At 35.7% G+C, this 124,571-nt stretch overlaps 6 protein-coding genes across 7 annotated transcripts; 2 read left to right on the top strand and 4 right to left on the bottom strand.

The window, feature by feature from the left end:
* Positions 1-4,594: 4,594 nt before the first annotated feature.
* LOC113516443 (F-box/LRR-repeat protein 2) lies at positions 4,595-31,776 on the bottom strand. The gene is made up of 14 exons (XM_052901151.1): positions 31,590-31,776; positions 28,121-28,234; positions 27,442-27,525; positions 26,477-26,584; positions 25,220-25,317; positions 24,525-24,591; positions 22,010-22,112; positions 20,879-20,964; positions 19,474-19,656; positions 18,333-18,434; positions 16,494-16,581; positions 15,274-15,398; positions 14,566-14,685; positions 4,595-14,279 (listed from the first exon to the last, which is right to left on the bottom strand). The coding sequence occupies exons 1-13, from the start codon at positions 31,617-31,619 to the stop codon at positions 14,578-14,580; spliced, it is 1,296 nt and encodes a 431-aa protein (XP_052757111.1). The 5' UTR covers positions 31,620-31,776; the 3' UTR covers positions 4,595-14,279; positions 14,566-14,577.
* A 2,585-nt stretch (positions 31,777-34,361) lies between these two features.
* Positions 34,362-47,155, bottom strand: LOC128202092 (uncharacterized). Its single transcript, XM_052901122.1, has 9 exons — positions 47,029-47,155; positions 46,143-46,238; positions 45,215-45,352; positions 41,226-41,373; positions 40,990-41,045; positions 40,321-40,426; positions 39,376-39,587; positions 36,502-36,652; positions 34,362-35,182 (listed from the first exon to the last, which is right to left on the bottom strand). Exons 1-9 carry the CDS (start codon positions 47,127-47,129, stop codon positions 34,934-34,936), a joined length of 1,257 nt encoding a protein of 418 aa, XP_052757082.1. The 5' UTR covers positions 47,130-47,155; the 3' UTR covers positions 34,362-34,933.
* A 7,328-nt stretch (positions 47,156-54,483) lies between these two features.
* LOC128202093 (aldo-keto reductase AKR2E4-like) lies at positions 54,484-73,333 on the top strand. Of its 2 annotated transcripts, none has more exons than XM_052901136.1 (7): positions 54,484-54,644; positions 66,854-66,946; positions 67,610-67,792; positions 68,679-68,795; positions 69,400-69,567; positions 70,919-71,119; positions 73,051-73,333. In XM_052901136.1, exons 1-7 carry the CDS (start codon positions 54,594-54,596, stop codon positions 73,273-73,275), a joined length of 1,038 nt encoding a protein of 345 aa, XP_052757096.1. In that variant the 5' UTR covers positions 54,484-54,593; the 3' UTR covers positions 73,276-73,333. The 2 variants fall into 2 exon arrangements, with proteins under 2 accessions (XP_052757096.1, XP_052757097.1); XM_052901137.1 differs by lacking the exon at positions 54,484-54,644 and adding an exon at positions 65,789-65,936.
* A 2,424-nt stretch (positions 73,334-75,757) lies between these two features.
* On the bottom strand, positions 75,758-83,212 carry LOC113513986 (LYR motif-containing protein 4B). The gene is made up of 3 exons (XM_026897970.3): positions 83,040-83,212; positions 80,527-80,647; positions 75,758-79,198 (listed from the first exon to the last, which is right to left on the bottom strand). Exons 1-3 carry the CDS (start codon positions 83,126-83,128, stop codon positions 79,142-79,144), a joined length of 267 nt encoding a protein of 88 aa, XP_026753771.2. The 5' UTR covers positions 83,129-83,212; the 3' UTR covers positions 75,758-79,141.
* Positions 83,213-83,775: 563 nt separating this feature from the next.
* Positions 83,776-100,709, top strand: LOC113520130 (uncharacterized). The gene is made up of 9 exons (XM_052901135.1): positions 83,776-83,932; positions 87,965-88,070; positions 88,513-88,688; positions 88,864-89,721; positions 91,732-91,915; positions 92,283-92,431; positions 93,211-93,406; positions 93,857-93,881; positions 99,226-100,709. The coding sequence occupies exons 2-9, from the start codon at positions 87,973-87,975 to the stop codon at positions 99,295-99,297; spliced, it is 1,758 nt and encodes a 585-aa protein (XP_052757095.1). The 5' UTR covers positions 83,776-83,932; positions 87,965-87,972; the 3' UTR covers positions 99,298-100,709.
* Positions 100,710-112,964: 12,255 nt separating this feature from the next.
* LOC113513641 (fibrohexamerin-like) lies at positions 112,965-119,011 on the bottom strand. Its single transcript, XM_052901133.1, has 5 exons — positions 118,860-119,011; positions 117,718-117,940; positions 114,924-115,060; positions 114,431-114,541; positions 112,965-113,139 (listed from the first exon to the last, which is right to left on the bottom strand). The coding sequence occupies exons 1-5, from the start codon at positions 118,906-118,908 to the stop codon at positions 113,003-113,005; spliced, it is 657 nt and encodes a 218-aa protein (XP_052757093.1). The 5' UTR covers positions 118,909-119,011; the 3' UTR covers positions 112,965-113,002.
* Between the last annotated feature and the right edge of the window lie 5,560 nt (positions 119,012-124,571).

Genomic DNA, 124,571 nt, shown 5'->3' with positions numbered 1-124,571 from the left:
CTATGATGAGTTTACCTAATAACACATCATTCAGTGAGAGTCAAATTCATGCAGAATTAACACAAAAAATAAAAGACCTTACAAGTGAATTAGAGATCGCTCACCAAGAAATAGAAAATTTAAATACTGAAAATTTTAAATTAAAATCAGACCTCGACAAAAGCTGCAAATTAGTAGAATCTTTAAAGAAAGTGCATTTATCTCCGGCAACTCCTTTATCAGGACGAAAGAAAAGAAATCCTATTAAAAACAAACCGGCCACTCTAGCAAAGTCATTATTATTAAGTAGTTCTACTTTAGATCAAAGTCCACAATCTAAGAATTTAAATAAAGATCAACAGATGTTTATACCTGACCATCCAGAACAAGCTATTGAAGACAAAATGAATTCACAACTAACATTAATAAATGTAGAAAAAGAAGAAAAACCAAATGACAGCCAGAAATACAGAATTGAAGCGAAAGAACATAATTTGAAAAGGAAAATTATTGTTATAGCAGATGATCAAGGAAGGAATGTACAGAAACATCTTCAAAAATTAGTCGGAAAGGAGTATATTGTTAGTTGTTTCTGGAAACCCGAGCTAAACTACAAGAGGTTCTCTTGTCGGAAAAAAAGTCTATTGGCGAGTTGAATAAAAATGATTTTGTGATAGTACTTGGTGGAACTAATGACAGAAATCCCTACGAGTTTCAAATGTATATAAATAAGTGGATTGAATCTATATCTAATACTAACATTTTGATTTCCGAAATACCATATAATTATTATTTAAACGAAAGAAAAATAAATTACGAGCTAAAGTTTATATGTACTAAATATGACAACACTACTTTTGTTGATATGCACTATCATTATGAAAGACCTAGACGCAGTTCTTTTGCACTACACCTATGTCAATTAATGCTCAGAGAAGTCTTACGCATAGACCATAAAATAAAATATTCCAAATATAGAAATCAAGTATTGAATTCAAAAATAATTTCCTCAAATTTATTAGAAAAAGGTACCCAAACTGACGAAATTATAGAAATACAAAACGCACAAACTACGCTTTTTCGTGAACTATAAAACTAAAGCCCCTGACAAAATTAGTAATTTCACATTATTACATCAAAATATAGCGGGCGTTTTAAATAAATCGGAACTATTAGAAATAGCCTTGACGGACTTAACAAAAAATGAAAGGTTGGATGTTGATGTAGTGTGTCTTAGTGAAACATTTATTAGAAAGGGCACTGAAAATTTATTAAAGATCCCCAACTATAAATTAGCGTCTTCGTTTTCTCGAGATACCAAACGAGGAGGTAGCTGTATTTTGATAAAAAAAGGACTAGAATTTAAACAAATTTCTGCTTTAGGACAATTATCACAAAAATTTCTATTTGAGTGTTCCGGGATTGATATCATATCCTGTAATATAATTGTCATTTGTATTTATAGAATACCAGGAAGGGATACGTCAATATTTATGAATAGATTAGAAGAATTATTAGATTTAGTAACAAAAAAATATAAAAATAGAAAAATTATTCTTTGTGGGGACTGGAACATTGACACCTTAAAAAAAATAAAACATCTAACGAATTAATAAGTGTACTAAAAAGTTATAATTTTGAAATACATATAAAATATCCAACAAGACAACAATCCTGTATTGACCAAATCGCAAGCAATATAAAAAATGTGAATGCTAAGCTTTACTACTTAGGGTTATCTGATCACGAAACTGCACAAACTATCACACTAAAAATAAATAAAAGAAAAAGTAGCACGTCCTGGACAGAATATCGTAGGGATTATAGTAAACTGAATATTAATAAATTTTGTGAAAGCATGAGGCAATTGAGCTTCAGTGAATTGTACGAGCAAGTTACTGTGAATAAAGCATTCGATGCATTTCATAATCTGCTATTGTTATTTTATAATTTGTGCTTTCCGATAATTAAAATTAAATTAAAATCTAATAATCAGAAATCTATATGGTTATCTAAAGGAATAAAAAAGAGTTGTCTCAAAAAGAGAATATACTATTTAAAATTTAAACATGCTAATCACAATAAAAAAAGTAAATGCGAAAATTTATAAGACCTATAGTAAAATTTTACAAAAATGTATTAATACTTCACAACAAATACAATGCAACAAATATATAGAAAAAAGCAAAAATAAAGGAAAAGCTATATGGAAATTAATTAATAATAACATTAATAATGAAGCTGAAAATAGACAAATTGATATGATTAAAATAGATAATATAATACATAATGATCCAAATATAATATGCAATCTATTCAATGATTATTTCGTAAATTCAATAAATAAAAAATCGACATTAAAATCTAATTATACCCATAATATCAGTATGAATGATAATGCCAAAACAATATTTTTGACACCTAGTAGCGATATAGAAGTTATGGATATTATAAAGACATTAAAAAATACAAACTCAGTAGGTTATGATTCAATTAGCACAAAAATTTTAAAAACATGCTCTATTCACTTGTGTAAACCATTATCCTACATTATTAATATGTCGTTTGAACAAGGCTGTTTTCCAGATAGTCTAAAAATGTCTATAATAAAGCCATTACATAAAAAAGAGGATGTAAGTGATATGAGTAATTATAGGCCTATTGCACTTATCCCAGTAATTTCTAAAATATTTGAGAGAGCTATGTTAAAAAGGCTCAATGACTTTATGACTAAAAATAATATCTTAAAACAAGAACAATATGGATTTAGGAAAAATAGCTCAACATCTTTGGCTTGTTTCGATTTAATAAAATCTGTAACGGAGGGATTGAATAATAGGGAGCACGTAGCTGCAATATTTTTGGATATGACTAAAGCTTTTGACTGTTTAGATCATAATATAGCATTAAACAAATTATATAAATACGGAATAAGAGGAAATGCACATAGTTGGCTAAAAAGCTATTTACAAGATCGCAAACAATGTACCGAGACGTTTAAAATTATTAATGGCTATAAAAAAATCTATAGATCTATCCCAAAATTAAATAAAGTAGGAATTCCTCAAGGAAGCATTCTTGGACCATATATTTTTTTGACTTATATAAATGATTTGCCTAATATAATCACACATAAATGTATACTATATGCTGACGATACAACTATATTAATAAAATGTAAAAATAAAGATGACTTAGAAACACAAATTAATGACACATTACAAAATGTTATAAAATGGTTAACAGAAAATAATTTAAAAGTTAATTTAAATAAAACTAAAATATTACATTTTGGCACACATCATTCAAAATCTGTAAAAATAAATATAAATTACCAAAATCAATCAGTGGAATTAGTGGATAGTACCAGATTCTTAGGCATAATTATAGATAGAAATTGTAACTGGAAGGCCCATATAGAGGCCTTGTGTAACAATCTCCATAGATTCGTGCATGCGATACGAAAATTAAGATTGTCAGTATCAGAACAGGCTGCACTGAGTGCTTATCATGGATACGTATCCTCCATACTTTCATATGGATTACTAATATGGGGAAACTCTGCAGAAATTTCCAGAGCATTTGTTGTGCAAAAGAGGTGTGTTAAAGCTATATGTGGTGCAAAAATTAGAGAAAGTTGTCGCCCTCTTTTTAAGAAATTAAATATTCTTCCACTGCCATGTATGTACATTAGAGATTTGTGTATATTTGTAAGGGAACATGCTGGCTTTTTTAAAAGAATATCGGACTCGAGAACACGTACAACTAGACCAAACGACAAATTATATGTACCAAAGTGCAGGTTAGATTTACATAAAAGAAACGCATACTGTATGGCTATTAAAGTTTACAACCATCTACCAAATAACATTAGAGAAGTAACAGCTCATACAGTGTTTAAACGTAAACTTAAAAATTGGCTGTTATGTAACGGGTTTTATACCATTAATGAATATTTCGCTAAAAAAACAAATGCACTTCACAACCTACACTAGAGATACAGTTGTTAAAATATTTTATTAATTTGGACAACTATTGTATAGGCTTTTATTTTTTCTGTTTACTGTAATAAATAATAATAATTTATTGTATGACTAAGGAAAGGAAATATAATGTAGAATATATATATAAATTTATTATATTGTTAAAAATTTGCACGCCGACATAGAGGCAGAATGTACACGGGAAATATAAACCTCTATCATCTAAAATTACCTGCATTCTAGCAAAATAAATTCATTTCATTTCATTTCATTTCATGGCTGGAAGAGGATGCATGAATTTGTTGCACCGACAGGAGGAAACTCTTAAATGGAAAGAGAGAGTCTGTGGTGAATGCATACGTCCAGCAGTGGGCAGATGACGGCTGGTATCAGCCGTTACACATAAACATAAGCCTTCCCCATAAAGGAGGTATTGCCAGTAATAGCCACGCTGGGCAAACGCAGTAAGTCTTTTATCGTTGTTTTCAAAGAGACGTTGCTGCCCATCCCTCGCCCTCCTTAGCCACCTCTTACGCCACCTACAGGAAAGGGATGGCTTATTCTATGCCGGGACCACACGGCGCGATATGGTGATGATGATGATGATGATGATTAAATAAAACATTATAAAAAACAGTTGTACATTTTTAATAATTCATTTTAATAAAAGCTTATACATAATGTTTCTTATTATATTATTTACCTTACCTTCAGATGTAGATGCGAAAATACATATGTACGAGTTTCACTCTATGTTTACATATAGTAAATATATAATGTACTGAACCCGTCTTCGTCGTCGTCTTCATATTTGCAAAACTCCTTTTATTACCTACTTAAACAGGCTGATGTCGTTTGAAGGGAGCGTTCTACCGTCGAAACTTAACTTTTTCATTAAAAGAAATATGGATTGAAGAATTACAAACAATTTTGAGTCTTCCATACTGACAATTTGACAGGTTGTGTCAGTATGGGAGGCTAAAATGATTTGGTCCTCCACCGACCTATATCTTAGGTGACAAGTACATTTTACTTTGCATATATATATATATATATATATATATATATATATATATATATATATATATATATATATATATATATATATATATATATATATATATATATATATATATATATAAAACACGATTGCCTTCTAAGAATTTATTTAAAATTATAGCCAATGTAATTTGGGAGGACGTAAAGATTCTAACGATATGCATACATACATCCAAATCTGTTCAGGCGTTTAGAAGTTATGGCGAGTTAAACATACTCAAATATTACAACCTATTTTTTGGGCAGACATATAAATGTAGTTTCATTGATAGAACAGTCCCTTATAACAATACTGTTTTCAATTATCACCCTGTATATAATACAGTATGTTAACGTTACCCATTCCTTACAATTTGTGTTAATATTCATTAACATTTAACGGACGCACCCTGTAAATTTACGTTTTTTCACTGCATACCTTCCATTGAATATTTTACAATATATAACACGCTTAGAAAATACTAAACGCTTCAATATATACTATTATGAAATATTATTGATTTAATAAAGCTTGATTGTGGTTACAGCGCTTTAAGTACATACATTCATGTTTATTTAATTTCCCTTAAAAATTCCCTGAAACTAAAACAGAGCAGATTCGACCCGTACGTTAAGTGTTAATATTATCTCAGAAAACAATTCATAGAAAAATATTTGTAATAAAAAAAAAAATTCGAAAAAAGAAAACTTGTTTTTATTTGTAATAAAAAAAAAGTAATTTTCAAAAAAAGAACACTATATTTGTACCAACAGCACTACATAATATTAGGGTATGTATACACCTTGTACTGTGTAGTGCTGTTGATACAAGACACAGCTTTTTTTTTCGATATTCTTTTTAGTTTATGGTAATACAGTGAACGCTCTATATAAACAACTGATTTGAACCAATTTCAATAAAAAAAAAAAAAGTTTCTTATTGGGAAAATTTGTTTATAGGGGAAAAAGGAGTATAAAAATACTTACCGTCTGAAAAAATATTTTTACTTATTTCTTTTACTAACTACATTGAGTAGAAGAAATAAAATATAAAGAATGTTGCTTATATAGAGCGTTCACTGTATTACCATAAACTAAAAAGAATATCGAAAAAAAAAAGCTGTGTCTTGTATCAAGAGCACTACACAGTACAATGTGTGTACAAACTTAATATTATGTAGTGCTGTTGGTACAAATACGGTGTTCTTTTTTTGAAAATTTGATTTTTTTATGCTTGTGTCTGTAGGCGACGGTTACCACTTTCCATCAGGTGGGTCGTCAGCTTATTTGCCATTCTAAGTTGTATAAAAAAAAAAAGATTTTACTATTAGAAAAAAAAAAATTAATGACTTTATTAATGAATACTAACACTAGTTTTAAGGAATGGGTTACTTTAATTATTATAATGAATATTAGATACATATATACAGATAAACAGTCAAACAGATTAGGGGCAAGATTCGAATCTTCTTTGGAATCCTTTACATTAACCTCAATGTTTGAAGTCGAAATAGTAAGCACCCTTCGAAGAGTGTTTTACCAACGAAAGTGATCATTTTACCCAAAGGTCAAAATAAGCAAATATTTAAAGCGTTTGCTATGTGGTCCCGGCATAGAATGGACCACCCCTTCCTTTCCCGTGCGTGTCGTAAGAGGCGACTAAGGAATCTTAATGTTCAGGTGATAGGCAGCAGTGCCCCTTTTAAAATATCACCAAAACCTAACTACGCCTTACTTGCCAATCTGCCTCCCAAGCGTGGCAACTACTATCAACCCCCCCCCATTAGTAGAGGCCTATGTTGAGCCAACAGAGGTCACCATAAGTAGACGCCTATGTTCAACAGAGGTCATTTAACGACTGACACGGTTAAACCATTCCACACTGACAGATAAACGCGACATGTTAGTGCAAGGGGCTCGAAATTATATTTCAAACCAAAAAAAATTTTTGAAAGAATATACAGTTTTGATGGTAGAACAATGCCTTCAAAGGATGCTTACGACTTTGACATTCTTCTGTATATTTTACTCATCATTTCCACTAAAATATACATAAAATAATTTTGTTTACTAGAAGGATTGTCACTAACGAAGATTAGCCGGTCAACTTCCATGTGATCCCTGCGAATCAACGTGGTTGTCACGAAGGGTCAACTGACCTGCCTGCTCTCACCTGTCATCCCTTACTGGTGTCCTGCCAGCGTATACCGATAGAGCATGCTACCATTTAATTTTCATCCATAAAACCAACTATATTTTCGATATGTATTTTGGTGAAAGTTACTTGTGACTTCTGAATCCACATATATGTTTAAAACTTGATAAGGTCATCTTATCTATAAAAATCCATTTTTTGATACTGAAGTCTTGTTTTTTGATTCTAAATTATCGACTTGAGATAAAATAACAATACTAAAATATCAAAATAAGTTAGTAGGTTTTAGTTTTTTATTAATAAAAAGGTTAAGGGTTCAACCCTTGATCTTGTAATAACAAAACTGCCAATAAAGTATACATAAAATATATTTTACTTTAAAAACAAAATTTCGTTAAGTAACATTTTGGTCAAATTCTTTATTTCAAAATATATAAAGTATGATTCACACTAGACGCGACGCACGACGCGGTCTCGTCATGCGGTCAGTGTGAATTTGTCTTATAGTTTTGTAACTATAGTAACTTAGTCAGATTCGAACCGCGCCCCTTCTTAAAGCCTCGAGAACCGTTAACCCTTACAAATAGATGCACTCTATAAAAAAGTTACATAAATCACATTGAACGACCAATCAGAACGTTGGATACATATATACATAAATATATATAACTCCACTTGAGAGAAGACAGAGACGGTAAGTGGTGGGGAGGGGGAGAGGGCGGGAGAGGGAGGAGTTAGAAGAGATGGAATTGTACATATGAATCAATGTTTAATTTCCAATAAAATTGATTGAAGTTTTTTAGTTATATAAAAACTAATTTGTTTTACTAAAATTGTAAAAAAAAAAAATAACTTGATATTTTTACAGTGTTAATAACAAACAATAGCACTTTGCACGCCAATATTACTAATTCACATTGACAAAAGTTTAACTCATTCCGAGCGATACTCAACTTGCCATGGCGATTCAGTGTATGTGGCATGTTCGCAGAGAACAGGGTTCATGATTTATTTGCTATTTTAACTCACATGCCTGACTGTAGTTGCCAATACACCTGCCAAGCGTGGCAAATACTGGTAAAACCCCCCAAGAGGGAGGTTTATGTTCATCAGTGGACGGTTAAAGGCTGAATGATGATGATGATGAAATTATTATTATAGTGAATGTAAACTATGGATTACATTATTACATCTCCATATTTACAAGTAATAGAATTTCATCGTGCCTCCGATCAAACTGTTTATAATTACTCCTCTCCATCCAAAGGTTGCCTGGAAGAGATCGCTCTTAGCGATAAGGTCGCCCATTGTTTTCTCATTGTGATCATTTCTTGTAATTGTTTGTATCTATAATAAGTTTACTATTGTAATCTTCTGGAGGGAACAATAAAGAGTATCTATCTATCTATGTACCTGAAATAGATTTATTTATTATTTATTAAAATAAATATATAACAGGATAGTGGAGTTTTAATGAATAAACAAATAAAGTGTATGTTCTGATCGGTCTTTACATAACAGTCTTATTTTAAACTAAGAATACATAGTTAGTTCTTATTATGTATTAACAGTTTAGTGTCGTGTCACATTTGAAAAAAAAAAAGTTACAAAAAATAACCCGCCTCCATGGGTCCATGGTAACAGTCAGACGCAAGAATCGTACCTGCGATCCCTGTGGGAAGCTACCGAGCGGTTAGCTTATAGCTAATTGCTACACTATATATATATATATATATATATATATATATATATATATATAGATATATATATATATATATATATATGATAGTGTAATACGTCCCTTAGTAAAATAATAGATGCAACAAGACACTAACCTTGATATATTATTGTTACAAAGTAAATTTGCTTTACCTATTCCGGTGAAACAATTGTAAATGTTTCGATATGCCGAGTTTGTAACTTCCACAATTGTAATTGTGGTCACCATGTGTCCAAACAGAATGTTACATATGTCTTTCTTTAATAAAAACAAAAAAAAATGTTACAAAATTTATTATTTAAAGCTGTAAAACCCATTTTATGGGTAACTCATTTGCATATCGTGCTGTACAGCTGTGGAATAAACTTCCCGTGAATATTCAGAATAGCTCGTCTAGCAGTTCCTTCAAAAAAAGATTAAAATCATTTTATCTTTCCAATTTAATTTAAATATAAAAATGATTAGAGGACTGTCATCATTGTGTTCTCTTGTATCTGATATTTATATGTTGTATTTAACGTGTGTATGTATGTATGTATATGTATGTGTACGAGGTTTGTCCGGAAAGTACGTATAAAAGTTTTTTAAAAATTTTATTTTACAATTATTCAGGTAAATCAATTTTATCCCCTTCAAAGTACTCCCCCTGTGACATAATGCACTTGTGCCAACGCCGTTTCCACTGTGAGAAGGCTCCTTGAAAGTCCTCTGGTTGTAGGTTTCTCAGCTGCCCCGTCGTAGCTTTTTTTATCTCATTTATGTCCCCCAAATGCCGCCCCCGAAGTACCAATTTGGTTTTTGGGAACAAGAAGAAGTCACACGGGGCCAAATCCGGCGAATAGGGGGGGGTGTTCGGTCACCGTAATGGAATTTTTACTCAAAAACTCACGGACAACAAGAGAGGTGTGGGCAGGGGCATTGTCGTGGTGAAGAATCCAACGCCCCTCTCGCGCCAATTCTGGACGAACTCGTGCCACACGAGCTTTGAGGCGTCTGAGCACATCGACGTAGAATTTTCCATCAACTGTCTGGCCTGGAGGGACGAATTCTTGATGGACAATCCCCCGAACATCGAAAAAAACAATCAACATTGTCTTGACATTTGAGCGGGATTTTCTTGATTTTTTGTTCGTGGTTCCCCGGATGTCTTATCGAATTAGATCGGCAAAAATTTCACGGCCATTCTTGCCGAGTTTCGAGAGAAACTTGATTACGACGCGCTGCTCTTCAACGGAAGCGGGCTCCATGCCGACGGGGTTTCGTTAAGAGGTAACTTCACAGATGGCGTGACAAGCCAGTTCGCACCGCACGGCGGTCAGACCAGAACTGAAGCATTGTTAGGGACATAAGGAAGGGGTCCTGCGCTTACCTGGCCTCCCCACTCCTCTTTCTCGCATTCCAGAACACTTTTATACGAACTTTCCGGACAGACCTCGTATGTGTATATGTATATATATGTGTATGTGTATGTATGTATATATGTGAATGCATGTGTGTATATATATAATTATTTATAATTTATCTAAATATTTATTTAAATTTCTGTCTTGCACTACTACTGCCCACTCACTACTTCCTATGCCACTGCGTTAGGTTGACTGGAAGAAATCTCTTTTAGAGATAAGTTCGCCTTTGCTAACATTGTTATTAACTTATTGTTGTTACTGTATGTTTTTGTGCAATAAAGAATATATATATATATATATATATATTTAATTGTAAAAATAATAAATCCGGTTATTTACTTTACAAAAACACACGTAATCCAGTCTGGTTACTATTTTTACAATTAAAGAAGATTGTAACGTAAACAGAGAATAGACGACTTCATATAAGTCATGGATACCGATAATATGGATACCGTTCCGGTATCTATATATTGGGTTTCTCTGCACATTGATGGCGGAAAAAGGTCATCAGCCGTCACGATATCGCCCATATCGGTCGGATATCTATTTTCGAATATGTTAAAAGTCTGTTATCCAATATAATTTTTTGTATAACAGACTTTTAATATATACGTTATTGAACCAGTACATAGATATTGTAGCTGAAATATATAGATATTGCTATATATTGCCCACCCATATTTTATAGGTTCTTCCAATACAAATATTTGAGAATGTAACCCAGTCTTGTCGGTATTATCCCAGGAACACTATATGTAATCAATGACAAATCCAAACGTCCAATTGCTTGATCGACGTTTGATTTGTAGTATTTATTTATTAACTCTTTATTGCACCATAAACAAAAATATACAATGACAAGTGAATAATTCAAATGAAATACAGTAACATAAATACAGATTGAAATATACACATAAAGGTACAAAAGGCAGTCTTATCGCTAGGGCAATCTCTTACAGACAACCTTTGGTTAAAGAGCAGATAGAAGTGGGCAGGTGGCGCGAGAGGGGATTAATATATTTTTACGTACATAAAATATACTATAACTATATATGTACCACTGCTGGACATCAGTGGCCTGTCTTGCGGCCGGGTCGATTACTCCATAGTTTACGTTATCATTTAGTTTTATTGATAAAGACATATAAAAGAAATCTTCACTCTTTCAAGTTCGAATATCTTTTGGTTCTCGCGGCCATGAAACTATCAACAGAAAGGCATATGTAACCCTGGAAAATTATATAGATAGAGTGTCTCCATACAAATGATACGAGAAAAATTGATCAACTTTTTCATACAATTTTGCGTGATAAATAGTTACCGAGTGATTCCTTTATAACTTCTATATTTATTTTGTCTTATAATTCCTGCATCTTTTTTATGTAACAACTCAATTTATTTATTAAATAATTAAATATAGACACGTCAAGGTACATTGTGTGCGTAAGTATATAGAACACTGATACAACAAACGAGTCAGATAATTTGACAATTAGCTGACAAACAGTTGAGCCGTTTTTGAGGGTCGACGCTCTACCTATATAATCTAAGGTTGGAACCTAATACTTCTAGAATATTCTAGAAAAAAATACACATCACACCACAAACACGTTTAGCGATATATTTATACGTGTTTCCGTATAAATATTTATTTTAATTTGATATGTTCCACCGTTTTATTTTAACTGAAATATGAATCGGCATAGCGACGCCACGTCCTATTTTTCGGACGCAATTTATTGTAAGTTTGTTAACTTACAATAACTAAATGTAACTTACAATTGTAAACAGGAATCGAACCAGCGATCCTGTAATCTATTATAATTATTATCATTACAATCGCCTCAGTTACGATGGCGGTTCTATTATTACAATTATACAAAATTAAAAAATCACTTTCGTAGAAAAAAAACTTCACCAATTTTTCTAATGACTATGTTCTTTTTTTATTTATTTATTTAACCGCACAGACGTGCTCTCGTACGTCTATAAGACCTAATCGTCTTTCCGTCCATATTAAGAGTACAAATTCGGCATAGCGAATAAGTCACTGTACATACACACTGTATTTTGTAAACGCTATGACCTTTCATAAATTTTTCATGTGAATGTAAGAAATTACAAATTTAAATTACACATTTCAGGCACAAAATTGTCCAGATAAAAATACAAAAAAAAAAGTTATTTTTTCAAATTAAAAAAGGAAACATTCTATTAGACGCCAATTGGCGTTTAATTGTAATTTAGAATCAACATGTTTTTCACACTTGAAATGATTTTGCGAATGACAGATACTGTGATTTGATGGGAAATAAAAAAAAAGGTTAACGCTTCACACACACCGCGTGTACGTACAGTAATAAGGCATTTGTTAAAATAAATTACTTAACACGATTAGATTGATACAAGCGTTCAATGTATTAAATTTATTACGACTCTAAAAAATAAATAAAAAAAAAAAACTTTAAATTTCATTATAGTTTCCAATAATTTTTAATTAAAAATTGAATAAAATAAAAATTTCAAAATTACGATTTTCCCAGTTTCCAATTAATTTCGTAACACGATTCCGCTTTCGCGACTATGTATAGTTACGAAGGTGGAATATTTCTTTGGTACACTATAATATATCGAACCTCTTTCCATTTAAGAGTTTCCTCCTATCGGTGCAACAAATTCATGCATCCTCTTCCAGCCAGCTCTATCCCACAGGCCATATCTTTGACCTCCCTATACGACATTACACCTAGTGTTTCCTTTATCTGTCCCATGTAGTTATCCCTTCAGTCCTCTCCTTCCTCTTTTGCCCTCTATGTTTCCTTCTACTGTGCTCTTAAAAAATTCTCATGTTGTATAATACAGAAAACTTAGGCTATTAAAAAAAAAAATAAAAAAAAATTAAACTTGACTGAAAAATCAAGCTCTAATTAAATTAAATATGAAACGAGAAGACATTCCAATATGAAACTGTTATGTACAAACTATTTAATATTTATTGTCCAATAAATAAACGACTTACACGTAATATATTTTTATGTATTTAATACATATTCACAGCAGTTTTTAAACCTATTTTTAGCTATTGAAGTTTGCTTTTTCTTTTTAGCGCCAAATTTTAAATTTGGAAAACATGACAATTGTAAAAATAGGTTTGTTTTTAATATATACATAAGAGGCTCGCTTCTATCAATCTAACCGTTGTCAATATCATTTAATATTATTATCTATTTGTTAATAAGGCTGGTATCTACATGCGTACAACTAAGTCGCGTGTCGCTTTCGAAAATTCGTTATCTTCCCCCCTTGCCCCTCCCAACCAGAAATAATTATATGAATACGTTGTTGAAATAACAAAACAGTATTTTTATCAGTTGTCCAGTACCCAAGCTTTGCTCAGTTCGAAACTAGATGGCGTTGTGCGCTATGAATTATGTTAAGTGGTATTTAATATTATAAATGTAGTGTGGTGACGAAGTAGGAACATGATATGTCACTATTCCTTTTCGTCACCGGAATATCATTAGGTGAATAAGTGAACAAAACATAGTTTAGTACACCCATGATATGGAAAATTCTAAATAACATACTATACCAAAGCGCGTGGCCAGTAATGGTAGGATATATAATGAAAAAATCCTCCTTTAATGGAGACAGAATAATATCCAGCAGTACAGAATAAAATCCAGCAGTACGGGATAATATCCAGCAGTACACAATAAAATCCAGCAGTACGGAATAAAATCCAGCAGTACGGAATATATATTCAGCTTCTTACAGTGATATCTCTGTAAGATTTTAGTTGACTGACTTACAAACATTATTAAATTCTACAGAACAGGCTATTTGAGGCGTACTGAGGCCACCATTGTCAATTATGGCCACAAACCGAGGCCATAGTAAATGCAATATTTCTGGTTGGGTGTCCGATGACCGGAGTTTCTCATCCCGCGATGAGGATAGGACGAAAAGCAGTTGGCTGCTTACGATATTTCAATCTGAAAATAGAAATAATATATTTAAATAAATAAATATCCGCCGTGTGGTCCCGGCATAGAATGGGCTATCGTTTCCTTTCCCGTGGGTGTGTTTTTTTTATAGGTGATAATGAAATGGTAACCCCGCCCGCGCTCTCGGTATACACCGGCAGGGCACCAGTGAAAGATGATAGGTGAGAATGAAGCAGGTCAGTTACAAGGTCAGTTTACAAAATGTCATTAAAATCGGTTGAGCGATATCTCGGATTATGTATTATAATGTATAACAGAACGTTGTTAGACATACCTCCGCCCCCCCTCATATGATATTGCAGCAGCGACAGTAGCGGGGCCGCGCGCCGCCGCCACCTGTAGGGGGCGTCACCGGCGCGAAGTACGCGTGCACCTTGATGTTTGGTAAGTGGTTCTGGAAGGGACACAATATATTATTGGCAGACGTAAGTTATGCTTCGTAAACTAAGAAATCGGTCATGTGCGAATTGAACTCACAAGTCGAGGGCTTATAACAGGAAGAGGGGGTGAGAGGAGATAGAGAGCAAGAGAGAGGAAGAGCAAGAGATAAAGAGAAGAGAGAGGATATAGAGACGGAGAGGGAGAGAGGAGATAGAGAAAGAGAGGGAGAGGAGATAGAAAGAGAGGGAGAGGAGATAGCAAGAGAGGGAGAGGAGATAGAAAGAGAGGGAGATGAGATAGAAAGAGAGGGAGAGGAGATAGAAAGAGAGGGAGAGGAGATAGAAAGAGAGGGAGAGAGGAGATAGAGAGAGAGGGAGAGAGGAGATAGAGAGCAAGAGAGAGGAAGACCAAGAGAAAGAGGAGAGGAATACCGAGAGAGGAAAACCAAGAGAAAGATAGGGAGCAAGAGGTAAGAGGGGAGAGAGAGGATAGAAAGAGAGAGAAAGCGAGGAGAAAGAGAGCGTAGAGAAAGATATAGGGGAGAGAGAGACCAAAAGTTTAATATTCCAAGCGTTGTTTACTTAGGCATTACAGCACTCACCCTGAGTTTCCTGATGGCGTTCCTGGTGACCAGCTGGCAGTCGTACAGCTCTATCAGTTGAAGATTATTGCAGGAAGTCAGGTGCTCCAGCGCTCCGTCCGTCACCAGCGGACAGTTATCCAGTCCTGAACGAGGGACGTTATTTGTAAGATTATCAGTTTTTGCTCCTTTGAGGGCAAAACAATAATAATAAACTGAGAATGTGAATGTGAAAAAGACTCTATTTTCCGCGCTTAGCCTCTCATTTGGGCGGTTGTGCGTATGAGTCGTGGCTAGTGCAGCCAGCCCAGCTCCGTCCAGAAGCGCAGAAGCTTCCTGGGTTCTTCACAGGCCTCACGGAGCGACCTCACCGTGCCGAGGATTTCTAAACATTGATGGGCCACAGCCTCACATTCCAGGATTACGTGAGCAGCCTTAATTAAACTGAGTTGTGACCGTTTTGTCTTGTTATGGCACAAGCATGAAAGGAAAAACATATGTTACTTCCTTTATGTACTTTTATTATCTTTATAATGGCTTAATCAATTACTATGAAATGAACATAAGCCTCCCCCTTTGGGGGGTTTTGCCAGTAGTAGCGACGCTTGGCAGGCGGATTGGCAACCGCAGTTAGGCTTTAGAGATGTTTTAAGAGGGACACTGCTGTCCATCCCTTGCCCTCCCTTAGTCGCCTCTTACGACACCCACGGGAAAGGAAGGAGTGGTCTATTCCATGCCGGGACCACTGCAATGAAATAAGGTATACACATACTATATGGGGCGGAGAAGGATATTAAAAACTAAACCATGGAACCAATTTTGATAAAATTTCTATGGCACCAATCTGTAAGTATATCCTTTAAGTTAAAAAAAAAAAAACAAGTATTTTCCAAATCGGTTTATAACTAACGGAGTTATTAGGTAGGTAACAAACATAAAAAAAATACAGCCAAATTTAGACCTCTTTTTTTTAAATTGATTGAAAAAAAAAAAATAAAAAAAAAAGATACTTTAATAGTACATTACTGCAGTGGCCAGCAATTGAGGCATTGATGGACGAACATGCAAAGTTGTAAGAGGCGACTAAAGGAGAGCGAAGTTGCTGCTCAACGTCCCTCTTAAAACATCTCCAAAGCCAAACTGCGGTTGCCAATCCGGCTGCCAAGCGTGGCAACTACTGGCAAACCCCACTTACAGAGGAGTCTATGTGTAGCAGTGGACAGTTCAAAAGTCAAACCGACCTAGTACAGTGAGATGCTCAGCAGCGCACGGTGACATGGACAGCTGCCGGATGCCGTAGTCCGTTATCAGCTCGCAGTGGGACAGCGTCTGGGGGAGGACACGATACACTTTATGATATTTCGAATGGCGAAAAAAAGGCCCACAAAGTTTTCCCAAGAGACTACAGCATGGGGTTCTTCAAAAGGGAGGTAAAGAGGTTTCTTCAGGGTCGGCAACGCGCGCGTAATACCTCTGGTATTGCAGGCGTTCATAGGCTACGGTAACCGCTTACCATCAGGTGGGCCGCATGCTTGTTTGCAGCCTCAGTGGTATAAAAAAATGAAAAACAAGTGGTAATCGTCTTAGAAAGTTGTTAACCTCAGAATCCACCAGCCAGATGTCTGCATGTTACATCGCCGTACCCAGTAATCTTAGGGGGGAGAGTTTACCATTTAAACAGACATCTCTGGCAATCCAATGTGGAAATGCTGCATACCATATATGTGTAAGTATATTTGTTATTTATATATATTTATTCGTTTATATATGTAATTTTAGTATGTATGTATATCAATAATTACTAGTACCGCATTCGAGTATTCTGACACTTGCCTACGGTTGACTGGTAGAGAATGCTTCTAGCATTAAGTCCGCCATGTACACATATTTGTACTAATGAATAAATAAATACCCGATCCAAAGGTCCCTATAAGGACCTTTGGATCGGGTATGGAACGTGAGAATGGTTTTGATTGAATGTTAGTTTAAAATTATATTATTTTTAAATTTATTTTAATTTTTTTTTATACAACTTAGAATGGCAAACAAGCTGACGGCCCACCTGATGGAAAGTGGTAACCGTCGCCTATACACATGAGCAGTACCATGGACATAACAGAGTATACTGTTTCGCCCATGATACCTCCCATGCGTTGCCATTCCTGAGGACTCAGGTGTTATTCCTCTGTACCCTGTAAACTCACGCCATATCCCACCCTTCAAACCGAAACACAGCCATGCAAACACAACTGCTTCACGGTAGAAACACGAATGGGACAGAGGTGGCCAAGCAAACGACTTTTGTACAAATTAAGATTTTTAGATTATTTATTGTGTTATTATAATTTTTTGTGTATAGTTTTATGTGTTTAAATAAATACACGTAATGTTAACAGAGATTTAAAAGAGTAACTGTTGAGTTTCTCGCGGGCTCTTCACAACAGATAACGACCTTCCGAACGCTGCAGTAGATTAAAAAATTACGGTTTAAAAGTGCTTGTTAATCCAATAGTAATTATAGCGCGTTTCCCCTATAAATCCCATCGTGATTAATTTATTCTTAAATTCGTCACAATGGGCCGATTGACCCTCACTTGCTTAATCCTCACCTGTCACCCCTCGCTGGTGCCCCGCCAGTGTATACCGATAGCGCAGGCGGGGTTACATAATATGGGACAGCAGTATCCGAGAACATGACTGAGTCTCCCTCTCAATGAATAGATTTAAATATTACGTAACGTAATGTAATTTGGGAGAAGTGGGGAGGAAGTTGGGGGTTTTGGAAAACGTTATGACGCGTTAGAGGAGGGGGAGGGGGATTCGGGAATAAAAAAATTTTTTTATTCAAATAAAAAACTAGAGGACTAAAATCTCCCAAGTTTGCAACCCTTTTTGTGTATGCCTAAGTGTCATGTAACGTTTAAAAATGGGGGGTGGGGAGACAGTTACATAAGGAGGGAGGGGGGGGTTAAAAATCGCCAATAATTGCTTTACGTTACTTGGAACGTCCCCAATATGCCGAATGTATAGTCGATTGACGATTACCCATTCACATCTCAAAGTACAGTATATTCCCTCACCAATTTCTCTAGCCTGGGGCAGCCCATCGCGAGGTGCACCAGGGTAGCGTCCGTGATCAGCACGCACTCCTCCAGGTCCATACGCTCCAGCAGGCGGCAGCTCTGCACAATTCATTCATATGAATTTTACTAAAACAAGATATATATGTTACATATACTTTTTGCCATGTGGTCCCGGCATAGAACGGGTCATCTCTTCCTTCACCGTATGTATCATAAAAGACGACTAAGGGAACTTAACGATCGAGCGATGGGATGCAGCATCCCTTTTAAAACATCACCAAAGCTTGATGACTGCTGTTACCAACCTGTCCGCCAAGCGTGGCTACTACAAAAACCCCCTTATGGGGGCCTATGTATACAATTAACTGGTAACAAATCACAATGGGGAAAAACTAAATCTTTCCTCTTTATAATGTTAGTGTAGATACCATTATGTCATCTAATCTTATTGAAGCTGCTGTCTTTCTTTGTGGAGCAAAAAACTGCTTATTGCAAAGCAAAATCTGTATGTGAACATGCAAAATTTACAATGTAGGTACATCTACGAAATATTTCATAGTTTATTGGTGCGTTCACAATTGAATTCATTTGTTTGAGAAGTGTTTCTTTTTCAGACAACTCAGAATGGCAAACAAGCTGACGGTCCACCTGATGGAAAGTGGTAACCATCGCCTATAGACGTGAACAGTACCGTGGACATAACAGAGTATACTGTTTCACCCATGATACCCCCCATGCGTTGCCATTCCTGAGGACTCAGGTGTTATTCCTCTGTACCTTGTAAATTCACGCCATATCCCACCCTTCAAACAGAAACACAGCCATGCAAACACAACTGTTTCACGGTGGAAACACGAATGGAACAGAGGTGGCCAAGCAAACGACTTTTGTGCAAAGTCTCCCTCTGGTAGTGTTCTTGTTCATGCTCAAATTATAATAGGTGAGACCAGATCATTTCACTCTTGGTGAGCGTCAGACGTGAGTTCGAGGGTCACTAGGGCGGGGCAGTGGCATCATACGGTATGCTGGACCTGCATACCTACTGGATGGTCATCTAACCCTGGCGAGTGTCATGCACCAGCTCCCGTAACCAGGCCGCGTTTCAACTGCACCTGGTGGATGAAAATAAGTAACTCACCCTGGCGAGCGCCTGGAAGCCAGCGTCGGTGAGGTGGCTGCACAGCGCCAGCTCGAGGGTGACCAGGTCGGGGCAGTGCGCCGCCAGCGCCGCCAGCGCTGCGTCCGTAAGGCGGCCGCAGCCCGACACGCACAGCCGCCTCATGCTGCCGCCCAGCTTGCAGATCGACTCGTCCGTCAGGCTCTGTAGGTAGACGACAGCTTAAAATGAGGAGGGGGCTGAGGGATTGTTAGTGATCAGGACTAGTGGCCCCGTTGCCAGCAATTTAACCCCTAAGGTAGATTTCCTTGCAGTTCCTCTTGGGAACCAAGTTGATTAATTCTTTATGAATTTCGTCACGATGTGGCAACTGGCCTGCTTTCATTCTCACCTATTATCCCTGACTGGTGCCCCGCCGGTGTATACAGCGCAGGCAGGGTTACCATTACATTATCTTATAAAAAAAAAACCGACTAACAGCCCCACTGCTATCAGCTGTCAACTGTCCACTGCCGAACATAGCCTCCCCCATAAGGTTTTTTTTTAATTTTTTTTTTATACAACTTAGAATGGCAAACAAGTTGACAGTCCACCTGATGGAAAGTGGTCGCTTATAGACATGAGCGGTACCGTGGACATAACAGAGTATACTGTTTCGCCCATGAAACCCCCTACGCGTTGCCATTCCTGAGGATTCCTGAGGTGTTATTCCTCTGTACTCTGTAAATTCACGCCAAATTCAAAGTAAATTTTGGCAATAGGGGTCACGCTTGGAAGGCACGGTTAGAATTTGGAGATGTTTTAAGGGAGATGCTGCTGCCTGCCTGCTGTCCGGTCAAGGGATGGCCTTGACCTCTTTAGTCACCTCTAATGATACTCATGGGAAAGGAAACGTGTAATTTAAGGAGTGATTTTCTGAAAACAATCAGGATTTTAGGTGATTTAATCCTTGGAGTCAGCTATTATTTACAGCTTCTAAGCTTCCGAGATGTGATGTGAAAAGGACTCTATTTTCCGCGTTTAGCCTCTCATTTGGACCGTTGTGCGTATGAGTCGTGGCTAGTGCAGCCAGCCCAGCTCCGTCCAGAAGCGCAAAAGCTTCCTGGGTTCTTCACAGTCCTTACGGAGCGACCTCACCGTGCCGAGGATTTCTAAACGTCGATGGGCCACAGCCTCACATTGAGCAGCCGTTTCTTCGGCGTCGAAACAGCCTCGACATAGAGGGCTGTCTGTGGCTCTTATTGTGTATAAATGTTTGTTTAATGGACAGTGGCCCGTTATTGTCCCTATCATTATTTTGAGGTTTTTTTCTATCTAGACGTAATAAACGTTTTGATAGTCGTTGATTTTCTTTCCAGTGTTTAAATTACAAGTAATTCTTTGACACACTGTCCAACCCTGTGCTGTTCTTAGATAAATCACTTACATCACAGCCCTGCACGTTGAGCACCTCAAGGTCCGGACAGTACGTAGCTAGGCACGATACGGCTTTGTCATTTACATTCTTGCAACCTGCAATATAAATAAATCCATATAAATGACATTTATTTCAAAATTTATATGTCCATGTTAAATTATAAAAAAAAAATACCAGAGGAACACTTTACAAAAATCGTTTGCATGCCCACAGAGGGGCAATTTGATAGTTTAAGGGGGGGGGGGGGGGGGAGAGGGGGCAATTAAAAATGAACTCGAATCGATTTTAATCCTCTTGCTCCATGCCATTAAAATGCAATGCTACGAGTAGATATCGATGCCAAATTTAACAAATAAAAAAAATTGCTGTAAATATTTATTAGGTACAATTTCGTTTGACGTTACCAAAATATCAACTGGGCGATTAGAGTCGTCAAGTAAACTTTGTCGGGAAAAATTATGTATGGGGGCATAAAAATTTTAGAACTGTTCATGTGGGGCATGGCACAAAAAAGTTTGGGAATACTGCTCTAGAGTCTAGAGTCAGCAGGAAATATAATGGTCTAGAGTCTAGGCCGTTATATTCCCTTAGTCGCCTCTTACGGCACCCACGGGAAAGAGGTTTTTTTTTAATGGAATGGTAACCCCGCCTGCGCTATCGGTTTACGCTGGCGGGTTACCAGTGAAGGGTGACAAGTGAGGATGAAGGCAGGTCAGTTGAATTGAACCAATTGAAAAAAGAAACTACTATGGTTTCCAGGGGGAACCGCGTGGAGGTCGACCTGATAGGGTGTATTTTAATAGATAAAAATGTCATGGTAACCCCGCGTGCGTTATTGGTATACACTGGCGGGAGACCAGTGAAAGATGATAGGGAAGGTAAAAGGCAAGTCAGCCTATCATGACGAATTCAACGATAAATTAGTCACGACGGTTTCCAGGGAGAAGCACGTGGAGGTCGACCTGATAGGGTATATTGCTAGCAATGGGGCTGTCAAACTCCATTGCTAACAATCCCTTTCCCCCCAATGGTGTATTGCCAGCAATAGGTCTGTTAAATCCTCATCGCGAACAATCCCTTGCCCTTCGAAAAGGAAGGGATGGCCCATTATAGGCAGGGGCCAGGCGCCACTAGACATACCTCTACAGATGAAGCTCTTCAGTTTGGGACAGCCCCTGGCCAGCGCTTCCACGCCGTTCTCCGTTATCGACTGACACCACGACACGTTTACATGCGTCAGCAACTGTTGACAAATGTTCAAATATCACTCTTATGTATATAGTAATATGTAACGGCCAGGGAATGTTAAATTTGCACGCCGTGGTTCGGCGGATGGTGAGCAGTGAGAGATCGTGGGAAGCGATGCTCGCCTTCTGCGATGCCGTCATGTCGCAGAAGGAGGCGGCGGAAAGGGAGCGGGAGAGTGCCCCTCTCGCATTATCAATCCGCCGCAGACGAGTCAGACGCAGAAGGGGCGTGCTCAGTTCCGCCTCTCCTCCTTCCCCACTGGGGCCGGGGTGATATCTGTGGGAAGGTATTGTCCCAATGGTTCTGGGGGATGTGCTAATATACCGGAGCATCCCCCGAGTGGTAGGGTGAGCACGCCAGCCACCCTATCTTGAGAGAAGACCTACTCTTACCATCAGGGGGCGGGTCGCTGCCGTCGGAGATGTGGTGAGTGCGAAAGCGAACCCATGTCTCCGACATATGGCACCTCGAGGGTATATCGTCTGGTTTTTGGTGGGTACACCCCCACCTTATTCTGTGGGGGGATTCTCACAGTACCCATTCACCTCCCACAAGGTGTATAGGTCTGCATAAAGCATTTTCCAGACGTTAAAAAAAAAGGGAATGTTAAATTTGTCAGAGCACACGTATTCACTCCCCTGACATAAAACCAAGTTGGATATTTCTATGTACCCTCAAGAACGTAGAATAGAATAGAAAATGTATAAAATTTGAAGATGTCCTGAAAGAATTTCCACTGGTGTTTAGTTTATTGTCAGGGTTCATGTCTGAATTCATTGTTTCAGTTTTTGCCAACCTGTCCCTTACAGGGTGTATACGAGGTTTGTCCGGAAAGTACGTATAAAAGTTTTTTAAAAATTTTATTTTACAATTATTCAGGTAAATCAATTTTATCCCCTTCAAAGTACTCCCCCTGTGACATAATGCACTTGTGCCAACGCCGTTTCCACTGTGAGAAGGCTCCTTGAAAGTCCTCTGGTTGTAGGTTTCTCAGCTGCCCCGTCGTAGCTTTTTTTATCTCATTTATGTCCCCCAAATGCCGCCCCCGAAGTACCAATTTGGTTTTTGGGAACAAGAAGAAGTCACACGGGGCCAAATCCGGCGAATAGGGGGGGTGTTCGGTCACCGTAATGGAATTTTTACTCAAAAACTCACGGACAACAAGAGAGGTGTGGGCAGGGGCATTGTCGTGGTGAAGAATCCAACGCCCCTCTCGCGCCAATTCTGGACGAACTCGTGCCACACGAGCTTTGAGGCGTCTGAGCACATCGACGTAGAATTTTCCATCAACTGTCTGGCCTGGAGGGACGAATTCTTGATGGACAATCCCCCGAACATCGAAAAAAACAATCAACATTGTCTTGACATTTGAGCGGGATTTTCTTGATTTTTTTGTTCGTGGTTCCCCGGATGTCTTATCGAATTAGATCGGCAAAAATTTCACGGCCATTCTTGCCGAGTTTCGAGAGAAACTTGATTACGACGCGCTGCTCTTCAACGGAAGCAGGCTCCATGCCGACGGGGTTTCGTTAAGAGGTAACTTCACAGATGGCGTGACAAGCCAGTTCGCACCGCACGGCGGTCAGACCAGAACTGAAGCATTGTTAGGGACATAAGGAAGGGGTCCTGCGCTTACCTGGCCTCCCCACTCCTCTTTCTCGCATTCCAGAACACTTTTATACGAACTTTCCGGACAGACCTCGTATATATATATATATATATATATATATATATATATATATATATATATATATATATATATATATATATATATATATATATATATAATTTACCAGAGGGAGACTTTGTACAAAAGTCGATTGCATGGGTACCTCTGTCACATTCGCGTTTCAACCGTGAAGCAGTTGTGTTTGCATGGCTGTGTTTAGGTTTGAAGGGTGGGATATGGCGTGAATTTACTGGGTACAGAGGAATAACATCTGAGTCCTCAGGAATGGCAGTGCATGGGGGGTATCATGGGCGAAACAGTATACTCTGTTATGTCCACGGTACTGCTCATGTCTATAGGCGACGGTTGCCACTTTCCATCAGGTGGGCCGTCAGCTTGTTTGCTATTCTAAGTTGTATGAAAAATAAAATATTATACATACATATATATTATTATTATCAACATAAGAAATAAGAAAGAAATAATTTAATCAAAAGAAGCATGCGGCCCACACAGTAGCGCACAAAACAAGAACAAAAGAAATCAAAAACAAAACAAACAAAAGAAAATAATAATTATATACAAATAGATAGCAATTAAATTATAATGTACGCGTGCGCGCGCGTGTGTCGCAATGTTCTGTGATGTAGGTCCGTGCTCAGCATATTGCTGCAGCGCTTGAAGCGCTACAGCGCTGTTTTTCAGCAAGAACCATAAAAGAATTATTTTTAAACTCACCGGACAGCCGTCTGAGAGAGCCTTTAATGATATATCCGTTATACTTGGACACGAGTCTAGATTTATTCTGGAAATACAAAAAAAAAAAAATTAATATAATAACTCATACACGACTAGTCTCACATGTTTAATTGTACCTCGAGCAGTTATTTTTACTACCTTTTGCGAAGAGAAAAATAAACCATTCATTCATTCATACATTCAAATGCAAAAGTTTGTAACAGTGGACAGATGTTTGTTATTCTATCACGCAAAAACTACTTTGCATAATGGTGGAAATTTCCATCATATAACATTGTATGCCAAAAAATTATATAAAAGAACAAGTTCACTTCAAGTTGATCGTGTCTGGATACCTTTTAATGTTCATTGCCCAAAAAAAAAACATAGCTGTCAAATTTATTTTTTTAATCATTTTTCCTTTAATTTTGTACATGAATTATATCACCTTGATTTATTTCACCAATAAACAGAATCATGCAAAGAAGGGTTAATTTTTGTATATTCAGGGTACAGAGGAATAACACCCGAGTCCTCAGGAATACCAACGCATGGGGGGTATCATGGGCGAAACAGTATACTCTGTTATGTCCATGGTACTGATCATGTCTATAGGCGACGGTTACAACTTTCCATCAGGTGGGCCGTCAGCTTGTTTGCCATTTTAAGTTGCATAAAAACTAAAATATAAATACCTTTGTAGTTTGTTGCATCTCCTTCCCAGAGCTTGGCAGGTCTGGTCGGTGATCTTCTTGCATTTATTCAAATTCAAATCTTCTATGTTTGGACACGACTGCAAGAAGATAACAGAAGTAACTATTTATTTACTCTTTAATTAACATGCAAGTTATTAATATTTATTGATGAATGTGGAGGAAGCGAAAGAGGTTTGTTTGAATCGTAGCATTTGGCGTTCCATTGTTTCTGCCTACCGTAATGGGAGACAGGCGTGACAGATATGTATGTATGTATGTATGTTATTAATAAAAAAAATATATTGCGTGTCTATTCTTTTTTATTAACAAACTGAAAAAAAAAAACATAACATCTATTGTTTATGCTTATAGCCGCGTGGTCCCAGCATAGAATAGGCCACCCCTCGTGGGTGTCGTAAGAGGCGATTAAGAGAGCTTAACAGTCTAGGGATGGGCAGCAGCGTTCCTCTTAAAACATTTCCAAAGCCTAACTGCGGCAACCTGCCTGCCAAGCGTGGCGACTATTGGCGGGCCTATGTCCAGCAGTGGACAGTTAACGGCTGATATAGCATGTTTATTTTAAACCGACTTTAAAAAAGGAAGACATTTCTCAAATTGGTTGTATATTTTCGTCTGTTACCTCAGTCCTCCATCATTCATAAATCCCTCTGATAGAGGGAGACTTTGTATAGTCGTTTGCTTGGGTACCTCTGTCCCATTCGTGTCTCTACCGTGAAGCAGTTGTGTTTGCATGGCTGTGTTTCGGTTTGAAGGGTGGGATACGGCGTGAAATTACAGGGTACAGAGGAATAACACCTGAGTCCTCAGGAATGGCAACGCATGGGGGGTATCATGGGCGAAACAGTATACTCTGTTATGTCTTGTCTAGTATCGTTAGTAATGCGGCATACCAGTCCCATTGCTAGCAAAATACCCCATGAGGTCGATCTCCACGTGGTTCCCCCTGGAAACCATCGTGCTGAATTCCAGGTGTATTCATCATGATTAGTTAACTGACCTGACATCATCACCTCCTATTTCATCCTCACCTATCATCCCTCACTGGTGCCCCGCCAGCGTATACCGTTAGCGCAGGCGGGGTTACCATGCCATTATCATCTTTAAAAAAAAACCTCCGCCTGCGCTATCAGTATACGCTGGCGGGGCATGCGTCAAGTTTGTAGGCGACGTTTGCCACTTTCCATAAGGCGAGCCGTCAGCCTGTCGTTCTAAATTACATAAAAATTTAATCTTCACCTGTGCTAGTGTCTTCATGGAGCCATCCCCTATACTCTCGCAGCCACGCAGCGAGAGCTGCCTCAGGAAGCCGCCGCATCGATGCGATATGTTCTCTATAACTGGCCCCTAAAATAAATAAAAAAAAAAAGATATTAAACTACAATTATCATATTCTAATATTTATTCTGTTAATGAATAAAGTTAAAAAACTAAAATCTGAATACTTAATTACTTATTTCGACTTCCAAGAATCATTATAAATTTACATCAATCAATTATTACAAATTACATACATACACTCCACAGCTGATGTGGGAACAGGCTGGTCGAAGAACCGACAACCGATGGAGAAAGATTCTTGAGTGGTGACCCCGTACAGGCAAACGTAGTGTAGGACGACCTCCCACCTACTACATGGAGTGGCGACCTCAAATGCATTGCAGGGAGTCAGCGGATGCAGGAGGTTCAGGACTGTTCCTTATGGCAGTCCATGGGGGGAGCCAACGTTCGGTAGTGGACAGAAAATGGCGGACATGTTGACGATGACATACCTACATAGGTATCCATTGCTATGTGGTCTCGGCATAGAAATGGCCACCCGTTAATTTCTCATGGGTGTCGTAATAGGCGACTAAGAGCGGCATCTCTTTTAAAATACCAGCAAAGCCTAACTGCGGTTGCCAACACGCCTGCCAAACGTGGCAACTACTGGCAAAAGGCCTAGAGGCCTACGTTCAGCAGTGAAGAGGTAACAGCTGATATGATGACTGCTGATAGGTGATGATGATTCATGTAACATATAAGTGAATAAATACAACGAGTAACAATTTAGTAATATACAGGGTGTGAGTCCCTCACACCCTGTATAAGCTTGGCAAAAACTGGAACAGTGAATTACATAAATATTATAGTGTATTATTAATAGTATTTAGTGTATACCATACATACATATAAAAGAATATTCTAGAAAGCTGTCCACTTACCTCGACGTCTGTCTGGAACTCGAACAAGTCTATCCTTTGCCAGTTGGAGCCGTCTAATGCCAATATGTTCCATAGCTTAGAAACCTGCAATTAAAATAATTTATAACATTAAGAGCGTGGGGGGAAAGGGATTGTTAGTAATGGAGACTGAGAATCCCATTGCTAGCAATATACCCAACCAGGTCGACCTCCTCGCAGTTCCCCCTGGAAACTATCATGGTTAATTCCTAATGAATTCATCATGACGGGCTAACTGGCCTGTTTTCATTCTCATCTATCACCCTTCACTGGTGCTCCGCCAGCATATACCGTCAGCACAGGCGGGGTTACCATACCATTTTAACCCATCAAAAAAAAAAACATTAAGAGCGTTCATAATGAAGTGTGGCAACATTGCGCTCGTATCTGTAAATTTTCAAAAACAACTGAAGAATTTCAATGTTTCTGATGATTGAATATTTAACACGTGACGCACACGCACGCACGCACGCACGCACATTCTAAAGAACACAGAACATCTATATATATATATATATATATATATATATATATATATATATATATATATATATATATATATATGTTCTCACCTAATGGTTAGCTGGTAGAGAATGCCATATGGCATTAAGCTCGCCACTTGTACAAAGTTTTATTGTGCAATAAAGAAAAAAAATATTACCTGAGCGCAGCGACAGAGAGAAACTACATCTAGATATGACAGTATCCGTAACAGTAGCTCCTTGGGCAGTTTCTTGTTTATATGGTTCTCATCTTCGCCCGTGAACCGAGCGATCTGCGAACGAATTAAATATAATTTTAAGCTTTCACGTTGTTAACACATATTTTTAACCCTTCTTTGCATAACGGTGGAGATTTCCATCATAACATTGAATTTTTTTTATACAACTTAGAATGGCAAACAAGCTGATGGTCCACCTGATGGAAAGTGGTAACCGTCGCCTATAGACATGAGCAGTACCATGGACATAACAGAGTATACTGTTTCGCCCGCCAAGTTCCGCCTGCCAAGCGTGTTAAGTACTGGCAAAACCCCAAGGGGTAGCAGAGGGAAACTTTATACAAAAGTCGATTGCTTGGATACCTCTGTCTCATTCGTATTTCAACCGTAAAGCAGTTGTGTTTAAAAGGCCGGCAGCACACCTGCAATGCCGCTGGTGTTGTGGGTGATCATGGGCGGCGGTAGTCACTTACCATCAGGTGAGCCGCATGCTCGTTTGCCCCCTGTGTTGTAAAAAAAAAAAGTGTTTGCATGGCTGTGTTTCGATTTGAAGGGTGGGATATGGCGTGAATTTACTGGGTACAGAGGAATAACACCCGAGTCCTCAGGAATGGCAACGCATGGATGGTATCATGGGCGAAACAGTATACTCTGTTATGTCCACGGTACTGCTGATATCTATAGGCGACGGTTACCACTTTCCATCAGGTGGGCCGTCAAGACTATTTTTTTCAGGCAGATAAACCTGTGACACTGCGACCTTTCCATGATTTTTAGTGCTTGCCCTTTTTTAAAGTTCCTATCAATGATAGGAATATTAAAATGTTTTTTGTAGCAGCAATGTCTAACTGCAGTTGCTAACTCACTCGCCAACCTTGACAGTGTATACTGATAGCGCAGGTGGGATACCATTCCATTATCATCCATTAAAAAAAAAGAAAGCAATAGGGACTAACCGCCCATTACTGGGGGGAAAGGGATTGTTAGTAACGAAGACTAAGAATCCCATTGCTAGCAATATACCCAACTAGGTCCACCTCCTCGCGGTACCCCCTGGAAACTATCATGGTTAATTCTTGATGAATTCATCATGATGGGCTAACTGGCCTGTTTTCATTCTCATCTATCACCCTTCACTGGTGCTCCGCCAGCGTATCCCGTTAGCGCGGGCGGAGTTACCATACCATTTTCACTCATCAAAATAACCTCCATTACTAACCACCTCCCATAAGACTGATCACCACTAAGTCTAGTTTCAAAATTAATTTTAAAAAAATCTTAATTGAGAGCAAAAGTTAAACATTCCAGCAAGTTACCTCTACGTTCCATTTGTCTGCTAGATAGACTGTCATATCTGTCTATTTACTATATAGATAATCTGGTAGTATTGTTTTACTGTTACCCTATTCCCTTTGGCCGCAACAGAATATCAGTGCTTTACTTTTTTGAGTGCGAAGCAATAAACTGAGTTGTGACCATTTTGTATTGTTATGGCACACGTACAAAAGAAAAAATTTTACTTGGTTTTATGTGTTTTTTTTTAATCATTTATGTTATCTCGTTTTTTTATGTATATGTTATAATTTGTATGCTGTAAGTAATGCAAATAAATTATCTATCTATCTATTTATCGTGCCCCCTTTATAAGTTTGTTTGTTACTCAATAATACCTAAATAACTGAACATATTTGAAGTTTTGGTATGTGAATAGGTTACATTCTAAGTTAACACATAGGATATTTTATAAAATATGTGAGTAACAGTGGGAAATAACTAGTATGTCATAAAGAGATAATAAAATTGCAGTTGTATGCATTTGTATTTTTTTTATACAACTCAAAAACAGCAAACAAGGTGACGGCCCACCTGATGGAAAGTGGTAACCGTCGCCTATAGACATGAGCGGTACCGTGGACATAACAGAGTATACTGTTTCATCCATGATACTCCTCATGCGTTGCCATTCCTGAGGACTCAGGTGTTATTCATGTGTACCCCGTATTTTTGTTGTATTTCATTAAGAGAGGAACTGGCTGAAAGCCAACGCTATGCAGCTGAACACACTGCACTGGGACACTCACAGCATCAGCTGAGCCAGTTCCTTTTGCTTAATACAAGACGCTTCTTATATATATGTAATATTTTTGTATTTTCTTTTGTAATTGTGTTTTTCTAACAATAAATATTTTCTATTCTATTCTAAGTTAATCCAGAGTTTAAAAAAACTTTATAAGTGATAATTTTTTTTTTATATTATGAAGTTAGCCTTCATAATATAAAAAGCAAAGCAAACAGCCCATCAACACTAGGGGTGTCACATGCATGTTGCAGACATTGCTGAAACTTTAATACACTCATTTTGAAGAACCTCTTACTGTAAAATGTATTAAATATTGTTTAATTAATGTGTTAATATTTATTTATAATTTTATAAATGTAACAGAATCTATACATTTACTGAAATAAAATTCATTACTTTAAATATTTTTTTATTTTTAATGAAACAGATTTTTTTATGCTTAGTCATATATACTGGATACTCTTTAGATTGTTAGTTGTCTAAACATGTATTTTAACATCCATAACAGTCTTTTCCTGATTGAAATAATTAAAATCCTTTAGTAATTTGAGGTAGTTTGAAAAGTTATATCTGGCAACATTTTTGTTTAAAAAAAAATATTTTAACAAGGGATGAATGAGCATGTTTTTACTGTTCACATTGAAAAAAGTATATAAATTATGTAAGTAATTAATTACTAATACAGTGTAGGTATATAAATAATTAGAAATATATATATTTATATATATATGGACTTTTCTATATATATTTTTATTCTAAAAAAATAGAACGTTAGCAATATTATTTACCAGGGTGAGATGAATTCATACCTACTTTTTTGTCAAGTTATGACACAACACTAAATTATTTGGCACATGTGCAAATACCCATTTCCCCAATGTTTCGGGGTCAGCCAAGGCCGATAAATATACATAATACTCATGTAACGGTATATCAGCAATGTGTGAGTTGACTGCCCGCCGCTTAGGGGTCAATACACTGACCAAACAAAGGAAAATGCAAGTCAATACCTAGATAAAACACTAACTTCCTTTATGTACCTCGATTTTGTGTCTAGTCTACATTATGGTCTGAATAAAAAAAAAATAAAGAAAACTTTTTTACAAATTTAAAAATAGAATTATATTGTTTACAATATCAGCGTATTCGTGCACGCGTTTGGAAGTAGGTACTAAAATTATGTATACAGATCTTTCGTAAGACAAATATATAACTTTTCCGGGATATCTGAGAACAAAGAAATAAGCCCTGCGCCTTGCATGCACCGATGTCAGCTGTTTCCAATCAAAATGAAAACAAACATTTGACAAATTGATCGATCGTACTCACTTCGAATTTATTCCTTCCGGAATAAGTCATACTCGGGTACGGCGTCACCTTGGCCACAATGTAAAATTTCACTTACACGCGCGTACTAAAAAATTCAATATTTACTAGAATACAGCGCAATAGAAATATGGACGACTTTTATTTGATTTTTCACTGGCCGACCAAGAGACGTGTGTAGGTATAAACAGTGTTGCCAACTTCTGATTATATTATCGAGCTAAATCAAACGGAATGGCTGTATTATGTGCCCTGTTTAGTACAAAATTAAAAAGGTAAACTAAATTGCTATATGCTTTACTGGTCAGTCGGTTAGAATTATTTCGTTTAATTCTGCTACTATTGATATGGCCGCGATAGCCATCATTTGGATATTAACTATTAAATGAAGATGAACTATGATCAATTTATTATTAGCATACGTTTTACGACATTCCATATTAGTCATCAATCTTCAACCGTTATTCAGTCCACATCCATATTGCGAGACGTGTTTAAATTCTAAATAAGGTATCATCAAACAAATATGCCTAGTGATCATCGTTCGATGCTACTGGGAATGCTTGTGGGTTGTCACACGCATACTAATTCTAGCGGAATTAAAATAATTCTAATTGCTTAGTCACTGATATGGACTTTTGCAAAATAATACCTAGTGCAGTAATATATTTACTACACTCTTCACTTCTAAAAAGGCCACAAAACAATAAAATAATTAAATAAACAGAATATATCATTAATAATTATTATTATAATTGTTGTGGATAGCTCTAGAAGCTAATACTTTTAACTCTATTTTTGGTGGAAACTTTTTTATTTAAACATGTTTCATTTCCTTTCTTGGGACATATTTACGGCTAAATAAAATATAAGAGACTGAAAAGAAGGCACTAAAACAATTTTTTAATGGGCGATGATGGACTGGTAAATCCGTGAGAATTTATCTTGATATTATTTACTTAAATTTATAGTTTCATTGTATTTGGAAAAAAAATCTAAATTAGGATATTTTTTGTATCATTAATATAAAGGAGAGGAGATATTTATGTTTTTTATGGAATGAAAATGGAATGGTACTGTCACCCGTGCTATTAATATAAGCAGATGAAGCATCAATGAATAATGAAAGACAGGTGAGGATAAAATCAGGTTTATAGGCCCATTGTGAAATTAACCGGAAATTTATCACGATAGTTTCTAAACGAGAATGTGTGAAGATCGATCAGATATTGTACATTACTAACAACGGGGGCCTTATACTCGTACCTCATCACTAACAATTTCACACCCTAGTGATAAATAGCTAATCCTAGATTTGACAAAGCAAAGTTGGCAACACACACGTAGATAACTCTTTTGTTTTGCGGTGCGTTCTGAATCACTAATTGAATTACTTCAAAACATTTATTTTTATTATTAAGGAAGTATAGACAGGTATATTCATTTAAGTATTTTGTTTAAAATAAAATGTTTTTTTTTTCTGAGGATGAATCGTTATTTACATAGAATTACTCTTTTCTCCGACTCGAACAGGTTTAAAGAAACAAAACTTACGAAATTCATCTGGAAAAAATGGCGGGAACGGTGAACATTTATTTTAAATTGAATAGCTGTAGTTTGAGTATACATTAATACGCGATGGGGCAATACGTTTGTTATAATTGTGGTGTGCTTTAAATATTACTTGTAGAATAATAATAATTTTCGAGTTACGAGCCTCTTATACGTAATGCTGGCCGAAATGGTCGTAAAAATGACCGATTGCCATTGAAGACAAGAAGAAACTCATCTGACATTTCTATGATAAATTTCTAGACAAATAAGATTTTTTATCTTCTAGACTTAATCAATTTACTATTTTAATTTCATAGAAATATTAAATTATATAGTGTATACATACAATTGGAATCCAATCACAAAAAAGTAATTTAAGTAAGTAAAAGTTACCTGCACAGAATAAACGACATATAGAAGCGCTATCTAGTGAAAATTTAATATATTTTTAAGGTATTTTAACCATGCGTAGCTATGCGTAAATGAGGTATCGGGTTCGATTCCCGGGGAGACCAATTTAGGACACGAACTTTTCTGAATTGATTTGGGTCTGAGTGTCTTGTTTCCCCAGCTTGAAGACTAGACAAATGGTGTGATTGTGTAGCATTTATTATTATTATAGTCCCAAGATGGATTAGAACCTATTTTCACTGATAAATAGCGCCACCAGTGGTCGAGTAGCAATAAATGAAACTAATTCATAATAACTTTAGTACCTACATCGCTTTGTAGAGGCAGCACTAATGTTTATTGCTGTTCGCTTGCTAATGGATTTTAGTAATATAAAATATCATCATCATCATATCAGCTTTTAACTGTCCACTGCTGAACACAAGCCTCCCTCTTAGGAGGTTTTACCAGTAGTTGCCACGCTTAGCAGGCGGATTGGCAACCGCAGTCAGGCTTTAGAGATGTTTTAAGAAAGACGCTGCTGCTCTTCGCCCTTACCGTCCCTCTTAAATATTAAAAGCAAAATTCTGCAATTTCGCTATAAACCGATTTGATTTTTTTTTATTTGAAAGGATATTCAAATTGTTTATACTTAAAGTTCAAAATACTTTTAAATCGAAATAACTACTTTTGCCACAACTCAAGTCGATTTTTTTTTTGGATCACAATCTTAAAATATCGAGGACATCAATCGGTGTTAAAAAGAAAAATAGAAAAAAAAAAGTTTTTAATATAAAATTTTATTAGAATTATTGATACAAATATATTCTGATTTGTCAACAAATGACTGAATATTTCATAGCATTATTTTAAAAATATGAAGCCATTTATCAAGTTCACCTATAACCTAACTAAAAACATCCACTAAAAATGCTAAAAGGTCCACATTTTTTTTCTATGATACTTAAAAAGGCAAATAAGATGATGCCAACTAAATAAAAACTGTAAATCATATGGTTGTCTCCTTTCTTCCTATGCAAATATAATTAGTAAAAAGAGGACGAAAGATACACCATCAGTTGCTATTTTTCTCAATTCACAGCAGGCTAGTGTGTAGAAAATGTATGATATGTCAAATATTTGACAATAACAAATTTTACATTACTAGATTATATATATTCGACACAATTTATGTAGAAAGTATGCAAGTAGGTTGTATCTGAATTTGGTAGGGTTATACGGCCGTATATTTTTTCTATACACTAGCCTGCTATGAATTGACAATTTTATCATATTTAGTCATGAACAGTACCATAGACATAACAGAACACTCTGTAATATCTATGGTTCCCGTTATCCATTACCATTCTTGAGGTGTAAGACATCGTTGAATTTTATCATATCTATTTATTGCTTATCTCACTACTGTCTTCCAAAGATACAACTATCCTGTCCGCCTCAACCGAGTTTAACCTATTCAACCGTTTCCTTTTCTCCTCCTTATGGTGTTTCTTATGGGGTTTGTCTTTAGTTCGCTTCTTCTTATGAGTGCGTTTCTTATGCTTCTTCTCCACCTCGCTCGAGGAGTCGGAGACGCTGGCGTGACTTTTTCGGCGGATCTCCACAGGCGCCATGTAGATGGCCACTGGTTCCTATTATGTAATTTAATATTTTAATAACATTTCGCACGGGTAAACAGTATTAAATCTCTCATCATCCTATCAGCCGCTTACCATCCACTGCTGAACATAAGCCTTTCCCATAAGAGGGGGATTTGCCAATAGTTACCACGTTTGACAGGCGATTGGCAACCGCTGTCAACCTTTGGTCATGTTTTAAGAGGTACACTGCTGTCCCAACTCTAGACTGTTAAGTTACCTTAATCGCCTTTTACCTCATCCACGGGAAAGGAAGGGATGGCCCATTCTGTGCCGGGACCGCACGGCGATTTTAGATGAATTTTAATGATTTTGAATGGCAAACAAGCTGACGGCCCACCTGATGGAAAGTGGTAACCGTCGCCTAAAGACATAAGCAGTACCATCGACATAACAGAGTATACCGTTTCACCCACGCCACAGATAATATAATACTATACTAGCCCACGCGTTACTCATAAAACATAACCCATGTTACTCGCTGATAAATATGTATTTATATAGGAAAAAATAATAAATTTCTAAAATCGGTTAAGTATTTCTCAATTAACCATTATTTTAACGATTTTGGAGGATTTCAGTTATGAACAAAAACATGTCTAAAAGTACATCACACACGTGCTATTTTTTTATTGCCAGGCCTCTTGGAAAATGAATTAATAATGTATATATACTTTATTTGCATTATACAATATAAGGAATAAGCAAAACGATAAATGTAACGATACAGTTGTATAAGTACAGCGAGGCGGTCTTATTGTTGAGAGCAATCTTTGTAAATGATCTTATATGTGTCACTAATAATAGTTTTTTTTTATGGGTGAAAACGCCTGTGCTAACGGGATACGTTGCCGGAGCACCAGTGAAGGGTAATAGATGAGAATGAAAACAGGCCAGTTAGCCCATCATGATGAATTCATCAGGAATTAACCATGATAGTTTCCAGGGGGAACCACGAGGATGTCGATCTGTTTTTTTTAATGCATGATTAATGGAATGGTAACCCCGCCTGCGCTAACGGTATACGCTGGCGGGGCATCAGTGAGGGATGATAGGTGAATAATGAAAAAAGCAGGTCAGTCAGCCCATCGTGACAAATTCAATAATAAGTTAGTCACGATGGTTTCCAGGGGGAACCGCGTGGAGGTCGACCTGATACGGTATATTGTTAGCAATGAGAACTAACCTCTTCATTACTAACAATCCCTTTCCCCTAACAAAAGTGGTCGACTTGGCTGGGTATATTGCTAGCAATGGGATTCTTAGTCTCCATTACTAACAATCCCTTTCCCCCCAACACTAATAATAGTTACCTTTGGTGGGTTGCCAGCTCTCCTCAGCACGCTGTTACTGGCATCGCTGAAGTACCCATTCATGCTGGTGTCTTCGAGGAAGAGCGTTGGTTCAGTACTGCCATCTGTCGTGCTGTGCAGGTACTTACTGGCGCGGTTACGAATAGAGAACCTTTAAACAGAAGAAGCGTAAAAAAGGATCTGTAGGTTTTTAAATGTGAAAATGGAATGGTAACTTCGGTCTGGCTATCGGTATACCAGTGAGGGACGATAGGTTCAGAGATGCTTCCTCCCACGAACACTCAGGTTGTGGAAAGAGCTCCCTGCCGAGGTTTTCCCAAGAGACTACAGCGTGGGGTTCTTCAAAAGGTTTCTTCAGGGTCGGCAACGCACGCGTAATACCTCTGGTATTGCAGGTGTTCATAGGCTACGGTAACCACTTACCATCAGGTGGGCCGTATGCTTGTTTGCCACCTCAGTGGTATAAAAAAAGGTGAGGATGAAAAAGCAGGTCAGTTAGCTCATCGTTACGAATTCAACGATAAATTAGTTACGATAGTTTCTAGGGGAAACCGCGTGGCAGTCGACCTGATAGGGTATATCCATGAAGATAGGCTTCCCTATAAGGGGGGAGGGGTTGCCAGTAGTTGCTGCGTTTGGCATACGGGTTGGCAGCCACAGGTAGTCTTTGGTTTTAAGAGTGACGCTGCTGCCTGGTCCTCGTCCATTAAATTCCCTTACGTTACAACTTCGCCTCTTATGCCACCAATGGGAGAGGAGGGGTTGGTTCACTATAAGCCCGGACCACAAGGCAACCCCCTGTTATATGGCAGTGAAGTTAAAAACCATAGGGGCATAACACTATAGTGCCTCTTCTTATAGGGGAAATAGAATGGCAACCCAGCCCGTGCTATCGGTATACACCGACGAGGCACCAGTGGAAGATGATAGGTGAGATTGAGTGCAGGTCAGTTGGCCCACCATGATGAATTCGACAAGAATTAACCACGCTGGTTTCCACGTTGGGGGAATCGCGTGGAGGTTGACCTGAGAGGATATATCGTTAGCAATGGGGCTTTTAGATCTCATTACCAATCCATTTCCCTCCAATAGGCGAAGGTTACTCTCCACCAGGTGGATCGTCACCTTGTTTGCCATCGTAAATTATATAAATTATATTTATTTGCGATTTGTTCAGAGCAAAGTTTTTTAAACTTATGTCTCCACATACTCCTATTAGATTTTCTAGATCACAGCAAACCCTTTAAAATAGAGATAAAACAAATAAGGTATTTTATTCATATGTGCTTGTTTTTTAGTACAAATGGTATTAAATTTTTGGTAGACATTTTGAATGATTACGTAATTTTTATCGCATACCCCCTACAATTAACTGGTGTACCTCAAGTGACATACATACTCCACATTAAGAAACCCTGATGAAAGATCTAGAGGATCAATATTACGTACCTCTTATAGTGTTCAGCATCAGGGCTTGGTTTTTTCGCTTTAAAATCATTCCCGGGTTCTGCGTTGTCTCTTTTATGGTGCTTGCGAAGCAGCGATCCGTCTGAATCCGTTAATGCTCTAAAGACATAAAAGTAAAATCTCTCTCACGCACAAACCAGAGGGAGACTTTGTACCAAAGTTCATTGCTTGGGTACCTCTGTCCCATTCGTGTTTCTACCGTGAAGCAGTTGTGTTTGCATGGCTGTGTTTCGGTTTGAACGGTGGGATGTGGCTTGTTGGCATAGATGTTGGCAGCTTGTCTGCCATTCTAAGTTGTATAAAAAAAAAACGCACAAACTTACTTTTGCTTCGTGACAAAAGTTTTATACAAACTGGAAATGCAATAAAAAGTCAAATGGTTGGTATGTTTTTTTTAATGGGTGACAATGGTAACAGTATACGCTGGAGGGGCGTCAATAAGAGATGATAGGTGAGAATAAAAAGATAGGCCAGTTAGTCCATCGTGATGAATGCACTTGGAATTCAGCACGATGGTTTCCAGGGGGAACCACGTGGAGGTCGACCTGATAGGGTATATTGCTAGCAATGGGTTAAACTTCATTGCTAACAATCCCTTTCCCCCCTGGTCGGTAGGTTTTAATCGATGATAATGGAATGGAATGGTATCCCCGCCTGTGCTATCGGTATACACCGACGGGTCATCAGTGAGGGATGATAAGTGAAATAAAGCGGGTCAGTTAGCCCATCGTGACAAATTTACCAATGAATCACGATCGTTTCCAGGTGGAACCGCGGGGAGGTCGACCTGACAGGGCATATTGCTGGTCGGTAGGTTAATAATAGAACGGTAATCCTGCTTACGCTATCGGTATATATTGGCGGGACACCAGTAAGGGATAGATGAGTACGAAGTCAGGTCAGTTGGTCCATTTACGTCCGTAACAAATACACTAGGAATTAAGAGCTCCACATTCTGATGGCGAAGAAGCGTCTTAAATAAGTTAATTTCCTGGAAACAATGAGAACATCGAAATGGCGTGGTAAAATCTATTCCTTCAGCTTCCTCGATTAGGGCATGCTGAAAGAAATGTTGAATAAATAGGGAATAAGGAATGAAGAAACAGATAGTGGTGAAATGGCACCTGTAGCCAGAAGAATAAGACTCATTTTCTTGAATTGTCTGAGCATTTTGGAACTGACATGCATGCATGAGTTATGATAATGGATAATATACCAAACGATTTGTTTACAAGACCTAGCGATACCAGCGAGTAAGCCGACACACGTACGTTCAACTTTTGAAAGCAAAACATTCTCTTTTTGATTGACCACACTCATGGACCATGTTGCCTTTATGTTCTCAAGAAAGTGTGGTCACATATTAATGCTGTAATAAAAAAAAGACAGAACAGCATTTTCTCTCACTTCTCGACGCTAAATTCAGCCACGTCTTCGGGTTTCGCCTGGTGTACTTTCTCGCTCATCTTCTGCACCACATTCTCAATGTCCCTCATCCTGGTGCCGATCGCGTCTACCAGGGCCTGGAGGTTGGTCGACTTCTCCTCTTTCTTCTCGGTCTCAGCTGGTGGGAATTCGGGTTGATGGTAGACGTTCTCATACGAGACGCCAACCTGTTCCTGCATATATGTTTTTTTTCTTTTGAATTGGAAGGAAGAGTTTGCTCAAGCCAAGCATACTAATGCACGGATGGGACAAAGTACTAACTCTGTCCCATCCTACATGGTAGAAACACGGATGGGAAAGAGAAACACGATTGGGACATAGGTATCCATACAAAGACCTTTTTCCTTTATACAACAGAATGGCAAACAAGCTGACGGCCCACCTAATGGAAAGTGGTAACCGTCGCCTATAGACATGAGCAGTACCATGGACATAACAGAGTATACTGTTTCGCACATGATACCCCCATGCGTTGCCATCCGTGAGGATTCAGGTGTTATTCCTCTGTACCCTGTAAATTCACGCCATATCCCACCCTTCAAACCGAAAGACAGCCATGCAAACACAAATGCTTCACGGTAGAAACACGAATGGGACAGAGGTGCCTAAGCTTTGTACAAAGTCTCCCTCTGGTTATATAACGCGGTCTGTAGTAATTTAGAAGAATGAAAATGTATCAAGAATGTGTAGTGTATGAGGCGCTGTGACGTAAAATGCCGTACGCTCTCTAAAGAATACCTCCGGATGAATGCATCACTTTTTATATGGACAATTAACGACTGATCATCATGATGATGATGATTGAAAAATTTACAGACAATTGTAAATTTGTCAAGCAAGCATCTCGTTAAGCAAAAGTTATGAATAATTATTATTATAAAAAATTTAATGTAACTCAGTACATACACTTGGCAAATATTCATTCTCTCGATCGATGTGAGCTTCTGGAGCTTCCTCGTCATAATACGAAGACGGTTGCTTGCGAGCCCTTTTGTGCCTTACCTCTTTATTTCTGGATAACATTTAAAAAAATTAGATAGTAAGTGATTACCACCGCCCATAGGCACCATAAACTTTAAAGACATTACAGGTGTGTTACCAGCCCTTTGGTAAGAAGTATGCTCCATTCTTAAAGGTGTCAATGTTACATCTCTTTATATATATTGCTGTTGGGAATTGGTTTTATACTTTTGTTTTTTTTTCCACGTGGATTTAAATATTTGGACAGATAGTTTTTTTTTTTTTTAATATTTAACAATGTTAACCGACATCGAATATTAAATTGGGTCCCACAAAAAACCGACTTAAATTGTGATAAAACCAGTCTATAGGCGACGTCCATTTTCTATTAGTCGGCTTGTTTGCATAAAAAAAAAAGTATGTGATAAAATTCAAGGAATTTGTATCGGCCAATCGCCAATAGAGAGACAGTAATGTTTTTTTTTTTTTAATAATTGTTTCACCTGTATTGATATTATTAATACGTATTCATTTTTCATTTTTTTTAATATCTCCTATGTACAGACGTACAGACGTCTTCTAGTTTGCATATGACAAAATAACTCTATTATTTACCTGACATTTTTTATTTTTTTGGATTCCTTTTGCTCATTACTCGTGGATAAAGCGATCTGAAACCAATATTATAGTATTAATTAATTAATGTAAAACCAACAATAAACCATGTAGGTTTCGCTATAGATTAGGCCACCCCTTCCTTTCCCGTGGGTGTTGTAAGAGGCGACTAAGGGAGGGCGAGGGATGGGCAGCACTCCTAAATAGGATAGCGGCAGCTTGACATATGTACTCACAACAATATCCGGTAATGGGACGGCCCGTGGAGCGATGCTGTTGCATTCGGGCGAGTCGCCGCTGCATTTCTTGGCAGCTCTGAGCACTTTGTCGGGGAATACGTCTTCTTGCTCCGTCAGCTTGTAGACAGGACCTTCGTTTGGACTCCTACAAGTGAAGATTTTTTTTATTGGATGAAAATGGTATGGTAACCCCGCCTGCGCTAACGGGATACGCTGGCGGAGCACCAGTGAATGGTGATAGATGAGAATGAAAACAGGCCAGTTAGCCCATCATGGTGAATTCATCTGGAATTAATCATGATGGTTTCCAGGGGGAACCGCGAGGAGGTCGACCTGGTTGGGTATATTGCTAGCAATGGGATTCTTAGTCTCCATTACTAACAATCCCTTGCCCCCTCAAGTGGAGAAGTTATATGTATGTGTTAAGTATATGTTTAGAGGGTTTATGTATTTTATGTAATTTATAATGTGTAGTTTGTATTATTCTTTGTGTGTATACACATCTTATGAATGTGTTCATACAATGGACGCAAATTGTATGACTGCCTATTTTTATTTTTTAAAATAACATCCAATTCACATGAAAAGGTTTAGCTGGATGAAATCTCTTATTAGAGACTAGCGGCCCGTCCCGGCTTCGCACGGGTGGACATTTTCACATTTAAAAAAGTGGCGATTCCCGTGGATAATGTAGCTTTCGTATGGTGAAAGAATTTTTAAAAACGGTCCAGTAGTTTTTGAGCCTATTCATTACAACCAAACAAACAAAGTTTTCCTTTTTATAATATTAGTGTAAACAAACATATATACATACATACACATATATACACATACATACTCATGCTTTCCTGGGTGAGCGTATTGGAAGACTGTAAGGCTCACCCAGTGGATGTAATAAATAAATAAATATATAATAATATACACAATGTGTAAATCTATACCAAATTTCAAGTCGATAAAAACGCTGTGACAGACAGACGAATGGACAGTGTCGCATCATATGATATCTGACTGATATGGACGATACTAAAATGAACAATGACCTTGACCCACATAATTGTCCTGAAGGAACCAATATATACATTTCGGAGTGCTCCTGATATCACCCATGTATAGTACTTGTATATTTAAATACGCTTTATTGTAAATACGTCGTGTAGTCCCGGCATAGAATAAGCCACCCCTTCCTTGCGGTTGCCAATCCGCCTGCTAAGCGTGGCAACTACTATATATATATATATATATATATATATATATATATATATATATATTTCTTTATTGTACTTGTAAATTACACGTAAGATAATGTATTTTTCTCAAACATGCTTGGAAATGTGAGCATTATTTTGACAATCTTCTTCGAGATAAATCAAAATTGCCGTACTGGCCAGATACATGCGGGCAGCGACCGGCAAAAGTTGTATGAAAATCCATATCTGTCGTGTTTTAAATTACTATGTAAACTCATATCTGTCCTGTAATTAAAAAATGGAATGACCTTTTACTTTGAAATATGGCTACCGAGGAGGTAACTAAAAAAAGGTTTTATTTAAATTTCGAACTGGCTTGCAAATAGAAAGCTGTTTATGGAAAAAAAAAACAAAGGAACATTATGGCGCGTGAAAAATTATTATTGATCGTTGTTCGTCATTGAACTTAAAAAGTAAAATTGTGTTTTTGATTTCCGCGCATTGTTTGAGAAAAGTACTATACAAGCCTTGGTCACAACTAGGCATTGATGGACTCACGTATGTGTGCCTCGGCTATGCCTTGGCCCACATTTGCACGTTCGTCTATCAATGCCTCAGTTGCTGTCCGCTGCAGTAATGTACTATATAAATGTTGTTTATAAATTTATAAACGAGCAAGGGTGGACTTACTTATTTCTTATTTAAGTTTATTTGAATTAAAATTTCTTAACCTGTCTACTTGTGACTACGCGCTTATTCTACCAAAGAGTTGTTACGTGTGCATTGTGCATACCGCCCTACACTTAGATAAGTAACCGACAAAGGAAATGCTACTGTCGTTAGGCCGGCGAGAGATAGCGCTCTGTAAATAAACATGGCCACTTAAAAACGGATAGATATGAGTGGAAAAAATATTTTATTGTTATCATAGAGGGGTAATGATAAATAGGGCAATCAAATTTTAATATATTATTGCTAGTATCATTTACGATAACTTTCTATTTTTTAATAACCAACTATAAATAAAAATAGCCGGTTAAGCGCGAGTCGGACTCGCGCAACGAGGGTCCCGTACGAACTTGTAAGCAATGTAAATTGGTCGTTCATTCCTGGAATGAAGTCTCGAAGATTTTTTCTGTTTTTCCTCTTTTATGTTGTAAATTTCTCTATAAAATTTGTCCCCAAAGCGACTCCAATTACAATATTAATGTTATTTAAGGTGAAATTAAAAATTGGAAATCAAAAGTAAGCCGTTTTTTTTAAATGGATGATAATGGAATGGTAACCCCACCCGCGCTATCGGTATACACCGGCGGGGCACCAATGAAGGATGATAGGTGAGGATGAAGTAGGTCAGTTAGCCCATCGTGACGAATTCAACATGAATTGTTCACGATGGTTTCCAGGGGGAACCACGTGGAGGTCGACCTAATAAGGTATATTGCAAGCAGTGGGGCTGTCAAACTCCATTGCTAACAATCCTTTTCCCCATAAAGTAAGCAGTTAGGCAAAAAAGTGCAGCGACATTTACAAAAAAAAAAAATTGTGTGAAATAAGTAACACGTAAATTTACGGTTTTCCGATTTTTTCCTTTACTTGTGCTACATGACATTGTTTCTTGCCAAATTTCATGATTCTAGGTCAATGGGAAGTACCCTATAGGTTTTGATTCCCTTTGCGAATGTCAAAATATGCGATATAAATGTAACATAAATGGCCGTATCTTTCGATCGCGTCGATTTAGAAGCTTGATTTTTCACTGCTTCAAGAGATTGCAGACCTGAGCATATGATATTAATTTCAACTTTATACCTTCACGCGTTTCTAAGAAAAAGGCTCTTGACAGACAGATGGACGGATGGAGGGACAACGAAGTGATCCTATAAGGGTTTGTCCTTTTAGAGGTATGGAACCCTAAAAAGTAAGAGGTACTCAAATTTATATTTTGTTACGTTTGTTATTTATTTATTTATCTCTTTATTGCATCAGAAATATAAAAATATACAATGACAATTAGAAAAAGTCAAGTGAAGTACCCCCTGATAGTGATTTTGGAAATATATTTCATGTACAGAATTGACCTTTCTACAGATTTATTGTAAGTATAGATAGATTTTTTTGACGGAATAAAATGTATGGTAACCCCGCCCACGCTAACGGGATACGCTGGCGGAGCACCAGTGAAGGGTGATAGATGAGAATGAAAACAGGCCAGTTAGCCCATCATGATGAATTCATCAGGAATTAATCATGATAGTTTCCAGGGGGAACCGCGAGGAGATTGACCTGGTTGGGTATATTGCTAGCAATGGGATTCTCAGTCTCCATTACTAACAATCCCTTTCCCCCCATAGATTAATTATTATAACTACTTACTATAACAAATACCTGAGAACTCTGTCATTTATATACCGATTTGGAAAATTCTCTTACTATCAGATTGGTTTTATAGAAATTTCATTAATATCGGTACAGTAGTCTAGTTATTTATTTTGTTCTTTTTTTGGTTTTTTTTATGGAACAAAATTTCTATCGACCTCATCATATCCACCTTTAACTGTCCACTGCTGGACATAAGCCTCCCCTTGGGGGGTTTGCCAGTAGTTGCCACGCTTGGCAGGCGGATAGGCAACTACAGTTACGTTTTAGAGATATTTTAAGAGGGACGCTGCTGCCCATCCCTCGCCCTCCCTTAGTCGGCTCTTACGACACCCACGGGAAAGGAAGGGATGGCCTATTCTATGCCGGGACCACAGTAACTTGTCCATTCATATCCGTAACAAAGTAAATCTTTACTTGGGCAGGAATGGCCCTCCAGTACTCGGCGGCGGTTTCTTCATTTTGTACATGTGACTCCAGGGTGCCGCTGGTAGGGTCTCCCACGGTTGTCCCAGCACACGTGTCCACACCTCACCACGCACCACGACTAGGCATCTGCGAGGAACAAAGTTTTATATATAGCTATAGCATGTGGATATGAACAGCACTGTATACACAGTGTCGCCTGGTGTTAAGAGTTTTTAGACTTCGTCTTTTGGAAGTCGCTAAAAAACTATACTCGTGGACAGCCGTTAACTGTCCACTGTTGAACAGAGGCCTTTTCCATAAGTGGGGGTTTTGCCAGTAGTTGCCACGCTTGGCAGGCGGGTTGGCAACCGCGGTTATACTTTGGTGATGTTTTAATAGGGATACTATTGCCTATTCTTCGATTATTAACTTCCATTAGTCATCTCTTACGACGTCCAAAGAAAGGAAGGAGAGGGATATTTATTTATTTATTTATTCTTTATTGCACAATAAAACTTTGTACAAATGGCGAGCTTTTTTTTTTTTTTTTTACAACACAGGGGGCAAACGAGCATGCGGCTCACCTGATGGTAAGTGACTACCGCCGCCCATGATCACCCACAACACCAGCGGCATTGCAGGTGTGCTGCCGGCCTTTTAAAAAGGAATATACTCTTTTCTTGAAGGTTATGTTAGTTAGTTATGCCATATGGCATTCTCTACCAGGTAACCATTAGGTGAGAACAGAAAGCGTGTGAAGGGCAGATGTGGTGAAAAATATGGGACATAATTATAGCAACATACTGAAATAATTATACATAATAATACATAAGGAATACACACACATATATATATATATATATATATATATATATATATATATATATATATGTAGATTAATTTGTTATGGACAATTAAAATATGACCATGGGTTTACCTGAGTCGAGTACAACAGAATGGAAACTGCATGTTGGTGTCCTCCACCACTTCCTCGCACTCTATTGCCGATTCTGGGGCTTCCACGCGTTTGCAGCTGCGAAATAAGTTTCTTTTTTTATAAGGTTAGGTTTTTTTTATACAACTTAGCATGGCAAACAAGCTGACGGCCCACCTGATGGAAACTGGTAACCGTCGCCTATAGACATGAGCAGTATCGTGGACATAACAGAGTATACTGTTTCGCCCATGATACCCCCATGCGTTGCCATTCCTGAGGATTCAGATGTTATTCCTCTGTACCCAGTAAATTCACGCCATATCCCACCCTTCAAACCGAAACACAGCCATGCAAACACAACTGCTTCACGGTTGAAACACGAATGTAGTAGCTATGCAATGGTATCATAGGTACCATAGCTAAGCTACTACTAGTAACCGTATGGTTGCCATCCTGTGGTATCAAGTGGCTCTAGGTTGTCTTCCTTATACTCAAATATGTTTAAGTTGACTTACCAGAAGATGCTGCATGCCCTCGAAAGCACGGAGCAAGGGACAATGGTTTCTAAACGATTCAGACCTTATATTGATAAATTGAAATAAAAATATTATAATAAATAATTGAAAGGTATTTAGAAAGGTGATAGGTGAGAATGAAAATAGGCCAGTTAGCCCATCATGATGAATTCATCAGGAATTAACCATTATAGTTTCCGGGGGGAACCGCGAGGAGATCGACCTGGTTGGATATATTGCTAGCAATAGGATTCTCAGTCTCCATTACTAACAATCCCTTTCCCCCAGAAAGAAAGGGTTGGCTTTTGCCGTATAGTTCTGGCATTCTATGCCAGAACCATACGGCAAAAGAGTGGCAAAAACTAATTTACCCGACTGTATATATAGCTAAGTTGCGCCCTCCTGGCTGGCAGCGGTGTCGGGAGCAAGAGTATGCATCAGCCCATTCCGTGTACGCAGGGTGCTTCTTCATCGTCCGAGGGTCTGTACAGTCTGAAAATCAATGCAGTTTTAAGATCACATATAGCCGAAGACAGCTTGACTGCTAGAAAGCTTGACTATTTCAAATGTTTTTGATAATTACCTATCAAGTATTACGACACACCCTCAACGGCGATCGGATCGGACCACCTAGCATGGCACAAGAAGGTGCGCTACCGAGAAAGACACCTGCGTCGAGTTAACATTTCAATTCCCGCAGCAAAAATACCCATTTCCTTTATGTTTGATTTTATATAACTTCACTTACGGATCACACATCGATCTGAAGACACCTATTATTGTAATAATTAATTTTAGAATTAAATTTAGTTACATGGAGGAAGGGATTGTTAGTAATGAGGAGTTTAGTCCCCATTGCTATCAATATACCCTATCAGGTCGACCTCCACGCGGTTCCCCTTGGAAACTATCGTGACCAATTTATCATTGAATTTGTCACAATGGGCTAACTGACCTGCTTTCATCCTCACCTATCACCGCTCACTGGTACCCCGCTAGTGTATACCGATAGCGCAGGCGGGGTTACCATTCCATTATAACCTATTAAAAAAAAATTGTTATATTTATAAAATTGTTTTTTTTCGGTTCTTCCGCCAGCGACTTCAATAACTAGCACTTTTAAATCGTTATTTGTTTTTAATCTACTGCAGGGTTCGGAAGGTCGTTATCTGTTGAGAAGAGCCCGCGAGAAACTCAACAGTTACTCTTTTAAATCTCTGTTAACATTACGTGTGTATTTATTTAAATTTTTTTTTTTTTTATACAACTTAGAATGGCAAACAAGCTGACGGCCCACCTGATGGAAAGTGGTAACCGTCGCCTATAGACATGAGCAGTACCGTGGACATAACAGAGTATACTGTTTCGCCCATGATACCCCCATTCGTTGCCATTCCTGAGGACTCAGGTGTTATTCCTCTGTACCCAGTAAATTCACGCCATATCCCACCCTTCAAACCGAAACACAGCCACCAGATTACCAACCATTTAACCAATTATTTTACCAGAGGGAGATTTTGTACAAAAGTCGATTGCTTGGGTACCTCAGTCCCATTCGTGTTTCAACCGTGAAGCAGTTGTGTTTGCATGGCTGTGTTTCGGTTTGAAGGGTGGGATATGGCGTGAATTTACTGGGTACAGAGGAATAACACCTGAGTCCTCAGGAATGGCAACGCATGGGGGGGTATCATGGGCGAAACAGTATACTCTGCTATGTCCACGGTACTGTTCATGTCTATAGACGACGGTTACCACTTTCCATCAGGTGGGCCGTCAGCTTGGTTGCCATTCTAAAATGCATAAAAGCAAATTAGCGTGCACAAACGTACACACAGACAAAAATTTTGAAAATCATTGTTTTGTGTTCTATTGCGTTCATAAAGCCACCCTATATGATGGAATATACATATATATATATATATATATATATATATATATATATATATATATATATATATATATATATATAATGGATGATAATGAAATGGTAACCCCACCCGCGCTATCGGTATACACCGGCGGGGCACCAGTGAAGAATAATAGGTGAGGTTGAAGCAGGTCAGTTAGCCCATCGTGACGAATTCAACAAGAATTGTTCACGATGGTTTCCAGGGGGAACCACATGGAGGTCGACCTAAATGGGGCATATTGCTAGCAATGGGGCTGTCAAACTCCATTGCTAACAACCCCTTTCCCCCCCATATATATATTGATGATTGATAAATGATATTATACAGTTTAGAGTACTATAGTGACACAAGCCTTGAGTTGATAACTTACATTGACCTTTATATATTTCGATGGAAGGTCCAGCTTCCACTGCAACTAATAAACTAAGAAATATTAATAACATTTTGTAATATTCTATGTGATTAGAATGTTAGCTCATGTTAGCCGCTAAATGTAATGCTAGAACTGATTCGCCTATGACGACTCGGCCTGCATGGTACGGGTCAGTACAAAAGTGCTTATATCTTTAATATAATCACGTGTATTTTTTTATATACAACTTAGAATGGCAAACAAGCTGACCGCCCACCTGATGGAAAATGGTAATCGTCGCTTATAGACATGAGCAGTACCGTGGACATAAAAGAGTATACTGTTTCGCCCATGATACCCTCCGTGCGTCGCCATTCCTGAAGACTCAGGTGTTATTCCTCTGTACCCTGTAAATTCACTGCCATATCCCACCCTTCAAACCGAAACGCAGCCATGCAAACACAACTGCTTCACGGTAGAAACACGAATGGGACAGAGGTGCCCAAGCAATCGACTTTTGTACAAAGTCTCCTTCTGGTAAAAGTCTGTCTGTCATCTGTCACCTGTCACCTGATGACAGAGACAGGATAGAAAGAATAAAGAATAACAGAGATCTCTTCCAGTCAACCCGATACAGTTAGGAAGTGTGTCGTCAGCGGGCAGCTGAAGTGCTACAACTAATAATATTTAGTGTACATAAACAAATATACAGTTAAATAAAATATTAAAATATATAATAAAATATTACATAAATACATACACTATGAATAAATATAATACCTACCTACTTATATAATAAATTTTATATCATATTTATAATTGTTACCTCATAACTCAATCAGTTGTAGATCGATTTAGTAAATTGTTTCTTTTTATATCTAATATATAAAATTCTCGTGTCACGGTGTTTGTTACCAAACTCCTCCGGAACGGCTTTACCGATTTTTATGAAATTTTGTGTGCATATTGGGTAGGTCTGAGAATCGGCCAACATCTATTTTTCATACCCCTCAATGATAAGGGTCCCCAAAAATTTTTTTTTTTAATTTTCTACCAATTTTTTCTATTTTTATTTTATTATGATTTAGCATTGAAAAATACACACAACTTTAAATTTTCATGGTTTTACGATCAACCCCTGTATTTTAATCGCGACTTTTATATTTCGCAATAAGAGGTAAAACAACGTTTACGGGGTCAGCTAGTTATTATATATATATATATATATATATATATATAGTTTTAGACAAGTTTCATAGAAATTTTCTCAAAATCGGTTCACTAGTTTAATTTTTAAATCAAAATAACCGGTTTTGCGACACTGACGTCTTTTTTTTTGTAATACACAGTTTTTTATCTGGTGTCTACATAATATGTATGTATGATACGTGATTAAATTGCCAATTTGGATCTGATTTTAATACTTATTTATGCAATTTATCGTATCATATCAGCGGTTAACTGTCCACTGCTGGACATAGGCTTCCCCCATAAGGGAGATTTTGGACAGTAGTTGCCATGTTTGGCAGCCGGGTTGGCAATCGCAGTTGGGCTTTGGCGATGTTTTAAGGGGGACGCTGCTGCCTATCCTTCGACCGTTGAGTTCTCTTAGTCGTCTCTAACGACACCCACGGGAAAGGAAGGGGTGGCATATTCTATGCCGGGACCACACGGCAAATTTTAAAATTTTTTTTTATACAACTAAAAATGGCAAACAAGTTGACGGCCCACCTATTGGAAAGTGGTAACCGTCGCCTATAGACATGAGCAGTACCGTGGACATAACAGAGTATACTGTTTCGCCCATGATACCCCCCATGCGTTGCCATTCCTGAGGACTCAGGTGTTATTCCTTTGTACCCTGTAAATTCACGCCATATCCCACCTTTCAAACCGAAACACAGCCATGCAAACACAACTGCTTCACGGTTGAAACACGAATGGGACAGAGGTGCCCAAGCAATCGACTTTTGTACAAAGTCTCCCTCTGGTTTAACATGTTAATGAAATAATGTAAAAATATCACCTCACCAGTACCAACTGAAGCAGTGAAAACATAACCAGTTAGTTTACAAACACTGTAGTCGAGTATATCCGGCAATTTGCAATTTACAACAATAATTTAACCAATTTTAAACCTTAGCGGGTAATATTCAAAGCTCATAATCGATGCTTTATGAGTACTGATTCCTAAAGTTAAGAAGGTAATGATTTTCAATGTTGTAGACATGAATCTTGATTGTTTTTTCACAAAAAAAAACCGACTTGATCTGCGATGCTTAAAAATAAACTTTCAGGTAAAATAATAAAGAATTTTATGATATTTTAGTAGATATTATATATATATATATATATATATATATATATATATATATATATATATATATATATATATATATATATATATATATATATATATATATATATATATATATATATATATATATATATATATATATATATATATATATATATATATATATATATATATATATATATATATATATATATATATATATATATATATATATATATATATATATATATATATATATATATATATATATATATATATATATATATATATATATTTAATAAATTATATTATATGTTGATATTGTATGTATATATATGTATTACATATATTTTTGTGCATTACATGTTTTTGTATTTTATGCACGAAAAATTATTAATCCCCTCTCGCGCCACCTACGCACTTCTATCTGTTACCATACACCGGCGGGGTTTTACATCGTATTGTGTCGATTGTGTATTCAAAAAGATGTGTAAACAACGGGAAAGTTTAAAATTAACTATTGGATCAATTAATCTCTCATTGATTAAGATATATAACCTGTTTTATGGTCGGGTCAATTTTTTTTAATGGATGACAATGGAATGGTAAACCCGTCTGCGCTATCGGTATACACCGGCGGGGCACCAGTGAGGGGTGATAGGTGAGGATGAAAAGGCAGGTCAGGTCAGTTAGCCTATCGTGACGAATTTCACTAGAATTAACCATAGTGGTTTCCAGGGGGAAACGCGTGGAGGTCGACCTGATAGGGTATTATGCTAGCATTAGGTCAATTAAAACCCATTACTAACAATCCCTTTCCCCCCAATGATTTGTGTTTGACATGTGCAGGTAGGTAAACTTTTTTTTTATAGACTATCTGTCTATCCTATTTAAGAATTGTTCACGTGGTTTCCAGGGGGGACCACGTGGAGGACGACCTAATAGGGCATATTGCTAGCAATGGCGCTGTCAAACTCCATTGCTAACAATCCCTTCCCCCCCCCCCCCTGAGAGAAAGTGTTAGATGTTGATATGCTGATATGTGTGAGATATTTCTCGTATCACAAATCTTGCAGCAAAATATCGCTTAATCCTTTTAGTGCCATTGATTTTTACTCATATTTACTTAAAAATGCCAAAGAAACCTTTGTCGTGTTGATGTCATTTACCCTTGTCTCTAAAACGAACTGTATCTCCTCCAAAACTTATCCAATTGTAATATTTTTTTTACAGCGAGCTAAGCAGCGACTGATTTCACGAGCGCTATGACGCTCGTGGCACTTTTAGTTGCAATGCGCACGAGCGAGATGGCGCTCGTCGGCACTCAAAGGGTTTTTTTTGATGGGTGAAAATGGTATATATATATATATATATGTATATATATGTATATATATAGTAACTCCGCCTGCGTTAACGGGATACGCTGGCGGAGCACCAGTGAAGTGTGATAGGTGAGAATGAAAACAGGCCGGTTAGCCCATCATGATGAATTCATCAGGAATTAACCATGATAGTTTCCAGGGAGAACCGCGAGGATGTCGACCTGGTTGGGTATATTGCTAGCAATGGGATTCTCAGTCTCCATTACTAACAATCCCTTTCCCCCACTCAAAGGGTTAAGGTAATCGAGGTACCAATGTACTTTGGTTTTATTACTTCTGAAATCCATGTGGATTAAGTAGATGGCATAAGTTAGTAAAAAATAAAAATAAGCATAGGACCCGTCCACACTTCTACATTGTAAATGTTAATACTCATGTATTATGAATATTGTTGTATGAGCACTTTAAACGATATAAGTATTTTTTTTTATTTTTTTTTATTTATTTTATTATTTGACAAAAACACAAAGTTACAAATACAAAATACAGTGGGCCCCACACTAGGCGAACCTGTATGGTGGGCACCCGACAAAGATTAACAAATCACAATGTATTATAATAAAAATATACATAGTGGGCGGGTATTAATATAAAAAAAAAAAAAATTAAATATTGAAAAAAGTAAAAAAATCAACAATATATTATACCGTTGGATATTAAATTTACGTGAAATCTATACATATAGTAAAATTATAAAGGTCGAATGTCTGTACATAGAAAAAAAAACGCTAAAAACCGAGTCACGGGGATGTTAGATGTGAAATAGGACACATTCAGATTTTTTTAAAACGTTTTTGTTTCTCTGCCTGTTTGTACGGGCTAATCTGCGAAACTGTTGGACCGATTTAAATGAAACTTTGTATGGTAGTACCTTACATCCCCGATCAACAGTTTAGATACTGTTAATCACGGAAAATTAAAGAGTTCCCGTGGGATAGTTAAAAAAACTATAGTAACTTATACAGCTTAGTACACAACCTACTTAAGTAAAGACATTTCGACCTGAGGCAAAGAGTGAGAACGACACGTCATTTGTTAATTTTGGTCCAGTATTCCCGGACGTAATAAATAGGTAGGTACGTACATCGATACATACTAAACAAGAATAAAAAATACCACGCGGAAAAGGTCGTGGGCATCAGCTAGTTAAAAATAAAGGCCGGCAACGCACAAGCTTCCTTTTGTGCTGCAGGTGTACATGGGCGACGATAGCCGCTATCCTCAGGAGGACCGTCTGCTCGTTTGCCAGAGGGAGACTTTGTACAAAAGTCGATTGCTTGGGTACCTCTGTCCCATTCGTGTTTCAACCGTGAAGCAGTTGTGTTTGCATGGCTTTGTTTCGGTTTGAAGGGTGGGTGATATAACGTGAATTTATAGGGTACAGAGGAATAACACCCGAGTCCTCAGGAATGGCAACGCGTAGGGGGTATAATGGACGAAACAGTATACTCTGTTATGTCCATGGTACTGCTCATGTCTATATGCGACGGTTACCACTTTCCATCAGGTGGGCCGTCAGCTTGTTTGCCATTCAAAGTTGTATAAAAAAGAAACACATATTTTTTTTTTTAAATTAATAAAGATTATGTTGCGCAAAAAAAAAAAAAACCGATTTAAATAGTAACAAGACCAATTATTTTGATATAAAAACCAAACTATTTAACTGTTTTTACTAAAATTCCTACAGGACCAATCTGGAAGTATACCCATTCAGATAAAAAAGAACTATCCAAATCGGTTCACAACTGACAGAATTATGAACTAACAAACAGAAAAATATTAACCATTCGGTTAAAAGAGAACCTCCCTTCTTTTCGAAGTCGGTTAATAGAGTCGACGTCTAACAGAGACGTTTACACGAATCCTGTTTCACTTAACAAATATGGTCGACACATGTATGGCAATAAACATTGCGTACCTCGCCCGATCCCGCTGTCCATAATTTTATTATGATTACAGAATTCACAGATTCATTTCATTTATTTACAACAAAGCCATGGAGCTTCGCGGACGTGTCGCGCTACTGCTCATTTGTCACTGCGTCCAGGTGAGTTAAAATAATACTTTTTAATTTCCTATTTTTATTCAATTAAATTTAACAATAAGCATTTTTCAGTCATTTTTTTTTATAAAAATACCGCTTAGTTCGAAATGCTATTTTAGTTGCGAAGAACGGGCAATAAAGACGGCTGTTGCTTTTTTTTTAATAAAATTTAAATTTATAACAAAAAATTACAATAACTTTGTATTGATAAGAAGATAGAAAACAAAAAGCTACCAAGCTACAATATATATACAGTATTCTTTAACAGACCAGTCCTTACTAGAGGCACCCGTTCACGAGTATGACGGATGAGTCAGCCGTCGTTGTGTTCAACCATATTATAGGGAGTCTAACGACCTGCCCCACCACGTCGCCACCAATCTAAATATTTTAATAACAATATAAGAAATAATAGGAAAATTTTACATTAAAAAAAAAAACACCAATTGCATTAGTTCTTTTTTTAATGGGTGATAATAGAATGGTATCCCCATCCGCGCTATCAGTGTACATCGGCGGGGCACCAGTGAAGGATGATAGGTGAAGATGAAGCAGGTCAGTTAGCCCATCGTGACGAATTCAATAAGAATTGTTCACGATGGTTTCCAGGGGGATCCACGTGGAGGTCGACCTAAATGGGGCATATTGCCAGCAATGGGGCTGTCAAACTCCATTACTAACAATCCCTTTCCCCCCAATTGCATTAGTATCAAAATCAGTTATTTTGTTTAAAAAAAAAAAACTGAAATGCTTAAACGACTTTGATAAATATTCTACCGGACCGATTTGTATATATATAATTTCAAATAAAAAAAAAACAAATTGGTTTTTCAACGGACGGAGTAATGAGGTAACATATATATATATATATATATATATATATATATATATATATATATATATATATATATATATATATATAATCGGTTGTATATTTTATATATATATATATATATATATATATATATATATATATATATATATATAATATATATATACAACCGATTTGAGAATGTTCCTTGTTCTTTAAGTCGTTTTAAAACTTGTTCACCTTTACAAGGCTTGCGAATTCTTCTCAGTTTTGTTCATAAAAAATCTTATTGTAATTATTCAATTAGGTTTATATTTATGTATATAAGGTATATATGTATGTACGTATGATGTATACGTATTAATATTGTATCTGGGGGGGAAAGGGATTGTTAGTAATGGAGACTGAGAATCCTATTGCTAGCAATATACCCAACCACTTCGACCTCCTCGCGGTTCTCCTTGGAAACTATCATGGTTAATTCCTGATGAATTCATCACGATGGGCTAACTGGCCTGTTTTCATTCTCATCTATCACCCTTCACTGGTGCTCCGCCGGTGTATCCCGTTAGCGCAGGCGGAGTTACAATACCATTTTCACTCATCAAAAAAAATTGTATCTTTCAAATATATATGTTTAATTATTCTTGTAATTGTTTATATTTATAATAAGTTTACTATTGTAATTTTATGGAGGGAACAATAGTGTATATATATTCATAGCAGGCTAGTGTATGTAAACTTTTTGTTCATTTACATTCCTAGATTATATTCGACACAGTTTATGTAGAAAGTATTCAAGCGGGTTGTATCTGAATTTGGTAGGGTTATACGGCCGTATAACATTTTCTATACACTAGCCTGCTATGAATTGAGAAAAATAGCAACTGATGGTGTATCTTTGGTCCTCTTTTTACTAATTATATTTGCATAACAAGAAAGGAGGCAACCATATGATTTATAGTTTTTATTTTATCATTCCTTCTATGTAATTCCTTGTTCTTAGGTCGAACACCTCGCATATCTAGGGTTGCCATCCGTCCAGGTTTCCCCGGATTTGTCCTAGTTTAGAGGGCATCCGGAGAGCGTCTGGGCGGGACTAGTCCGGATTTAAAAAATTCTACCTATCTGATTATTAAAACAATTTGTAACAAACTTCCATAAGATTCTGTTTTGTTAGGTACATTTAAAATGATGATAAAATATGACTGTGAAGGGTTCGTTGGATAGAACAATAAAATAGAAAATACTGAATAAAGATATATTATATTTTTCCCTAGTACAATAATAATGATGTTTAAAAATGACGTTCTCTAATAAACAAAATATTCCTTGACAGAAAAAGAAAATAAATAAATTCTATTTTTAAAAGTAACATAAATAAAACCTCAACAATGACTAACTTTAATTTTAAGATCTGAAAATAAATAAAAAGGTGATTTATAACATTTTCAACTGTTTTTTTTATTACACTGACTATGTTTAACACGGGTAACATGTGTAACACGGTACGGTCGCGATGTTTTTTTTTTACTGGAAAAGTAATAACGTAATTAAATTCAGAATTACGACAATCGTTTATCTATGTAAACAATTCAGACAAAAAAAGTATCGATGGGCTTATTATGAGCCATAGATATAGAACAGTATGTCTAGTCTATATATGTCTATAGATTAAAACCGTATGTACAGTCCGTAATCTATTATTATTCATAAAAATTAAAAAGTGCTATAAACTATATTTTTTATTTTTCTAATTGAACTGTCAAATCTTAGAATAGAATATAGAATAGAATAGAATTTTATTGCTAACTGTGTACATACATATAGCAGTAACTATTGCTTTGAATTTGACATCAGTATCAACAGTTATACCCTATCGGGCATGCAACAATTTAAGAACAGGTAATTATATTAACATCGAAACATTCAATACTATTACCATTACTTGATTACAAATAAATATGAAATATTATACAATACAATTAACAAGACAAAGAATAATCATAACCAAATTAAAATAAAATAAACATAATTTCGCTTACATGTCAATTATTATTAATTGAATATGAATAAAGGTTCATCCGCAACCCTTTACAGGGTTGCAGGTGCGGGCCTCGAGCAATGGCTCTTTGCCCGGGCGCATACTGCGTAGGCTGCCGCCTACGCGTCGATTTTTTCGACCCGTAGGGCCGAGCCGACACTATTGTAAATAGTGTCGGCTAGGGGAAAACATTTCTCGTGGGAGAAATGGGAAATGGGGGAAATCTATTCACGTCGTCGACCGTGCAGGGCCGGTTGAACCGTCGCCCTGCGTTGTGCCTGCTGTGCGCAGGAGATCTCGCGGCAATGCGCGCGTTGCGTCCGGGGGACGCGCATGGAGTGGGGCGAGGTCCCTTAGATGGGGGTGGACGCTATTATCCGCCCGGCTGAACATAGCGCGTGCCAGCCGGCGGACAAATTCGTCCACGCTAGGGACCGCGAGATCTCGGGCTATGACGTCATTTCTGACGTATCTAGCAGCGTCTGCGCACAGTCGCAAGGCACAGTTCTGCTGAACCTGCAGGCGCCGCCTCTGTGCATCGGAGCACAGTGCGTACCACGCGGGGGAGGCATACGTCAGCTGCGAACGAATATAGGCTTTGTAGATACCTACTTTCGTCCGCAGCGACAGGTTGGAACGTAGGACCGGTCGCAGCATGCCGCGTGCGGCCTTTGCCTGCGTGACCGCGCGTGAAACGTGCGCGGTCATACGCAGCGACCGGTCTATCTCGACCCCTAGGTAGCGCACTGTGCGCTCCCATGAGATGGGCGTGCCACGGAGGTTGAGAGGCGGCGGATAGTGGGTCCTGCAGCGAGTGGCGAGCGCCACCGTCTTACCCACGTTGACGGCGATGCGCCACTTGTCGAGCCACTCGGGCAGGAGGTTCAGCAGCCGCTGCATCTTGCGTGCGGCGGCAACGACACTGGTCGACGACGTGAAATAGGCACTGTCGTCGGCGAAAAGGGCGAGGACGACATCGCGCTCTCCCCCGAGGAGCTCATCCCTCAAGGTGGGGATGTCGTCGGTGTACGTCGCGTACAAAGCTGGCGATATGCAGCTGCCCTGCGGCACTCCGGCGGCGATGGGGTGGACGGTAGAGTCCGTGCCCTCGACCGTTACATAAAAGTTCCGGCCGGTAAGAAAATTGTCTATGACCCGCACGTAGGCTTGCGGCGTGCTAGTATACTCCACCAACTTGTATACTAGGCCGTCGTGCCACACGCGGTCGAACGCTTTCTCTATATCGAGAAACACACCGACTACGCGTCGACCGCGGTTATGCTCGACGGCCATGTGGTGGAGCACGCGCGCAAGCTGGAGCGTGGTAGAGTGGCCGCCCCTGAAACCGTACTGTTCATCCCGCGGGGTGACATGCGGGTACAGACGGCGGAGCAGCGCACGCTCGAAGGTTTTAGCTACGTGCGGGAGCAGTGTTATCGGCCGGTAACTGGCCGGGAGTCTTTTATCTTTCCCGGCTTTCGGGAGGGCTATGACTCTACCTATTTTCCATAAAGAGGGAAAATGGCCGGTCCGGAGTATGCCGTTGTAGAGTTTGGTAATGAATACCAATGCTCTACGGGGCAGCTGGGCGAGTGCCGGGGTGGGTATTCCATCCGCCCCGGGCGCCTTGCGCCGAGGCAGGCGCTCGATGATGCGCCTGACCTCGCCGGGCGAGACGAATTTGACTTCCGTCAAGTCCGGCGGCGGGGCGGAACGGAACTCGCCTACGCGACGTACTACTCGCTCGTGATGCGCGACGACAGTATGCGGTGCGTCGGCGGCTACCGGATTGGCAGTAAACTGCCCCTCCAGGTGTTGTGCCAGGATGGTTGCCCGGTCAGAGGCTGCGTAACGACGTCTGCCCGCCTCATCGAGTAGCGGGCAGACGGGGGGTCGTGCTTTAGTGAGCTGTCGGTTGAGCGCGTAGAGAGAGAAGTCGTGCTCACCCGCTCGGGAGATGACTCCCTCCCACGAGGAGCCGCGCCAATCGCGGACTCCGTCCGACAGCTCCGCAGCGAGGCAGTTGAGCTCACGCTTGACCCGCGGACAGCGGGTGCGGGCCCATAGGCGGCTATTATTAATTATTAATTTAATTAGTTTTAAGATTGAAGTATTCATTTAAATTATAAAAAACATTATCAAAAAGCCAGGCTTTGAGTTTAATTTTAAACATATGCTTATCCTGACATTTAATGTTTAAGGGAAGATGATTAAATACTTTAATACCCATTATAATTGCACTCCTTCCATATGTATAACTATTTATTGTTGGTAGACAAATATCATATTTGTATTTATTACGTAAATTATTTCGAATATCAGATTTATTAACAAAATATGTCATATTATTATTAACAAAAACACACAATTCCATAATATATATGTTAGTCAGGCTGAGATATTTTTCATTTTTAAATATATTTCTTAAAGTCTCATCTGAATACATATTATAAATAATACGTAGACATTTCTTTTGAAGTAGAAAAGTCGATGCAACATCTACAGAATTTCCCCAATATATAATTCCGTATGTTAGTAAAGGGTACACATTACCAAAATAAGCGGACCGAGCAACAGTAGGCGAAGAGTTTTCCACGAGTATAGAAAGAGCATAACAATAACTTGATATCTTTTTATTTACTTTATCTATATGCGATTTCCAGTTTAGATGACAATCTATGGTAACACCTAAAAAGTTATGTTCGTTAACTTCCTCGACTGTTGTATTTGAATGATGGATTTTCAATTTTAAAGAATTATTTTTATTATTGCGAAATTGAATAAATTTTGTTTTCTTAAAATTTATTTTCAGGTTAATAGTTCTGAGCCACTTAACTATTGTTTGTAATGTTTCATTTATTTCATTTTCAAACACGTCATTATCACTGCTATTATCTGTTATAAAAATGGTCGTATCATCTGCAAACATCACACAGAGATGTTTTGTGATTTTAGGTAAGTCGTTTACACTTACCAGAAAAAGAAGTGGACCCAGAACACTTCCTTGAGGGACTCCTACAATTGTTTCTGCTTGAGTAGATTTAATTTCCTCAACAGTATTATTGTTTTTATTATATTTGTCAATAACTGTGTATTGTTTTCTATTCGTTAAGTATGATTCGACAAGTTTTAATGCTATACCACGCACACCCATGTTTTCTAATTGTATTAAAAGAATGTTATGTTTTATACAATCAAATGCCTTTGACATATCCAAAAATAAACCAACACCTGCAGTTTTAGTGTTCAATGCATCCCATACGTCTTTTAGTATTCTAAATATTGCCGAACTTGTTGATTTTTTCTTTTGAAATCCAAATTGATTACTATCAAGTATGTCATTAATTTCGAAGAATTTAATTAGTCTTAAGTAAATTACTTTCTCAAATATTTTAGAAAACGACGGTGGTAAGGCTATTGGTCTATAATCATTTATATTTGATCGCGTACCCTTTTTAAACAATGGTTTTATTTTTGAAAGTTTTAAGGCGTCAGGATATTTGCCAGTTTCAATCATTAAATTTAATATATAAATGAGAGGTTCACTTATACAGTTTATGGATTTTTTAATAATTGATATTGGTATGTCGTCATAACCACAACTTTTTTTATTTTTAAAACTCGTTACAATTTTAATTAATTCAGTATTATCGACCTAAAAATATGCTCTTGCAAGTTTTTTCGGACGTTGACTTATACAAACTGTTTTCATTGCATTGAGCGTTATCATTTACAAAGTAATCATTAAATGTTTTAGCTATGATTCTCGGGTCTTCAATGAGTACATTATTATTAATGAGATAATCAACTGTATTTTTTAAATTATTTACAGGAGTAGTTAGTTTTTTAATGATATTCCAAGTAGCTTTGCTTTTGTTTGCGCTTTTATTAATAAATTCGATGTTATGTTTTATTTTCGCTTTATGAGTTACTGATTTCAAAATTTTACAGTATTTTTTATAATACACAATAAGGTTTGTACTTCTCTTCTTCAATATATTATGATAAATTCTTCTTTTATATTTACTTGATTTGCATATACCCCTAGTTTGCCAGTTTGATTTTCTGTGATATGTCATTTTGACTTTTTCTACAGGTATACATAAGTCATATAACATTTTAAATATGTTTATAAAAGTTTCATATGCTACATTAGGATCATCATGTAAATATACCTCTGAAAATTTCAGTTGAGACAGGTAATGCAAAAATATAGGCATATTCTCATCAGTATTCCTTCTATATACATACCAGTACTTTAAAATAAACTCCTGGCTACATGGCACCTCGATCAGTTGAGCTGAATGGTCTGAAAGACCTAGGTGCTCGACTTTGGACACGTAATTTTTATGATTTGTCAAGATATTGTCTATGCATGTTTTTGTATTTACTGATATTCTTGTTGGTTCATGTATTGTAGGTTTCAAGTTATATTTTAATAATGTATTCAGGAACATTTCACTTTTACTATTATTCTCAAGAGTATTAATATTGAAATCACCAGCTATAACAATTTTTTTCTTTGAGTACCGTGATCGTATCGTTAATCTTTGCAATAATAACTCCAATGCCCCAATAAATATATCAAAGTTCGAGTTTGGTACTCTATAGACACATATGACCACATAGTTCAATTCAGGTAACAAAATACCACAACACTCAAAGTTAAGTTCCATTGTTATGTTATTTATGCATTCAAGCTGCTTTGTATTTATTCCGTTTTTTGCATAAATGCATACACCTCCTCTAGATTTACGACGACAAAAGGAAGCCACCATTTTATAATCCGGAATTTGCAATGTAATTGTGTTTTGTGCTTTAAGAAAAGTTTCACTAAAACACAATATATCCATTTCATTTGAAGTTACTAATAATTCTATTTGACTGAGTTTAGATCTAATACCTTGTATATTTTGATGTAGTATCTTTAACGAATAATTATTACTGTTGTTCACGAAAACAAGGCTGTTCCAGATTATTAATATTTGAATCAATTTTGGACTTGGGATTTCTTTTGAAATAATATGGTATAGTACCTTTTTTTAATACCTTCGTTTCAAACTGTTCGGAAGTTGCCTTAAGGTAACTCTTTTGTTTAGCTAATTTTGTAATCTCATTAAGTCTAATTTTATTAAAATAGTATGGAATAGTTCCCTGAACGTAGCAATTTTTATTTTTATTACTTATCCTCCTTTTGGCAATGTGTAAATAATGAGTATCATAATCCTTCTTATCTATAATTATATTTATTTTATTAGTTATCATGTTCTTAAGGGCTGAACTATGCAAATTTATCTCATTTACCTGACTTTCTACATAAATACAATTTTTGAAACAAGTTACTAAAGATTTTATTTTAGAGTTTAGTTTACTAACATTTATATAAAGATTATGTAAGACACTGGTAACTGTAATCTTAGGTTTATTTACAAGTTTTAATACTGCACATATTTCAGCAAAAATATTTATGGGGTTTGAATCATTAGCACCTATACATAATATAATCCAATCATCTTCGTTAAAGGTTATATTTGATAACTTTGATTTTTCTAAAATATAACTAACAGGCGCATTTGGGAAAATTTTACCTATTATATTATATTTTATGGGATTTTTATAGGACATTCTTTTATAAATTAGGGATGAAGCAAGACCTGAGCCTTGCTGGTCACCAATAATAATTATTTTATTCTTTTCGCTAACCGTATTAAAATCCAAATTTTTATTAATGTGGAAATTTGATTCTGTCCCATTTAAAGATGGATGAACAGTTGTTTGTTTCTTGCATGCACTCGGCCTAGTAACTTGCAATATCATTTTTGATTTGATGTCAACTGTTTCCTTTTCCTCTAGGATTTTTTTTCCTGATTGAAACTGATTCTTGTGTATGATGCGCGGTGACGATTGCTCAATAAAATTTAATTTTGTAGCAGTTAAACTGTTTTTATTTTTCGTTTTTAATGCTTTTTTTGTTGAAGTAGATTTACAAATATCTGTTAACTGATTTACTCTTTTCTCATGATTGATAATTTTTTTCTTCAAATTGTTATTTTCTTCTAACAAATTATCAATTTCATTTTCAGCTATTATCAGTTTTTCTTGAAGAGCAATTATAACGCTTTCCATTTCCTTAAATTTTTCATCTGAACTAATACCAAACTTAGGACAACTTCTATTAAAATTGCTGATCGATTCGTATGATGCGTCTATGTCCTCTTCTAAATCAGAAATATCCACCTTCAGAGACTCAAATGAATTTAAAATCATGAAACTAAATTTCTAATGTGAGTAGTATGTTAATTTATTTTAACATTTATTATATAAATAGGTATGTATTATATATATTTATAGTGTATGTATTTATGTAATATTTTATTATATATTTTAATATTTTATTTAACTGTATATTTGTTTATGTATTCTAAATATTAATAGTTGTAGCACTTCAGCTGCCCGCTAACAACATACTTTCTAACATTGGGTTGACTGGAAGAGATCTCTATCAGAGATAAGTCCACCTTTGCTCACAACATTTATAAAAGCATTATATTACACGTAATTTACAAATGCAATAAAGAATATATATAAACTTTTTTTTGAATGATTTGTAAGATCACTGAACCATAGACTTAGTATAACGTATTAATACGTAAGTTATACTAAATCTATGGTTTTGTTACACATACAAATTGGTAAATTATTACAAAAGAAAAAGATAAAATATTACAATAAATAAAATAAGTTTATAAGGTATTTGACGTTTTTATAAATAAGAGGTTAAAAATAGTGGGTATTTGCGATTTCTACGCCAAATTAGTAATGAAATCGTCTTAGAAAGGTATTCTTAATCTATGCAAATCATAGACAATCAAACCACTAGTTTACGAGTTATTAAAATTTTATAACGAACTTCTCAGTAAAATCAAAACATCAACGGAACGAATCCATTAGTGGATGATAAATAAAGTGTATTAAAGCACACAACAGAAGGTCAAGAACATTTTAATAACTGATTAAATGAAATAAACTAGAGAAAACAAGTGAATGATAAATTGTACAAGAATTTCTAGATAAGATATTAGTGTCGTACGTTATACATAAACGAATATAAAATACGAATACCGAATCTATGTGTTTCAATTGTTTGTTTTTTTTTTTATTTTACTTTAAGAGGGAAACATACAATATCTAAGACATATAAAATAATATACACAGCCATAAGATAAATCAGTGAAGTTTCCACAATAAACCAAACCAAATAATCGAGAGCAGATGATTAAGATAAAATTTGTTGTTTTAATTGATAATTATACTTAATAAATGGAATGTTTTCAATCATTCTTGTTTATTTGTTTACGTTTAAACGTCTAAACGAAATTGAATGAAATTTAATACAAAGATAGGTTATATTTTAAGTTAATAAACAGTACAGTGTAACCTACATTGCATAGTGATCCATGCGGATAGAGCCAAGGAATAGATAGTAGTAATAGGTAAAAAATGGTCCACGGTACTGCTTATGTCGATAGGCGAAGGTTACCACTTTCCATCAGGTGGGCCGTCAGCTTGTTTGCCATTCTAAGTTGTATAAAAAATAGAATTATTAATTTATACTATATAAATTAATAATTCTATTAAATTTATAATATATACTTATAATAAATCTGTAGAGAGGTAAATTCTGTACATGAAATATATTTACAAAATAACTGTCAGTAGTGATCGATACTGATGCCAAAAATGCAATCAGTAAAATTTTTGTCCGTCTCTCTGTATGTTCGTTATAGAAACAAAAACTACTCGACGGATTTTAACGAAACTTGGTACAATTATTCTTCATATTCTTGGGCAGATGATAGTACTTTTCATCACGCTACGATCAATAGGAGCAGAGCAGTGAAGGGAAATGTTAAAAATGTCCACCCGTGCGACGTCGGGACGGGCCGCTAGTATTCAAATAAGATTGCATTACACAAAAAACCTACTGCAGTAATGGCAACACCAGTTAGGTATTGTCATATATGATTTAAAAACTAAACCACTGAACCGATTTCGATAGAATTTCTACAAGACAAATGTGTAAGTATAATCCTTTAAGATAAGAAAAAAAAATACCAAATTGGTTTAAAATTGATGCAGTTATGAACTGAGAATCTACATCGGTTTGAAGTCGATTGAAATCGATCGAATTAATAAATTATTCTACTAAACAAAATATTTAGTGCTGGCAACATAACATTTTAAAAAAATACCTGATAGTTTTTTTTTTAAACATTACTCACATCTACCTACTTGTTTCTATTTTCACACCATCCATTTATCACTGGACGTATTCATTATTTGCTTTGTAATACCATATTTAAATTGATTACAAGGAAAAAGACAAGCATAAATCGAGTAAATCTTTAAATATAAATCCTTGAACCGCAAAAGTAATCAGGTATTTATTTTCTGCTTTGATATGCCTATATTATATGTATGATATTAACCAGAGGGAGACTTTGTACAAAATTCGATTGCTTGGGTACCTCTGTCCCATTCGTGTTTCAACCGTGAAGCAGTTGTGTTTGCATAGCTGTGTTTCGGTTTGAAGGGTGGGATATGCCAGTGAATTTACATTTGTTGATGTAATTTTGGGTTGATATTTGATGTTAATAAATGACTGAATACATTTAAACGAAACTAAGGTAATCTAATCCGCGTAAATAAAACCTTGAGTTACCCCCCAATAATCCAATAAAAAACTCACAGTAAAGCAGGTACTGTGTTTAAAATTTTTATAAAACTACTTTATATATATATATATATATATATATATATATATATATATACAACTTAGAATGGCAAACAAGCTGACGGCCCACCTGATGTAAAGTGGTAACCGTCGCCTATAGACATGAGCAGTATCATAGACATAACAGAGTACATGTTTCGCCCATGATACTCCCCATGCGTTGCCATTCCTGAGGACTCAGGTATTATTGCTCTGTACCCAGTAAATTCACGCCATATCCCACCATTCAAACCGAAACACAGCCATGCAAACACAATTGCTTTACGGTTGAAACACGAATAGGACAGAGGTACCCAAGCAATCGACTTTTGTACATAGTCTCCCTCTGGTAAAATATTTATACATTTATTTATTTATAATTTATATATTTCTTAAATATTTTTATTTTCATTCTCATCTATCATCCCTCACTGGAGCCCCGCATATACCTACAGCGTAGGCAGGGTTACCATTACATTATCATGCATTAAAAAAAAAACAACGAAAAAAGAAGACTCTTTTTTTCTTTCTTCCCAGAAAGAAGTTCTTTATTTATAATTTAATCATTTACTTCTACTTTTCAGATGGCTTCCGCAGTGGACGTCCCGAAATTGGTACTGAACAATGATCGGGAGATTCCCGCCATCGCTTTGGGCACCTTTTTGGGATTTGGCAAAGTAAGTTTTTATCGTTAACGAATGATGCTGTAGTAACAACCCTTCCTGCGCTAACGGTATACGCTGGCGGGACATCAGTGAGAGATGATAGGTGAGAATAAAAAGGCAGGTCAGTTAGTCCATCGTGATGTATACACATGGAATTCAGCACGTCGCCTATAGACATGAGCAGTACCATGGACATAACAGAGTATACTGTTTCGCCCATGATACCTCCCATGCGTTGCCATTCCTGAGGACTCGGGTGTTACTCCTCTGTACCCAATAAATTCACTGGCATATCCCACCCTTCAAACCGAAACACAGCCATGCAAACACAACTGCTTCACGGTAGAAACACGAATGGGACAGAGGTACCCAAGCAATCGACTTTTGTATAAAGTCTCCCTTAGCTCGCTAAGTAATTTGAAAAAGAAGATACCCCACTAGATGGAGTGACGACCTCCAGTGTATTGCAGGGGGTCAGTGGATGCAGGTGGCTCAGGACGGTTCCTTATAAGGAACAGAACTGTCTTTGGGGGAGGCCTATGTCCAGCAGTGGACAGTTGAAGGCTGTTATGATGATGATGATGAGGTCGATGATCTCCCATGTACAGACGTGATCCTGTTACAACTTTATCATATTAATAAGACATTTTTAAACAGCCTTATTTTATTTTCCAGGAAGGCGTAGTGAAATCAGTAGATAAAGAACTGCGCGATGTTGTTATGAAGGCTATAGATCTGGGATACCGTCATTTCGACACTGCTTCCGTATATGGCACAGAAAAAGAGATAGGCGAAGCCGTACAGATGAAGATTTCTGACGGAGCCATCACCAGGGATGACGTGTTTATCACCACTAAGGTACAAAGTAATTGTTTCAAATGACGATAATGGAATGGTGACCTCGCCTGCGCTATCAGTACACGCTGGCGGAGCACCAGTGAGGTGTGGGTGATAGGTGACGATGAAAGCAGAGTAGTTACTTTTTTTTTATACAACTTAGAATGGCAAACAAGCTGACGACCCACCTGATGGAAAGTGGTAACCGTCGCCTATAGACATGAGCAGTATCATGGACATAACAGAGTATACTGTTTCGCCCATGATACCCCCCATGCGTTGCCATTCCTGAGGACTCAGGTGTTATTCCTCTGTACCCAGTAAATTCACGCCATATCCCACCCTTCAAACCGAAACACAGCCATGCAAACACAACTGCTTCACGGTAGAAACACGAATGGGACAGAGGTGTCCAAGCAATCGACTTTTGTACAAAGTCTCCCTCTGGTACTTGAAAGTGTCAAATATATATGATATTGTATGATATATGTTTATCGTTTTCCTATTTACTATAATGTATATACATATCAGCATTTTACACAAAAAAAAAAATTAACAACATATTATTTACGTCGACCCCTGGAGAACCGACTTCGATCCCAAAGGATCGATATCGACTATATTTACGTCGACCCCTGGGAAACTGACTTCAACCCCAAAACGTCGATATCGACTACTCTGTCAATCCCTAATTTATACTGTTGCAATAGAATCAGGAATTTATTTGAATACGCTAACCTCTGGAACAATTAGTCCGACTTGAAACATTATTTCTGCGTTTGATAGTTCATTTCTCTATAGGATTTTCAAAATCACGATACGATCATGAGCGCAGCCGCAGGACACAGCTAGTACATTATAATAATCTGTTTGGGTTTCACAAATGTTTTGTATCTTCTGTATACAGCTATGGAACACCCACCACAAGAGGGAGCAAGTGATGCAAGCGTTAAAGGAATCTCTGGAAAATCTCGGCACCAACTATGTCGATTTGTATTTAATGCATTGGCCGATGGGACTGAATGTAAGTACCAACACTCACACTCACGCACACACGCACACACGCACACACCCACACACACGCATGGGACAGGTTGGCAAAAACTGAAACAGTGAATTCAAACCATTATTCTGAACTGAACACGAGTGGAAATCATTTCCGGAAAACTTAACATTAATTGCATTTTTCATTTAAAATCATCTAATCTATAATATTATGACGTCTGCATCTTCAATCATTAGATTTTTTTTATACAACTTAGAATGGCAAACAAGCTGACGGCTCACCTGATGGAAAGTGGCAACCGTCGCCTATAGACATGAGCAGTACCATGGACATAACAGAGTACACTGTTTCGCCCATGATACCCCCCATGCGTTGCCAATCCTGAGGATTCAGGTGTTGTTCCTCTGTACCCTGTAAATTCACGCCATATCCCACCCTTCAAACCGAAACACAGCCATGCAAACACAACTGCTTCACGGTTGAAACACGAATGGGACAGAGGTGACCAAGCAATCGACTTTTGTACAAATGCGGATTATCAATCCCAATGCTAACATTATACCCTGTAGAAACCTTAATATATCCTTTTTGAAGTAACCCATATTCTTATTGTATCTTGCAGGACGATTATTCCCATTCCGATGTGGATTATATGGAGACCTGGCGAGGTATGGAGGACGCCGTGAAGCTTGGACTGGCCAAGTCAATCGGATTGTCCAACTTCAATAAAGAACAAGTGGAGAGAGTGATCAAAGAAGGGGACATTAAACCAGCTGTTTTGCAAATTGAGGTATTATTACCAGTAATATGTGAAGCAAAAACTTTGTAGCCATTTTTATGAAAATTGCGCGGACGGAGGAGTATGGAATTTGGCACACTTATAGTTTATATAGAGAAGGAGTGCAGAATGATAATATTTTTTTTTAAATTATGCATAAAAAATACATTAAATCAGTAAAAAAAAAATATATTACATACACACTACCACGTATTTGGCACACACACACGCGTATATACTCTTTTGTTTATTGTTACAGTCTGCGGTCGAATTGAGAATAGATTAATATTGTTTGTCTGTTAATATTATTTGTCTATGGTCTTACTAAATGTCAAACATAACTTTAATAAATTCATTTGTAATAAATGTTATGGTCGAATTTCGACCACGAGGCGACCACAAGTTATTATTAATATGTGAGCCAGGGGGGAACGGGATTGTTGGTAATGGAGACTGAGAATCCCATTGCTAGCAATATACCCAACCAGGTCGACCTCCTCGCGGTTCCACCTGGAAACTATCATGGTTAATTCCTGGTGAATTAATCATGATGGGCTAACTGGCCTGTTTTCATTCTCACCTATCACCCTTCACTGGTGCTCCGCCAGCGTATCCCGTTAGCGCACGCGGGGTTACCATACCATTTTCACCCATCAAAAAAAAAAATATGTGAGCCATTTACTGTCTACTGCTGAATTTTTCTCTATTCCCCTCCAGGATTTGTTAGTAGTTCACATTGATGATAATGGAATGGTAACCCGGCCTGCGTTATCGGTATACACTGGCGGGGCACCAGTGAGGGATGATAGGTGAGGGTAAAGCAGGTCAGTTAGCCCACCGTGACGAATGTAACAATAAATCAATCATGACGGTTTCCAGGGGGAACTACAAGGAGGTCTACGTGACAGGGTAAATTGGTAGCAATGGAACTACTAAAATCCCCAATACATTAGTATCAATCAATCAATTTACCAGAGGGAGACTTTGTACAAAAGTCGATTGCTTTGGTACCTCTGTCCCATTCGTGTTTCAACCGTGAAGCAGGTGTGTTTGCATGGCTGTGTTTCGGTTTGAAGGGTGGGATATGGCGTGAATTTACAGGGTACAGAGGAATAACAACTGAGTCCTCAGGAATGGCAACGCATGGGAGGTATCATGGGCGAAACAGTATACTCTGTTATGTCCACGGTACTGCTTATGTGTATAGGCGACGGTTACCACTTTCCATCAGGTGGGCCGTCAGCTTGTTTGCCATTCTAAGTTGTATAAAAAAAATCCCTTTCCCCCCTAGTGGGTTAGCTACCGCAGTTAGGTTCTGATGATGTTCTCTACTCGTCTTCACTTATTCATACCTTATTTACAGGTCCATCTTCAAATAGTTCAAGCCGAGTTGGTGTCTTACGCCCAGTCTCAAGGTGTAATCGTTATGGGCTATAGCCCATTTGGATCTCTTGTGACTAGGTTCGGAGAGACCAAACCCGGTCCGAAGATCGACGACCCTACCCTGATGAAGATAGCCCAGAAGTACGGGAAGACTACTCCACAGGTTGTGCTGAGATGGCTGGTGAGTTCCCATTTACCTGACACATAAAAAATATGTTTTACAGTATTCATATGTATTATATATTAAGGACTCTAGAGCGTCGGCAACGTGCACGTGACATCCCTAGTGTTGCAGGCGTCCATAGGCTACAGTGACCGTTTACCATCAGACGGGCCGTATGATTATATTGACGAGCTATGAGAATAGTTGATGATTCGAAGCTCGCAGGCGGTATCAAGCCCTTAAGTCTAAGGCGAGACTTGGCCTTCTCACGTGTGTTCTACCGCTTCTATAACGGATTGTGTTCTGAGGAATTGTTTGAAATTATGTTTACAGCCACCTTTTATTACAGCGCCGCTTGCTATCGGCAAGGAATTCATTCTCACGCTTAAAAGGTCATGGTTCCTTACAGACTACAGTATGGGATTCTTTAAAAAGGGCATATTAAGGTTCCTTCAGGGTCGTCAACGCGCACGTGACACCCCCAGTGTTGCAGGCGTCCATAGGCTACAGTGACTGTTTACCATTAGATGGGCTGTATATTTGTTTACCACCTTTGTGGTATAAAAAAAAAAGAAATAATACTCGAATGCCCGAGTTTTACAACCTAAGAACAAGGAATTACATAGGAGGAGTGATAAAATTGTCACTTCATAGCAGGCTAGTGTATAGAAAATGTTATACGGCCGTATAACCCTACCAAATTCAGATACAACCTGCTCGCATACTTTCTACATAAACTGTGTCGAATATATAATCTAGTAATGTAAAATTTGTCATTGACAAATATATTTGACATATCAAACATTTTCTATACACTAGCCTGCTATGAGTTGAGAAAAATAGCAACTGGTGGTGTATCTTTCGTCCTCTTTTTACTAATTATATTTGCATAAGAAGAGAGGAGACAACCATATGATTTACAAATTTTATTTTATTATTCCTTCTATGTAACACCTTGTTCATAGATTACAACGAAAAAGGCGGGAAGTTCTCAATTAGATTGTTTTTTTTTTTATGTTCGTTACCTCATAACTCCGTCATATATAAAACTTCTTTATTTATATTAGTTTTGTCACAATTGAAGTCAATTTTTATACAACCATTTTAAATTATATTTAATGTATTTTTATATATACAATTTATATTTTTATGTATATATAATGTATATTTATTAAACACTGTTTTCCTTTTTAAGACCCCTCATATTAAGTTATCTGAAATGTTTCCCTTGCGAAAGAAATCGTGTAGTGTCGGCGACACTGCGTTTGCCCGTACGGGTTCGCCACTGAAGAACCTTTCCCTAGATGGAGTGACGGCCTCAAATGCTTTGTAGGGAGTCAGTGGTAGCAGATGGCTGAGGACAGTTCCTTATGGCAGTCTATGGATTCACCAGAGACTTTGTACAAAAGTCGATTGCTTGGGTACTTCTGTCCCATTCGTGTTTCAACCGTGAAGCGGTTGTGTTTGCATGGCTGTGTTTCGGTTTGAAGGGTGGGATATGGCGTGAATTTACTGGATACAGAGGAATAACACCTGAGTCCTCAGGAATGGCAACGCATGGGGGTATCATGGGCGAAACAGTATACTCTGTTATGTCCATGGTACTGCTCATGTCTATAGGCGACGGTTACCGCTTTCCATCAGGTGGGCCGTCAGCTTGTTTGCCATTCTAAGTTGTATAAAAAAAATGGAGGAGGTTTATGTCCAACAGTGGATTTCCCATGTACAGACGTGGTCTATTTACAATTTTAGATATATAGATACTCTTTTTTGTTTACTCCATAAGATTACAATAGTAAACTTATTATAAATATAAACAATTACAAGAAATAATCACAATGAGAAAACAATGGGCGACCTTATCGCTAAGAGCGATCTCTTGCAGCCAACCTTTGGATGCCCATTTTTATATTTACCATATTATTTAGATATATATTATATGTTTTCAGGTGGACAGGAAAATTATACCTATCCCGAAGACGGTCAATCCAAAGAGGCTGAAGGAGAACATAGAGCTGTTTGATTTCCACTTGGACGACGACGAGATCGAGCTCATCAACGGGTTCGATCAACACGTCCGTTACACGCTGCCGTCGTTCTGGCAAAATCACACTTATTATCCGTTCGAGAAGGTCGATAATCCCATAGCAGATCCTTTTGTTAACAAAATGTAAAATTCAATACTTTTAAAATTTATTAAACAGAGCCATCTATTGGCGATCTAAGCAGAAATTGTTTTTTTTGTGGTGTGATTTTGGAATGGATTTATTTTTATTAGTGAAAATAGAATGGTAACCCCGCCTGCGCTATTGGTATACACTAGCGGGGCACCAGTGAGGGATGATAGGTGAAAAGGCAGGTCAGTTAGACCATCGTGATGAATATATCTGATGCAGCACGATGTATATACACAGCATAGTTTCTAGGGGGGCCATGTGGAGGTCGACCTGACAGAGTGTATTACTAGACAGCACTGGAATTGAGGCTTGAAGTTCTTGTTGATCATTTTGTAATTATAGAGAATATGAAGTAAAATTTTTAAATTGACTAAATATTTCGTGTCCAAGAATTGGTAAGATAACGTGCCGTTACTGGAGGTTCCAGGTTACCAGAGGGAGACTTTCTACAAACGTCGTTTGCTTGGGTACTTCTGTCCCATTCGTGTTTAAACCGTGAAGCAGTTGTGTTTGCATGGCTGTGTTTCGGTTTGAAGGGTGGGATATGGCGTGAATTTACTGGGTACAGAGGAATAACACCTGAGTCCTCAGGAATGGCAACGCATGGGGGTATCATGGCCGAAACAGTATACTCTGTTATGTCCACGGTACTGCTCATGTCTATAGGCGACGGTTACCACTTTCCATCAGGTGGGTCGTCAGCTTGTTTGCCATTCTAAGTTGTATAAAAAAAAAGGTTCTTCTTAACACATAACGACATTCCAAACCCTGGTTATTTAAGATTAAGCAAAGTTTGTAAACAAGTCAATTTAATTAAAAATTATTTCTATTCATTTCTACTGCAAATTATACAAGTATCCTTTCCCTATTATTATATTAAGGGGGGGAAGAGATTGTTAGTAATAGGGTAGTTAGTATTGCTATCAATATACCCTATCAGGTCGACCACCACGCGGTTCCCTCTGGAAACTATCGTGGCTAATTTATCGTTGAATTCGTCACGATGGGCTCACTGACCTGCTTCATCCTCACCAATCATTCCTCACTGGTGCCCCGCCGGTGTATACCGATAGCGTAAGCGGGGTTACCATTTCATTATCACCCATTAAAAAAAACCTATCTATTCATAATCAACTAATACAATAATGCGCCACTAGATGGCGTTACTAACAACTTTACAACGCGTTATGGTTTCGTTTTGTTAAATGTATGAAAAACATTTTTGGCAGAAGCTCTTCCATCCTCATCTATCTATTTAAACTAAAAATTTTTCTGCGATGCAGTTGTAAATTTATTTTACAATTAGCATCTAAATTATATTTGATACTACCTATCGCCTCACGACTTTGTCCGCGTGGTATTTATTCCCATTCTTTTTTTATTTTTAATGGGTGAAAATGGAATGGAAACCCCGCTCGCGTTGTCGGTATACACCGACGAGGCACCAGTAGAAGATGATAGGTGAGAATGAATGCAGGTCAGTTGGCTCGCCATGATGAATTCGACAAGAATTAACCATGATGGTTTCCAGGGGGAACCGCGTGGAGGTTGATCTGAGAGAGTATATTACTAGCAATGGGGATATTAGACCTCATTATTAGCTGTCCCTTTCCCCCCAATTCTGTTATTCCTGTTTAGTAGGTATCGATGTACGTACCTACCTATTTATTAAGTCCGGGAATACTGTACCAAAATTAACAAATGACGTGTCGTTCTCACTCTTTGCCTCAGGTCGAAATGACCTTACTTGAGTAAGTTATGTACTAAGCTGTATAAGTTACTATAGTTTTTTAACTATCCCACGGGAACTCTTTAATTTTCCGTGAGTAAAAGTATCTAAAATGTTGACCGGGGATGTAAGGTACCACCATGCAAAATTTTATTTAAATCGGTCTAACAGTTTCGGAGAATAGCCCGTTCAAACAGGCAGAAAACAAAAATTTGAAAAAAATCTTGGATATGTCCTATTTCACATCTAACATCCCCGTGACTCGGTTTTTAGCGTTTTTTCTTCTATGTACAGACATTCGACCTCTACAATTTTATTACCATATATGTATAGAATTATGCATAGGCATTTGGTTCGTTGTTATACCATGGTTTTTATACCATTAATGAACATTCCACTAAAAAAACAAATGCACTTGACAACCTGTACTAGAGATGCAACCCGCCACAAACTAAAATTTCATCCCAACCAACTGGACGAGTGGCGGTCCTCCACCGTGCGTTTTTCAAGGCACTTTCTTCCACGCACAACCACTCTTTGGAATCAACTTCCAGCAGCAGTATTTCCGAATCGATGCGACAACATAACCTTCAAGAAAAGAGCATAATCCTTTCTAAAAGGCCGGCAGCACACCTGCAATGCCTCTGGTACTGTGGGTGATCATAGGCGGCGGTAGTCACTTACCATCAGGTGAGACGCATACACGTTTGCCTATTATGGTATAAAAAAAAAAATAAAATAAAATACATGTTAAACATATCACATATTTATTTACGCTAATTGGATAGAAGCTTACATTTACAAACACAATAATTTACAACAAATTGTCACGGTATTCCGTCGTTGAACGATGCGGGTGACATCTTATTTATATTTTTAATACACAATCGGGATTTAAAGCGATAAAAAAAACTTTGGTAAAGTAAATAATACATACATAGATAGATAGATACACTTTCTTCCAAAAGATTACAATTTTTTTTTTTATTTTTATTTTATTTATTAGGCGCACATAACAGAAGTTTACAAATACAAACTTTACAAACAAGTACATTAATGTATTGGATCAGGTAAACTTGCCACAACATGTGCACACAGCGTGATCCAATAATAAATGCGACTGCAACAAAGCCATTCGGTTGCAACTATTTGTGAACAATGGTAAACTTATTATAGATACAAACAATTACAAGAAATAATCACAGTGAGGAAACAATGGGCGGCCTTATCGCTAAGAGCGATCTCTTCCAGGCAACCTTTGGATTGAGAGTAATTATAAACAATTATATATATATATATATATATATATATATATAATGTTAATCGCGTTAACTCCCGATTGCGTATTAAAAATAATACAATAATATCATAACAAAATTTTTACAATAAAACACAAAAATATATTAAAAGAATCAATTTTGTCATTAAATTTATAACAATTTTTTATTACAAATAGTTTTTATCTATTGCAAGAGTTATTCATTTGTAAACTCGAAACCAAGTGTGGATATTGAACGAATACAAAATATTACTTCATATAATTTCTAATTTTACATAGTATTTGATATGAAATATTAATTTAAAATTTATGAGGGAGACTTTGTACAAAAGTGGCTCGCTTGGCCACCTCTGTCACATTCGTGTTTCTATCGTGAAGCAGTTGTGTTTGCATAGCTGTGTTTCGGTTTGAAGAATGGGATATGGCGTGAATTTACTGGGTACGGAGGAATAACACCTGAGTTCTCAGGAATGGCAACGCATGGGGGGTATCATGGGCGAAACAGTACACTCTGTTATGTCCACGGTACTGCTCATGTCTATAGGCGACGGTTACCACTTTCCATCAGGTGGGCCGTCAGCTTGTTTGCCATTCTAAGTTGTATAAAAAAAATATATCTAATTTTATTATCACTATATTGTGTAATTTACTATGTTTTTTTTTTACTATTGAAATGTCCCGGGATTGATCACTTATTATATTGAAAACTTAACAACGCATCTAGCGGATAATTTTTGATAGTTGTTGTCTATTCATCCGGCTCGAAGGACTACACTCCTTCATTCATCGATCCGGCTCGAAGGACCATAGTCCTTCGAGCCGGATGAATATAGCATATTTAGTATAGTTTTTATCTACTATTGAAATTGTAATGAATACGCCATACGAATAGGTCAGTTCAAAGGTATGAACGATCACTTCAATCTATCTTTTTCCAATCTAGTTTACAGATAAACGACAGACAATTATTTGCGGTTCAATTGAGTAAAATTAAAAATAAGGAATAATATTTTTAATAAAAAAAAAACAATAAATTCTTATTAAATTTTAAATTTACTTTTGAATTAAAACAATCTATGCTATCATGCTATGCTATCATGCTACAACAATCATATATTTTGCAACATCGTATTACCCATTCAACGTGCCACAACTCTTTGGCTAAATTATATATATAAACAAAAAAAAAAAAAGAAATTAACGAATACACTTCCTGACAGAACTAGAATTCAAATTTTAAAGAATCTATGCACTCAATCGAGATCAACACAAGAATAAATACGGGTAGAGTCGACACTACCGTGGCTTCAATAATATAAACTATTGCGGTGTGCTGACTGTCCGCTACTGCTCCTGTTAAAAGCCAAATCAGTCAGGCATGTGTGTTTAAAAATCAGAACTGTCTGGTACCAACCTCAGGATACGAGTGAAGTTTCGTAGACATTTGGAAGTACATATGCGTCTATATTAACTTGTAGAGCGATCGGCTTTAGGCTAGCTCGCTACACCCACTGCGTCACCGATTTTTTAAATTAGCAATTTTCGATTAGAGATTATAGATAAATTGGTTTATTACCTACATAAATTTAATGAAAACGACGCTGCAAATTCAAGTTAAGCCACAGACGGTGTTGCATTAGCGTGCGGTACCATATTTTTGTACGGTACCGCTGTATGACACATAAACGCTCGAGGGGTTAAGGGACCAGACCCTGCCTGGAAAGTGTCATTGCTGTTAAAGTTTTCAAACAGGCATAGTATTCGTGAGGTACTGGCATAGAATAGGCCATCCCTTCCTTTCCTGTGGGTGTCGTAAGACTAGAGGAACGTAATGATAGAAAGATGGGCAGCAGCGTCCCTCTTAAAACATCACCAAAGCCTAACTGCGGTTGCCAATCAGCCTGCCAAGCGTGGCAACTACTGGCAAAACTCCCCAAGGGGGAGGCTTTTGTTCAGCAGTGGACAGTTAAAGGCTGATATTCTAAGAAACTTCATATCGTTTACCGTTGTGTGTTCACGCTTCACGCGCATTGAAGTCGCTTTTTGGCGTAAAATATACAGATGTATGGATGTATGTAACGAACATATATCCGGACATTGTTACAATGTATAACGTAAACGTCTTAATTGTGAAAATTTTACTGTTAAAAGTTTCATAAACTCATTATATTTTAATGTAATAACTACCGGTTTAACTTACGTGTGAGCAGATCGAGAAAGCTCGACTAGTTTCGGGATCAATTCGTGATCCTTAATTATGAGCCACACTCGCACACGCGTCACAACCGCTCATGACATTACACACACAGTTACAGGAGTTAAAATGGTTGCTATTACATTAAAATTGTGGAAACGCTACAGGTTACAGGACGTCAGTATAAAATTAACATGGCGGCTTGTAAACAGGGCCGACTTTATGGGGAGCGTGGTCGGGCCGTCCCCCGGGACGCTGAGATGTAAGAGGTGCTACAGGATTATTAAAAGAACGCAACAAAAACAAATAGATAAGCCGGCCATCTTTAACACTTTCAAAGGTGACCTTTTTATGGTTTCGGGCTTTGCTTAGATGCACCAAGTACACTAAAGCTGTCCCTGTCTATAGATCACAAAGTAACAGCCTGGTTCCTTATGTCTGCCATATACATCTTTCGGGTACTTTCCTCTATCTTCTAGAACATTCTATTTTATTATATTTTAACTGATTTAAAGATAACGTCTAACTAATATTGTTTTGATATAATTTTTAAAAACTTTTTGACAACGGTACCGATGACTGACACGGTATCGGTAAATTAAAAAAAAAAAACTGCTAATTTCATTGTTCTTGGTCCATACGCTGTCAAATTCTATCATCTTTATCGTACATTCTCTATGACCAACTTCTCTGTTCGGTACATCTCTCCAATAAGCACCTGCAAAACACCAATAAATTGCATTTTCCACCTACAACACCTGAGGGAGACTTTGTACAAAAGTCGTTTGCTTGGTCACCTCAATCCCATTGGTGTTTCTACCGTAAAGCAGTTGTTTGCATGGCTGTGTTTCGGTTTGAAGGGTGGGATATGGTGTGAATTTACAGGGTACAGAGGAATAACACTTGAGTCCTCAGGAATGGCAATGCAGGGGGAGTATCATGGGCGAAACAGTATACTCTGTTATGTCCATGGTACTGCTCATGTCTATAGGCGACGGTTACCATTTTCCATCCGTTGTATAAAAAAAAACCAATATTATTATTACACCATCACCATATGGGGGTGGAGATTGTTATTAAAGGGTACTATTAGCCCCACTGCTAGCGATATCCATCTTCTTGGGAACTATTCTAGTTAATTAGCCATATTAAAGACTAATAGACTCGATTCCATCCTCCCCTATCACCATTCACATGGGGGAGAAGGGTTTTTAGTAATGGGGACTAGTAGCCCCATTGCTAGCAACATACCCATTTGGGGGGAAGAGATTGTTAGTAATACGGACTACCAATCCCATTGCTAGCAATGTACCCTGTCAGGTCGACCTTCGCGTGGTTCTCCTTGGAAACCATCGTACTGAATTCCAGGTGTGTCCATCACGATGGGCTAACTGACAAGCCTTTTCATTCTCACCTGTCATCCATCACTGGTGCCCCGCCAGCGTATACCGATAGACAGGGCCGGCAGACAGGGTTACCTTTCCATTCAGATTTATTTCAGAATTAACCACAATGGTTTCCAGGGAAATCATGTGGAAGTCGACTTGATATGGTGTATTGCTAGCAATGGGACAGTTAGACCCCTCTCTCTCTAATATTGCTAACATCAAGTTTGACACATGCAAGTTATTTTTTTATGATAAATAAAACATTAAACAAGCTGATAGCCATGTAGGTCCCAGGATAGAATAGGCCACCCCTTCCTTTCCCGTGGGTGTCGTAAGAGGCCATTAAGGGAACTCATGGTGGAGCGATGGGCAGCAGCGTCTCTCTTGAACCATCATGAAAAAGTTTGCACTTGCCAAGCCACCTGCTAACAGTCGCAACTACTGGCAAAACCCCCCTTATGGGGGAGGCTATGTTCAGCAGTGGGCAGTTAACGGCTGACACAAGACATGCTGACTGTCTATTTGAATCATCTAATTTTTTTTTAATATGCAACTTAGAATGGCAAACAAGCTGACGGCTCACCTGATGGAAAGTGGTAACCGTCACCTTTAGACATGAGCAGTACCTAAAAACTATGTAAAGATTAACAAAAATTACCTGGCGTTTAATTATATCTAAATTCTCTTTAGCATAATTAAATTCCTTTACAGCTAGTTTGGGATCCGTTACATTCTTTGCTTCTTTGAAGGCGTCCCTCACTCTCCTTAATGCGTAGGATCTGGAAATCAAAATATTAATAATTAACATTAGAATGATCAATTACTCTTTTTTTTATATATACAACTTAGAATGGCAAACAAGCTGACGGCCCACCTGATGGAAAGTGGTAACCGTCGCCTATAGACATGAGCAGTGCCATGGATATAACAGAGTATACTGTTTCACCCATGATACCCCCCATGCGTTGCCATTCTTGAGGACTCAGGTGTTATTCTTCTTATATTACAATGATAAATATTAGACATACAATTTAATTATTTTTTACATAGCCATGCAAACACAACTGCTTCACGGTTGAAACATGAATGGGACAGAGGTACCTAAGCAATCGACTTTTGTACAAAGTCTCCCTCTTTCTCTCACTAGACAAGTGAGGGATTTATTTTTATTGGGTGAAAATGAAATAGTGTCCCTCCAAAGATTATCAATATTCACTAGTGGAGCACTGAGGGATGATAGATAGATAGATAGATAATTTATTTACATTACTTACAGCACACAAATTACAATACAAACATACACATAATACACAGTAAAAGAGATAAAAGAATGAAAAACAAAAAAAAAAGCAAAATATATAAAATAACAATTTCCTTTTATTCCCTTCATGCGTGTACCATAGTAACACAAAATGGTCACAACTCAGTTTATTGCTTCGCCCTCAAAAGAGCTAAACACTGATATTCTGTTGTGGCCAAGAGTCAGTCGCGAAATTCCTTATTAAAAATAATAATAAAAAGAAATATTAATAAAATGCATTGTGTGTGTCCATTACATTTGTCTCCATTTGATATTATATTCTAAATAAATAAATAAATAACAGATACCATTAGATGAGGGGTAGTCAGAGGTCACTTTCTGTCACATTCAGGCATTAAATGTTTCCGCTACGTACCTATTAGGTATGAAAATTTTTTGTTTATTAATAAAAAAAATTATATGCCAATTTTTTGTTTATTAATAAAAAAAAAATTAAGTTCTTTTTTAAATATATATTTAGTTTTAGACAATCTGATAGGTGAAGATAGAAACAGGTCAGTAGGCTCATCTAAAAGTTTTTGTTTTGAACACAGTACTAACTTTACATTCAATTACTTTAAACAGTTTTTCGCATGCAATCTGGGTCATCCTGGGATATTTTGGAAACAAATATTTTAAATTTAATTTTACTTTTACATCATGCCAAATTATTTTTAATGATCTGTGGCGTAAATTATAATTCACCAGAGGGAGACTTTGTACAAAAGTTGTTTGCTTGGGTACCTCTGTCTCATTCGTGTTTCAACCGTGAAGCAGTTTTGTTTGCATGATTGTGTTTCGGATTGAAGGGTGGGATATGGCATGAATTTACAGGGTACAGAGGAATAACACCCGAGTCCTCAGGAATGGCAACGGGGGTATTATGGGCGAAACTGTATACTCTGTTATGTCCACGGTACTGCTCATGTCTATAGGCGACGGTTACCACTTTCCATCAGAAAGGATCATTTACAAACGTTCATGCATTTCATAAACAATCTCTGTCTCACACTTTGCTTTTGTCTTGAGTCATTCTTTAAAGTATTCACATTAAGTACTCGTCTTTAAATATTAAATTGAAATCCAAGTGGGGGGACCCAAGAAAATACTTAACAATCTGCCAATACATTTTTTTTAAACTCAGTGCCACCATTATTTTAAATTAGATATTATCATTTTCATCTTAATTTCACAATTAAAAAAAATTTTTATCCAAGCAAGTGGCAGAATCCCCAGTAGCTCTAGTAGGTTCTAAAAATAGATTATGTAGGTCAAATAATCTAAATAAATTTATTACTTAATTTCAAACAAGTTGAACGACTTGATAAAAGATCGACATTAAAGTCGCCACCGCGCCATTATCATTGGATAAAATTAACATACATATGTTTTGTGTGTGACACATTTAAATAGAATTACAAGGAATTACTTATTAGCGATCCGGCCCAACTTCACTCGGGTAGATAGAATTTTGGAAAACAATATATAAACTATGTTGGTCCCTCACAATGTAGCTTTGTACATATGAAAAAAAAATTTAAATTGATTGAGATTTTAAAATGTTTCTTTGTTTTTCATATCTTTTCTTATTATAACATTAGTATAGACTAGCTGGGGGTTTCCCTGATGACAGTCGCCTTCAAATAGTCGTAACCGAGAAACCTTGAAACATTTTAATACATGGAGGTTATAAATAAATTATTAATTTAGAAGAAATGGTATTCTGTTGTTTCTATTAATGCCACAGATAAACGGAAAATGTTCAATACGGTTTTTTTTTAATGTTGCGCAATATTAAGTATAATTAGAATTATTTTTACTTTTTGAGTGCTTTTAGGTTATGTAATTTTATGATACAGTAAAAATATTACCTGAAGTTGTAATTAGGGAATTTCTGCGATTCTCTCATCAATTGCTTGTATAGAGATAAGATTTGTGATTTAGTGACACCAGAACTCATTTTTATATTTATTTCACAAAGAATTTTAAACAGATATAGACACAACAAATTCTTTTTGTAAATAGAGATAGTTTCATTTCACGTAAACGTCCAATGTCATATGTTAAATGACAAAAGTGTCAATTTGAAATATAAATATCAATAGCTTTGTGAATGCTATTTTATTGAAATAATTATTGATGCTTTTTATAAATTGGAAGATTTAAAATTTTAGTATTTATTAAATTTATAATATTTCCTTTATTTCAGAACTTCTGAAATATACAATTTTGATAAACACAAAATGCGTAATTAGAAACGTATTATTAGAGTGTTGTTGACTATAAAAAAATCCATAGCGTGAGGGACTCCTCGATTTTTTTAAAATTTAATTCGTAGTATAAATTCATACAAAATTGATTTATTATTTTTAATTTCCTCATGAAGATTTTGAATCTATCTTCATTAGTTTTATGTCACAATCATGTTTTGGTTAACCTATTGTGTAAGTATTGTAACAACATCAAACAAAAGTTTAGTAGAAGCATTTGTCTGGACGCGATGAAGGTGGTATAGAAATTTTTGACATCAGACAGCGACTTAAAAACTTTAATTTACTGAAAGTTGAAACTGGGTAGAATAGGATTATAATAATGGCAACACCAAAATGGCTGCAACCATCTATTGAACTTTAGATCTCATATCATTTCTCTGTCAATTTAATTCTATATAATAATTTTAAGCTAATGAATTGCAATTAAAGTTGTGTGTTGAGATCAGTTATTATCAGTGATTCATAATATTTACATCGACAAAACATCTACAGTAAGTATTATTGGAATAAAGTAAATATTGACACGACATTATTTTGGTTACTTTATTATAAAAAAAAAAATATTTTACTTTTTAAAAGCAACGACCTTAGAATGGGAGAGTTTTCAATTACTCCTTTATTTTAATAAAAAAATTGACATTTTCTGTTTTTAAATGAAAAAAGGCGCGAGTGTTTATTTGGTTTATACTTATTGTGTAAGTATATCAAACCGGAATTGTGCGATACGTAACATAATAATTAATGCTAATCACGGGTCTTTTGTAAACAAACTAGTGACCGAGTAATTTTTAAATTGTATAATTTTCCACATTACGTTTTGCAACTTTTAATCATAATACATTCATTGACACACTTCTAAATTGTACTAAATTTATAACCCTTATTTCAGTGAAGTTAGAATCTAGTGTCTAGTTGGATTTTTTTTTAAATAAGAATAATTTTCTTTTCTTTTGTTGACAAACAGCTTAAAAAGTTGGCATAAATTTTTTATAGACAGATCTATATGTATTTATCATGTAATAAAACTAACTAGACATGTCTGTACATGTACTACATACAAATTAATGTCATGTATCAATTTACCAAAGTGTAACTGCTTCAAGAACTTTTAAATACTCAAGGACCTTTTCTGCTGTTTATGGATATATCATTTTAACAATTCAAGATATTTAAACTGAAGAAAATATAATAATTACATTATACATGAGTTGTATGGGCAGGGCCCTTTGCCTTTTCCTTTAGCATAAACAGAACCAAAAAAATCAAACATGTTTATAGGAAACAGTTACTACTTTTTATTCCAGAAAACTTACATTAATTTATAGTTTTTTTCTTTATTTTAATTAAATCTGTTATGATTTTAATAATCATAATTTAGTTCCTGAGTTAGGTTGGAATATAAATTTATTTGTCATGAAATTTATGCACAAAATATGCATGAAGGCGTAGAGGAGTGCTTCTCTATCTTGTACATGAAAAAGAATTGTGAATAAAATTTATGGATTTTATTTTATCAAATTTCTATTATTAACTATCTAGTACTGAACTAATAAGGTAATGTGAAATATGAATTCAGAATTTTTGTATTGGTTGGCTCAGTAGGTCTACCATGAAATGATTTTCGAAATTTCGGGGACGAACGAAACAGAAATTTGATGTTAAAATTACATAATACATGCTGTTTAAAATTATTAAAAATGTTAAAATATCGTTCCTCTGAACTATTAGGATAGGATTTATGATGAATGAAATGTTAAGCTCCATTTACTGGCTCGATTTCGGTACGAACAAAAACACGAAATTGGACCTGAAAATTCAGAATTTCATTTCATGGTAGACCACCTGATCCTGCATGTTATTACCTTATTAACTTAACATTTATTGAATGAATGATATGAAATGAAATGCTTGCTGTATAGGCTAATCATGTCTTTGGTCTCTCCCAAAGGCAAAAATATAGGATTAAAAAAAAACAGAAAAAAAAATCTCTGACTAAACATAACCTACAGAATATTTTTTATTTTTTCTTCAAATAATATTCAAGTATATATAAATTATTATAAAAAAATCATATAAATAAAAATTAATTGTTGAAATATCTTACATATTACTTCAGAACCTATGCACCTATTTGACTTATTCTTTTTGGTCTTGTTTTAGTTAGGACTAGATTTGTATAAAAGGATTAGTTTTAAAAATTTTATATGTAAAAAAGTAAAATATGTAGGCTAAACAATGTCTTATATTTTTCATTAGCACACCTGTGTGAAGGTGGGGCAGAGCTAGTACACAATAAAATTTTAACCATAAAGTGTATTTTTTTTTATACAACTTAGAATGGCAAACAAGCTAACGGCCCACCTGATGGAAAGTGGTAACCGTCGCCTATAGACATGAGCAGTACCATAAACATAACAGAGTATACTGTTTCGTCCATGATACCCCCCATGCGTTGCCATTCCTGAAGACTCAGGTGTTATTCCTCTGTACCCTGTAAATTCACGCCATATCCCACCCTTAAAACCGAAACACAGCCATGCAAACACAACTGCTTCACGGTTGAAACACGAATGGGACAGAGGTACCCAAGCAATCGACTTTTGTACAAAGTCTCCCTCTGGTATGCAATTATGATAAACTTTAAACCTTCAACCTTTTTTTTAATGGGTGAAGATGGAATAGTAACTCTGTCTCCATTATCTGAATATGCTATTGGGGCACCAGTGAAAGATGACGGGTCAGGATGAAAGTGAATCCCGGTGTGGTCCCGGCAGAATATGCCACCACTACCTTTTTCGAGGGTATCGTAAAAGGCGACTAAGGGAGAGGCAGTAGCGTCTCTATTAAAACATCACCAAAAGCATAAATACTGTTACCAACTCGCTTGATAAACATGGCAACTACTAGCAAAACCTTCCTTATGGGTTATGTTCAGTTAACGGCCAATACAACAGTACAACAAGGGGGGAAAGGGATTGTTAGCAATGGCGACTGAGAATCCCTTTGCTAGCGATATACCCAACCAGGTCGACCTCCCCGCGGTTCTCCCTGGAATCTATCATGGTTAATTCTGTTGTAAATAGCAGGATGCGGTAATAAAACATATATGTATTTGAGATATAAAATAAGTTTAGTAAAAAAAAAATACGAGACATGTCTTATAAAAATCTGACATAGAACAGACTTAAAAATAATACTTTGTTCTAAAAAACCTCACTGTCAACAGCCAGTATTAAAACTTCAACAAATTCCTGATGAATTCATCATGTTGGGCTGACTGGCCTGTTTTCATTCTCATCTATCACCCTTCACTGGTGCTCCGCCAGCGTATCCCGTTAGCGCGGGCGGGGTTACCATACCATTTTCACCCATAAAAAAAAAATCATTATAACAAAAAGTATAGTTATGTTATGAATTTTGTCCTTTAAAAAGGCACTTAAGTCGACTCATTTTTATTATCTGGAAACATTTAAATAAGAATGTTAATTGAAGTTAATTAGTTCAGTAAAAGAAACTGTCATAGTTAAACAATCGAGTGGCAGTTAACAAATTGTGTAAAATGAGCGAGCTATTTATGGCCAAGGTGGTATGTAATCTACCTACGTTTGTAGTAATGCATCGGCTGGTGCAAGGCCAAGTGCATGACTTGATTGATGTTAATTGATTAAATGATACTAGCTAACCGCCCTGGCTTCGCACGGATAGATAGAAATATATTTTTTTTTATTCATATTTTTGTTGAGGATTTAGTACACCTTAGTGACTATGCCAGCCTCATAGGGAATGTCTGAAAGCCAGTCTGTCAGTTTTTTTGTGGTGAGAATGAAAAGGCAGGTCAGTTAGCCCATCGTGATGAATACACCAGGAATTCAGCACGATGTTTTCTATGGGAGACAACGTGGAGGTAGACCTTATGGGGGGGCATATATATATATATATATATATATATATATATATATATATATATATATATATATATATATATATATATATATACATATTAAAACTGAATAGTACTTCTTCATGTTATTATATCATCCGTTAATTGTCCACCGCTGAACATAGGCTTTTTCCATAAAAGGGCATTTGCCATTAGTTGCCACGCTTGGCAGGCGGGCTGGCAACCTCAATTTTTTTAAACGGTTGATGGAATGATAACACCGCCAGCGCTATCGGTATGCACTAGTGGGGCACCAGTGAGGGATGATAGGCGAGGATCAAGTAGGTCAGTTGGACCATCGTGATGAATTCATAAAAAAATAACCATGATGGATTCCAGGGGGAACCGCGCGGAGGTCGGCCTTAGAGGGTGGGTATATTGCTAACGATGGGGCCAGTAATTCCCATTATTAACAATCCCTTCTCCCCCCGGCAGCCGCCGTTAGTCTTTTGGTGACGTTCTAAGAGGGACATTACTGCCCGTCCCTCGATCGTGAAGTTCTCTTTGTTGCCTCAGACGACACGCACGGGAAAGGAAGGAAAAAAATATATTAATAAGGAAATATTATTTTGTTTGGTTCCAGCCAAATACATGGCACACCAAGATGGCGGTAGACACAGCTGGGACGACGAGGAACGGTTCTATTCGTCAGGGCGCGACAGCGACGACAGTCCAATATTGTCATACAGGTAAGGGCCAGTTATGGTGGTCTTAACAGGAGAAATATTAAAAAAAATAACGTCTAGGTCGGCAATACACACTATATATATAGTTTTTTGAGGCTGGGGGGGAAAGGGATTGTTAGTAATAGGGTCAAATAGCCCCATTACTAGCAATATACCCTGTCAGGTCGACCTCCACGCATGGTTCCTCCTGGAATCCATCGTGGCTAATTCTAGTAGAATTCATCAGGATGGGCTAACTGACCTGCTTTCATCCTCATCAGTCATCTATCACTGGTGCCCCGCCAGTGTATACCGATAGCGCAGACGGGGTTACCATACCATTATCACCCGTTAAAAAAAAAACAATGAGACTGTCAAATTCCATTGTTAACAATCCCTTTCCCCCCAGTCTCGAGTATTAGCTAGTTGCTCAATAAATTTTAGTAAATAAATAATCACTTTCCAGACACGACAAGCGCCGGTACGCGCCGTACATCGCAGAGGAGAGAACAGAAGAGAGGGGGCGCCGCTCGACGGTGACGGTGCTCGCTAAATGCTTCCTCTTCTGTTCCACCATGATACTGTTCTGCGTGCTCATGTATATACCTGTATACAATAGGGCTAACGACCAGATCCCGAAAAGTAAGTTTTTTATAGTTTTTTTTTATGCAACTTAGAATGGCGAACAAGCTGACGGCCCACCTGATTGAAAGTGGTAACCGTCGCATATAGACATGAGCAGTACCATGGACATAACAGAGTATACTGTTTCGCCCATGATAGCCCCCATGCGTTAATTTTTTTTGTCATATTGTAGGCTTAGTCGCCGGCTGGTCGGTGCACACAAATCGCGACACGAAAATATACGTGCAACCAAACAACGTCACCACAATCCACGAGCCGAAAGACATCTGTCCAAAGTCGACGAGACACAAAAAGAACAATTTGTTCCTACTCATTGTAGTTAGTTCGTCCACTGTCAACTTTGACCGGCGTATCGCCATCAGGGAGACGTGGGGAAGCCAGGAGAATTATATTAAAATGTCGAAAATATTCAACGCAGTCAGAAATAAATATAAACACTACAATTATAGTTACGATCTGTACACGGAGACGGACAACGGCACGGCGAACGTTAGTAGGGAGAAACGTGACATATCCAGTTTTAGCCGGTTATTACCAGAATTGGCTAAGGCGCTCCAAAACAATTTAGAGAATATAAAGACTGATGATGTACCTGAGGAGAAACGCTACGATGATGCGGAGAAGAGGTTCGATGATGATATATTAACAGAGTTCGATATGAACAAAGAATTGGGTGATGTGACTGAAAATGATGTTGACTATTACGCTGACGACACAAACATCATGAGGATACCGCCGAACGGTTACGACGACACGCCAGATTTGGAGAAAATATTGAAAATGCTCAAACCGAATTTCCCCAAAAACGAGGAGAGAGCGGAAACTGGCAACACCGAGGTGGACTTCAGGCTTGTTTTTCTATTGGGGTTGCCAGCTCACGACAACGATACCACGGTACAGAGTAAGATAGAGGAGGAAGTTGAGAAATACGGTGATATAATACAAGAGGGATTTATTGATTCATACAATAACTTAACTTTGAAGTCTATTATGATGCTAAAGTGGATTACAAACAAATGCAATGAAAGTGGTAAGCATCTTTTTTTATATAAAACTGCTATATATCTTGTACTAGCGGCCCGTCAGGGCTTCGCACAGGTGGACATTTTTACGACATTTTAAAAAGTGGATATTGTGACATAACGATAATAGTTGGACATATAGTATCGCCAAGTTTTTTGTAGTCATTGATATTTTCTTCAATATTGTAGAACATACTTTTGTTCTATCACCAATAGTTTCCGCAGCGCACGCGACCAAACATATTTTATAGCATTTTTTTACACCTTGAGTTACGTTACTAAAGTTTTAGTAAGGATCCCTAATGTTTTCTAGCAATAAACAGCCTATGTTATTCAGGGTGAATGTAGCTTTCTAATGGTGAAAGAATTTTTGAAATCGGCAAAGTAGTTTTTGAGTTTATTCATTACAAACATACATACACACAAAAATATAAATCTTTCCTCTTTATAATATTAGTGTAGACGTATCTTCTAAGTTGACAATGGAGCCATATTTTCAACTAACTTAATATTTGTTACATAACTCCGTCAGTTATGAACCGATTTTAAAAATTCTTTTTTGTATCTGAAAACACATACTTTCAATTCGATCCCCATAGATTTTTTTATCAAAATCTATCTACTAGTACTTTAGTACTTTAACTCTTTTTTGTATATTTTTTTTTTTTTTTGGTGAAATAAATCAAGGTAATATAATTCATGTTCAAAATTAGAGAAAAAATGGTTAAAAAATAAATTTGACAGCTATGTTTTTTTTTTCTACAATGGACATTATAAAGGTATCCAGACACGATCAACTTGAAGTGATCTTGTTCTTTTAAACAATTTTTGGGCATTCAATGTTATGATGGAAATTTACACCGTTATGCAAAGAAGGGTTAATTTTGAAATCAAATTAACTGATTTTGCCACGTTTGGAGTCGTTTTTTTTTTGGATCACAATCTTAATTTTTTTAAACAATAACTAATACCATCAGATATATGTACCATCTCATAATCTCCTCCTTATCACCCCGTCACACCATTCCGGATTTATGTCCAATTCTTTTACTGTCACCGCTATCAGCCTTTGGAATGAAATCCCTGTAGATCTACGCAGAGCGTCAAGTAAGGATATTTTTAAAAGAAGACTTTTTAATTATTTGTTGAGTCAACAAAACCAGCTCTAGTTACAGGTCACTCAATAGTTATTATATCTCATAATGCTTATCGTTGTTTTAATTTATGTATATATATTTCATATGTATTAGTTTATCCATATATATTAAAAGTAATGTTTATGTATTACATGTGCATTTCTTATGTGTATATTATATTTATATTGTGTATTGCCTTAATGTGTTACTATAATTGTCATATATTTTTTACCACACCTGCCCTTCATACGCTTTCTGTTCTCACCCAATGGTTAGCTGGTAGAGAATGCCATATGGCATTAAGCTCACCACTTGTACAAAATTTTATTGTGCAATAAAGAATAAATAAATAAATAAATAAAATAAAATAAAATATCATAGACGACTGATTCGTTTTTTTATGTTTTTTTTTTTCATAAATAAGTATATGTATGTAGCTTATATACAAGTTGTGTCCCGCGTCTTTGCCCGAATGACTCATTATATAAAGTGTCCACTTTATACTACATAATCTATGTATCTATTTTAAATATATAATAAATCACGTTTCATATAATGAATCATTGTGGTAAACCGTTACACCATCAAAATCGTATTTATAAAACCTAAAACGAGATACGAACTTATTTTAACTATTACTATGTTTATATAAGTTTTCTCAATATTTATACATTAAAAGAATAAGCATGCAAATTCCTATAGAGTAGGTATAAAAAAAAATTTTCACTTAATTAACTAGATTTAACTGAAGACCAGGCTGTATGGTTCAATTTCTTTGCCTTTGCCAATTTTTAAAAAAATAATACTATTACTACTAGATTTAATGACATCAAATTTGGCGGGAACATCAATTACCACAGGCTATAATATTTTTTTTTTTAGTCCGCTACATTCTGAAGACGGACGACGACATGTACATAAATGTGCCAAACTTGGTACTGAATTTAAAGAATCGGTCCAAGGAGTATGATGAGAAGGTGTCCAAAGGGTATAAGGAGAAGGAGCATCTGCTAATTGGGGATCTCATATGTGGTGCTAGACCTGTACTGGACTCTAATAATAAGTGGTAAGTTTCGGCATTTTTTACTTTTTAAGGGCATGGGTGTGCATACGTGTTGTGAGTGTGCGTGAGTGTGTGCGTGTACGTGCGAGTGTGCGTGTGCGTGCGAGTGCGTGCGTGCGTGCGTGCGTGTGTGTGCGTGTGCGCGTGTGGTTCTTGTTTAAAACGTCTTAAAATTATTGTCGCTTATTCAAATAGACTTGTATACAAGCTCTTTTAAATCTTCATTTTTTTCTGTTCATTGTGAAATTAGGTTTACGGGAAAGAAAATTATTTTAACTCTCACCATTGATGTACCGGTGTTTTGTTGCGTTCGAATCGGTAACCGACGGTACGTCGAGTGTGTGTCTAGCCTTTAATTGTCCCCCGGCAGGTACAGCCCCCGGTACATGTACGGCGGCCGCGTGTACCCGCGCTACCTGTCCGGCACCGGCTACGTATTCTCGGCCGACGCCGCGCCGCCGCTCTACGAGGCCGCGCTCCGGACCAACTATTTCCATTTGGAGGATATTTATATTACCGGTAAGTGTACCGTGACCCTTATATGTAGTTCTAGTTTACATTATCGATTTCTGCCGGTCATGCCTACATGATCGAGCAAGAATAATGGAGATGTCGGTAGGGGCCGCTCTAGACGGACGTATGTCGACCAAATAGGCGACGTGCTGAAGAAGGGCCAGATTAAAAGTACCCGTAACCGGCGAGCGTGTATGAAAAGATTGATGAATGTGAAAGAAGCGAGAGAGGTTTGTTTGAATCGAAGCATTTGGTGTTACATTGTTTCTGCCTACTCTAATGGGAGACAAGCGTGACAGATATGTTACATTATCGATTTTTCTCGAATAGGTTTCTTGTGCGAATAAGCCAAGAATCGATCCTTGAGGTGCACTTAATAATGTCCTCAAGGGGTGGCTGTTAGGGTGCCGCGGATGGCCAGTTTTAGCCTTTCCTGCACCGGGAGTTGGTAAGAGAACCAGCTTGACGCATCAGGGATGCGGTGCGTGACTTTTCTATTTCGAACACTTGGTGCTCGGGTCCGGGCGGCTGTCGCTTCGGTCGATGTGGTGCAGACGTCCGCACCGCTAATCTATGTGTATTGTACAAAAGTCGAATTGCTTGGGTACCTCTGTCGCATTCGTGTTTCAACCGTGAAGCAGTTGTGTTTGCATGGCTGTGTTTCGGTTTGAAGGGTGGGATATGGCGTGAGTTTACTGGGTACGGAGGGATGACAGCCGAGTCGTAGGGTGTGACGGGTGGAGCAGTGTACCGTGACGTGGCCCCGCCGGCGGTGGCATGTGCAGGCATGTGCGCACTGCGCGCGCGGCCGCGGCTGGTGGCGCGCGACGACGCCGGGTTCTCGTACGCGGCGGCGCGCGGCGCGGCGTGCGCGGGCTGCGCGGGCTGCGCGCCGCAGCTGCGCCACACCGTGCACCGCGTGCCGCCCGCCGCGCTGCGCGCGCTGCAGCGCCAGCTGCTGTCGCCGCGCCTCGCCGACAGGTACCGCCCGCATTCAAAGTAGCCGCTACTTTTAACTCGTTATCGTTAATGTAGTTATTTTTTTATTAACGCTGTGATTTTAAACTAGTGATTTTTGTTAACACTGTGATTTTAACATGTGATTTTTGTTAACATTGTGATTTTACACAGTAGTGATTATTTTCTAATAATGCTGTTATTTTACACTTAATTATTTTTTTTATAACGGTGATTGTATACAAGTCTACTTATTTTTTTATCAGCGTACCAATTTCACCTGTGTAAAATGGTTGCGTTAATAGAAAAGAAAAACTTCTTACTTCCCGTTTTAACATTAGTAGTCTAATTTACTCGAAGAAATATAATCATGTTGAATGTTCACCATAACGGCAGCAGTCGACAAATGCCCCTGACTACCCCATCAGAGATTGCAATCGTGAATTTTATTAATTACAAAATTCTGTCTTACAGATGCGAAAGAATCCGCCTCACACAGGTAAGAAGAGATCGCTTAAGGCCGAAAGTGCCACCAAAAAAACACAACAGAATCGGCCATATATCAAAATAACTGTTGTATATATATTATATTGCTATATTGTAATATAGTATTGTTATTATTTATTATAAGTATAACTAATGACAAATTGAACTTTATGTCTAGCAGGGAAAGGGTGTAATTCGCTTGATGCGGGTTTGGGAATGCGTAACTGTATGTACAATGTTGCTATTGGACGGCTAAATGGTTTATAACATTAACAAATATAGTATTATATATAGTTTAATATGATATATACAGGGTGTTATTAAATTCATTAGCATCTTTTTAACGAAGTATTATGACAGTGAATATAATTTACCCAAAAAAAAAAAATTGAAGTACTTCTTTGGAAAATATGTTCAGTTCCACTTGTAGAACTCTCCTTTAAAAGTATTGTAACGATTACACCCTGTATATATATATATATATATATATATATATATATATATATATATATATATATATATATATATATATATATATATATATATATATATATATATATATATATATATATATATATATATATATATATATATATATATATTGGTACTGTCATAAGCCATAAATTGATGATGTTGCTTAAAATAATCTAGCGGTGCTGATAAGGAACGGATTAAAAATTGTGTGATATTTATTTCAAATTTGAGTGATATTTAGATAAGAGTAAATTATGAAGGGTTGCAAAAATAACTATAACGGGTTAGTTAAAATAACGGTTTATAATTTAGTTGTGATATAACGGTTATTTTTTATTGTTATTTTCTTAATTAAAAAGTGTTAGTGTATATGATTTTGCATCCGTTTTCATCATAGACGTGAATGATAATAAATAGATGTAGCAGCTATGAATAGATACCAAGATCAAATGTGAATTAAGTTGTGAAAAATTACAAAAATAACAGTTAGTAACAGTTAATTTAGTAGCTAATTTAACGGCTTGTAATCGATATATTTTTTGTCCTACGACGTTTTTGCGTGCAGTTTCATCGCAGATGTGAATTTATGTTCATGTAATTTAGTTAATAGACGTCAAAACTAGGGACGAACATCAAAATCTGTTAAGCAATTAAAAAACAAATAAATTCTAATATATTACTGTGAATGATAAGAATAAATTGTGAAGGCTTACAAAAATAACTGTCGGAGCAGTTAAAATAACGTGTTACAATTTAAATAGTTATTTATCTTACTATGTTTTTGCGAGCGCTTTTTCACAGGTACAAGTTTAGATAGATGTAGCAACTAGCTTTTATTTCAGGGTTGAGTAGTGATGGGCAAAATGTAGCAATATCTATATATTTCAGTTGCAATATCTATTTACTGGTTCAATAACGAATATGTTAAACGTCTGTAATCCAAAACATAATATTGGATAACAGACGTTTAATATATTCGAAAATAGATATCCGACCGATATGGGCGATATCGAAATGGGCGATGACGTTTTTCCCCGTCATCAATGTGTAGAGGAACCCAATATATAGATATCGTATCGGTATCCATATTACATATTACCTATGCCGAAGTTTGAGTGCCATATAAGAATAAATTGTTAAAAATAACTATTCGGAACGGACGATATAACGATTCATAGTTAATTATGAAGAACTGCATAAATAACTGTTTGCAATTAATATAACTGTTTATAAATTTATAAATATCCCGTACTGTGTGGTCCCTGTCAAAAAAGGGCACTCCTTTTCCCGCGGGTGTTGTAAGAGGCGATTAATAGACGGCGAGGGATGGGCAGTAGCGTTCCTTTTTAAACATCTCCAAAGTCAAACTGCGATTCCAATCCGCCTGCCAAGCATCGCAACCAATATTTAATAACATCATCATATATATATATATATATATATATATATATATATATATATATATATATATATATATATATATATATATATATATATATATACAACTCAGAATGGCAAACAAGCTAACAGCTCACCTGATGGAAAGTGGTAACCGTCGCCTATAGACATGAGCAGTACCATGGACATAACAGAGTATACTGTTTCATCCATGATACCCCCCATGCGTTGCCATTCCTGAGGACTCAGGTGTTATTCCTCTGTACCCTGTAAATTTATCAGAACTTTGTATTGTTTTTATTTTGGATTGCCACCTTCTAATATTCTCCCACTTGTTCAGTAATAACTGTATATACTGGTAACCCTATTTACGCACACGTGGATAAACAATATGACCTGTTTTTGAGGAAGCATTTGTATGGAGGTACTTTTTTTTTATATGGATGAAAATGGTATGGTAACCCCGCCTGCGCTAACGGGATACGCTGGCAGAGCACCAGTGAAGGGTGATAGATGAGAATGAAAACAGGCCAGTTAGCACATCATGATGAATTCATCAGGAATTAACCATGATAGTTTTCAGGGAGAACCGCGAAGAAGTCGGCCTGGTTGGGTATATTGCTAGCAATGGAATTCTCAATCTCCATTACTAACAATCCCTTTCCCCCCTGTATGGAGATACTCCGACTCTATCTATGTAATCTAACGATATTTGCAATCAATAAGTGGCTTTTGTAACGTTACAGGTATTAGTTTAGTGGCGGCTTACTATTTTAAATGGATTGAGGTACTTGCTTCATCTATCTCTTTCTAAGTCTTTATATTTTAAATGTATTATTTTATTTTATATTAATTTTTTCAATCTTAATTTTTTATTAAATTTCAATTAATCATATTTTAAATTATTAAAGGCATATTTTAAATTATTAAAGGAGCTTAAATTTAAAAAAAAGAGCATATTATTTTTTTTTATTTTTTTTTATTTTAATATTTATTTTATTACAATTATTTTTTTTTTTTGTATTAATATTTCTTGTCATAATAAAAATTTTAAAGAGAGTTAATTGATGATGACGATAATAAAAAGTATATATCTAAAGTGACTGTGTACAAATTAATTTGCAGTATTTTTTTTACTTTTAAATTATATAATATATATATATATATATATATATATATATATAAATCTTGGGTTATATAAAATATTGGTCATTTTACTTATTGCGTCCGTAGAGAGTTCATAAAAAAAGTATGGCAGCTACGTAATTATCTGTTAAATTAAAAAAAAAAATATTGGTCATTTTACATTATTTCTGATTGATTAATACTCGTAGATAAGCAATAGGACTTACGGTCGAGCTCTCCCATAAGGGATGTTTTGCCAGCAGTTGCCACGCTTAGCGGGCGGATTGGCAACCACGGTTAGGCTTTAGAGGTGTTTTAAGAGGGACGCTGCTGCCCATCCCTCGCCTAAGTCGCGTCTTACGACACCATGAGGAAAGGAAGGGGTGGCCTATTCTCTTCCGGGAGCACATTACCCCTGACATTGGCCCTGACATATAAGAATTCCGAGATAGTAGAGTCGGCACGTATCCGCCATTTTGTATCTTTTAGATTAATTTTCCTTCAAAAAACTGAAACATCGTGAATTTATCATCAGATTCAACAAATAATGAGGGGGGGGGGGGGAAATAATTCAGTAAATTATTGCCAACCATCATTAATTTTAAACTGGTTCTATCTATTCACATACAGCAATAACAAAATTTAAAACGCAGTTCTTTTTTTATTAAACCACATCGTAGGAAATGTCTGACTCAAGTAATTACAATTCGAACAGATTCGGACATTTTTTTTAAGAAATATAATCTAAATATGAATTTAGATTATATTTCTTAATAAAAAATTTATTTTTTTAATTTTTCATACTAATTTTATTTATGGGGGGGGGATATATTAAAAAATATCATTGAATTCTGTTCTCCATCATTTTAAATACATTAAATTTATGTTCTTTGCATAACCCGCCGAGTTCAGTAGGCCTCTCGCACCGAGGGCGTTATATTGTATCAACAGACTTGTACAATAGGTTATATGAAGCGATCTCTAAAAAAACACATTGCACGAATTAAAATTGGGTATGGGATTTATAACCCGCAAGCCCCCTCAGGCATTTAGCGAATAAATCTACCTTGAATACGGCTATATCTTTTTATTTGGCCAATTATAAGCAGAGCGAGTTAAAGTAATCCCAGTATAAAAAAAGTGAACGTACGTAGGACGTAGGATGTAACGAATCATGTAACGGTCGAGCCTCTGTCAATTTTTTTTTTATTTTTTTTTAATTATTTAATATTTATATGAGCAATTTATTACATTGGTGATCGAAAAAAGCTGCAAATTTATGTACCTACTAATGTTTCAAATTTGTTTTTTTTTGTAATGTAGGGTTGTCTTTTTTTTTTCCCGTGTTAATATTTCTTGTCAACTTTACTGTTTGCAGTTTGAGTTATATTTAAAGTTTTGGAAAGGTACAATTTTAAAAATACGTTTTAGCTGTATGTCTGAAAATGATCTGGAACAATTAGCTACGTTCATGGGACATACTAATGTTTTCATCTTCTAATACTTATGGAAGATTTTATAAAATGAAATAGATTTAGATCTAAATGAAGAATGGTTTAGATGAAATAGATTTAGATCTATGAAGAACAAAGAAAGTTTTTTATACAAAATAAAAAACCTCCCAGAAAATTAGAAAATTAGAATGCGAAAATTTAAAAGGACAATACCCAGAACTGTTACAAAATAAAGACTGGCTCAAAATTAAAGTTTTTATTCAAAATATTTATTCTAAAAAATAGGATAATATCATTACATTGGCATTTGCTCTTTAATTTGTTTTTTTTTTTATATAAATATATAAAAAGGTTTGTAATTTGGAACAATTAATATTCACAATAATTGATGATGACGATATATAATTGTATATATCTATAAATATATTTAAAATCTTTATTATTTTTAGAAATCGTTTCAAAAAATACCTTTTGTGACTGTGTACAAATTAATTTGTTTAGGCGCATCGAGAGTATGAATCTCATTTTTTGAATTTTTTTACTACACTCTGTAAATGTATATAATATATATATATATATATATATATATATATATATATATATATATATATATATATATATATATATATATATATATATATATCTGCGAGACGAATGGACGCATGAAGTTTGCATGACATACAAACTATATACGGAATATGTGTTATCGTTTATAAATCTGTTTGTCCTCTGTCCATTTGTTTGTTTAAATATATATATATATATATATATATATATATATATATATATATATGTTGTGTTATCGTTTATATCTGTTTGTCCTCTGTTTTTTTTTTTCTTTATTTTTTTTTTTTTTCTTTATTTTTTCCATCTTTTTTTATTTTATTTTCTTTTGCCCCTTTCCAGATAAAATCTCAACAGGACCGGTCGTTTTTACTATGCAGGTATCTACAAATGTTGATTTCCAACAAGTGTTGAAAATATCTTAAGTTTATTTATTTATTTTTTTTTTATTATGGTCAGCTGAGTTGCCAGCTGTCTTGCAGTCGGATTTATAAGTGGGAACATTTGTCGTGTACAGGTCATATTTATGGGTTTTCTACCATTGATAAAGCTATTATGCTAGGAGTTGGTAATATATAGAAATATACATATATTGGTCCAATAACGTTTATACTATAAACGTTATTGGGTATAGAGATTATCCAATATACCTACAATATCTATACGCTATATACAAATATCTGACTGACGTGTCGATATCGAAATGGGCGATTACCTTTATCCCACTTTGATATTAGAACCCAATATATAGATATCAGAACGGTACTGATATTATCCACGACTATATTATACTGCGAAACTGATGAATGGCTCAATTTCCATAATGATATTTAAATACCGTAGCGTCTTAGTTGGACCATCGTATTTTCTCATTCTTGAATGTTGTTGAATGAATTCACTCAATCAATTTAGTATTTTATTTATTTATTTCTAATACATATTTTGAATTTGCCAATGCACTCACCAAAAACCAAAAATAGAACATATACATACATAATATAAATAATCAAGGTTGGACAATATATAGCAATATCTATATATTTCAGTTACAATATCCAATATCTATATATTTCAGTTACAATATCCAATATCTATATATTTTAGTTACTACATCCAATACCTATATATTTCAGTTACAATATCTATATATTTCCCTTCCAATATCTATATATTTTAGTTACAATATCCAATACCTATATATTTCAGTTACAATATCTATATATTTCCCTTCCAATATCTATATATTTCAGTTACATTATCCAATATCTATATATTTTAGTTACAATATCCAATACCTATATATTTCAGTTACAATATCTATATATTTCCCTTCCAATATCTATATATTTCAGTTACATTATCCAATATCTATATATTTTAGTTACAATATCCAATACCTATATATTTCAGTTACAATATCCAATATCTATATATTTCAGTTACAATATCTATGTATTTTAGTTACTATATTTCAGTTACAGTATCTAAATACTAGTTCAATAACGAATATGTTAAAAGTCTGTTATCCAAAAAATAATATTGGATAACAGACTTTTAACATATTCGAAAATAGATATCCGAACGATATCGAAATGGGCGATGACCTTTTTCCCGCCATCAATGTGTAGAGAAACCCAATATATAGATATCGGATCGGTATACATATTACTCATGCTAAAATTAATATATTAATGAAAAAAATAATAATTAATTTTAAATTAAACATTAAAAAAATGCAATTCTACGTAATTCGTTGCCGTCCTGCTAAACTCTGTAACAGTGAAACAAATCCAGTTGTCAATAATCTGAATCGATTTCTTATCAAATATTTAATTATAAATATATATATATATATATATATATATATATATATATATATATATATATATATATATATATATATATATATATATATATATATATATATATATATATATATATATATATATATATATATATATATATATATATATATATATATATATATATATATATATATATATATATATATATACTAGCGACCCGCCCCGGCTTCGCACGGGTACACATTACATCACATCACATTAGAAACCTCTAAATATATCAGTGTTTCTCTACAATATTGTGCATGTATTATACATATAAACTTTCCTCTTGAATCACTCAAAATCTGTTGCGTAGTTTTAAAGATATAAGCATACATAGGAACGGACAGACAGCGACAGCGACTTTGTTTTATACTATGTAGTGATTCAATACAGTTTATGTAATAAAATTTAGTACAATGCGAACATTTTTATCTAGCATTTGACAAGTCGATGAGCAAAATACTTGAATATAATTTCTGAATGCAAAGTTAATCAAACTTGACGATTTTTAATATTTGAATGATTTTTACAAGTGTACAGTCACTTTTTTTTTTATAACACAAGGGAGCAAACGAGCATGCGGCTCACCTGATGGTAAATGACTACCGCCGCTCATTTACTAACTTATATTAAGTTAGTAAATGATCGGTCGTAACGCTAAGTTAAGTTTTATAAGTAACAAAATGGACCTTATGTTGTCTGTATAAATAAGTATTTTGATTAATCTATAATATGACCTAACCGATTTCGCAGTATCAAGGCGTTATCAATGGTATGAAATCTTGTTTTAAATTGTAATAACAATTTATTAGCTCGTGTGAGAAGTATTATCACTTATAAATTTGACTTCGAAATAGAAATGGGTAGTATATTGCAATATATCGTTGTGCAATATCTATATATCAAATACATATATCGATATCTAATACATTAAATACCGGTTATTCAGTGTATAATATTGTATTTAATAACGTGATTGAATAAAATATAGATATCTGATATCAATGATGATGATGATGACGGTGGAAAAAAGGGCGATAACCTTTTTGTTTCATAAGAACCCAATATATAGATATTGATATGATACCGATATTACTCATTACCATCATACAGCCGTTAACTGTCCACTGCTGAACACAGCCCTCCCCCATAAGAAGGGGGGTTTTGTCAGCAGTTGCCACGCTTGCAGTCTATTACCCATGTCTATTTCGAAATACCCAACTATCTATTTGCCATTGAACTTGTAAGGTTTCGTCCGAAGACGAAGCAGCTCAATTTGATCTCCATAATCTCTTAATATATAAATTTATTCAGTCTTCGTCTATTTATATTGCGTCAGTGGCTTACATTCGTGCGTTATTATTTATTTTTTTTTATTATAATTCATTTATTATTCTTTAACTCTGCCCAAGTATATTTTTAATAAACAAAACATTATTAAGACGGAGACTTTGTGCTAAAGTCGATTGCTTGGGTACCTCTGTCCCATTCGTGTTTCAACCGTGAAGCAGTTGTGCTTGCATGGCTGTGTTTCGGTTTGAAGGGTGGGATTAGTTGGCAGTGAATTTACAGGGTACAGAGGAATAACACCTGAGTCCTCAGGTATGGCAACGCATGGGGGGTATCATGGGCGAAACAATATACTCTGTTATGTCCATGGTACTGCTCATGTCTATAGGCGACGATTACCACTTTCCATCAGGTGGGTGGTGGTGGTATAGACACAGGTTGATCTTATTTAAAAAAAAAATATTTTTTTTTTTTTTGGTAATATTAAAAGTTTTTTATGAAAAAAAAAACTTTTTTAGACCTTATTTATGAATTCTAATACTGGTTTTAAAGAATTGATTACATTAATTAACATACTGTACAATATTTTTTTTTTTATTTCCAAAAACGTAATGAGCTACAGTTTGTTTTTTATGCAACGTAGAATGACAAACAAGCTGACGGCCTACCTGATGGAAAGTGGTAACCGTCGCTTATAGACATGAGCAGTACCATAGACATAACAGTACATACACATACTGTTTCGCCCATGATACCCCCCATGCGTTGCCATTCCTGAGGACTCAGGTGTTATTTCACTGTACCATGTAAATTCACGCCATATCCCACCCTTCAAACCGAAACACAGCTATGCAAATACAACTGCTTCACGGTAGGAACACGAATGGGACAGAGGTACCCAAGCATTCGACTTTTGTATAAAGTTTCCCTCTGGTTGATGTTTTAAGAGGGACGCTGTCGCTCATCCCTCGCCCTCCTTTACACATATATCTATTATTAAGTAATGCCATTGAAACAGATTGTCTTTTTTTTTTCGAAAAAATGAATTTATTTTTTATAATTTTTTTTGTAGATTTTTTTGAGACTTAAAAAATATTAACACCGGTTTTAAGGAATGGATTACGTCAATTAACTTATTGTATATTTTTTTTTGTTTCAAATTCTTGTTTACTATATTTTTTTTTATTTATATAAACATATTTAGCTTATTCCTGTATATCAATGGTATAATAATAAATAATATAGTACAATAAATAAAATAAAATAATAGCATTCCAAAATTCGTTTGTAAATCAAAAAATGAATTTAAATAACAAATACAAATAGAATTCAGAGTAATAACAACTCAATTATTAAAAAAAATGTATAAAAATTTCAACACTTTCAACCGATTTCAAAAAAGTCAGTTCTCAATTCGGTTGTGTTTTTTTTTCACGTTTATTACCTCATAACCCCATCAGTTGTAAATCGATTTGGTAATTTTAATAAGTCCTTAATATTATCGTTAATTTACAATAAAAAAAAAATCAGTGGAAACAGAATAAATAATAATATGTTTATATTATATGAATATATCAAGTATTTATATATTTCCTCTATTCAATAATGCGCCGCCTACTTATTTCTCTGTTCGCCCAATGCTCGACTGGTAGAGAACACCGGCCGGTGTTAAGTCCGCCATATGTACATAGAATTACACTGTGCATTAAAGTTTAAATAAATAAATAATAAATATTATATTAATTATAAATCATTTACTTATAATGTTATAATTTTCTAATTTTCTTCTCAACAAAACAAATGTCGAATTAAGAGGAGTCTATGTATGAATGAATGAATGAATTGTATTGCCAAAAATGTGCTACAACAAGGTCATATGGTATTACAATGGATTTATAAATTTCTTGTAAATACAATGGATAAGTTGTAGTGTGAAGTGATGTGTATTTCTGTAATTTGTGGTGAAGTGACTGCGAATGCATTTAAAAATATGGCATCTTGGCACACAAGGACAAGTTTCCAGAGCCGTAAAACGTCTTATTAAAAAAAAAAACATTTTGACGTTACTGACGTGCAACAGTCATAACAAAAATGACATAATAATTCTTTAACATGTAATAATATAATGAAATAACATGTTAAATTTTTAAACGTTATTTGTAATACAAAAAAAAGTCAATCTTTTACAATGTGTCACTATGTTATACATACATATCTGTCACGTCTGTCTCCCATTACGGTAGGCAGCAACAATGGAACACCAAATGCTTCGATACAAACAGACCTCTTTCGCTTCCTCCACATTCATCAATCTCTTCATACACGCTCGCCTGTTACGGGTACTTTAAATTTGGCCCTATTTTATATTTTGTAAATATTCCTGGACACTATAGTAACACTTATTTGCTAGCCTATTATGCAGTTTTTTTTTATTTATTACAGTTTAAATTGATTTATGGCATGTATTTTTTAATAACTATTTAATTGGTATTAAAAATATAACTTTGTAATGTGTGATCACAATTTTCACGTTAAGGGGGTGAGGTACGTGTCAGAGGGTTGACATAACAATCTCTTCCCCCCCCCCCGTAATTAGGTAGTTTTTTTTAATAGATAATGGAATGGTAACCCCGCCTGCGCTATCGGTATACGCTGGCACGGCACAAGTGAGGGATGATAGGTGAGAATGAAAGCAGGCCAGTTGGCCCATCGTGGTGAATACACTTGGAATTCAGCATGATGCTTTCCAGTGGGGATCACGTGGAGATCGACCTGACAGGGTATATTGCTAGCAATGGGACTGGTAGTCCGCGTTACTAACGATCCCTTTCCCCACAATATAATAAATATTAGGTAAATTAATGGTTTTCCTTTGTATGAAACTCATTTCTATTGGGCGTATGTCTTTATATCATATCTTTCTATAGTACATGCTCAAAACCTTGGACAGTTTATTCAAAATTAAATAAATTAACATTTTAATTTAATTACCAGTTTACGTATAGCTCACGATTAAGGGTCCCGATTGGTCACGAAACTAGTCTAGCTGTCTCGACCTAATTACACATATGTACGTTTACCTTACGATTAAGGGTCCCGAATGATCACGAAACTAGCTGTAGCTGTCTCGATCTAATTGTACGTAACGGTAGTTGTTACATTAAAATAAAAAAATGTGTAATTACGAAAATTTTAACACTAAAACCAATATTTCAAACTTTCAAATTGTGTAATATATATATATATATATATATATATATATATATATATATATATATATATATATATATATATATATATATATATATATATATATATATTATGGGTGAAAATGGTATGGTAACCCCGCCTGCGCTAACGGGATACGCTGGCGGAGCACCAGTGAAGGGTGATAGATGAGAATGAAAACAGGCCAGTTAGCACATCATGATGAATTCATCAGGAATTAACCATGATAGTTTCCAGGGGGAACTGCGAGGTCGACCTGGTTGGGTATATTGCTAGCAATAGCATTCTCAGTCTCCATTACTAACAATCCCTTTCCCCCCTGTAATATATATTTGATATAATTATTGTTGTTTTCTCAAAAAGAATCATTATTTTACACAATTTTTTTTATAAAAAAAAACAATGCGAAAAATGTATACTATAAAACTGTTGGAGATTTTATTTTGAGATTTTATTATTATTATATTTTTTTATACTTTTAATATTATTTTTTTACTTATCTAATTAATATGTTAGTGTTTCGAAATTATTTTATTAATTAAACTTTTAAATTGAGTAATTATGTACACACTATTATATGTTGGCAGATGTCCTATTACAATTTTTAAAAATTGCATATTTTTTCTTATAGGCATTTTACTTTTTATATTAATTATTGAAATCAGTCGATAGATATTACTTTATTTTCCTGCACTTGTCATAAAAAAAAATAAAATAAAAAAAAAACTATAAAACATAAATATTTATGCCCTTTTAAACGTTATTTTTTACCGTTTTCGACGTTTTCCCGGTTTTTTTCTGTCTTTAATCGGACCCTTGCTATAATTTCTTTAAGTGTGCAAAAAATCGAATTATTAATAATTATTTTTATTATAAAAATTGATATTAAATCGACACTCGAAATATTATTTATCATTCTTTAAGTGTATTGTAATTAAAAAAGAAAAAAGGATATACTGATAGTCTATGGACGTTGGCTGATGGCTTTCGCCAAAGTCACAATAAATGAAAAAAAAAGTCTATGGACGCAATATCGACTTAAGTTATAGTCGATAAAATCGACTAATGATATTAAAATGCTTTTTTTTTTTTTAACGTAAACTTTACGTCCAATGTGTATAAAGCGTGACATTGTCTAATAGACAAAGTAGTGCGTTTATGTAAATATTTAGTAAAAAAAAAAAAAGTACTCATAAAACAACGAAATATTTCTGAACAGCACGAAGGGTGTTTCGGAGGATTGTAATTAAAGATAATAAAATTATCATAATGTGAATATTAAGGAATCTCTAAAAAGCCTTTTTAGCGTAATATTTAATGAATAAATAGTCCACGAATAATATTTCTCTGTTGATTAGTAATGAGGTAATTATTGTTAAGATTTTTAAGGTCTGTTCAAATCGAATGGAGCGCGTCGGGGTAACGGCAATTGATTTTTACGTGCCTACAAGTTACGATGGTTTCCTTATAGATTTAAGTGTACATAGTAGACGCTAATGTGAGTGCCATAATTGTTTCTATATTTATTAGGATTTTTAACCAACTTTAGGAGAGGAGATTACTGATTTGGCGCGTTTTTTTTTCTGTATAATGTACACAGATTTCTCATGATTTTTTTTTTTAATTAATTTAATAAATGTTAACATTATAAAAGTTAGTATACATTTTTAAGTAAATACTTGAAATTACATTGAATATATAAGACATTATGTGACTATAAAATTTACATAAGTGTTAAAATTTATAAATTTCTCAATAATGCGTTACAGTTCTCACGAGTTTGATCAAATCAAGTATATACTTGCTGAAAAATGTCCACTAGCTCTCTTAGCCATTTTTCAGCTTGCAAATTTATTTAACAATACATATCGTGATTAATAATATATTATAATTATTTATTTTCAACCATTTACGAGTCCTTATTTACAAGGATGTCTCGCGGCTGTATCGCTCCAATTGAGGCAAAAATTTGTCTGTCAACCTTAAAGTTAAAGTACACAAGTAAAGCCGATATAAATAATTATAATGCACTATTATATAAAAGCGATTGTTTGAGGAATGTGTTATTCTGGTTACAGTATGGAAAGTGAACTAGGGATGCCATTTGATTGTGACCTAGTCGTGTAATTGTTACATATCATATATTTTGACATTAAATATTAATTGACTATCATTGAATTGGACTAATTGGTGCGCTCCGTTGATTAGAAACAGGCCTTAAAATGTCTCATATATTTAATATCGTTCATAGTATTTTTTATATAGTTATACTTTAAATAATTTTCAAAAAATCTTATTTTCGATATTAGAGATAGTGTTAAAAGTGATGAACAAGAGATTCGTGTTTATTATTATCATAGACGACTATAGATAAAGAAAAAAGTATTAATTACCTTTATAATACCTTACTAATTTGACGTATTTACCTCAGGGGTAACACTATTTTTTTTTTAATTCAAATAATTTACCTCTGTAGACGTTTTGTTTTGTCACTTGATAGATGTTACCTCTGGGGTACTTTATTATTTTATACGTCCTTTATGCCTTTGTATTGATATATTTTACCTTTGTAATGTGTGGTTTTGGATAAAATGGACAAACGAGATGTAATGTTTTTTTTTTTTTAATTTGATTTAATTTGAATTTAGAATGCATGTATTTTTCCATTATCACTGTCGAGATAAGTGAGTTGGCTCTCAATTTGTCGAGCATGTTAATGAGGTAATTGTTGACTTGCTATGCAAACGGCCCACCTGATGGTAAGCGGTTACTGTAGCTAAAACTCTATAGGGATACCTTGTTTATTTTAATCAAAACTACATTATACTAAAATATATATAAAAAAAATTGTATCTCTGCATTAAATTATTGTATTCTTGCTCGATTTTTTTTTTCTGTATTTTTTTTTAATTCCATAAATTTGAAAGGCTTAGTTCACACTTGTATGTTACCTATTATAAAATATTTGTGCTTACACCTTTATAACAGGATTTATAAACTATAGACATAGGTACCTCTATAGTTTTTTTTTTAATGTCATGTAAATGGAATGGTAACCACTCCGCCTGCCCTATAGGTATACGCTGGCGGGGCACCAGTGAGGGGTGATAGGTGAGGATGAAGCAGGTCAGTTGGTACATCGTGACGAATTCACCAGAAATTAACTACGATGGTTTCGAGAGGGACCGTGTGGAGGTCGACTTAAAAGAGTATATTATTAGTATTGGAGTCATTAATCCTCATTTTTAAAAAGGAATTGTTAGAAATATGGTGGTCAACCCCCCATTGCTGTCAATATACCCTCGCCGCGGATCGCCCTCCACGCGGTTCCACCTGGAAACTATTATAACTAATTTACCTTTTCATTCTTACCTATTATCCCTTACTGGTAATCCGCCTGTGTATACCGTTAGTGCAGGCGTGGTTACCGATCCATTATCTAAAATAAAAAAATCTCTTTATTAACCACTCCTCTCCCCCCCCCCCCCCCCCATCTATTTACAGTTATAACAGAGTATAGAAGTCCAGTATCCTGCTGGATAGTTCGACTTTGCGATATGTTTTCAACGTACATATGTGAACTGAGCCCTATTTTCGGACAATATTATGTTGTTTGATGTCTAGGCGTTATGTTAGCGCAGACTGCGGCATGCCTTTTATAATATAAAAATAGTGTCTAACTTCACACTGAATTATGCTGGACTAGTATTTTCTTTTATGCAACTTAGGATGGCAAATAAACCGACGGCTCACCTGATGGAAAGTGGCAACCGTCGCCTATAGATATGAGCAGTACCACGGACATACATTGACCGATTGTGTATTTTAAAAATAAAAAATCGTGTTTTATTCATTATCGTCTTCTATTAAAATAAAAAAAAAAAATACGAATTAATTAGTTACTTTTTAATTAGTCCAGCGTTAGTCAGTGTGTCAATGCTACATACAATTTAATAATGGATATTGCCACAAATAAAAAAAAATATATATATATAGTATTTTTTTTTTATTTCTGGCAATAAAATTGTACTATGTAATCGGCCATCCAACGCCATATTGTAAAATAGTTAAAATATTTTTCCAATCGTTCTAGTAAAAAGAGTTAATAAAAATGTTACAGTGTTGATAAATAAATACGTTATTTTATAATCCTTTTTTTTATATATATTTGGCATAATTATTAAATGATCTTAGCATACCTTTGTATAGAGTTTAGTAATTTAGAAAAAAAAAATTCAATGGTATATCATTGGTATACTATTGAGGACAGAAGGGGAAAAATGTTGGTACACTTGATACGACACGACGAACTTATGAACATTATAATAGAAGCTTACCTTCTATAATAGAAGGAAGGAGGGGGAGAGGGAGACCGAGACATAGTTACATCAGGCGGATCAAGGAAGGAGTTGGTGTCGTGTCGTATCAAGAGGTGGAGAGACTCGCTGCAAATCGTAGTGAGTGGCAAGAGCTCCACCGACGAGAGGACAGCTCTTAAATAGGATAGATAGATAGATCATTGATTGGGTAATAAAAAATCTGTTTTAGTTTAGCTACTTGCATTTTATGTTCTGTTATTTAAAAGGTATGCCAGGATTTTGTAAATAATTGTGTCAAATATAAAAAAAAGGGATTACATAAAAGTTAGCTTCGCCTTTCGATTGTCCTTAAAGCATAGTGTTCCAGATTGTGATGATTTTTTTTATAAATAATAAAGAAATGTTAAAAAATTAAAAAAAAAAAATGTTTTATTTCCAAAAATCCTCTGGTTTTTCTTTTTTTTTTTAATGAACAATATGTAAGTGAGTACCAACTACCTGGGTTATTTTATAATTTACCATAGCGTGAACAATTTATCGTTACTTTAAAATAAGACATCGAAATGTATGATAGTTGTATGGAGACGCCACTAAATTGCCGAGTACGACACTGTTCTTGCCAACATTCTGCTGTTTTTTGTTTTTGTTTTTTTATGTAATTTGGATATGCAAATTGGACAGCTCTATGAAATACTAAGTACACCATAGTATATTTAAATAAATTGTAAAAATATAAAATTTTTATTAAGATTAGAAAAAGATAATTGTACGTTTTTTTTTATTCTATTTATTTTAATAAAAACATTTAAAAAAAGAACGCTCCATAGACAATGGGGTTGATTCTGACGCGCCATTTCTCTAAATTTATCTGTTTTAATTTGATTTATTCGTGAAATTACTGTTTTATGATCTATCAAAAAACTAATATAATAATATATAATAATTTTTACTTAAGTCTGTTAGTAAATTACTTTACATCGGTCTTTATAATAAAGATTTTGATGCGATATCAATTTTTAATTCTATAGATCTGTTTAAAGAAATGACGTTTCAGAATAGGCCGCTGTATCTTTCCTTGTTTTTTTTTAAAGCATTCAAGCTACTGCTATTGAAATATAGCATAAGATATATTAATTCAGAGGGAGACTTTGTACAAAAGTCAATTGCTTGGGTACCTCTGTCCCATTCGTGTTTCAACCGTGGAGCAGCTGTGTTTCAGTTTGAAGAGTGGGATATGACGTGAATTTACTGGGTACAGAGGAATTACACCCGAGTCCTCAGGAATGGCAACGCATGGGGGGTATCATGGGTGAAACAGTATTCTCTGTTATGTCCATGGTACTACTCATTTCTATAGGCGACGGTTACCACTTTCCATCAGGTGGGCCATCAGCTTGTTTGTCATTCTAAGTTGTATAAAAAAAAATTCAATAATATTATATATGTTACAGTTGGCAACCCTAACGATATCGTACTATATTATGTCGTGCTACCGTAAAATAAGAATACATACATGACATACCTACATAGGTTTTTTTTACAACACAGGGGGCAAACGAGCATGCGGCTCACCTGATGGTAAGTGACTACCGCCGCCCATGATCACCTGCAACACTAGAGGCATTGCAGGTGTGCTGCCGGCCTTTTAAAAAGGAATATACTCTTTTCTTGAAGGTTATGTTGTCGTATCGGTTCGGAAATACTGCTGCTGGAAGTTGATTCCAGAGCGGTTGTGCGTGGAAGACAGTGCCTTGAAAAACGCACGGTGGAGGACCGCCACTCGTCCAGATGGTTGGGATGAAACTTTAGTTTGTGGCGGGGTGGCGAAAATCAACAGCAGTTTAAAAAATATTGGTTAGACTACATATAAATATTAATAAAGGAAAGTGTTAGGCTTTTTACAATAATTTTTATTTCCAGTTTCTAATGATTTAATGCAGATACACATGTTCAAGTATTATTTAATGATACGAAATAAATTACAAAAAATTAAATATTATATTGCGGTTATTTTATTCCCAATAATAAAAGACAAAAATAAAGCTACAATTAATATGAAAGTATCAATTGTGTTTTAAATTACATTTTACTCTTTGAAAATACATTCAACGTACATACATACTCGTATGCATATTTCAGTATGCCTAATATGATTAGAATCTAATTAGTGAAATATAAAAAAAAAACCCAAAATATGGTATGGCATAATAATGTTCATCCGTAGCTTTATTTGATATTCTCAGACAAAAAAAAATGCTGTTCTATTTTCAAGTTATTTCAAAAAGATGGAGGTTCCAATGTGGTAGTATTTATTTTTTGTTTGGTAACATAACTCCGTCAGTTGTAAATCGATTTGGGATTTCTTTTTTTATTTAAAAGAAGAGTCTGTACGATTGATCTCATACAATTTTTTTCAAAATTAATTCAGTACTTCTGTTTTTAAACCAAAATAACTGGTTTTAACATAATTGAAGTTGGTTTATTTTTGTGGAACACAATCTTAATTATTAAAATTTAAACATCTTCAAAACAATTTCAATGTTATTTTTTAAGCCTTCTTTGCATGATTTTTTTATCGGTGAAATAAATCAAGGTGATATAATTCATGTTTAAAATTAAAGGAAAAATGGGCATTAAAAAGTATCCAGACACGATCAACTTATGCAAAGAAGGCTTGATTATTTTTTTTATAACATTACAATGGCTGACAAGGTCCACATCATTTCTAACAAAAAAAAAGTGTGAACGAAATCTATGCAACCACTTCATTGTATTCTATAATTTAAAAAGTAACATTTTCAAATGAAATAAATTATAGTTTGTTTCAATATTGTGTAACTTAATGAAAATGTAAATAAACGACCAAACAACGAACAAGTAATTTACCCGAACACAAGACAGTCTGTTAATGTTAAATAGTGTAGTACAAATTAAATATTGATTAATTAATTGAATATTTCATTCTAGTTTCATTTCCAGTCTTTACGTGATAATTTTAGTATTTTTTTTTATTTCATATCTATCCATATTGTGAACGGAGATATAATTATGAGTAGTTGTTTAACGCTATGAATATAAATTCCTTTTAAAGTATTGATGCATATAAATGGTTGCATAGATTAATTTTCTCAGTCTGATTTTGATCTTGTCTGTATATAGAGCTAGAGAACTGCACTAGCTTCGCATAGATAGATATCTTTTTGTTTCAAAATACAGCCCAAAGTTATTTGCTTATAATGTAACTTTTTATATGCGAGAGAATTTTTAAAACCGGTTGAGTATTTTTTAATTTATCCGTTACAAACAAACAATCATATCTTTCATTTTTTAAATATTTAGTTTATAGCCTACACAAATTTGCCTGCAGAGAGAAAAAGGACAAAAACAAAAACACAAATAAAAAAAATTTGTCCGAACGGACTTTTAAAGGTAATCTTATTGGCAGCCAAAATCACAAATAAGTGAGTTAACAAATTGGCGTATGAGCTGGGGAGCGCGGTACGCGAACGTCTCTCTCTCGTAGATGTTGAGCAAGGACAGGTCGCGGGACAGGAAGTTGGCAGTTGGTCTGTCTGAAAAAAAAACAAATACACTTTGGAACATCACTCACTACAAAATGTTCAAAAATTACATTTAGCATGTCCTGTATTTAGATATCTTGAAAAGCAGAAAAGGTTTTTGGATCTATTAAAAGTTTTTAAAGCGAGCGCAGGAATCGTTGTTCGTTTTGATAAGTGTCAAGTAGACTGTCTGTTAAGGTAATTGCAAAGAAAAGCTCTGGCAAATAAAAAAATATATGTTCTAATGACTTTATCTTCGACTTTACAACAGGTATAACTGAAGAAATTTGAGACAACCATTACGATAGACATAAGCTGCATGGACAGTGGCCTTTGCCTTTCACTTTGGGATAAACCATAGACTTAATATAAATTTACTTACATACTAATTCATAATCTAAGGTATAACAGATAAAGAAAATTCCTGTTTATTCTTGTTGGTACTTTTAATTCCTATCTGTGTAAAAAGACGTAATAAAAGAATTGAGCTTAAATTGAATTGATTAATAATAAAAATTGATTAATTGTCTTTTGTTATTGGGTATATATAAGGAATCCGACAACTGCAGTTCCTAAGTAGCCAGAGAAGTTTTTAAATTATGGTTATAGAGTACTAAAAGCAGTAGTATTGGTATATGCTGGCACAGTGCCAGTGAATGGTAAGCAAGGATGTAAAGAGGTCAGTGGGCCGACCAGAAACCGCATTAGGGACATCATTTTTGCAATGTATCTTTCCTGTATGGGAATAATAAAGTTTTTTTATTGCGACCATCTCGACGAGTGGCGGAGTAAATAAATAAATCTTCCATCATACATTTCTGGAGATATTTTTTTCCACGCACAATCAAAGTATGGAACCAACTCCCAGTGGAAGGTAGGGGGGAGGAATTATTAGTAATGCGGAGTACTAGACTCATTACTAGCAATATACCTCATCAGGTCGAACTTCACGTGGTCTCTCCTGGAAACCATCGTACTGAATTCCAGATGTATTCATCACGATGGGCTAACTGACCTACCTTTTCATTCTCACCTTTCATCCCTCACTGGTGCACCACCAGCGTATACCATTATCGCAAGCGGGGTTATAAGAAAATCTCCCAGCAGAAGTATTCCCAAACAGAAACCTTCAGTAATACATCATATACCTTCTTAAAAGGCCGGCACACTTTTGCAATATCTTTGTCGTTGCTGGTGCTTATGGGCGGCAAAAATTATTTACCATCAGATGAGCCGCAAGGTTGTTCGCTCCCTATGTTATATAAAAAAAAAGTCCAAATACTTATTAAAATTGGTTCCTTACCTTTAGGATCGATCTTGAATATCGGCAGAGCAGTGACGTCGGCATATGTGAATGCGTTACAAAGATTTAGTCGGTCTGCGTTGAGGAGATTGGTCGTTAGACGGATCAGTGCTGAAATAGAATAGGTTTGTTAAAAAAATGTAATAAGAATCCTCAGGAATTGCAACACATGGGGGGTATCATGGGCGAAACAGTATACTCTGTTATGTCCATGGAACTGTTCATGTCTATAGTCGACGGTTACCACTTTCCATCAGGTGGGCCGTCAGCTTGTTTGCCATTCTAAGTTGTATAAAATCAAAATGTATGTAATAATAATATTTCTATGCCCAATGACGATAAAACATAGCCCTCTACACATCGTATAACATGAAATTTATAGCTGTACCCGTGTTTATTAAAATAAATGCTTGATTGATTGATAAACTTCAACAAAACTTGGTTATATTGTAATTAAATTCTACAGAAATTGGTTACACAGCGGAACACTCACGGTAGATTCCTCGGATGTGATAGTTGTACGTGGTATCCTCCTGTAATGATGCGTGCTGGATCAGGGTGCGGTCGGATTCCAAGTCCAAGTTGGGGCAGTCGACAGACAGGACAGATGTGTCAGCTTTTACATTGAAGCTGCAATTAAATGAATTGTTGAAACAAAAAAAAAATGTATATACAATTTTTTCCGCAAAAAAAAAAAGAAAAAATAATGAAACACACTATAATGTAGTCATAATTAATCTGTAGTTGCTTTGTCTATGGTGTAAAAAAAGAGACCATTAAGAATTTTCAATATAAAGAGTTGATGTCGTTGGTTATGATTTTGTATTTTTCTAAACCTGTCTTCTAACCTATTATTTTAATTTAATTGTTTACTAAATTGCTGTTTATCATAAACTAAATTTACAATTTTTTTTTTCTAAGAATAATTAATACTTTTTTTTAAACCTTATTATTGATTACTAGCACTACTTTAATGGAATGAGTTACGTTAATTACTATACAATTTTCCATCAGTTTGAAAGAGACAAAAAAATTTAATGCCTAATTTTTCATTTAATCACAAAAAAAATAACAATAAACAAATCGTAAAATAAACAATAAAATGGTATAATAATATAACGGTACAGATATCACTATGTCCTTTTGATCATTGCTTAATTTCAATGACGCCAATGTGTTTGTCATTTAAAAAAAAACACCGAAAATTAAAAATGGTCGCACCTATTGAAAACAAGTGTATATTTGCATTGTTCGCGCGCTGTATTGTTGTTTTAATTCGTAATCAGCGCCATTTGTTGTGGAATATAAACTTAATAACATCGACCTCTTTGTTATTTGTTCAGATGACATAACGTGACGTCATATTACGGTTGTACGCAAATAAATTTGCTATAAACAATTATAAATTAATTGTTTTTATTTTTCTTATTTTTGTCCTTCCGTACTTGTCTTATTATTGTATGTGAAATATATATATATATATATATATATATATATATATATATATATATATATATATATATATATATATATATATATATATATATATATATATATATATATATATATATATATATATATATATATATATATATATATATATGTTTAATTTATTTATTCAACTTAAAATGGCAAACAAGCTTACGCTTCAAGTGTAAAGTGGTTACCGTCGCCTATAGACGTGAGCACTACCATGGACATAACAGAGTATACTGTTTCATTCATGATACCCCCCATACGTTGCCATTCCTGAGGACTCAGGTGTTATTCCTCTGTACCCTGTAAATTCACTGCCATATCTCACCCTTCAAACCGAAACACAGCCATGCAAACATAACTGCTTCACGGTAGAAACACGAATGGTACAGAGATAGCCAAAGCAAACGACTTTTGTACAAAGTCTCCCTCTGGTAAGTACTGTATTTTTTATAATGGGTGGTAATGGAATGGTAACGTCGCATACGCTAACGATATATGCTGACACTAATGAAAGATAGGCAAAAATGAAAAGAGTTCAGTTAGCCCATCGTGATATGTTCGTCTGAAAATTGTCCAGGAGAAATCACATGGAAGTCAACCTGATAGGGAATATTAGGCTAGCAATGGGGCTGTTAAATCCCATTATTTAAACCTTTCTCCCTAGTACTGTGGTATTATGCCTCCGTACCTTTATATCTGCCATATCCCACCCTACAAATCGATCGCAACTACTTTATAATAAAAAATACGACTGGGATAAAATACTCAAGCAGAAAGCTTTTGTGCATGGACTGCCTCTTGTAAAATAAATAAATTTGTCAATTAGCTAACAAAAAGTTGATCCGTTTATGAGCCTGGATGTTTTATCTATATAATGTAAGGGCGTAATATACTGAACAGTAAAAAACAAATTGTAACATTTTATTACGTAACTGTATTTCTGGCAAATAAATAAATTAATGTAAAATTTTACATTAAAAATAAATATTCAGGTACAAATGATACGGTCTGGAATTAATAAAAATATTACGTCAGTACGCGTCTTATTGCAAGTAAAAACTGAAGCAGTGTTTGCACGCAACAAATAATGCAATGAGAAATTGAAATTGCGTTTCACAGAAAAAAATAGACTTCATTCAAAGCAAAATTAAAAAAAAATCCAGTTCATCAAAATTTAAAAACTAAAGTTCTGAACCGATTTTGATACAATGTCTACGGGATCAATCTGTAAGTATATCTTTTCAGATAAGAAATTAATTTTCCAAATCGGTCCAGGCGTCTTCGAGTAATTGGGAAACAAACATAACAACAATGAAAGATTCCGATAAATTGAGTACCATCTCTTTTTTTTTTAACTGGTTAATAAAAAAAATAACGGATACTGAAACAAAGCGACATATTTCTCAGAAATGGCAACACGGCAATGGTATGATGTCGATGATACTTCTCATGTTGTTAGCTTGTTTGCCATTCTGAATTGCATAAAAAAGTGAAGCGTATACCACGAATCCTGGCGAATTCACAAGTAATGAATGTTATATCTATCTAATATCTAATTCGGGGGGAATGGGATTGTTAGTAATGCGGACTATCAGTCCCATTGCCCCATAAGGTTGACCTCCACATGCCCCCCCCCTCCTAGAAACCATCGTGCTGAATTCCTGGTTTATTCATCACGATGGGCTAACTGACATGCCTTTTTATTCTCACTTTTCACCTCTCACTGGTGTCCCGCCAATTGAAATTAGCGCAGGCGTGGTTACCATTCCATTATTATTTTATTCCATTATACTTCTGAATATACTCACAAAAATTCCGAGACCCGGCAAGCATCGTTGTTTCTGATGATCAAGTTGTTGTCTATGTACGAAGCGTTGAAAAATGGCGTCTCGAAATTGAATCTGGGGATGACATATTCCGAGGGAATCGAACCCCGAACGTTGGCGTTGCAGTTCGAGTTAGCGGATATGTTGTCACGGATACATTTCAGGTCATCAAGTCTGCATGGTCTCACCACATTGTTGGCTGGCCCTGAAATAGTACTTTGCAAATTCACTGCCGATTTAAACGACCCACTGCTTGACAAATAACGGCTTCGCTGCCACGAAACAATTTTTTTTTATATGACTTTAAATGGCAAACAAGCTGACGGCCCACCTGATGGAAAGTAGTAACCGTCGCTTATAGACATGAGCAGTACCATGGACATAACAGAGTATACTGATTCGCCCATGATACCTCCATGCGTTGCCATTCCTGAAGACTCAGGTGTTATTCCTCTGTACCCTGTAAATTCACGCCATATCCCACCCTTCAAACCGAAATACAGCCATGCAAACACAACTGCTTCATGGTTGAAACACGAATGGGACAGAGGTACCCAAGCAAATGACTTTTGTACAAAGTCTCCCTATGGATATAACTTTGGTTTTTTATAACCCAGCAATGAAATAATTCTAATTGCTAATCTTTAACTACATAAACTTCCATTCCTGTGGGTGTCGTAAGAAGCAATTAAAGCAACTTAACGGTCGAGGGTTTGGCAGCAGCGTCTCTCTTAAAATATCATAAAATAAACTATTGGCAACTATATGTAATTGGACAATGGGAAGTACAATGTTTGTCGTTTATGACAATTTATTTTAACTTTATATACATAAAAATGTACATAAATTTTAAACATAATAGGCGTATAGGTACCCACAATAGAAATGTTATCAATTTAGCAAGGGACCAAGGTGCGTACCCTGAGATACACCTGAGTACATCGAAATAAACAATGAGTTATAAGAATAACTGACTTAACATTTAAATTTAGACATTAGAGGAAATCCTTCGACACATATACGTTACATATACACCAAATTCTTTAAAGTTTTTTTTTATTAATAAGCAATAAGAGAATTTATCAAAAGCATTAGAGAGATCTATGAAATTTTGCACAACTTACCAGCTTCACACAGAGCCACTGTGAGAGCAAATATGATAAACTTCAACATGTTGGTACGCAGTTAGACACGACCACTAAGGTTACCTCCACTGAAGCAACTGTTGAATATCCCAAAAAGAACTCATAGAAAAACACCGTGACATTTCTAGAAGTTGGTGAAAAGACAATTTATTTTGTTTGATCAGTTGAACAAACATATTTATTGACGCGTTCAATAGAGTTAGTTTTGTTGTTGTAAAAGTACAATTTGGTTTCTATTATCGGAACCTTAAGAGTTATGTTTAAATTTTTCCCGCGCAAACTATATATTTGTCAATTACAATGCACAAGTCTGGATAATCAAGAATAATAGCGGCTGGTTATCTATTGTTTGTATGTTTTTTTTGGGGCTTTTCATTTTGATATTTACGTATTTGAGAATTATGACGTCATAGACCATTTACGTACTGAGTACTGTTTTAAGATTAGATATATCGACCGGACTATTTCCAGTTTTCAAGTGCGCTGTTGGTTTCAGGTTCTTATACGCAATATTTACCGTTCAATTCCAAATATTTTTATTCATGGTCTATTCCAGACTCATATGATATGTCAAATCTACCGTCAGTTCGGAATGATTTCGAGGTGAGAAGAACTGACAAGAGACTCAGTTCGTATTCTTTTCAAATAAATTTTATACATTTTTTTTTATACAACTTAGAATGGCAAACAAGCTGACGGTCCACCTGATAGAAAGTGGTAACCGTCGCCTATACACATGAGCAGTACCATGGACATAACAGAGTATACTGTTTCGCCCGTGATACCCCCCATGCGTTGCCATTCCTGTGGACTCAGGTGTTATTCATCTGTACCCTTTAAATTCACGCCATATCCCACCCTTCAAATCGAAACACAGCCATGCAAACACAACTGCTTCACGGTTGAAACACGAATAGGACAGAGGTACCCAAGCAATCGACTTTTGTACAAAGTCTCCCTCTGGTAATCTCTTACAGATAACTTATAGCCTAACAGGTCGACCTCCCCTCCCTGGAAACCATCGTGCTGAATTCCAAGTGTATTCATCACGATGGGCTAACTGACCTGCCATTTCATCCTTACCTATTACGCCCCACAGGTACCCCATCAGCGTATACCGTTAGTGCAGGCGGGATTACCACTCCATTATTATAAAAAAAAAACCCAAGGGGGAGGCTTATGTTCAGCAGTGGACAGTTAATGCCTGATATGATGATGCATGTTTCCCTCCTTCCTTACATGAAAAAAAACTGACTACGCACTTATGAATTAAATACGTAGATTAAATAACTGTGTCAAAATGACTCAACCATTAAATATGTTATTTTCAATGCTAATATTTAAACAGAATTCATATTTATTAACTATATTTAATAGGTAACTATCTAATTACGATGGGGGGGGGATTGTTAGTATTGGAGATTGAGAATCCCATTGCTAGCAATATGCCCAACCACTTCGACCTCCTCGCGGTTCTCCCTGGAAACTATCATGGTTAATTCCTGATGAATTCATCATGATGTGCTAACTGGCCTGTTTTCATTCTTATCTATCACCCTCACTGGTGCTCCGCCAGCGTATCTCGTTAGTGCAGGCGGGGTTACCGTACCATTTTCACCCATCAAAAAAAAAACTCCGTCAGCTATAATTTTTTGTTTTCTCATTATAATTATTTCTTGTAATTGTTTATATTTATAATAAGTTTACTATTGTAATCTTATGGAGGGAACAATAAAGAGTATCTATCTATCTATCTATCTATAAACCAATTTGAAACCAAAAATATATCCTTACTGTTGTGTGACAGTCTCGTAGAAATTTTATTATAATCGATTCAATAATAACGATTTAAAAGTGCTTATAAACAAGTATATTTAAATAAAGATTATTTGAATTTAAATAGTTTAGTTTTTTGAAATAGTTTTAACACAATTGGAGTCTATTTTTTTGTGGGACACAATCTTTTAGTTTTACTGTAAATGTATAATACATATGTCATCGATTTACACTTTTTTTAGAATACAATCACCAGGGGGGAAACTAGCTGCATCTGTTTAGTACATCCATCCCGTTTGTTTCTGCCGTGAAGCAGCTACGTTCGTATGACAGTTCGGTTAGATATGGTAGTGAAATTACAGGGTACTGAGACATAACACCTAAGTCCGGGGGGAAAGGGATTGTTAGAAAAGGAGTTTGACAGCACCATTGCTAGCCATAATGCCTTATTAGGTCGACCTCCATGTAGTTCTCCCTGGAAACCATCATGAACAATTGTTGAATTCGTCATTATGGGTTAACAGACCTTCATCCTCACCTATCATCCTTCACTGGTACACCGCCGGTGTATACCGATAGCGCGGGTGGGGTTACCATACCATTATCGTCCATTAAAAAAAAGGTAACGAGAATATAATAAAAAACAAAACAATAAAGGCTTAAAAATCAGTTTTATTCATAACTATCGTACATTAATAATTGTATTCAATAATAATAATAATAATATAATATTAATTAATTAAATACAGAGTTACGGGTAATATTTGACACTGCAACACTCGCACTCGACAAGCTTTATATTTATATTATATAAATGCAGCATTTTATACATATCGTTTATATTTTTATACGCGTACAATGTCACATTACGTGAGATACATAAATGGAAGTGTGAAAACATGGCCGTGTTTATTATTTATGTTTTAAAATATTGTATGCTTTCCTATTAAAGTAAAATAAAAAAATAAAAAAAAAATAATGTGGATGTCACCATACCGCATGACGAGAACCTCGTGAAAGCCGAAACCGAGAAAAAGAGAAAATATCTCGACCTGGCTCACGAGGTGACCGAAATGTGGGGGGTGGCGTCCACCGAAATAATTCCAATCGTTCTGTCGGTGAACGGTCTTATCCCAACCAGTCTGGAACAACATCTCGGACGGTTGGGATTCCGAGGCGGCTCACTCCCGGGAAAGATGCAGAGAGCGGTGCTCTTAGATTCTGCCCGCATTGTATGCCGGTTTCTCTCCCTGGGGCCCTGAAGCCCGGCCGACTGTGCTTCTGCCGGGGGTTAGTTTGCCATCTCCTCTCCTTAAGAGGGGAGATGAGAATTTTTGTAAAATTTAAAAAATAAATATATTAAAATCCGCATCAATCTTCATATTTGACATTGTGACAAATAAATATTAATAATAAAAATAGATCACACTTCATATTCTTTTTTTAAATCTATTCTACTTATGTGGTATGTCAGTTCCATTTTTAAATTTTTCAATCATGATTTTTTTTTCTAATTTCCCGCTCATTTTTATGAAAAAAAATTATGCGTTTTCTTTATTTCCACTAGTACTGTGTGACATTTAGACAATTTGATTCTATTGTATCTTATTATATAAAGAATTGTAATTAAATTAATTAAAATAAAGTTTTAAACATTACTGGTTTATATATTCAGCATTTTACGTACAGAGGAGACTTGAGCCCAAATTAGAAATACAGAATTATAAATTAGAAAAAAAAATTAAAGAAAATATATAATAGTAAATAAAAATAAAATACATATATTTTTATGAAGTAAAATGGCAATTATTGTATAATACAGGCCTAATAAAAAATATAACAATAGAAATGTTTTATAAGAGACAAAGTAATAAAATCATTTAGGTTAACTATAATAATTTGCCTGTATTATATTGACGTTTCGACCAGGTTACGTCTATAGTTTAACTACATGATTGTAAAGTTAATTCCTATCTCTCATATAACATAAAATATATAGCCTAAATATAAAAATTAATATTAGAAATTGTTATTTGTCAAAGATATAGATGTATTAGTAGATATTAAGACTATTACATACTTTTAATAAGGTTTTATGGGATTGACATGTTAAAAAAACAAAAATCCTAAGTTAAACGTAGATAAAAAAAAATACTAGAGATTTGGGTACCACAATTGGGGTAATTAGTAACGTCCATCGCCTGTTGCCATCGTGGTGAACATAATAATCGACAAGCGAAAATTTCGTTAATTTTTTTTTTTTTAGTACGTTTGTTCCGTTTGGAACAGGCTAAGGTCGGAGACCATGCTGCCTAGTCTTCAAAAAGATAATTTGTCTGGAATAAATTTCGTTAAGCATGTCAACAATTTCATTTGTCTATGGTATTTTTTTTTTTATTTGAGTATAGTTATTTGAAATTAGAAAAGAATAATCTCACGTAATGTAACATAAAATCGTAGACAATACATTTTATACACAGACTTCAATGGTTACATCGTAAAAAAAAAAACTTAATTGTCTATGATTTAGAATAAAATTAATAGTTTTTAATATATAAAACATAGACATTTTCCGTTTACAAACAAGTTTTTTTTTTATTTGGCTTCATACAGTCTGTAGACTTTATTTATTAAAAACTATTAATATTTATATAATGTTTAAATAGTCTTACATACATATATAATTAATGAAAATTGTAATGAAATTAATAAAAAAAATGAGATTCCTTACAAAAGAAATTGGGTGATTTTTTAATTAGCAATAAAATTACATATGGCAACCCAAAGTATGAGCCAAAGAAATGCATTCAGTATAAAATTATAAATAAATAATTATATCACGTGTCTAAATTAAATAATATAAAAAAATTTTGTACACCCAATAAATAAACGTGTTCACTATAATTATTTTTCTAAAATACAAACATAAAATTTGAGAATTACTAATCAAAAACTCACCCAGTACTTAGACACTGAAGTCTGTATACAAAAATATGACGTTATATTAAATTAATAATATAAAACGTAGAAGACTAATAAATCTTCTAAAGTCTAAGCCGACCGTAATAAAAAAAAAAAATTAGTTTCTATATGACAGTTAAAGCGTTAAAAAAAAGAAAAAATATGAAATGCGATGACAGGTTAAAAGTGTGATGGCGGGTAATGACTTTGGCGCCAATTATGACATAACACCAAAGTGCGTTTAACGAGAAAATATATTGGACTAAAAAATAAACTAAACATTTGAATTAAGAACTACAAAATTTTATTGACTTTAAAAAAGTAAACCCTACTCAATGACATTACGTTCTATTTTATAATTTAGTCCAAGGGAATTTTGAAGTCTCGTGAAACGCAGTCGTGCTGGCGTAGGAAATGTTGCCCGATTAAATTCCAATTTTAGTGTTGCCAGAACTGGCGCATTCCCATATTATTTCTTATACATCATAATTTTAAATTGTTAACTTTTTCAACTATTATTTTACCCATTTGGACCATTCGGACACATTCGCAAACCTACGACGCTAACGTTTCGAAGCAAAAAAAAAAAAACGAATACAAGAATGTACAACATACAAACACTTACATACAAACATACAACTCGACAAACAACTGGCACTAGAGTGCCATAAGCCGCGGGGAAACGGAGTATTTCTTTTTTACACAACGAAAAACCGCAAATCAACAAATTTTGGCATGAAGGCACAACGCTCTAAAACGACGCCATCTTGGATGTTTTCTAAATTATTAACAGAAACTTTACATATGTGTGTTAATAGAAATGGCGGGAATTTGACATACCTACTGCAGCACCTAATGTGTATCTGTAGCCCATTCATACATAAACGATATATTTGATAGATTTTCCTTTGGGAAACACACTCTATATCCTGAGGAGATAAAAACATCGCTAAA

Source organism: Galleria mellonella, unplaced genomic scaffold (assembly GCF_026898425.1).
Source record: "Galleria mellonella isolate WM207_F2 unplaced genomic scaffold, CSIRO_AGI_GalMel_v1 utg746, whole genome shotgun sequence".
NCBI classification, from domain to species: Eukaryota; Metazoa; Arthropoda; class Insecta; order Lepidoptera; family Pyralidae; genus Galleria; species Galleria mellonella.
Note: the sequence above shows the minus strand (reverse complement) of the source record. Positions and strands in the feature narration are given on the sequence as shown.

Excerpts from the sequence above, each read along its gene's own strand:
- LOC128202092 (XM_052901122.1), bottom strand. The coding sequence starts at position 47,129 with ATGAAGAAGCACCCTGCGTACACGGAATGGGCTGATGCATACTCTTGC. Across the intron at positions 46,239-47,028 it reads TTAGCTATATATACAGTCGG|CTGCAAACGCGTGGAAGCCC; the intron begins GTAAATTAGTTT and ends CTTATTTCGCAG. Across the intron at positions 40,427-40,989 it reads AAAAAAATAAAAAATGTCAG|AAATAAAGAGGTAAGGCACA; the intron begins GTAAATAATAGA and ends AATGTTATCCAG.
- LOC113520130 (XM_052901135.1), top strand. The coding sequence starts at position 87,973 with ATGGCACACCAAGATGGCGGTAGACACAGCTGGGACGACGAGGAACGG. Across the intron at positions 88,071-88,512 it reads AGTCCAATATTGTCATACAG|ACACGACAAGCGCCGGTACG; the intron begins GTAAGGGCCAGT and ends ATCACTTTCCAG. Across the intron at positions 88,689-88,863 it reads TAACGACCAGATCCCGAAAA|GCTTAGTCGCCGGCTGGTCG; the intron begins GTAAGTTTTTTA and ends GTCATATTGTAG.
- LOC128202093 (XM_052901136.1), top strand. The coding sequence starts at position 54,594 with ATGGAGCTTCGCGGACGTGTCGCGCTACTGCTCATTTGTCACTGCGTC. Across the intron at positions 54,645-66,853 it reads TCATTTGTCACTGCGTCCAG|ATGGCTTCCGCAGTGGACGT; the intron begins GTGAGTTAAAAT and ends TCTACTTTTCAG. Across the intron at positions 71,120-73,050 it reads AGGTTGTGCTGAGATGGCTG|GTGGACAGGAAAATTATACC; the intron begins GTGAGTTCCCAT and ends ATATGTTTTCAG.
- LOC113516443 (XM_052901151.1), bottom strand. The coding sequence starts at position 31,619 with ATGACTTATTCCGGAAGGAATAAATTCGAA. Across the intron at positions 25,318-26,476 it reads CCATGAAGACACTAGCACAG|TCGTGTCCAAACATAGAAGA; the intron begins GTGAAGATTAAA and ends ATCTTCTTGCAG. Across the intron at positions 18,435-19,473 it reads GCTTCCAGGCGCTCGCCAGG|AGCTGCCGCCTGCTGGAGCG; the intron begins GTGAGTTACTTA and ends TGAATTGTGCAG.
- LOC113513986 (XM_026897970.3), bottom strand. The coding sequence starts at position 83,128 with ATGAGTTCTGGTGTCACTAAATCACAAATCTTATCTCTATACAAGCAA. Across the intron at positions 80,648-83,039 it reads TTCCCTAATTACAACTTCAG|ATCCTACGCATTAAGGAGAG; the intron begins GTAATATTTTTA and ends TTTGATTTCCAG. Across the intron at positions 79,199-80,526 it reads TAGATATAATTAAACGCCAG|GTGCTTATTGGAGAGATGTA; the intron begins GTAATTTTTGTT and ends GGTGTTTTGCAG.
- LOC113513641 (XM_052901133.1), bottom strand. The coding sequence starts at position 118,908 with ATGTTGAAGTTTATCATATTTGCTCTCACAGTGGCTCTGTGTGAAGCT. Across the intron at positions 115,061-117,717 it reads TGCCGGGTCTCGGAATTTTT|CTTCAATGTAAAAGCTGACA; the intron begins GTGAGTATATTC and ends ATTTAATTGCAG. Across the intron at positions 113,140-114,430 it reads ATTCAAGATCGATCCTAAAG|ACAGACCAACTGCCAACTTC; the intron begins GTAAGGAACCAA and ends TTTTTTTTTCAG.